At 42.1% G+C, this 144179-nt stretch overlaps 2 protein-coding genes across 6 annotated transcripts; both read left to right on the top strand.

The window, feature by feature from the left end:
* Window positions 1–36813: 36813 nt before the first annotated feature.
* On the top strand, window positions 36814–64986 carry CCDC112 (coiled-coil domain containing 112). 4 transcript variants are annotated; one of them, XM_044263156.1, is made up of 10 exons: window positions 36815–36999; window positions 46465–46586; window positions 50076–50197; window positions 53711–53800; window positions 56218–56293; window positions 56714–57104; window positions 60802–61215; window positions 63116–63211; window positions 63961–64079; window positions 64424–64986. In XM_044263156.1, the coding sequence occupies exons 1-10, from the start codon at window positions 36883–36885 to the stop codon at window positions 64464–64466; spliced, it is 1590 nt and encodes a 529-aa protein (XP_044119091.1). In that variant the 5' UTR covers window positions 36815–36882; the 3' UTR covers window positions 64467–64986. The 4 variants fall into 4 exon arrangements, with proteins under 4 accessions (XP_044119061.1, XP_044119091.1, XP_044119081.1 ...); XM_044263126.1 differs by lacking the exon at window positions 63116–63211 and having other exon boundaries at window positions 36814–36999; window positions 60802–61223; XM_044263146.1 differs by lacking the exon at window positions 63116–63211.
* Window positions 64987–67924: 2938 nt separating this feature from the next.
* PGGT1B (protein geranylgeranyltransferase type I subunit beta) lies at window positions 67925–125854 on the top strand. 2 transcript variants are annotated; one of them, XM_044263114.1, is made up of 9 exons: window positions 68119–68258; window positions 78709–78827; window positions 91778–91845; window positions 96893–97044; window positions 98387–98519; window positions 104516–104561; window positions 113848–114032; window positions 119718–119826; window positions 124059–125854. In XM_044263114.1, the coding sequence occupies exons 1-9, from the start codon at window positions 68119–68121 to the stop codon at window positions 124238–124240; spliced, it is 1134 nt and encodes a 377-aa protein (XP_044119049.1). In that variant the 3' UTR covers window positions 124241–125854. The 2 variants fall into 2 exon arrangements, with proteins under 2 accessions (XP_044119038.1, XP_044119049.1); XM_044263103.1 differs by lacking the exon at window positions 78709–78827 and having other exon boundaries at window positions 67925–68258.
* Window positions 125855–144179: the final 18325 nt, after the last annotated feature.

Below are 144179 nucleotides of genomic sequence, written 5' to 3'. Positions count from 1 at the left end.
TTAAAAACCTTTACTGATGAGGGCGGCAGGCTGACGCCGACCCTGGGGTGTCCGACTCTTGGTTTCGGCTCAGGTCATGATCCCAGGGTCCCCAGATCGAGCCCCGCATTGGGCTCCCGGCTCAGAAGTGAGTCTGTTTCTCTCTCTCCCTCTGCCCCACTGCCTGCTTGTTCTCTCTTTCTCTCTCTCATAAATAAATAAAACATATTAAAAAAAAAAAAAAAAAAGAAGACGAACCCAGTCCAGGAACGTGATCAGTGAGGATTCAGGTTATTAAACAGATAAATTCAGATCGGTGTTTATAATTTTTCAGGAATTAATATAGAGCCTCCGCTTTGTACTGTGTTCTTCCACAACACTGATATGTCCTGTACTTGGGAAAAATCATATGCAGGTAAAATTGGTAATAAATGCTACGCCCCCTTTGCTTATAATATTGCGCAAGCAAGTACCTGATGGGGAATGTCTGTTGTCCCTTCCCCACAGCACAGGCCTGGGGGTAGAGGGGGTATCGTGGCCTAGTCCCAGCTGACTGTTTCTAAGAAATGAAGTCTTTCGGCGACAGAGACTCCGTTCCTAAAGGAAGTTTCCTATTCATTATTCAAATCCTTCCGCATCCCTGGAGTTCAGCAACAGAAGATCCTTTGCTTTAGGATGGCAAAGTATAAATAGTTCCGTAGGAGTGAATGCCCGTATTCTCTCATAATATTGAAGGCATTGGGCTGTAGCTGTGAAACAGGTTTCACGCTGTTGTACCGTTTCTTGGGGGGAAACAAAAATGACTTGAACGAATTCCTCCCTCCAAGATCTAATGAATTTCACTGCTCCTGTGTAGAGCCTGGCTTCCAACCGTAGGCCCGATTAACCTGGCTTTATTTAAAGGGGGGTGGGGGAGGCGTGGAAATGATCAAGTCAATGAAGAAGGCACAAAACCAGAAACACAAAACAACGTTGAGAGGATTGGTGGACCTGGGGAGAAGCGCTGCCTCTCCGGGCCAGCCTATATTTGAGAGCAAATGTGGACGTGGTGATACGGAGGGACTGATTTCCTACAGCGCAGAGGGGAGAAGAGCGTTCTTGCTCGGTCTCCGAAGTAGACAGTCTCACACCCCCTCCGCCTTCCGAGGGGAGAAACGCCTTCCTCCAGCACCTTCCCAAATCCCAGCACAGAGGACAGACTGTGTGTGTGTGCAGGGCTGGAAACAGAAGGCTGTCAGCCAGGCATTTTCAATCTAAAACAACCTTGACTTTGCCTACATACTATTTTGCCCTCGTCCTTCCTTAGATCCAGCTGTCCAGCTGTCTGTCCATCTCCTCCCCACCCCGCACCCCCCACCCCCTCTCAGCCTTGCTCTTCCGAGATCTCGCTCCCGGCCCTTTCCCCATGGTCACTAACAGATCTAGCTTCCTGTCCCCTCTGTCCAAAACTTATCAAAGGAGAGTGATGAAGGTCAGGGAGCTTGTGGGCTTGTGGGCACCTACGCCTCTATGTGTGTTTGTGAAATGCAGTGGTGTTGGGAAATCGAGCAGTTATCACCAGCTGATAAGTTAGGAATGCTCGCCGTGTGCCCAGCCTTGTCCTGATGTATATTTAATCCGTGCATCTGGCCTGTGTTTCTTTTTCTTTTTAAGTAAAGATTATTTATTTATTTATTTGTCAGAGAGAGAGAGCGTGTGTGTGCAGAAGCACGGGGATAGGGACAGAGGCAGAGGGAAAAGCAGGCTCCCCGCTGAGCAGGGTATAATATAATATTTTTATATATATTTATATATAATTTATATTTATATATTTATTATTTATATATATAACATGTATATAAAATACATATATATATATATATATATATATATATATATATATATATATTTGGTCCCAGGACCCTGGGCATTCAACGTGGGACTCGATGCCAAGACCCTGGGATCATGACCTGAGCCTAAGGTAGATGCTCAGCAGAGGGAGCCACTCAGGTGCCCCCAAATAGAGAACATTTTAAAAGGACTAAGTGGACTTCTGTTTCTAGGAAGCTGGAACAGACATGCTTTTCCCTATCCTTCCCGGTAAATACAACTAAAAACTCTAGACATTGTATATAAAAAAAATAAAAGACTCTGAAGGACAGCGAGAGGAGGCTGGTGGTCTCTGAGCAGTAGGGATCTCCAGAGCAACTTGGCATTTGATTTCCTGGGTTTTCTTTCTGCCCTCCTGTATCCCCGCCTTGGCGCTGAAGATGCCATCTGGCCAGGAAAAGCCAGCAGGGACAGACACACAGAGGTCCAAGCAAAGCCTACACTCTGTAGCCAAAGGATGGGGAAAAGGGCAGCCTAGTAAGGCAGAGAATTTTGACATAACTTTGCCATTCTACCCCAGCCGCACACCATGGAGAAAACTGGGGTCCCAGCCCAGCGAAGGTCAAGTGGGGTGTCTGCCCTCCCCGTGCTATAAGAAGGTGGTGGAGACTCCCCTCCATGGTGTTTGTAATCATAGTGCTTCCAGAAATTTCCAAACTGAAATGGTGAGTTTTCTTTCTTTTTTATGGCTGAGAAATATTCCATCTGAAATATTCCAGATCTGTACTGTCTCTTCTTTACCCATTCATCAGCAGTGGACCCTGGGGCTGCTTCCATAATTTGGCTATTGTAGATAATCCTGCAATAAGCATGGGGGAGGTGACATATGCCCCTTTGAATCAGTGTTCTTGTATTTTGGGGACAAATACCCAGTAGTGCAGTTACTGGATTGTTGGGTAGTTCCATTTTTAACTTTCTGAGGAAACTCCATATTATTAAAAACTTTAATTTAAAAAAATGTGGGAAAAAAAAGTGTGCACAGTACACGAGTAGATTCTAATCTGTTTTAAAAGTTCAAACTCTAGGGGCGCCTGGGTGGCTCAGTGGATTAAGCCTCTGCCTTCAGCTCAGGTCATGATCCCAGGGTCCTGGGATCGAGCCCTGCATCAGGCTCTCTGCTCAGCAGGGAGCCTGCTTCATCCTCTCTCTCTGCCTGCCTCTCTGCCTACTTGTGATCTGTCTGTCAAATAAATAAATAAAATCTTTAAAAAAAGTTCAAACTCTATAAATATCTGGAGAAGAAGGCAGTCGTGGCCAACACCTCTTAGTTTGATGTACACCCTCCTTGACAACTTCATGTCCATTTATATACATACATACATATTTACAGATCTAGATTTAGAAATCTAGTCATTGAAATTTTTAAAAATGTAAGTGGCATTGTTCTAGTACTTTTTTTAAAAAAAAAAGTTTTGTTTATTTATTTATTTGAGAGAGAGGGCACACAACCAGGCAGAGGGGCAGAGGAAGAGGGAGAAACAGGCTGCCCACTGAGCAGAGAGCCTGTTGTGGGGCTCTATCCCAGGACCCTGAGATCATGACCTGAGCTGAAGGCAGAGGCTTAATCCACTGAGCCACCCAGGCACCCCTTAAAGTCTTTTAAAAAAGACATTATCATGATACCACATGCTCATACATGATACTTACAGTCAGTACAGGTTTTTTCCCCCCACTGTTACAGACATACCACACAATTATTCATAAATCAATCACTCTCATAGGGGACATACTGTTCATACTCTTTATACATGTGTACATGTACTTTTCTGGGGTCAATAAATTATAATCGGAATTTCCTAACTGAAAATCATGCACATGTAAAGTGTCGATCCTGGGGGGACCTGGGTGGCTCAGTCGGTTAAGTGTCTGCCCCACATCTGGAACCTACCATCTCCGAGCTGAGAGCCTCGGGCAGAACAGCTCCCCATCTATGCAGCAACCTTCTCCAGCAGTGTCTTCTGGCGATCCAATCCTGTCTTCTTCCTGCTTCCCGGGGAGTCTGCAACACATCCTCCATGCAATGGCAGCTCTTGTCTTCTAGCATTGCTGTGGTACTTTTTTTTCCCCTTTTTTTAAAGATTTTATTTCTTAGAGAGAGAGAGCATGAGGGGCTGGTGCAGAGGGAGAAGCAGACTCCCGGCTGAGCGGGGAGCCCGAAGCGGGACTCGATGCCGGGACTCCAGGATTATGACCTGAGCCCGAAGGCAGCTGCTCAACCAACTGAGCCGCCCAGGTGCCCCACGCATTACTTATTTTTAAAAATATATATCCTGTTAATTGAAAGGAGTTGGGGAGGTGGACCTCTGGGCTCAGGCTGACATCACGTTCTCAGAACCGTCAAAAGAGAAACACTGGCTCCGAATCTTTACATAGAAACTCTCTAGGAAATTTTCCTCTTTTGGAAATCTCTGACCCCGAAACCCGCCCATGGGCTCTGTGAAACATCTTGTTTACTGTTAGTTTTTCTGGTGAATGCCTCTAGCTGTGGGTCATGGAGCAGAGAATGGACATTTTTATATCACCCTAATGATGAATGGCTCAAAATCAAATCCTGGCAGAGTATCAAAGACTCACATCCCAAATGCAAGGGTAAAAGTTCTCTCTTTTGAAGAGGTAGAACATTGAGCTTGTGTTGTTGTTGTTGTGTTTTTTTAAATGGTGAGTATATTTATCATAGACTTTTAATCTAAGAGCCTGAAAGAAAACCCATGGTGCCAAAGAAAGAAAGCCTCCAAAGAATAAAGAATAATTTTTTGGAAGCAATAGAATCTCCTTTAAAAGCTTTGCTTGTTTTCAAGAGCAGCAAAATGACCTCGTGTCCCATACGAAACTCTTAAATCTGGACCCAGGCATTTTGTTTTCTGTTTCAAGTCCTGTACAAGAGTCCAAGCAAACGTTTTGTCCCACTGGGGCCCTACCTTGAGCTACCGCAGGATTTCACCTGCTCAGATCAGCAGAAAGGGTTCTGGCCACAAAGCCCGGCCTCAAGGCTGGATCTCAGCAATGCCTCAAAGCAGAGTTGTTGTGGTTTTTTTGTTTGTTTTTTGTTTTGGGGTTTTGTTTTGTTTTGTGGGGTTTTTTGGGTCTTTTTAAAAAAATATTTTATTTATTTGACAGAGAGAAATCACAAGTAGGCAGAGAGGCAGGCAGAGAGAGAAGAGGAAGCAGGCTCCCCGTGGAGCAGAGAGCCCGATTTAGGGCTCGATCCCAGGACCCGGGATCCCAGGACCTCAGGTCATGACCTGAGCCAAAGGCAGAGGCTGTAACCCACTGAGCCACCCAGGCGCCCCCTTTTTGGTCTTCTTAAAGCACCCTGGTCCCCCATCTTGGGCAGTCTTTTTCTTCTTGTGTTTTCTTCTGTCTCCTAGTCCTTAAGAATGTTCAGATTCTTTACTAAATTTAGGAGCAAATGAATGGCTTTAGCTTCAGCTTTCTACTGCTTGGAAAATGCCTGCTTGTTAACATACGTGCTGGAATTACGGAAGCCTGGGGTGAGGGGGCAGGTGTGGAGCAGGTGCGGGGACCATGTGGGCGCCCGGACATTCCAGCCTGTGAGGTGGTTAAAAAGTGCCCCCGTCAGCTGCACACCTGGGTGCCACTTCCAGTGTCTCCCTGGGGCTTTCATCCAGTTGTGGCCAAAACAGGGTGTTGCTTTTGTGCCTCTTAGGTTCAGAGATGAGGTGGATAGGAGTCAGCCAGGCCGTGGGCAGTTAACCGCTCAGAGATGAGCCTCTCAGAAGCCTCCAGGGGAGGAAAGTTGTGAGAATGGGTGGGACCTTGGGCCCCACTCCACCTTCCTTTTTTAAAAATTTTATTTATTTATTTGAGAGAGAGAGAGAGAGAGAACACGAGCCGGGGAAGGAGAGGAGGGAGAGGGAGAAGCAGGGAGCCTGATGCAGAACTCAATCCCAAGACCCTGAGATCATGACCTGAGCCGAAGGCAGAGGATTAACCAACTGAGTCACCCCAAGCGTCGCCTTCCTCTACCTTCTTCTTCAACCAAAACAATCCCTTGTTTGTCCCCCCCCTTTTCTTTTTCCAGTGTAACGTGTTGAAAAAGGGAGTTCTGTGCCCCAATAAAGATGGAAAGTGAAGGTGATCATGTTTTCTGGAATGGAAAAGGGCTCTGCTTCCTTCTTCTCCGAGCTCAGGTGAGTTCAGTATGCAGACGCTATGATGAAATAAGTCTGAGTCAAAGAAGGTTTTGGCCAAAAGTCACATCTGGTCAGGGGCGATTGTGGTGGCCTACACGAGGGGGCATGTACCTTCCACCCTTGGCGCAGGACAGGTAATGTAGATGAGAGACATTTTCGGTGACCATGGAAAATCAGGCTGTGGCAAAGGACATGTTGTATTTTAACCAACTCTCCAAGCCTCAGTGTCCTCATCTGTCAAATGGGAATGATGGCAGGTGCCTCACAGGGCAGTGGGGACAATCGAACAAGTAATATATGCTAAGTTCTCTGTCCAGCGTTTGGCCCACGGTCAACACACATGTGGGCCATTGTCACTAAGCATATGCTGGCCTGAGTCCCTCTCCTATCCCTCATGGGGGAACCACATGGCACCCAGCTGGACAGGAGGTGCTGGATACCATTGTTCTTCTCAGCCCATGTCCTGTGCCCTCCCATCTCTCCACCCACCACCGTGTCGGGTGTACAGTGAGTTCTGAACGGGTTCTTATCCGTTGCCTCCTAAGTTCTGCAGCTAAGCTCAGACACCCCCTTTTCTCCTGCGGCCCCCGAGATCCTGTGGCTCTACCTGCCCTTGTTTCTGTTTGCTCTTTTATAGAGAATGCCACCTGTGTCTAAGCACATTCTGATTTCTTTTTTTTATTATTTTTTTAGAAAAAGAAATTTCTACAATTTGATCTTTTGGTCTACCTACATGAGGTCAAGGAAAAGAAAGGAGAAAAAAATCGCCTGGGTGGCTCAGTGGGTTGGGCCGCTGCCTTCGGCTCGGGTCATGGTCTCGGAGTCCTGGGATCGAGTCCCGCGTCGGGCTCTCTGCTCAGCGGGGAGCCTGCTTCCCTCTCTCTCTCTCTCTGCCTGCCTCTCTGTCTACTTGTGATTTCTCTCTGTCAAATAAATAAATAAAATCTTTTAAAAAAAAATCAAGTTTTTTTAAAAGTGTTCCTTTTGAGTCAACCCAGTAAGAACTTGTTTTTTTCTGCTCTTAAACTATAGGATATTGGGAGAAAAAAAAATGTGGTTTCACTTTGCTTTATATTCTCCACTTGGAAAAAGAGGAGAAAAATGGGTTTTTGAATGCAGTGGTAACTGTTGTGTTTTTATAAGATGATATCAATAAAGAGACATCCCATAAAGTGTATTCAATAGTAGGGACGTGAAGAGGATTGCATTTTTCTCCACCACTGAGTGAATTTTAAGTTAAAAGTAGATTTGATATATGATGAATTTTATACTTTATCAGATAGCAAAAGAAATCAGTGAGTTAAATCTTCAAATATGCATGATAGGTATTATGATTAATGTTGAACTCACAAAGGAGTTTTTATGTTTAGCATATACTTTTTTTTTTTAGATTTATTAATTTATTTGAGTTGGGACCAGCAGAGGGAAAAGGAGAGAAAGAAGCTTAAGCAAACTCCCCGTTGTGCGTGGAGCCTGACATGGGGCTCGGTCTCACGACCCTGAGATCACGACCTGAGCTGAAACCAACAGTTGGATGCGTAACTGACTGAGCCACCCAGGAGCCCCAGTTTAACTTATACTTTAAAGGCACATAAAAATGAAATAGTACAGTCACTTGGGAATACACTGTGTCAGTTTCCTAAAAATGAAACATGTACTTGGTATCATCCAGCAGCTGTACTTATGGGTGTTTATTCTAGAAAAAATGAAAATTTACATTCACACAAAAACTTGCCCATGCGTACTCATCGTAGCTTTATTCACAATATATTGTCCCATACAGGAAATGACCCCAGTGTCCTTCCCTAGGCATGGTTGAACAAATCATGCTATGTCCATACTGTGGACCACTGGGGGTATAGCTCAGTGGTAGAGCATTTGACTGCATACTGTGGACCACTAGTCAGCCATAAAAAGGATGAATTCCAGATATATGCAGCAGGAATTCTGTGAAGGAAAGAAGCCAGTCTCAAAAGGTTATATACCCTCTGATTGTATTTATGTAACTCTCTTGAAGTGTAACAAAATTACAGAGATGGAGAACAAATCACTGGCTGAAAAAACTGTGAAGGAGAGAGGTCTTAGCTATAAAAGGGCAGCACAAGGGAAGCTTGGGTTGATGAAGCTGTTCTGTATTCTGATTCTGTGATAAAATTGCATAGAAGTGTACACACACACACACCAGCATATAACACTGGTGATGCCTGGTGAAGCTCTGTGTCCTCTGCCGATATCAGTGTCCTGGTTTTGATGTAGATCTCCAGCTCTGCAAGGTGGTACCATTGGAGCAAGCTGGGAGAAAGGCATGTGGGACCTCCCTGCATAGATATCTTGCAACTGCTGGTAATGCTCTAATTCTTCTCAAGATAAAAACTTAAAACAAAAATACGAAAAGGAAATACAGGAGTCCTGTGCAAGATCAATTTCCACTGCAGACGTTAGCTTTTCCTCGATAGACCTATCTAGAAAGAAAGCCTTATGGTATTAGAAATGATATACAGAACATGACCCTTGGGGGCGCCTGGGTGGCTCAGTCAGGTAAGCTTCTGACTTTTGATTTTGGCTCAGGTCATGATCTCAGGGTCATGAGATGGAGCCTCAGGGCCGGCTCTACACTCAGCACAGAGTCTGCTCGAAAGTTTCTCTCTCGTCCTCTGCCCCTCCCCCAACTCATGTGCTCACTCTCTCTCACAAATAAATAAATACAAAATTAAAAAAAAAAAAAAGAAGGTAAGCTTTGGGGCTCAAAAATGTAACCCAACAAACTTTCTCTTTGACTTGTCTTTCTCTCCATCTGCATTTAGTACTTAACACAGATGGAGTTGATTTGACCATAAAAACTTTGCTCTCCGGAGGAGAACCCTCCTACACTGTTGGTGGGAATGCAAGCTGGTGCAGCCACTCTGGAAAACAGTGTGGAGATTCCTCAAAAAACTGAAAATAGAGCTACCGTATGACCCAGCGATTGCACTACTAGGTATATATGCTAAAGATACAAACGTGGTGCTCCGAAGGGGCACGTGCACCCAAATGTTTAAAGCAGCAATGTCCACAATAGCCAAACTATGGAAAGAACCTAGATGTCCATCAACAGATGAATGGATAAAGAAGAGGTGGTATATATATACAATGGAATACTATGCAGCCATCAAAAGAAATGAAATCTTGCCATTTGTGACGACGCAGATGGAACTTAGTGAAGTAAGTCAATCGGAGAAAGACAACTATCATATGATCTCCCTGATATGAGGAAGTGGAGATGCAATGTGCGGGGTTTGGGGGGTAGGAAAAGAAAAAATGAAAGAAGATGGGATCGGGAGGGAGACAAACCATTAAAGACTTAATCTCTAAAAACAGACTGAGGGTTGCTGGGGGGAGGGGGGATGGGAGAGGTTGGTGGGGATATGAACACTGGGGAGGGTATGTGCTATGATGACTGCTATGAAATGTGTAAACCTGGCAATTCACAGACCTTTAGCCCTGGGGATAAAAATTATATGTTTATTTAAAAATTTAAAAATTAAATAAAAAAATTAAAAACAAAACAAAACAAAAAAAAAAACTTTGTTCTCCGAAATAACGATTACATTTGAACTCCCAAGGATTTTGATTAATCTCTTAAAATCCAAGAGAGGGGCACCTGGGTGGCTCAGCGTGTTAAGCCCTGCCTTCAGCTTAGGTCATGATCTTAGGGTCCCGGGATCAAGCCCCGAATTGGGCTTTCTGCTCAGCAGGGAGCCTGCTTCCTCCTCTCTCTCTGCCTACTTGTGATCTCTCTCTGTCAAATAAATAAATTAAATCTTAAAAAAAAAAAAAAAATCCAAAAGAGCTCTCAGCATAGCTGTTAGAGAACACACACACTTGTCCCTATTTTCAGAGAAAGAAAATGAAGTGTCAAGTTTCTCCCTGCATGCCTGCTGCATACTACAGATTTAAAATTCCTTATTCTCCACAGTTGTCTGTATTTCTTTCTCTTCTGTTTGATCTTTTTAATAATTGCATGAGGTGGGTAGAGGAAAGAACAGAAGCAGAAAAATCCCAGGCTGCTAATTTGACCATTCTTTGATGAACTGCCAAGACGATCACATGTAGCTAGACACAGGTGTCCCCAGTAATTCAGAGACCGCCCCCCTTACCCCCCCCGTTATCGTTCACATATTACACTAAAAGAACACAAAAATGTGAAATGACTTGACTGCTCCTCCAAAGCACTATGCCGATATAAACATTGTACTGTTTGGTCCATTCCATTCCGCAACATTTCATTCTGCTCGTTATCCTGTGAGGTAGGCATCTTATAGATAAAGAAAGCACATCACTCATAAATTTGCAAAGGAAGCCTAGAGGTGACTGAGTCTGGGGCTCGTCCTGGCCCAGCCACACTCATGGTGACTTGGCTGTCAGCTTCTGGAGCCATGCTACGTGGTGTGAATCTCAGCTCCGCCACCTGTGAGCTGTGCCTTCCGGGCTGGTTACATGACCTCTCTGTGGCAGTAGTAACAACCAGCAGATTCTGAGGATCAAAGAACTTCATGGATATAAACCCCTTAGTCAGGAGCCACGGTTAAGCAACAGCTTGCTCCCTGTTTTGGGAAATTAAGTTTTATTGGAACAGACCAACACTCACTCTGTACGTGTTATCTGTGGCTCCTTTCTCACTCTTAACAGCGACATTGAGCAGGTGTGACCGAGATCATGGCCCACAGAGCCCAGAACATTTGCCAGCTGGTCCTTTCAGAAAAGTTTGCCATCACCTGATTTGGTTCAGTACGTGGCAGAAGCTAAGTGCCATTGACCCATTGACGTTAACGTTGCTGTTAACGTTCACACCGAAGACTTGGAGAACAGACTCCCCCATCACTGAGGGTCAACCCCATTTGTACCTCAAGTGATATGTGTTCCGATCATAATTCACTTAAAAATCCTGTGCACTCGGCCATGCCTTAGGCCTGTGTTGGGGGGAATCCTCCTGGTCGAACAGGTCTCTCCTTACTGAGAAAACTGCAGAGTCACTTTAGGTTAATCTTTGGGGGGTATTTTTTGTCAAAAAAATCTTGGTTTGGGGCAAAGTTGCAGCATGACTTTCCCGGGACACATCAACCAACGCATTTGCAAGAGAGCATGAGACAGTGGACTGCTTCCCCCCCACCAACCTTCCGGCCACCTGCTGGGTCCCCATGGTCATGTTCTCTGGGGAAGAGAAGCATCATTACCTAAAAGGCTCTGCTCTTTCCAGGGGACAGGTCTAAAGCTGAGGAAGAACAAAGGGGAGAGATCACAAACTCATCTGGATTTGCAACAGTGGAAAATGAAATTTGGAATCCTGTCACTGGCCCAGGAAGATCTGGCTGAGTTTGTGTTAGCCTCATTCACAAGGCCGAAACAGATCTACTGCCTACTACCCACGCCCTGCAGGGTGAGCTATGAAACCACAGGTCAGATTATTTCCTTCCCTCGAGTAAACTTCTAGAGTCACCCACCAACTTCTCATTTTAGCATACCATCCAAATTCCTTGACCCTGCTCCATCTTTTCTGACCTTAGTCTGCCCTGCTTCTCTCCCCCTCGCTCCCCTGAGCTGACCGTGGAGGCCTTCTTTGGTTGCCAACCTTTGTGCCTGCTTGGCTCCTCTTGTCCCTGGTTCCTGCTCAGGTTTTGGGTCTCAGCCCCAGCCTACTTTCTCTGGAGACCACCCCCCTCACATTTTCCAGCCCTCCTTCCATTTGAGGTCATTCATCACCCTCATCACCAGCTGAAAGGATCTTGTTGATTTACTCATTGACTTGGTGACAGTCTGTCTTCCTGCACTAACTAGCATGTAAGCTCTGGGAGAGCCTGGAATTTCTCTTACAAAATCGGTACTTGATAAATAGTTGTTCAGTGAATGAATGAGCTGGCGAGGTTTTTAAGCCCACAACTTAAAAAAACAAAACAAAACAAAAAAGCTGGCCGAGGTAGAAGATGAGAAAGCTTCAGGGAACATTCATTTAGGTCAAGGAGCAGTATGTGGTTGGAGTGCAGTCAATGGACAGAAGAATGTGTCTGCAGAACTATTTGGAATGTGCTTTCAAAATGCCTTCTTCTGATACATGCATCCTCTCTCCTTCCAGTTAGGCAAAGGACTGGGAAGGTCTGTGGAAATGTGTTTTAACTAGCAATGATACTCCTCCTTGTTAGTGTTCCTCAGACTGCTGGGAAACCGAGCAAACGGTTGTAATTGCCCTGAGCGCTGAGTCCCCTGAATGGCAGCAGGCTGCCACTCTCTTCTGTGTCTCCGGGATTGCGCATGCTCCACAAGTCAAGTCCCTCCTTCAGAAGAAAGCACAATTGACGAAAGAACAGACTTTCAGCTTTTTGTTTATGGCTCCATTTCCTGTATTTTTTAAAAAAATATGTAAAGTTGGGGCACTTGGGTGGCTCAGTTGGTCAAGCGTCTGCCTTTAGCGCCCGTCATGATCCCAGGGTTCTGGGATCGAGTCCTGCATCGGGCTCCGTGCTCAGTGGGGAGTCTGCTTCTCCCTCTCCCTCTACCCCTGCTTGTGTGCTATCTACCTCTCTCCCTCTCTCTCTTGCTGTCAAGTAAATAAATAAGTAAAATCTTTTTAAAATATATGTAAAGTTATTAACATAGAGAAAAGACCATTAAGGAAAATACCCTTGCACCTGACAGTAGTTCTTCAATATTTTCACAAAAACTAAAAGTAGAATTATTGTAGGGAGGAAATGATGTCCTTAGCCCTTGGAAAGCCCCTCTAAGAGAGTTCTGTTTCTTTTTTAAGTTTTAAGTTCTCTCTACACCCAGCGTGGGATTTGAACTCACAGTCAAGACCCTGAAATCAAGAGTAGCAGACAGAGCCAGCCAGGCACCCCCAAAGTTCTTTTTCAGTAGTAATAAAATTAAATAAACAGGGGTGCCTGTGTGGCTCAGTGGGTTAAAGCCTCTGTCTTCAGCTCAGGTCATGATCCCAGGGTCCTGGGATCAAGTCCCACATCAGGCTCTCTGCTCAGCGGTGAGCCTGCTTCCCCCTCTCTCCCTCTGCCTGCCTCTCTGCCTACTTGTGACCTCTGTCTATCAAATAAATAAATAAAATCTTTTTAAAATAATTAAATAAACATTCCACACAGAGAGATGGAAACAGCCCCTTCAATTACCTACACCAGGGCAAATGAAGGCTGCGGTGAAAACAAGCATGGGGCCCTTCCGGATCCACTCTGAGGACCAAGCATCTCCAGTGCACTGGACAACTGTACACAGATATCACGTTGAAAATATTTAAATTAACGTACAACATAAAATGCACAGGTCCATACATGTGGAAAGCTCTAGATGAACTTCACAAGTGAAAGGCAGAATTTAAGGGAATTCATTGAATTTAGAGGAAAAAATGCATTTTGATGTAACAAGCTCCTAAGTAGAACCCTTCCTTTCTACTTCATACCTTGTTTTTTTCAGTTGTGCAGTAAAAGCCTTGCTGCTTTATTCACTTGTTCATTCACTCATTTGTTCAACAATGACATTTTTTTTTAAGATTTTATTTATTTGAGAGAGAAAGAGTAGCAGAGGGAGAGGGAGAGGCAAGCACAATCCCTTGATGTGGGGGTTGATCCCAGGTCCCTGAGATCATGGCCCGAGAGAAAGAAGATACCTAACCGACTGAGCCACCCAGGCACCCTTAACAGTGACTTCTTAACTACCGATTACATCCCAGGTGAAATTCTAGGCTCTCACAGAACTTACATACTGAAGTGAGACAGGCAGTTATCAAATAGGAAAAAAAAAATTAATTCCAGATTTTAAAATGGAAGTTCTGAATGTCAAGCAAAATATCCAAAAGAATTATAGTCTTGACTAATCTTCAATATTCTTCAGGTGAATTATTTAACATCTATCTGAAACAGACCTAGAGAATATTAAATCTGGTGATAATTCTGAATTTCACACAGATGCAGACTTGAGGGAGAATTTCAAAGTGGAGGATCACATTTTTACTGCTCCGAAAGGATTGGGCTTGGATTTTTACAGAAGCAAAATAAGGGCATTTGTCCTCATCACGGAGCAAAACGTATTTTCCAAATGGCTTTTATACCATAAAATGGCTTTTTATGTATTCAGTGCATTAGAAAGATTCCTGTTCTGTGGAGTGGCACATTTTGCATTCTCCACAGGGCATGCACTGAAGGAGAGCCCACCTGTACCCTAGAAAACGCGGGGCCTTGTTTGCAGGTTGCTTGGTCTCTGCTAGGTGTGGGGACCTTACGTACACCCTGACCTCACTCAAACCATGGATAGGGGAATCAAGGGGCTGGTTACCCGATGGAGAGGGCTTGGGGAGCAGGCAGAATAAGGGAAAGGGATGAAGAGGTTCAAACCTTCCAGTTATAAAATAAACAAGGCTCAGGAATGAAAAGTACAGCCTAGGGAGAATAGTCAATAATATTGTAGTAACTCTGTAAGGTGACAGGTGGTGACCACACTTCTCAGAAGGATCATGTTGTAATGAGTGAAAATATTGAATCACTGTGGTGGACACCTGAAGCTAATAGGATATTGTACGTTGATTATACTTCAATTTAAAAAATTTGTTTACATGTTTTTTAAAAATTAACATCTAATGTATTTTTTGCTTCAGGGGTACAGGTCTTACACACTTCACAGCACTCACCGTAGCACATACCCTCCCCAATGTCCATAACACAACCACCCTACCCCTCCTATCCACCCCCCAGCAACCCTCAGTTTGTTTCATGAGATTAAGAGTCTCTTATGGTTTGTCTCCCTTCCCAGTCTCAGCTGGTTTCATTTTTTCCCTCCCGGCCCCCCACAACCTCCCACCCTGCCTCTCATATTCCTCATATCAGGGAGATCATATGATAGTTGTCTTTCTCTGATTGATTTACTTTGCTCAGCGTAATATCCTCTAGTTCCATCCACATTGTCGCAAATGGCAAGATTTCATTTCTTTTGATGGCTGCATAGTATTCCTTTGTATGTATATACCGTATCTTCTTTATCCATTCATCTGTTGATGGACATCTAGGTTTTTTCCATAGTTTGGCTATTGTGGACATTGCTGCTATAAACATTCGGGTGCATGTGCCCCTTCAGATCACTACATTTGTATCTTTAGGGTAAATACCCAGTAGTGCAATTGCTGGGTCATAGGGTAGCTCCATTTTCAACATTTTGAGGAACCTCCACACTGTTTTCCAGAGTGGCTGCACCAGCTTGCATTCCCACCAACAGTGTAGGAGGGTTCCCCTTTCTCCGCGTCCTCTCCAACACGTGTCATTTCCTGACTTGTTAATTTTAGCCATTCTGACTGGTGTGAGGTGGTATATCACTTTGGTTTTGATTTGTGTTTCCCTGATGCCGAGTGATGTGGAGCACTTTTTCATGTGTCTGTTGGTCATCTGGATATCTTCTTTGCAGAAATGTCTGTTCAAGTCCTCTGCCCATTTCTTGATTGGATTATTTGTTCTTTGGGCACTGAGTTTGATAAGTTCTTTATAGATTTTTGGATACTAGCCCTTTATCTGGTAGGTCATTTACAAATATCTTCTCCCATTCTTTCAGTTGTCTTTTGGTTTTGTTGACTATTTCCTTTTCTGTGCAGAAGCATTTCATTTGATGAACTCCCAACATTTCATTTTTGCCCTTGCTTCCCTTGCCTTTGGCGATGTTTCTAGGAAGAAGTTGTTGTGGGTGAAGTTGAAGAGGTTACTGAATTTTTTAAAAGATTTATTTATTTGAAAGAGAGTGCAGGCCTGCACAAAAGGGGAAGGGACAGAGGGAGAGGAAGAGAGAATGTCGAGCAGACTCCCTGCTGAGCACAGAATCACGTGCAGGGCTCCATCCTACGACCCTGGAATCGTGACCTGAGTTGAAATCAGAAGTCAGATGCTTAAGTGATTGAGACGTCCAGGTATCCCAATAAAAAAAATGTTAATACATAAATAAACCTGACACACAATCTGATGAGGCAGATACGGAAACAAAAGGCAACAGAGGTAAGCAATTTTCCCACTGTTGCCACAGCTAGTAGGTCAGCAAGTTTATGGAGCCCACTCTGGGGACCATAAGCAGTCAACCACTTTCCTGGGGTCTCTCTCTTAGTTGAAAAATGTCCGTTAAACTTGAATCTGAATCAAGACAATGTTATGGGTCATTTGGCTGTTTCTCAAAAGTGAAGTGGTCAGACCTACTAGACGAAACTCTAGAGCCTTTGAAGGGCTCTTTTTTGCAATGCCAGCAAAGGTGTTTGGTCTTCTTTATGCCTTAGTCCCTCACTGTGTGTCATCATGCAAATGAAGCATTGTCGTTGAAGAATGCTCTGCATCAGAGGAAGGCTTCGGGCAGAGGTATGAGGCATTGACACTAAGGATTCTTCTTTTTTAAAAGATTTTATTCCCTTACTAGAGAGAGTGAGAGAGGACAAGTGGGGGTGTGGTGCAGAAAGAGAGGGAGAAGCAGGCTCCCCGCTGAGTAGGAAGCCCAATGTGGGACTCGATCCCAGGACCCTGGTATGACCTGAGCCGAAGGCAGATGCTTAACCAACTGAGCCACCCAGGTGCCCCCACACGAAGGGTTCTTCTAAGTTAAAATTTAATTATGAAACATTTCAAATACACAGACGACTCTAGAAAATAATCTAACAGATGCCTGTGTAACCACCTCCGGGATTTTAAGGAGATGCTAAGTTCTGGGGAGAAAGTGGGTGCATTCTTCTGCCATCCTAAGATCTCCTTCTCTGTGAAGGATGCCGAATGACTGACACAGTCCTGGTCTCTTTGTCATGGGAGGCAGAGTGTCTGCCTTCCCTGGCAGGTTTCCGAACCAGAATTACTCATGGTGACGGTTGTCCAATGCTCCCTCCTTCCTCTTGAGAGCATGTTTGCCACCCGAGACCGTAATCTCTCCATGGCTTTGTGCCACGTAACAAGCCAAATTTCAAAGGTGCCCATGTAGGGGTCCCTTTGGGGGCACAGCCCTGTTGGTGACTGGATCAGCACTTCTGTTTGGGGTGGGGCTCAGTATTTAGAATTCCAGAATTCCACATTTCCGTCATCTGTTTAACTTAGTCATAAATGTGATCTTTTGTTGTTGATCATTCCGACTCTTCACCTTTCTTTTATTTGATTCAGAACTTCTGCAGCAAGAGGGGTGCTGTTTTGAGGGACCCCTCAAACCTCAGCATTATAATCTAACCATGCTAAGGACCCATCTTCTTAAAATGAGTAACAGTTACAGGGGCACCTGGGTGGCTCAGTTGGTTGAGCGTCCGACCCTTGATGTCGGCTCAGGTCTTGGTCTCAGGTTCCTGGGATGGAGCCCAGCGTCGGGCTCTGCACTCAATGGGGAGCCTGCTGGAGATTTTCTCTCTCCCTCTGCCCCTACCGCGCCCCCCCATAAATAAGTAAATCTTTTAAAAAAAGAATAACAATTAAGTTACAGCTAAAGCTCCCTGCCCACCCCATTTGCCTTTCCCTATGCTGACCCCAACCCAAAATGCTCCCTTTCCATACATGTTTTTGGTATTTTTACTATATCGGCATATGAGTGTGAACAATATTATGTTACTTCGTTGGCTTAACAGTTTTGTCGGATGGTATCATCCTCTGCACCCTCCTTTGTAGCTTGCCTCTTCCGATCATTATTGGTTTTGAGATCTTTTCCCCCTCTCAATGGACCTGGATACTCTTCCTTTCTGACCCCTCTGCTGTGTTTCATCGTATGAGCTAACTGGAGTTGTGTTTCCCCACTTATTTCCCTCTGAGCGAGCAGTGCTACAGTTTATTTTAATTTGAAGATCTAATTGGCTGTATTGATTGATTCAGGAGTCAGGCAGTGGCAGCGAGCCCCCCCGAACGGTGCTGTCATTGATACTCACATTATCTGTTCCCAAGCGCAAGAGTTTTTCTAAGGCCGGTAGCTCTGTGAGTTACTACATGCTGGATAATATAACAGACACACCCTGAAATCTCAGTGATGCAACATCAGGGGAGTTTATTTCTTCCTTATGTGAAGTCCCGAGTACAAGGGGGGGCGAGTGAGGGAGGAGACTGTTCCAACAGAACCATCCCAAGACCAGGCTGAAGGACATTCCAGCTCAGTTGGAGATCAGCCCGTTTGTCGGCATCCAGCCAGAAGATGGAGAAAGGGAAAGAGTGGGGGAAGGTACATAGCTCTTCGGCTGCTTCGGTCCAGAGAGTACACACCTGGCTTCTACGTACCACCGTCTGCTGGTGAGAGCCAGTGCCCCTGCCTGTGAGCTAGCCAGAAAATTCTGACCCCTGCCTACCGAGCATAGTGTTTCAGATGATGAATTAGAATCCCACGCACACAAACTTAGTAATTGCCACTTGAAATCAAGGGAAAAGGGAGGACACCTATGACGAGACCTAGACTCTATTTTTCCTAAGTTAATTCTGCTCAGTCTGGTTTGGGCCCAACACACGGAGGGTAGGATCCACGCCATTGAAGTCCTCCTGAAAGGGGTTCTCAGTGGGGATACACATCCCTCAGGGCCAGGACAAGTAGCCTCCAACTTGTTCAAGGGCCCCGGGGAAAGAGGAACGGAGTGGCAGAATACTCCCAGAAATGCGATCACAGAACGGTTTCCTTTAGAGAAGTACATCTTTATGAATATATTAGACATACTTCTGCAAGAATGATTCACTTGTATCCCCTCCTGTACCAGTTTAGTTTATTTTTTTTTTAAATATGTCTATGTGAGGGGCACCTGGGTGGCTCAGTGGGTTAAAGCCTCTGCCTTTGACTCAGGTCATGATCTCGAGGTCCTGGAATCGAGCCCCGCATCGGGCTCTCTGCTCAGCAGGGAGCCTGCTTCTCCCTCTCCCTCTCTGCCTACTTGTCATCTCTGTCTCTGTCGAATAAATAAATAATCTTTAAAAAATATGTCTGTGTGTTCTGTATGTGTTCTCTGGCATAGGACCGTCTGACCAGCTAATGCATTTAAATGTTTCTGGGCAGGGGCACCTGAGTGGCTCAGTCAGTTGAGCACTGGACTCTTTTTTTACACCCCCCCCCACCCCAGGTTGTTATTTTTGTGGGTCGTTTATGTTTTTTTGTGTTTTGGTTTGGTTTGGTTTGGTTTGCTTCAAACACTGAAAAAGTCTTCTGGGCTCTCAGGATTCTTCATTTCAGCTCAGGTCACGATCTCAGGGTCATGAGATGGAGGCCTGAGGGAGGTTTTGTGCTCAGCGGGGAGTCTACATGAGATCCTTTCCCTCTCCCTCCCCCTCTTATCCTTACCCTCTCCCCATACCTGCTCAGGTGCACACGCTTGCTCTCAAAATAAAATAAAATAATAAGATAATAATAAAATAAAATAAAATAAATGTTTCTGGGTAGCCCGTCCTCAGCCTAGGAGAGTACTCTGTTCCTTTGCCATCCTAACCTGAAGGGTAGTGTAGGAGAAGCGCAGGGAGGGACAGGGATGATAGTACCCTCTGGTGATTCTGGTGATCCCCAACCTAACATCCACACTCACTCCCTCAGCCACCCTGGGGGAATCCAATAGCTCTAAAGCAGAGATGGCTGGCGGCCACGGGCCATGAAAACCTTCCCCTCAAGAGCGAAGTTAAACCAGATCAAAAGTAAATTCCACCATCTTCTTAACGGGCAAGAAGGGAAAACATTCCCGCCACTCTTTTTTAATCATTTGTGATCCTGGTATCACACAGTTGGGACGTAAGTGGTTACTTTAAGGAGTCCCACTCTCCAAAGATTCTGGTGAGTTTTACCTTACATTTTTTTTTTTTCCCCTACAACTTACCAATCAACCTTATCAAAAGGAAATTCGTGACAGAGCTCAACACTAAGAGACCAGGGAACAAACTCGGGGCTGGAAATAGTGACCTGGTTTCGCTAAATACTGCAGGAAAATTACAGATTTATAGGTCACTGTTTTTTTTTCTTTTTTCCTACCAGAAGTGTCTCACTAAATTAGATTATGGCCTGCAGGTCCTTCACCTGTCTCTCACGCAAATAAAATTTCCCAAGAGTGCCCTTTCGGCCCTCCACGTTGGATGATTGGCACAAAGACATTTTGCCAGAATAAATTACCTTGTTTGTCTGTTTCAGCAGAAACTCAGTTCTCTCGAATGAGGGATGTAGCGATATGAAAAATTTGCTCAGAGCCAAAGGTGAGGGATCAAATCCAGTAGTTTCTAAAAGGATCCTTCTGCGTCTAAGGCCCCAGAATCTTATGATTACAACATGTGGAATGGAAATCAATGAGACCCACTCGCTGCAAACTTGAGCAGATCGTGGGTGAGAGGTCTGCCAGAACTTCAAGACAACCTCAGATTTATTTTTAGGTTCTGCGAATCTTTCAGGGTTCTCGATTTCGGAAGCAAGACCCACCATAGCTAGTTGAAGCAGAAAAAGAAGTTTGTTACAGGTTTCAGGTAAGCTGTCAGGGCTTCAGTGAGGGCCATAGCATCAGCCTCAGATGCTTCGAGACCCGAGCCACAGGCACGTTACACAGCAGGATGGTTCCGAGTGACACCTCACAGTCCCAGGGCGGGGACAGCCCAGCTCTCACCCCCCAGTGGAGGGCACTGGAGACTACAGCCAGCACGTCTGGCCGTGGTTCCCGGAGGGGGCTGCCTCTCCCTCCCCCTGCCCAATGGCTTCTGCTAGAGGTCCCCCAGGAGGTGGGTCTGATTTGGCAGAACCTGGATCCTCCATCCTCAGATCGAAGATGTCACGGGGAGGTTCTGACTGCTTTGGAGAGCAAACCCTCTGAAATCAGGACATTCTCCAAATATAAAATGGGCTGAAAAGCAATGGGTGGCCAAAAAAATACCCATGTCAAATGCTCACCTGGGTAATGTAGCATCACTCGGGCTTCTGCTAGGTGCCCGGAAAGGCTAAGACACTCCTTACCAGGGGACTTAATAACCCACTGGGTCAGGGTCTCGCCCCATGCGACATAGGCAGTGGAAAAGAGCCGGCAGAGAAATTCCTTTCCCTTCCTCTCTCCTGCCTTGAGATGCTGCTGTTTTTTGGTCTTGTTGAACGCATCCCAGAAGATGGAGTATTAACCTCACACAACCAGTAAGAGGCTGACTGCATCCTCCTTCGCATTTGCCCAGGACTCACTCCCTTCTCCCTCACTCTCACGTCCCTGGGCTTGCAGCTTCCTACAAAGAGACAGCTCGTCAGCTTTTGCCTTGGGCTCCGGTTTCTCAGGGAACCCACGCTTGGAAGAGGAGCTTGTGGCAGATGCAACACATTCTCCCTGCTCCTAGCTGGGTCTCCTTGACCAGCCTCAATTATTTCCCCTGGAAGACTAATAAGAGATGCTCGCCATAGCTATTGCTCATGCTGGAGGCTTCTCTCCTACTGTCTGTCATTTAGTGTTGCCCTATGTGCAAAAGGAGAGTTTCTCATTGGGAGATTGGGGTTGAGGGAGTGGGGATGGAGGGATTCGCTTGCCAACTCACTCAGGATCCTGGAGAGTTCCTAGCTTGTGGTTCAAACAGGCTCATGGTTAGAGACACGCTGACTTTCTTTAGGTTCCCTAAACCAACCACTGTGCCCTTCCTCAAGCTGTTTTCTCAAAAGCTCTGCTTCCTCTTTTCTTATTGCTACAACTCAATGCTTCTCATCCTTACAAACTAAGCTAAGGGTGTGTTTCCTCCTTAAGGAAATTCTCCCGAAGACCCGCAACCGTGACTCTAATTTCTGTGGAGCTGTGTATTCCTGTAACACACTGTGCAGCATACACAGTGGACTTCAGGGATGGCTCTACCGGCTCATCTTCCCTCGAAGACGGCCAGCTTCTTGGGGGCCAGGACCGTGTCTCATTTCGCTTTGTAGCCCTAGCTTTAACCAGCGTAACAGGCACGTAATGGTTTGTTCAGGAAAAAGCTGTTGAATGAATGCACACAGTTTGCAGGATGACTGAGTAGTCCCAGTCAGAGTCCCTGTGCGATGTCATGGCAGTGCCTGGAGAAATCCCCTTTCTGAGCCCTCCTCCCGGTGGGAGAGCTGCTCCGCCCTTCCAGCCAGCTGTGGAATAGTCCCACTGAGCTGTTAGATAGGCATGCATTAATTCATGGATCCATTTAGCAACATAGATGCTAATAGTGCGTCTCTATCAGGACTAGAGTTGCAATAGGACACAGATTGGAAAGATGAGGCTTCCTGGAGCTTGCATTCTAGTGGGGAGGCACACAAATATGGTAATCTGTATTCAGTGATTCTTTCTTTCAGCAAATATGTATTAAGGGCTGTTGGTTAATGGCAGAGACACAAGGGTGCCCGGTGGGGGAGGATCCCCTCCAGCTCACATCGTCACACGAATAGATCATAACCAATGGTGGCATCTGTTGTGAAGGAAAAGCAGAATGGAGGGACTCCAAATTTAAATGGCGCTGGAGGTGGTCAAGGAAGGCTTCCTTGGGAGCTGACATTCAGACTGTGTCCTGAAGGTTCGTGACTAATAAGATGAAGGGAGGGTGGGAGGCTCATTGCTGACCAAGCCCCTAACATGTGCAAAGGGATGCTGGCATCTGGGATCTGGGATCTGAACGAGACCCAAGGCGGCTGGAGAGCCAGGAGGGAAATAGAGGGAAGCAGGAAAGGTGGCCCGCGCCAGATCATGCAGGGTTTTACAGGATGTGGAAGGAATCTGGTCACACATAGAAGAAAATAATAGATTACAGAAGAGGGGCTGAGGTTGTTGGTAAAAAATTAGTTCACGAACTTCAGAGTTACTTGTCTCTATTCTTTTGTTTTACCTTCCGCTGTAAGTAGGTGAGTTTGGTCTTTTTAGATCACATGGAAATTGATAGCATTAAAAACTATTCCAGGGGCGCCTGGGTGGCTCAGTGGGTTAAGCCTCTGCCTTCGGCTCAGGTCGTGATTCCGGGGTCCTGGAATCGAGCCCTGCATTGGGCTCTCTGCTCAGTGGGGAGCCTGCTTCCTCCTCTCTCTCTCTCTGCCTGCCTCTCTGCCTACTTGTGATCTCTCTCTCTGTCAAATAAATAAATAAAATCTTTTAAAAAAAACCCAAACTATTCCAGTGACTTCCACTAAAAAGAACTCCTAGATTTTTGTATAACGTTTGGAAAACTGACATCAATTTAAGAAATGAAACGTCAGTTTGTATTTGAAAATCTGAATACGTGTAAATGTTTTTATTTATCTGTTTCATACACCTTCCTACCCCTATGTCCTAATAAGGATATTCTAATTTTGATGCCTAAAAAATTAAAATTATTTTTCTTTTGCAAATAATCAAGTGTAGGCTCTTGCTTACTGTTTCTCAGGTGACACCTGGTGGTTAAAAAGTGAAATGCGGGTTTATGTAGTAAAGAATTCCGTGAGGTTCTCAAATTCTTTGCGTAGGAAATCATTAAAGAATTTGAGTTGAATTGGTTGGCGATGAGTTTTGCTTGAATTTCTGGCGTGTATGATCCACAGTGAGTAGGCGTTATGGAATGAGATGTGATGGAGAGAACGGTAGTTCTCCCCTGGATTTGGCAGGCTTTCAGCCCTGCTCAAACCTGACAATTAATAGCTAGATTTGCTTTTGTGTTTGCTTTTCAAAAGGACTCAAAAGAGAAGCTAAATGAGCCAATCAGCTGCACCCAACCACTTCCAACATGGTAAATTATGTGGAATCATTCTTGCAACCCTAAGGGGGGAAAATCTATTTTTCTCTTATTTCTTCTAAGGTACCTTTGAATTCTGTTTGCTCGAACTTCGCTCAACATTTTTTGCATCAATGCTCATAATTGACTTTTACCAGCAGTTTTCTTTGTGCTGTTGCTGTCCATTGTTGGTAATATGCATATGGTACTTTTACTACTAGAATTTGGAAGCTTTTCTCTTTTGTCTCTGCTCTGGAACATTTTTTTTTTTTAAAGATTTTATTTATTTATTTGACAGACAGAGATCACAAGTAGGCAGAGAGGCAGGCAGAGAGAGAGAGGGAAGCAGGCTCCCCGCTGAGCAGAGAGCCCGATGCGGGACTCAATTACAGGACTCTGAGATCATGACCCGAGCCGAAGGCAGCGGCCCAACCCACTGAGCCACCCAGGCGCCCCTGGAACAATTTTATCAGAACCTATTTGTTTCCTAAGATTTTGGTTAAGATTAGCCTGTGAAGTTTTCTGGGCCCAGTGTTCTTTGGGAGTCTACCAATTAAACTCTTTTTTTTCCTTTTTCTTAAGTTTTTCATACTGTTTAGACGTTTCTCTTACCAATTTTAGAAGATTGTATTTTCTTAGAAAAAGTTTTCATTTCATCTGGATTTTAAAACTTATTTGCAGGAGCACCTGGGTGACTCAGTGGGTTAAGCCTCTGCCTTTGGCTCAGGTCTTGATCTCAGGATCCAGGAATCGAGCCCCACATCAGGCTCTCTGCTCAGCGGGGAGCCTGCTTCCTCCTCTCTCTGCTTGCCTCTCCGCCCACTTGTGATCTCTCTCTCTCTCTCTCGCTCTGTCAAATAAATAAATAAAATCTTTTTAAAAATTTATTTGCAGACAATTGAATAAAATTGTGTATTGAGATTCTTTCACTTTCCTTTGCATTTTATATTATATATATTTGTGCTTTCTTAATTCATAATCAGGTTAGCTAGTAGTTTACCTATCTTAATTGGTTAAATTTTTTTTTAATATTTTATTTATTTATTTGACAGAGAGAGATCACAAGTAGGCAGAGAGGCAGGCAGAGAGAGAGAGGAGGAAGCAGGCTCCCTGCTGAGCAGAGAGACTGATGTGGGACTCGATCCCAGGACCCTGGGATCATGATCTGAGCCAAAGGCAGCCTCTTAACCATCTGAGTCACCCAGGCATCCCTTAATTGGTTAAATTTATTCATTGAGGTAATTTCTGCAGTTTAAATTTTACTATTTTCTGTTTTCATGTTTCTCAATTCCTTTTTTCCTTCTGTCCTTTTTTGGCTGTTGATTTAACGCACCCCCCCACCCCAGTTTTCTTGAGTTGGGTGGTTAATTAATTTATTTTGATCCTTTCTTATTTATTAATATAACATTTGGCCTCGCAAAGTTGCTTCTGAGGATTGCTTTAGCTGTGTTCCACAGAGACAAATATGTAGCGTTACCAGAATTTTAGTTTTGGTAACTTCTTTGACTCTAGAGCTTTATGAGAGTTTTAAAGTATCAAGTAACAGGGCTTTTTTGCCTTCTCAATCCATTTGCTTAGCGATCAGAGAGTTATATCTTCATTATTTCAGCTTTTTTTTGGGGGGGGGCATTTATTGAAGTTTCTGTGAATGGGTGGCTCAGTTGTTAAGCATCTGCCTTTGGCTCTGGTCATGATCCTGGGGTCCTGGGATAAAGTCCCACATCAGGCTCCTTGCCCAGTGGGGACTTCTCCCCCCGCCTTTCCCCCTGCCTCTCCCTCTGCCCCTCTCCCTGCTTGTGTGCTGACTCTCTCTCTAATAAATAAATACAAATCTTTTTTTAAAAAGTTACTACCTCTCTATTCAGTGAACAGAGTTCAATATATGTCAGGTCTGGGTTATAAAATATATCATTTAGTCCACTCTGTATAGAAAGCCCCTTCTCTATGTCCTCCAGGTCGTCTCCCCATGGCTTGGCAGCCTTAAATGAGGACAGTGGTTTTGCTCCATGTGTTTGACAGCTTAAATCCTAAGATCCTAAGATCCTTGCCTCCCAAGCCAAAAACCAGTCCTTAGCAGAGGTATTGATAGGCAAAGGAAACCATCCTGTAAGACCCAGTCATTCATTTCTACTGACCAGCAGCCAGCTCAAATGCACACTTGGATTTATGTATTTACACAAACCCAAAACATTGAGGGGCCTGGGTGGCTCTGTCGGTTAAGCGTCTGACTATTGGTTTCTTCTCAGGTCAGGATCTCAGGATGGTGGGATCGAGCCCCTTGCTGGGCTCTGTGCTTGGGGTGGAGTCTGCTTGAGATTTTCCCACTCCCTCCCTCATCCCCACTTGCAGGTGCATGCACTGTCTCTCTCTCTCCAAAATAAGTAAACAAACAAAACATCTTTTTAAAAAAGAGATTGCCTTTCTTCTTGCCTTTCTTCTTTCTTTTTCTTTCGCTTCTACCAGAGTTTCCACCAGCTGCTTCTCACAGACTGATCTGTATAACACCCTCTGAGCAGTCTTTCAATACAACCTATTTTCTTGGCCAAGTCGGGGTGGGATACCCATTTCCATGGATTTCCCTGTCCTTGGCACCGTGGCATGGTGTCTGCAGTCTCGCCTTGGTAATGGCCAAGGCGTTCAGGCATTGAGCAAGCTGTAAAATGCTTCTGTGAATCAAATTAGGCACATCGCTAGACGTTTACTTTTTATTATATTTTATAGGCACTAGTTAATGTTAAATTTTCAGCATCAGGATTATCTCAGCCTATGCATAATAAAAACTCAAAAAAAGTGGTAGTATTTAAAGAAAAAAAAAAACAGTGGTTTTTAAAATAGAGGATTGTTTTTCTCACTTAAAAAGAAGTCCAGAGGGGCCCAGTTAATTAATATATGATATTTTTACATTATTAAATTAATAATGTATTGATTAATACATGATAATTATTACATTAATACATGATGCTCAAATTAATACATGATAATTATAAAACATTTCCAGTGTTACAGAAACCCCAACAATTACCTGATGCTTTATTATTTTCTCAAAGTCCAATTTCTAAACTTCCACACTTACGTGTAAGGGAGATGCTTTTTCTTGAAAATTTTCTTGAAAATTTTCAAGCAAGGGTAAATACTTGGTTAAAAAATGATTTCGTTCGTATGAGTTAGAAGTTTCTGAAAATTTTCCTATACGTCCAAGGAAATAGAGAGAAAACATGAGTTTCATTTTCCAGTGACCTGTAAAAGAATGACCCTGTGATAACATTTTCCGAAATTCATTTCTTTTCGGAAATGATAAGTTTATGATCATCCCATGGGTTGAAATTCTCAGGGAAAAGCGTTCTTTGGGGAGTAAGTGTTGCTGCTATCCAATGATCTATTAACCGCACTGAAGATTTTTCCTTTCCCTGGGGCTGGTGTGAGGGATCCCCACTTAAGACCCCCTCCAAACCTGACTGATGATCTTCTTTATTTCTCCTTGGCTGCCCGAGAAAACTAATCTTCAAAAGAAGAAAAAGAGACTTGGAGGTTATTTTGGTTTAGGAAATTAAGAATTAATTGTCAAGTCAGATGCAGGCTTCGGATCCAGTCTACGTATTCAAGCCATATTATCTTTAAGTTTGTTAATGGGTGGGGGGGGGCACCTGGGTGGCTCTGTCAGTTAAGTGTCTGCCTTCAGCTCAGGTCATGATCTCAGGGTCCTGGGATCGAGTTGCACATTGGGCTCCCTGCTCAGCAGAGAATCTGCTTCTCCCTCTCCCTCTCCCTCCCCTCCCCCCTGCTCATGCTCTCTCTCTCTCAAAAATAAATAAACCTTTTTTATTTTTTTAATTTAATTTTTTTCAGTGTTCCATAATTCATTGTTTATGCACCACACCCAGTGCTCCATGCAATACATGCCCTCCACAATACCCACCACCAGCCTCACCCATCCCCCCACACCACCTCCCCTCCAAAACCCTTAGTTGGTTTCTCAGAGTCCATAGTCTCTCATGGTTTGTCTCCCCCTCTGATTTCCCCCAACTCACTTCTCCTCTCCATCTCCCAATGTCCTCCGTGTTATTCCTTATGCTCCACAAATAAGTGAAACCATATGATAATTGACTCTCTCTGCTTGACTTATTTCACTCAGCATAATCTCTTCCAGTCCCGTCCATGTTGCTACAAAAGTTGGGTATTCATCCTTTCTGATGGAGGCATAATACTCCATAGTGTACATGGACCACATCTTCCTTATCCATTCATCCGTTGAAGGGCATCTTGGTTCTTTCCATAGTTTGGCGACTGTGGCCATTGCTGCTTAAACATGGGGGTGCATATGGCCCTTCTTTTCACTGCATCTGTATCTTTGGGGTAAATACCCAGGAGTGCAATGGCAGGGTCATAGGGAAGCTCTATTTTTCATTTCTTAAGGAATCTTCACCCTGTTTTCGGAAAAAAAGTTTGTTCACTAAGGTTCCCCACCTTAATTTATTTCTGTACACCAAGGTGAGTAGTGATGGGGTTAATGAGAGTGTTTGGCACACAGCAGGCAATCAAAAAAGTAAGGATTATTTTTTGGATACATAGTTACATTTCCATCGGAACCTGCCCTCAGCTGCCTTCACAGCCACAGGTGAAGCAAAGTTTCGCTGACTTTTCCGCTCTTGCTGCTGTGATTGTTCCACAGTAAATCGCTTGGGGCCATCCTGAACTGAGATCCTGCTGTCAGAGTGTCAGGGAGCCCTAACCTTACCCAGGAGTGAAGGAAGAGCTGGAAGACAGAGGACTCTCGATATCGCCATTTCTTTTTAGTTTCCAGAAACCCAGGCATGATTAAATGATTGAATGTCTTATATGGGGATGGCCATTTAAAGGTCAGCTGTTTCCATTACAAATGAAAACAGTGGAGGGTGTTCTCTCCCCATGTAAATAGTATCGGCTAGCTCTTATTCCTATTTCAGAAGTCAATATGAAACAACTTTCTTACAGCCCCACAATTCTCGCTAGTGGAGTCTGTAGGGCACCCTAAAACTGTCCCTTTTTAGTGTGTCTATGACAGTAATACAAATATTTTGTAAATAATGATGCCTTTTTGGGGGACCGCTGGGTGGCTCAGTGGGTTAAATGTTTGCTTCAGCTCAGGTTGTGGACCCGGGGGGTCTTGGGATCAAGTCCTACATAGGGCTCCCTGCTCAGTTTGAAGCCTGCTTCTCCGTCTCTCTCTGCCTCTCCCCCCTACTCATGCTCTCTCTCTCTTTCTCAGATAAATAAATAAAATCTTTCAAAAAATAAAATGTTGGAAATAGTGTGTGGACAAAGGCATACAGGGAAAAAATACCAGTAAAAATGAACCATCAGATAATGCTTTTAAGAGAAGACAAGATTGAATGCAGGGCTAAAATCTTTAAACAAGAAGGTGCTTTACGACAATAACTGGGGAAATCCACAATGAAGATCTAAGGGTTATAAATGTCTGTACACTAACACAGCCTTGACATTTACGGGAAGGACCACAGGAGAGAAAAGAAGAAAACACAGAGAAACATTAGCATCAGGAGACTTTATTTACCTCTCTCAGTCTAAGATCAAGAATCCAAAAACTTAAGTAGAGATTAGTATATTGGTAAGGAATATAACGATGTGGGGCAAAATTAACTATAAAATAAATGATTCTCTTCACTGTTTATTAACATTATTACTAAAATAATTTTTTTAGTAATAAATAGATTAAGAGGAAAAATATGTTTGCATTTAAAGACTGAACCAGGAAAAATAACAACAGTTTAAAAAGCCTGTCAAGGGTTGCCTGGGTGGCTCAGTGAGTTGGGCCTCTGCCTTCTGCTCAGGTCATGATCTCAGGGTCCTGGGATTGAGCCCCGCATCAGGCTCTCTGCTCAGCAGGGAGCCTGCATCCCCCTCTCTCTCTGCCTGCCTCTCTGCCTACTTGTGCTTTCTGTCTGTCAAATAATAAATAAGTAAAATCTTTTAAAAAGCCTGTCAAGCTGGTGGGACAGGCAGTGCTAGCAACTTCCAGCTCATAACAACCCAGATAAATACTTGTTCAGAATGCTCTACAGGTAGGGGTGGCTCTATGTGACTCAGTTATAGTTAATGATACATAAATGGAAGGCACTCTGGAGGGCTCTTAGGAGAGCTTCTTAAAGAGGAATGGATTGGGCCCCTGGGTGACTCAGTAGGTTAAATGTCTGCTTTCAGCTCAGGTCACGATTCCAGGGTCCTGGGATTGCGTCCCACATCGGGCTCTCTGCTCAGCAGGGAGCATGCTTCTCCCTCTGTCCCACCCCCACCCCAGCTTGGGCATGACCCTCTCTCTCCCAAATAAATAAAAAAAAATCTTTTTCCTTAAGAAAGACTTAAAAAAAAAATAAAGGGGAACGATTCACTGTCACGCTGCTTTTGCTCTTTGCCTCTGTAGCAGATCTTGTAGGTGTACCTCCGAGTTAACCCATCTACACTGAGAGCTTCCCACTTCTGCCCACGCCACTCTGCTTCTTGGCTTACTGGCTCTCTCTGGGAGCTTATTTAGTCCTTGTGTGTGGCAGCCTGTGTACGCTGGAGTTTAGCACCCCCAGAGAAGTCTTCAACCAGGGAATCTGAGGATTTGTTAGATAAATATCTCAGCTTCCCCATCCCTTGGTGGAGCAATTGTGAGAAACCTTCTGTGAGCTTCCTTAGGAGGTCTCTAGGTAGAATGAGTCCATGTGTCCACACCAATAACCACCAAAACCTCTTTGTAGGTTTTTCTTCCTTCCCTCACTGTCTCTACTCCCTCAGTTGGCTTCTTAGGATCACCTCCCAGATAAGCTCCTTCTGCTACCCAAGTCTTTGACTCATGATCTGATTTCAGGGAAACCTAAACCTGCAGTCTTCTTCTTTCTTCCTAGTTGGAATATAGGCATGAGAATTACAAGGGAAGATACACCATAATCTCTATTTGCAGGTTATATAATAGCATAAGTGGAAACTCTAAGAGAATCACTCTAAAAATAGTAGCAAAATTCAGAGAATTGATTAAAGTCGCAATATAAGAAACTAACGAAAATCTATTATCTTCCTAGATTGGAAGAATAACTAGTGAGATGATATGAAGGGAGGGGACTCACACTTATAGTTGCAATAGAAAACTTAGGAATACTCTTGAAGAAAAATATTTACTCTTCAAAGGCATGAAAGTACACATGAACAAATGTAGGGGCATACCTTGTTCGTGGATAGGATAACTTTATATCATATATATGTTAATTCTTCCCAAGTTAATAAATAAATTTAATGTAATTGCAACAAATACCTGGACTTATTTTTCCCCCCAAAGTAGACTATTAATTCTAAATGAGAGAAACTAGACCTATAAGATACCAAAATATTTTATAAAGATGCTACAATTTTTTAAAAAATATTTTATTTATTTATTTGACACAGAGAGAGGGATCACAAGTAGGCAGAGCAGCACACAGAGAGAGCGAGAGCGAGGGGGAAGCAGGCTCCTTACTGAGCAGAGATCCCGATGTGGGGCTCCATCCCAGGACTCTGGGATCATGACCTGAGCTGAAGGCAGAGGCTTAACCCATGGAGCTACCCAGGCCCCCCGACGCTACAATTTTTAAAGTATATATTCATCAGTACATAAATAGACACGGAATGATAGAATAGAAAATTCAGTGTAGGAGCGCCTGGGCAGCTGAGTCAGTTAAAGGTCCAGCTCTTTGATTTGGGCTCAGGTACTGATCCTCGGGTTGTGAGCTGGGCCCTGCATCAGGGACTACACTCGGGAGGTGGGGGTTTGGGGGAGAAGAGTCTGCTTGAGATTATCTCCCTCTCCCTCTGCCCCTCTCTCCACTTGTGCGCTCTCTCTCTCTCTCAAATAAATAAATAAATAAATCTTTAAAAAAAAATAAAATTCAGAATCAGACAATTATGTGTGCAAAGTTAGGTGACACCTAAAATCAATGGTGAGAATATACTGTTTTTAATAAATGTTGTTGGCATAACTAGAGAGCCATTTGGGAAAAGGCAAAATTGGATCCATATCTCATAAGGGATATCAAAATGAAGTCCAAGTAACCCAGATATCTACAGGTAAAAAGTGAAACCATACAAGAAAACAAGAAATCATTTCTTTACAAACTTGGAGTGAGGAAAGTCTTTCCAACTATGATTATAAATCCAGAAACATCAAATACAATTCTAAAATGTTGACAAATTTGACTACGTAAAGATAAAAAGAACTTTTTTGAAGCAAAAAAAAAAAGTCACAAAACAAATTAAAAACCTAGAAGGAAATCTTTGCAATTTATATCACAAAATTATATCAGAATCACCTAATTGATAAAGAGCTCTTTTAAGGTCTTTATCAATAGAAAGAGGGATCACAATGGAAAGAAGCCCAAATACCAATGGAAAGAAAATGGAAAGAAAAGCCCAAATACCAATGGGGAGAGAATGTGAATAGAGAATTCAAAGAAAAGGAAAGTCGATGCCCTTCCACTTGTAAAAAAGGCTGATCTTCACTCCTCAGGGAAAGGCATATTAAAATTACAGAGAGATATCATTTTCTGCCTATTCAGATAGTCAAAAACCCAAAAAGTTGAAGAAACACAGCGATAGCAAGTGATAAAGAAATGGGCATCCTTAGGCTTCGCTAGTGGGAGTGCAAAATAATACAACTCCTATGGAAAGGAATTTATCAATACCTGTGCTATGTCTACATTCAAAGAAACCCTTCCCTGATATGAAATACTAATGAATTATTACTTTTAGTTGCAAAAGATTCAAAATAACCCATCCATGTATCAGTAGATGGCTTGTTGAATGAAACAATGGAGTATGACGCCTCCACTTAAAAAAAAAAGGGGCAAGATTTCTGTGAACTGATACCAAGTGAGTTCCAGGAGATGTCATTAGGTGAAAAATGTAAGGTCCTAATGCTGAGTATCTGTGAATGTGAACTTCTTCAGAAATAAGATCTTTGCAATTGTAGTCGAGGTAAAGTGCAGTACTGGATTAGGATGAACCCTAATCCAAGGGCTGCTTATAAGAAGCTGACAATTTGGGAGGCGCCTGGGTGGCTCAGTGGGTTAAGCCTCTGCCTTCGGCTCAGGTCATGGTCTCAGGGTCCTGGGATCAAGCCCCGCGTTGGGCTCTCTGCTCAGCTGGGAGCCTGCTTCCCTTCCCCTCTCTTTGCCTGCCTCTCTGCCTACTTGTGATCTCTGTCTGTCAAATAAATAAATAAATAAAATAAAATCTTAAAAAAAAATAGAAGAGGACAATTTGGATACAGAAAGACATCACATAGGGGTTGGGGGCTGGTGGGAGAAGCCCATGCAGAGATAGAGACAAGAGATGGAAGTCGTGCTTCCACAAGCCAAGGAACACTGCAGGTTGCTGCTAGGAGCAAGCTGTGGGACTGACCCCCTCCTCCAAGCCCCAAGAAAGTACTTCTAGCCTCCTGAACAGTGAGGAAATAAATTGCTATAGTTAGAAACCACCCAGTTTGTAATACTTTGTCATGGCAGCCCTAAGATGCTGATACAATATGCTACATGTTTTTGTGAAGAAAGAAGGAAAATAAGAATACCTATGGGGGCACCTGGGTGGCTCACTCAGTTGGGCACCTGACTCTTGGTTTTGGCTCACGTTGTGATCTCCTGGGTCGTGGGATGGAGCCCTAGGTTGGGCTCTGTGCTCAGCAGGGAGTCTGCTTGAAGATTCTCTCCCTCTGTCCCTCCCCACTCTCTCTTTCAAATAAAAATTTTTAAAAGAATACATAGATTATACATATACTTACATTTATCTTATATATATATATATATATGAGTGTTTATATATCTATGTATAAACTCATTTTTACAGAAAGAAACCTATAAGATGAGCCAGATATTAATAAAACTGGTTACGCATAGAGGATCATTTGAAATGGCATGGAGAAAATGTGTTCGCAAGACTTCTTTATATAGACCTGGTTGTATTGTTTTGACCTTACATATGGTACATAAAATTTTGCATCTTAAAAACAAAGTAAACCAGAGAGAAAATAAAAAAGAGGAAGCTCTGAAACAGAACGCAAATACAATCGAAAGAACCCCACTGCATACAAACTTATTCTATAACCACAGAGAGAAAACACAGATTTCACAAAACTCTCAAATATAGTAAATTCTCTGATGGGCTGTCTAGTGCAGGATGTCATCTAAGGGCAAAAAGAACACCAAATGGCTTTAAAACTTCACTAAGTAGGTTTACTGTTAATGGACATATTAGGAAGTAATTTGGAAGTACCCAATTGTTGCAAGAAAACGCAAAGAAGTACTCTGTTGGTAGTGTAAGGAGCCAAGATTTTCAGTGCAAGAGAGAAGAAATTTAACTACAAAAGAGGTTAAGGAAAGACAAACCTCTGATATTAAACTAGAGTTGATACAAAATGTAAGAAATGAAACCATATTTTGTAGCTCTGATCTCTGAAAGGGGTCTGGACGTGAGGACCCAGGCAGCTGCCTGATCTCATTGCAGAGTTCTGCTCTGGTTTTCTGTTTGTGAGATTCTTAATCACTTCTCGGAATTTTCCATCGTAATAAACCATTGAAAGCCTTAAACAGCAGGCATCTCACTCGTGCCTGCCTTTCCTGAGAGTATCCATTCTGATTCTGACCCATGCAGAGAACACTGAACTGAAGTTGTTGATTGATTTCCCCTGAGGCTGCCAGATTTTTCTAGACTCACAGTTACAGGAGCTCAGGCAGTGCTATAGCAACAGACCTCATTTTGGACAAAATGTGCGTATATAAATTAGAAAGGTTTTACCTTCGCGATACACCCAAACTGCCTACTTCCTCCTACTTAATGGGGAGAGGAGAGCAAGCCTTCTTCTCTCTACATCTACCGATGATCTTGTGCTGCAACTCTCCAGTCAGGAATAGCCCACGTTCCTATCAAAGACTGACCTTTTCCCTTGTGTCCCGGACCCCAGGGCATGGACGCCCTCCGCTGTTCCTCCCCTTGGAACATGACCCAGCAAAGATCCCACATCTTCTAGCCACCAGCTCCTTTGTCTGATCACCTGTATCGCAAAATCATGGAAATCCCTATCATTTCTGTTCTTCACCTTCAGTATCTCCTTCCTCAGCTCTCTCCTGAGGCTTTGATCCTCCTCACCATCCCACGGGAGTGCTCCTGCTGGGTTGGATGCCGCTTCCCTGTTACCAAACCCAAGCAGCATTTCTGTTTTCACCTGACTGAGCCTCCCAATGGCAAACCCTACCGGGTCTGTGATCATTCTCTCCTCAAAATACTTTTTGTAAGTGGAAACACTTTCCCATGGACTTCTGGTTTTCCTCCCTTCTCTGGTACCCCTCCTTCTGAGTCTCCCTCCTCCTCCTCCTCCTGTTCTTAGACTTCAGTTTATCCCACCTGTGTGAGCACATTCGGAGTTATGTAAAATATTTTCTACATGCAGGGGCACCTGTGTGATTCAGTTGGTAAATCATCCCACTCCATTTGGGCTGGGGTCATGATCTCAGCATTATGAGATGCAGCCCCAGGTAGGGTGGGGAGTCTGCTTCACCCTCTGCCCCTCCCTGCACTTGCACATAAAATATTTTTTACAAGCAGATGAAGACCAGAATCACATCTTTATCTCCAGTCTCTCTCTCTGAGCTCCAGAAGCACGTATCCAGCGGCCTGTTGAACGTCTCTACCCAGATGGTCTCTGCAGTCAGACGCTTAGGTTTGTATCCTTCTCTATGAAAAGAGATAATAGGACCTGCTTCACTGGGTTTCTTAGAACAGTGAGAGCACAAAGGAAGTGCTCACCCCGTGTGTTTACTTGTTTAAATTCCCTAAACGTAGAAGGAACCTCGAGTGTGTGTGTGTGTGTGTGTGTCCCCGAACGTGTGCACTCGTGTCTAACTCTACAGTGAATTCTAAAGACCTAGAACAGTGCCTGGTATCTAGTAGGAGCCGGATATTGATTGATGAATGAATGAATCTATTTCTTTATATGGGAGGAAAAGACGGTGCGTCCGGGAACCAGGCGAATTGCCGCTGGTTGCCTGTGCTTTAATTGCAGGAGTAATCTATGGCTTTTTTCCAACCACCCCCGCCCCCACCCCTGTCACTGTATCTTTGACATAGCTCTTCTTATTGACCAAGTGTGGCATTTCTGCCCCTGGTATCTGACAATATGGGCCATGCCCTCTTTCGAGTCTTTGAAAGGGTTAGTTAATAGTTACTCGTTCAAGCCCATAAATAAATCCTTTTTTCATTTACACCCAGTTTCGCCAGCGCTTAGTAGAAACCTAGAAAGAAGTTCTGTTACGTAAAGTATCCTTAGGCATCTATAGATAGAGCTGTACGCATATATGAGACAAGGAAGTTTGACAGTAGGAGGTGGGTGGGGGACCGGAGCTCAATGAGGGGATTTGAAAGATTTTGCTGAATAAGAGTAGACAAGTGCACGGGAAAAGTTTACACAAACCTGCAACAGCGCAGGGAGGCTCGGCGGATCGCCGCCCCCCTGCACGCAGTCCCAGCCTAGCCTCTACTGCGCCCAGCCCCGCCCCCGGGGCCCGCGTCCCGCCCCCGCTCCGGCAGGCTAGGGCTTCAGTCCGGCCCCGCCCCGCATCCCGCCGTGACGCCGTCCCACACTGCTCGCAGGCGTGGCTCTGGCAGGCGCTCCGGCCCCGCCCCACCTCTTGACCCCGCCCCTCGACCCACCCTGCTCTCAGGCCCTGCTGCACGTCTGGACCCCGCCTGCGCCCCCGCCCCGCTCTGAATCGCGGACTGGCTCCTTGCTCCAGCCCCGCCCGGCACCCTGGCCCCGCCTAGCATCCCCGCTGAGCCCCGCCTTGCCGCCCGACCCCGCCCCACAGACCCTGCCCCCACATCTCTTCCCCGCCTGCGCTCCCGCTCCTCCCTGAGCCCCGGCCCCGCCCCCGCTCCTGCCCCGCCCAGCATCCGACCCCGCCCTGCATCCCGGCAGAGCCCCGCCCTGTATTCCGGCAGAGCCCCGCCCTGCCCGCCCTGAACTCCGGCTGGGCGGTGCCCGGCAACCTGTCAGAGCCCCGCCCCGCGCCCCGGCCCCGCCCCGCGCCCCGGCCCCGCCCCGCGCCCCGGCCCCGCCCTACGCTTTGGCCCCGCTGTGCTCTGCGTCCCGCGGAGCCCCACGGTGCCGGGAACGGTCTGCAGGACCAGGAGCTCCCGCGGCCGGAACCCCCTGGCCCCGGGTGGCCGCTGCGGCCCGAGCGGCTGGGCGAGGAAAGATGGCCGCCCTGACGACGGTCGTGGTGGCGGCGGCGGCCACCGCGGTAGCCGGAGCCGTGGCGGGGGCGGGCGCGGCCACCGGGAGCGGAGTGGGAGCAGCGCAGGTGCCGCAACAGGTAAATCCGGGAGGGCCCGAAGCCGCTGGCGGCGGGCGGGGGCCCGAGGGGGAGGTGGGTGTCGGGTGCAGGACGGGGTCCCCGGCCCTCGCCGAACAGGTGTCCTCTGCAGCGCGGTTCCGGAGGCGGGAGGCGCGGCGTTAGCCTCCCTTTGCTCGCGGCCTGGCCCACGCCGGGCGCTGTGCTTTGTTGGCTTGTGCTTTCCGCTGCCTTTGCAAAGCCAACTGCATGTGGTTTTGGAATCGAGGGAAGATCTGGGTGGAAGCCCTGGCTCTGCCGCTTCCTAGCCTCGCGATGCGAGCATACCCTCTCCGCGACTCAGTGTCTTCTCCAAAAACTGGGTCTGGTAACGGCACCTTACCGAGCTGTGGTCCTCACGTCTGGGAAGGCCCTGGCACAGAGCGTGGTTGGAGACACTTTCGGTGCCCGGCAGTGGGTGGCTGCTTTGTTATTGCCCCTGCGCTGGGGAACACAAGGAGGAATAAATACGGGGTGGTCCATGTGTTTCCAAAGATCTGCCTCGATCCCTTTCTCTGGCAGAGTGGACCACAGGATCCTCAGGAATGGCCGGATCCAGTTGTTTAAGCCGAAGACCTTCCCTGTTCCCATTGTCTCACAGCCCACACCCAAAGCATGGGGAATTCCTCCGTGTTCTATGTAGAACCCAGAATAAGCCGGGAATCCCACTCTTAACACCCCCAGTGCCCCTGTTTTGTCCACATCATCATACCTTCCTGCCTGAAATACTTTCCTAGTTGGTTTCTGTTCCAACACTCTTGCCTTCCCAAGGATTCCCAACAGCCAGGGCGATTCAGTCCAGCAATGACACTCTTTCTGCTCAGAACCCTCATAGTCAAAGCCAGTGTCCTTACCATGGTCTGCAGGGCCTGTGTGCTACCCCCACCATCTCCCTGTTGGCTCTTCTCCAGTCCCTGGCTCTAAGTCTGCTGCAGTTATACCCTCCTCCTGGTTGACTCTCAGACATGCCTGGTTCTCTCCTACCTTATAAGCTTTGTAATTGCTGTTCCCTCTGCTTGAAATGCTCTTCCCTCTTGGTTCTACGGCTTACTCCATTTCTTTCACTTATCTTTGTTCCAATGCCATCAGTTCAGTGATTCTTCTCATGACCTCCCTAAACTGAATCCTCTTACTCAGCCCACTGTGTCCCCTTTTCTGGTTTTATTTTGCTACATAGCACTTACTACTGTATGCTGTATTACATATTTTCATCTTTCCCCACACCTCCACCCCCCTCATAGGAACGTAAGTTGTGAAGGCAGAAACTTTGGAAGTCTTATTCACTATTGTATTCCCAGTTCCACTTTTGAGTTTAGTCCTGGAACATAGTAGGCACTCACTAAATATTTAAGCATCAATCCAAACCTGAAGGAAGGCCATTGGGAGCTGAGGATAGCCTCCATCTTTTTCTTCCTCTAAAGGAATATAGCAATTTTCTGTCTTTTCTTATATGAGCTCAGGAAATTCCATCTCAGGCAAACGTTTTCACACATCCTCTGTAATTCTTTTTATTATTCTAACTCTGGCCCAAATGTCTCAGGGGGAGAAAAAAAAGTAAAATATATAAAAATAGATAATGCATAAAATATTTTAAAAATAATTTTTAACATTTTCTTTGATGTATGATCCTAGTGGTTTAGCCATCTTTCTGGCTTTCTCCCTGAAACCTTTCTGGTTTACTCTAGTTCAAATCGATTTGCTCTCTAAATTCTTATAACCATGTTTTGCCTCCTGGTTTGCATTTCTCACAGGTTGCATAATATTGTTATTAATGAACCTTTTTATCACTCCCTTCGGGTGGTCCTCAGAGGTTTACTCTTCCAGGGCTTGGACCAAAATCACCTGTGGAGCCATTTCAGATGTTTTATCTGTTCCCAACATTTAGCAATGTCTGGAGATGTTTTTGGTTGTTGGGCCTGGGGTGGAGATGGGTTGCATATGCTACTAGCATCTAGTGGGTAGAAGCTGAAAGACAGCCACCCAACAACAACAACAACAAAGATTATCCAGTCCAAAATGTTGGGAGTGTTGAGCTTGAAACACCCTCCTTTCTGTGTTTCATCATTTTAGGGAAGGCAAAGCCTCGTAGTTGATGATGATGACAATAACAGAGTAGACTCTCTCGAGGGTGTTTGGACTTTAAAAAAGAAATTAGAATCACAGCTGTGCCATATTGTGAGGTTTTTGAGGATTTTAACTAGGTGTTATCCATCTTTGGACTTCCCTCAGTATACAACACACACACACCTACACACTCAAATCCTCAGCCTACCACTGAACTTGAGTGTTTGTTGTATGATTAAGTGAATGAGTATTCCCACTGACTCTAATAGTGAAACCAATGAATGTTTTCTTGAGAGATTTTCCTGATGACAACCTCATAATGTAAGAGGTGTTCCCCAAAATATCTAAAAGCCCTGTATTAGTCTGTTAAGGCATCCATAACAAAATACCACAGACTGGGTGGCTTACAAAATAGAAGTTAATTTTCGCACAGTTCTGGAGGCTAGATGTCCAAGATCAAGGTGCCCACCAGGATTGTTCTGTGGTATGAGGTCTCTTCTTGTCAGGTAGATAGCTGCCTTCTCAGGTGTCCTCACATGGCCTTTTGTCTGTGCACACACAGAGAAAGAGAGAGAGATCACCGTTGTCCCTTCCTTTTCTTATAAGGAAGCAGTAGTCCTATTGGGATAGGACCTCACCCTTCTGACCTCATTTAACTTTAATTATCTCCTTAAAGGCCCTATCTCCAAATATAGTCACAAAGCGGGGGGTAAGGCCTCAATATATGAATAGAGGTGGACATAAATCAGTCTAGAACAGCTTCTTTAAATTATTTTGGAGAAACTGTCTTTGAAGTTTTAGAAACATTGTATATTTTATTTTATTCTCCAACCTCCTTAGGGTGTGGAACCCTATAAAGTTCTTACCCATAAAGAAAAGTAATAACGTGCTCTGTCTGTCCTTTGTAAAATTTGTGTGTTACTTGTTGATAATCCTCCTCACCAGTACCTTTCAGGACTGGAGACTACAAATCTCTTTATCTTCCTCTCCAATGCCGTTTCCCTCTTCATCATTTTAATAGTTGAATTATGAGTTTTTAAAGGTATCTCTAACAGTAACACACTAGTGCATGGCCCTGCTTTAAACCGGGATAGGGCTGGGTCTTCTGTTTTGTTTTGCTCCTTAAGTGAACTTCCCTCTGATGGCCTAAATGTTACAGCCCTTGGCTGCTTGAGTAGTCCTTCAGTAATAACTACATTTCTTCTCTAACTTGGCATGGTTCCTCACAAGGGATTTCTTCTAGAAGATCTCTTACATGCATAAGGCTATGCCCATGTTCAGGTGTGGTAGGCTGAATAAAGGCCCCCCAAGCATATTCATATTCTAATCCCCACTACCTGTGACCCTATGACCTTGCATGGTCAAAGGGACTTTGCAGATGTGATTGAATTACGGATCTTAAAATGGAAATTATCCTGGCGTATCTGTGTGAGCCTAGTGTATTCACAAAGGTGCTTATCAGAGGAAAGCAGAAGGATCAGAGCCAGTCATAGGAGATGTGACGATGGAAGCAAGAGGATGCAGTGATGTGAGGAAGGGGCATGAGGCAAGGATGAAGGGGGCTTCTGAGAGCTGAAAAAAAAAGCACAGAACTAGATTCTCCTCTGAAGTCTCCAGAAAGAACACGAACGTGTCAACACTGTAATTATAACTGGGCCCCCAGAACTGTAAGAGAATAAATTTGTGTGGTTTAAGCCAAAAACGTTGTGTTAAACTAATTTGTAGTAAGTTGTTGCAGTTGCAGTAGGAAACCAGTACACCAGAGAAGACCTGAGAAAGCTCTGAGCCTTCATCTTTGTCTGGCCTTGAGGCTCTGTGCAAGAGACAACAAGGGCTAAGGTTGATGTGTAAACTGCCTGCCTACGTGCTGAGGCTATGTCCGGGTATGCACACAGACCTCTTCAGCAAGGGCTGGGAGATGTACTGGTCACGGCATCTAGGAAGACTTCTGACCAGTCAACCATTAGGTGATAACTGAGCTAACCAAGCAGTGCCATACAAACAAAGAATATAGACTTTGCAGAATTAGTTCAGGAAATTGACTAAACAGATGGCAACGACAACAAAGCTTGGGGTTGGAAGAGAATCTCACTTTCAGAGTTAAATTATATTTTCTTAATAAAATTGTTATGTTTGTAATATATTTGTAATATAATAATAATTGTATATTGATATGATTTTTGACTATATTAACCAAATTATAGTTTTTAAATGTCAAGCTTTTAACAAAAAACTATGAGACATGCAAAAAACCAAGGACTTATGATTCACACACAAGATAATTTTTTTTCTTAAGCAGTAAAAAGAAGCTATCTCAGGGGAAGACTAGATGTTGGAAATAATAGACAAAAACTTTAAATAAGCTGTTTTAAATTCATTCAAAAAACTAAAGGAAACCATGGCTACAGAACTAAAAGAAAGCAGAAAGATGATTTCTCACCAAATTAAAAATACCTACAAGGAGATTAAAATTGTTTTTAAAAAATCAAATAGAAGGTCACCTGGGTGGCTCAGTGGGTTAAGCCTCTGCCTTCAGCTCAGGTTGTGATCTCAGGGTCCTGGGATTGAGGCCTGCATTGGGCTCTCTGCTCAGCGGGGAGCTTGCTTCCCCCTCTCACTCTGCTTCCCTCTCTGCCTACTTGTGATCTCTTTCTATCAAATAAATAAATTAAAAGTCTTTTAAAAATCAAATAGAAATTCTAGAGTCAAAAGGTACAATAACTCAAATGATAAGTTCATTAGAGGGGCTCAGCATCCGATTTGAGCTGGCAAAAGAAACAGTCAGGAAACTTGAAGATAGGCCAATTCAGAATATCCAGACTGAGAACAGAAAGAAAAAGAGAAAAATGAACAGAGCCTGTGAGACACCATGAAGGTCATACATACTGAGAGTCTTCGGAGAGGAAAGAGAAAAGGGGAGGGGCAGAATATTGGAAGAAATAATGGCTAAAAACTTCCCCAATTTTTTTTAAGCAGGCTCCACAACCAGTGTGGAACCGGATGCAGGGCTTGAACTCACAACCCTGAGATTGAGACTGAAGATGATACTGACAGTCAGAGGCTTAACCAACTGAGCCACCCAGGTGCCCTGAAAACTTACCAAATTTGATGAAAAATATTAATCTACATATCATTAGAGTTTGATGAACTCCAAGTAGAGTAAACTCAGAGATCATAGCTGGACACATCATAATCAAACTGTTGAAAGACAGAGACAAAAATTTTAAAGATCTTTAAATTTTAAAAATCTTGAATGCACTAGAAGAGAAACAACTCAACACATACAAGGATCTTCAATAAGATTGACAGTAGACCTCTCATGAGAAACCTTGGATTCCAGAAGGCAGTGGGATGACAGTCAAATTGCTGAAAGAAAAGGACTGTCAATCAAGAATTCTATGTCCACCAAAACTATTCTCTAAAAATGGGGAAATTAAGACATTCCCAGACAAACAAATAGTAACATATATGCCCTACAAGAAATATTAAAGGAAGTCCTTTGAACTGAAATAAGACTATATAGAAATTCAAATCCAAATGAAGAAGAATATGAATGAAAAGTACTGGTAAAAAGTAAATGGGAAGATAAAGATAGAAGTCAGTCCTAAATGTACTTTTTTTGGTAACAAACTTTTTTTCAGAAGATAGAGGAGGGAACATTTTTCAACTCATTCAACATTTTTCAACTCATTATTCTTACCCTGATACTACAATCAGACAAAGAAATCACAAGAAAGAAAATAACAGACTAGTATTTCTTATGAATACAGATGTAAATTCTCCAACAAAACACTAGCAACCCAAATCTAACAACATATGAAAAGGATTACATACCATGATCAGTTGGGATTTGTTCCAGACATGCAAGGTTGGTTCAGCATATGAAAATCAATCAATAAAATAGAACTTATTTATTATTAGAATGAAGGACAAACCTCATAATCATCTGAATAGATTTAGAAAGAGCAATTTACAAGAGCCAACACCTTTTCATGATAAAAAGAATATTCAACAAACTAGCAATATATAGAAACTCCTCAATCTGATACAGACATCTATAAAATGCCTGCAGGTGACATAATAGTTAATGACAAAGGATAAAAAGCTTTTCACAGGGGCGCCTGGGTGGCTCAGTTGGTTAAACATCCTCGTTGGGCTCAGGTCATGATTTGGGTCCTAGGATCAAGCCCTGCATCAGGCTCCCTGCTCAGTGGAGACTCTGCTTCTCCCTCTTCCTCTGACCTTCATCCTTACTCTTTCTCTATAAAAATAAAAAAATAATTAAAAATTTAAAAAAAATTTAAAAGTCTTCCCATATAAGATAAGGACTAAGACAAGAATGTCCATTCTCACTACTTATCCACTGGGGAGTCTAGCAAGGACAATTAGGCAAGAGGAACAAATTAGAAAAGAAGTAAAATTATCCTTATTTGCAGGTGGCATGATTTGTATATAAAGAACTTAGAGGATCCAAGTAAAAACTGGCTAGAGAAATAAATTCAGCAAGATTGAAGGATTAAAAAGCAATCAATAAAAATTGGTTTTAATGCCATATACTAGCAATGGACAAATCAAAAATGGAATTAAGAAAATAATTCTGTTTATAGTAGTATCACAAGACTAAAATGCATTAGACTGAATTTAACAACAATAAAAAGCAAAGCTTATACTCTAAAACTTACAGAACATCACTGAAAGAAAAGAAGGAAGACCTACATCATTGAATATTTTAGGCTTATGAATATGAAGAGTTAAGATGGCCATAATCCCCAAATTGATTTACAGAGGTGGAGTCCCTCTGAAAATCTCAGTTGCCATCTTGTGCGTAAATTGATAAACTGATCCTAAAATTCACATGTGAAAGGCCAGGGGCCCAAAATAGCTAAAACAACCTTGAAGAGCAAAGTTGGAGGACTTCTATTCCAGATTTCAAAACTTACTACAAAGCTACAGTAATCAGCTGTGTGGTACTGGCATAAGGATAGACATATAGGTCAATGTTAGTTAATAGGCAAACCCTATGTATGGACAGTTGATTTTCAACAAGGGTGCCAAGATAAGTCAATAAGGAAAGAAGATTCTTTTCAACAAGTGGCATTGGGATAGCTGGATATGTACACACAAAATAGCCCAGTTAGACTCCTGCCACACCATATATAAACACAAACCCTAAATCGATGGAGACCTAAATGTAAGACATAAAACTATAAAACTCTTAGGAAAAAAAATATAGATGTGAGTCCTCATGACCTTTGAATGTTTTCTGTAGGCTGTCTAATGCACAAGCAGCCAAAGATAAAATGGATAAATGGGGCTTTATCAAAATTGAGAATATTTGTGCTTTGAAGGGTGTTATCAAGAAAATGGGAAGATGGCTCAGGGAAATTGGGAAAATATTTGCAGGTCTTTTACCTGAGAAGGGAGTTATATCCTGAATACATAAAGAATGCCCCCAACTCAACAATAAAAAGAAAACCCAATTTTTATTTTTTAAAGATTTTATTTATTTGAGAGAGAGAGAGAGAGTGCGTGCATGAGCTGGGGGGAGGGACAGAGGGAGAGGGAAAAACAGACTCCCTGCTGAGCAGAGAGCCTAACATGGGGCTCAATCCCATGACTCTGGGATCATGACCTGAGCCAAAGGCAGATGCTTAATCAACTGAGCCACCCACATACCCCAACAACCCAATTTTTAAAATGAGAAAGTAAAATGTTGGAGTTAACCCTAGGATCCAAAATTTTTGCTGTGGGTTGTATGCTCAAGAGAAAGCATATTCATACTGAAACTTGTACACAAATATTCACAGTAGCGTTATTCATATTGGCCAAATATTGGAAAATAGCCCACTGTCCATCAGCTGATGAATGGATACACAAAAGATGGTAGATCCACACAATAGAATATTACTCAGCCATAAAAAGAAATGAAGGCCAGATTTATCGCGCAATGGAGATGAATATTGAAAACGTTATGCTAAGTGAAAGAAGCCAGACACAGTTAATGTGTTGTGCGGTCCCATTTATATTAATTGTCCAGAACAGGCAAATCCATGGAGTCAAAAATAGATTAGACGGTTGTCAGATGCTTGTAGGGAAGAGGAGTGGGGAGTGAACTGCTGACGGGTATGGGATTTCTTTTTGGTATGACAAAAATTTTCTGGAATTAGTAGTGATATTTGCACACATTTGTGAATATCTTAAAATTGTGAATATTTTTTTTTAAAGATTTTATTTACTTGAGAGAGAGAGAACAGGGGGAGAGCAGAAGGGGAAGGAGAGGGACAAGTAGACTCTGCAATGAGCATGGAGCCCAACGTGGGACTCAGTCCAGGACCCAGAGATCATGACCTGAGCCAAAACCAAGAGTCGATTATTCAACCAACTGAGCCACCCAGGCGCCCCTCCTTTTTCTATCCACCGCCACCCCAGTGGTCCTAGACACCATCATTCTAGTGTTGCTGTACCAGCTGCTTCCTCCATCCTTCTGCTTCCAGGCTTGCTTTACCTCCTCTCCTTCCTCCCACTAATTTATTCTCCGAAAATGGCCAGAAAGAGTTTCTTAAAAGATTACATGTATCGTGGTATTCTCCTAGCTCAAAACCCTTGAGTAAAATCCAGACCCCCAAGTGACTTAAAGTGCCAAAATGACGGGCCACATACCTGCCCGTCTACCTTCATCTCCTACCAAACTCCCCACCTTTACTAACATCATGTCTCCTCTGCTCTTGCTCTGTTGAACCAGCCCAGGTCTTTCCTGCCCTGCCACTTTTGCACACACTGGGCCCTCTGCCTAGGACTCCCGTCCCTGCTGCTCTGACATGGCTGGCTCCAGTCTTCCTTGTTACGTGTCATCCTGTCAATAGAACTTCTGTGGCCATTGTAACTGAAAAACAGTGTGTTAATCCATTATCTCTAACTCAGTCCTGTTTATTCCTTAAGTAGCACTTATTGCAATTGGTATTTTTAAAATTTATTGTTCGTTTACCCTTTTCTGTGTAAATCTGTTTCCCCTACCAGACTTTAAGCCCGGGGCCCTGTTGACGGGGTCATCATTGTTTCCCTGGCGTCCAGCATACCACACATCACATCATAAGTGTTCAGTACATATTGTTCAGTGATTGAAAGAATTAGATCTTTTTGTAAAAATCCCCAGAGACTTAATATTTAATTTAGATTTTAAGGTAGATATTCCTTCCACAAAATGTATTTTTAATTTTTAATTAAAATAAACAAAAATAATTTTTAATATATTAAATAAGATGGGCCCCCACATTTTCCCCCAAGAGACTTCATTACTGATGCTTTCTCTCTGAAAAAAAATCCTGTCTTCATCTCATACCATGTCTATTATCGATGGTAAATTTGTTTTTATTCTCTGTGTAGAATGACAGCTGTTTCGGTACTTCGGGTGGGATTCGTCCTTTTCAGCTTCAAAACTGGAAGCAGAAAGTTAGTCGGACAAAGAAAGCAGAGTTCATACGCACAGCGGAAAAATTAAAAAATCAGTAAGTATAAGAGCATTATCTTCAATTAACACTGCTCGCCATGTTATTGTGGACACCATGAAGTTCATTCTAACTCGTTCTAATCCTACTCTACGCCTTCTCCAACCTCACATTAAGTTACAAAATTCTAGTCACTGGCTTTCCAGAGATGAACGAGAAAGGCAGAGGGGTATGAAAAAGACAAATAACAGACTATGTCACACGCAGTTTTAAGTAGAGTTACCTCAGTTTCTTGTGTTATTTTGAGTCCGCGTATTTCAAGGGAAACAAAACGGTTATTTCTTTAGATCGTATACATCCGTGCATTTTCACTGACCAACGTAAGCACTTGGTAAATATTTTTGAGGGTCAGTAGTGTTAACAAAGAGTCTGTACCCTCGAGTTATTTTTCTTGAAATGGCCTCTTCATTAATCTCCCTCCCTCGGTCTCTCTCCTTTCAGATCCATCCAGCCCATCAAGACTAGAATAATTGAGAAGTTGCCATTTATTTTAACTGTTAGCGTGTGTGTACTTTTTTCTTTTAACAGCCAGTGATGTCTGTTGCATGTTCAGCCTTGTCAGCAGCGCCATGATATGAGAAATATTGTGAAGGAGGAGCAAAAGCCTTAGAGCTCACAGCATCCAACCCTGCCCTGCAGCTGCCTTGAATTTGTACAAGATCAATTTGCTAAAGAAGTCAGGAGAACTGGAGCCTGTTGTAGGGAGTGGTCTCTGGCCCAGGATTAGTGGCAGTTCTGTTTAGAAATTCTGCCAGCAAAAAAGTATACTCCTGCGTTGTGAAACGTTAGACCGTATGGAGCTTTGGGGGACTGAATGCTCTCCGCAGGGATGTACTACTTATATTTTTTAAAACTCAGAATTTCGGAAAATACAATTTTATTGCATGATTTGAGGTAGGACTGGACTGTAGGTTGGGGGCCTGGCTTCTGTTTGTCCTTAGAGGGGTAACCGGCCAAGTGGTTAATGGCCATGTCTGCAGCAAACCAAACCAGTAGAGACTTTCTTTGCCAGTATGTGCTGGTTTTACAGTTCTGATTAGGCTTTCTTCATCTTGTTCTAAGATATTGCAAAAACTCATGGAAAGAGTATTAGAAAAATCCATCAGTAGAGTGTCTCTGGCCAAAAAATTTCATTGAATACAGAAAAAACAAACAGTTCAGAATATAATTCTGTTTAGTTTTCCGCATAGGTAACAATACAGTCACACAATTCAAAACTCAACACACATTGAGGGGTACATAGTGGAAAGTCTCTGTTTCACCCCTGGCCCCAGCCACCCACTTCCTTCCCTTCAGACAGCCACTGTTTTTAGTTTCTTATGTATCCTTCCACAGGATTTTTATACGCTTAGGAGGAAATAAAAATACATATTCAGATTTTTCCTTTTTTATATAAATGGAAGCATACTGTACACACTACTGTGCATTTTGCTTTGTTTTGTTTTATTTTTAACCTATGAGTATATCTTAGATTCCAAGGACTCGTTGATTTTGTCAGACAGGATCATGGCCTTCTAGTTCAGCATCCGTAGTCCCCAGAGACACACACTCAGGTGTCCTGGGGTGGAATTATGTCATGTAGTGCATTGATTTAGAATGCCTTCTTAAACACAGAGAGATACAAAAATGGAAAAGAGCTAGGTGAGAAAGAGAGGTCACATTGTCAAATCAGAGTGGCATGAGGGTACGCGAGGGGAGTCATTCGGTCAGTCTCTGCTTTTGGGTGTGTCTAACATTTTCATATAAAACCTTTGTTAGAAGAAGAGTGCATCTTGGGAGCTCTTTCCCCGTCAGCACACGGAACACGATACTGCTGGGCTGGGTCCCAGGGCGTGAATGTACCATGATTTATGTAACCTGCCCCCATAGTGGTGGGCACTTGGGTTCTAGTCGATCTTTGGCCACAACGAATCATAGTATCTGTGTAGGTCCGTGTCATTTTGTGTATGTCTAAGTGCATCTTTAGGAAAAATTCCTAGGGGGAGAAATGCTCAGTCCAAGGCATGTGGGTTTGCAGATGTAATAAATATTGCCAGAGCACTATAGGCAATTTGCAATGCCACCAATAAGGTGTGAGAGGATCCGTTCCCCCACAGTTTCATCCACAGAAGATGTACTTACACTTGGTATGTTCACCAGTCTGAGAGGTGTATGAGGTTACTGTGGTCTAGTTTCACTTTGCATTTCTCCTCTTATAAGTGAGGTTAAGCATCTTTCCCTGTGTTTAGCTGTTTGTCTCCATTAGTCCATTTTGAGTGTCTTTACAGGGGTATATTTCTAAATTAGGAATCACAGAACTTAACTTATTTATTGTCTTAGCATATCCCCTGTCCATGTAGACATTTCTGTCTGACCCTGTAATTTCCCCCAGCAGCAACCAGAGCCTAGCCGGGCTTCCCAGTCTCAGCACAGGACTCTGGGAGCCATGCTTAGTCCTTAGAGTTGACATGCAAACTGCTTGACAGCTCTGTTCTACCCTTCACTTCCTCTCCCAAGCCCACATACTACTGTATGATCTTCTCGGCCTTTGAGATAGCCAGGTAGGGCCCAGAATGGTCCCATCTGTTTTCCCCACTGAACTTTATAAATATTAACTTTTTTTTAATGGATGGCGAAGTGGAAAATACTGGGGAACACTCCCTTAGATAGTTACCCCTCAGGTTGTATGAAATTAAGTCAATGGCCTGAGACATTCTATCGTTCATTAAATACAAGATTCCTGGAGAATTTGTGTTGATTTCTGGAAGAAGAAAATAAATTTCGTTGTCCAACCAGAAACTCTTCTTGCTAGTATCTGTTTTGTCTTACCCCAGGGTTCAAACTAACATTAGATCTCCTTACTGGAATATGGACTAAGTCCAAGGAGCAAAGATGGTACAGAAGAAGCTTTGTAGTCCTTGTAGACGATATCCCTAAATACACCAAAATTCCTGTCTATGCAGATTGTTTGCCTCTTGAAATTTTAGTTTTAGTCATTATATTAATAATGCACTTGCGTAGTACATTTTTATCGTATGGAGATGTGCCCTTATATAATTTAATCACAGCCCTGTTTAGGGCTCGCATTTTAGTGAGGAGGAAGTTCACCCCAGCAGAGGCTATAGGGCTTGGGTCCATTTACAAAGCTAACTGCATCTCCTGAAAGCAACCATCAGCAACTGTGGCCATTTTCAGGCCACAGGAAGACTGACCTGGAATCAAGATCCAGACTGCTATTGTATTTTCAAAGCAAGTGCATGAATGCCTTTTCTGAAACTCATGTTTTGTCATTTAAACAGTGATTCAAATTACTCACGATTATAATTGAACTTGACTCTTTTCTAACTACTGCTCTGACTCCTTAGCCTTAATTAATTCTCTTAATTATATTTGGGCTCCTCAGATGCATTAACCTGTCAATAAGTGCTGATTATAATGAGTGTCTCTGTATTTTAAACAATGAAAAATATATTCAACTCACATTTATGCCATTTGTTTCTTTTCCTAAAGAGTTATTAACATAGAAAAAGATAAACATAGTCATTTCTACAACCAAAAAAGTGACTTCAGAAGTGAGCACAGTATGCTGGAAGAACTGGAAAATAAATTGATCAACAGCAGGAAAACAGAAAGTAAGTTGAGTTCACGATGAGCTGTAAACTGTTGAGTGACATCAAGTTGTGGTTGTGTTGCTCTGTCTTTGTGGATTGACTCTGTTATATTCTCTGTCAAAATACTTTCTACTTGGGGCGCCTGGGTGGCTCAGTGAGTTAAGCCGCTGCCTTCGGCTCAGGTCATGATCTCAGGGTCCTGGGATCGAGTCCCACATCAGGCTCTCTGCTCGGCGGGGAGCCTGCTTCCTCCTCTCTCTCTCTCTGCCTGCCTCTCTGCCTACTTGTGATCTCTCTCTGTCAAATAAATAAATAAAAAATCTTTAAAAAAAAAAAAATACTTTCTACTTGGTAATATGTCTGTCTGGTAGGGATTTAGGTCTGTTCCTTGCGGTCCCAGTTTGGTCATCCAAACTGGATTGTTTTCTATGTACATTTCTCTCTAAGAAGAAAAAGAAGGTGTTTTTTTGTTGTTGTTGTTGTTTGTTTTTCCATTGCCAAACCCGTTCATGTCATTAAAATTTCTTAAAATGAAGGGAAATTGGTTCCTGGGCTCTCAGTTCTTAGCTCCTCACCCTGGTATTAGTGACTGAATAAGTCAACATCAGCGGATGCAGGAATTAGACTTAGTAGTGGTACAGAGTGGGGTAGGCGCACAGCTGCTTAAACCTGAGTTTGCTTGTTTGTGGTAGAAAACCCACCATTTCTGCCTCAGGGGAGCCTGTCTGGGCATCCTGTGAGGTAATACATGAGAAAGTACCATATAGTGCACGATGAATTATGTTCTGTTGTTTGTTACGAATATTAATCATTGTTAACGGTGTACTAATATTGCCCTTCAGAAAAGAATTCTATACAAATATCTGGTTTTGTTGTAGATTTTATGTGTTGCAAAATGAAAAAAAAAAAACTGCTTCGTGTTGCATAAAGGAAAAATAATGGTTATCAACTAAGCCTTGTGAACCATTAAGACTTGTATAAAAATCACACTGCCTCTACTCCTTTATAATCAGTTAAAAGAAATTCTTTTTTTTTTCTTTTTTTTTTAAAGATCTTATCTATACATTTGACAGAGAGAGATCACAAGTAGGCAGAGAGGCAGGCAGAGAGAGAGGAGGAAGCAGGCTCCCCGATGAGCAGAGAGCCCGATGCGGGACTCGATCCCAGGACCCTGAGACCACGACCCGAGCCGAAGGCAGTGGCCCAACCCACTGAGCCACCCAGGCACCCCTAAAAGAAATTCTTAATAAATGTCCTCTTGCAGAGTCTCAGATTGTAGTATCGTAAAAAGTCATCTTCTCTCAGGCAGTGGCAAGAACCATTCTTCGTCTTCTGGTGGGAAGACAGCAGGACCTAATATAATTACCAAATGTCCAGTTCTCCTCTTTGATTTATGGAGAAACTGAAACATCCCTAGTTTAATATTTCTTCCTTTCTCTCAGTTCTTTTATAGATGACTAAGAAACTTATCTTTTTAAAGAAGATTTTATTTGTTTGTTTGTTTATTTTAGAGAGAGAGAGAGCAAGAGTATGAGCAGGGGGAGGGGAGGAGGGAGAGAGAGAATCTCAAGCCAAAATCAAGAGTCAGATGAGTAACTGACTGAGCCACCCAGGCACCCCAAGGCTAATCTTTCTACCTCTTGATCATGTCATTCCTGGAGGGACTCCCTTCTGTGCATTCCCTTTTGTAGGACAACTTCATTTCTGTCTTTTCATTTCCCATTGTTGCACAGTTTCACCTCTCTTTATTCACACTTAGTGTTCGTTTTCTCTGGGAGAACATTGTCTCAGTATAAGTTTATAGAAGTTTCTCTTTGCCGTGTTACAGCTTAGAAGAAGTAAATACCTTTTCCTTGCCTCAAACATCATGCCACAATTTTGGCCTGTGTTTATGTAATGCTGTCCTTAATGGTTGGCCTGAACATACTGTCAGTTCCAAATGAATAACTAAGGGATCATTTGCCCTGTGGCATTATCACTGTAGTTGATCAAACTGTGGCAAAAATGAAATAACAAAACTGTTACTTCCCTAGTTACTACACTTCGCTAGAGAATTTGCCTGACCTAGAGTTCCAACAGTGAATGAATGAAAACCCCATAAAATACATTGGATATGTTTCTGCTTTTATGGAACTCTGGATTTTTAACAGAAATTAGAACAAACTCTGGGGCGCCTGGCTGGCTCAGTCAGAAGAACACGCGACTCCTGATCTCAGGGCTGTGAGTTCAAGCCCCACGTTGGGTGTACAGGTTACTGAAATAAAGAAACAGATTACTTTAAAAAAATATATAGAACAAACTGAAGTCACATATACATGTGTGATGTTTGTTTTGAATATTAACACTGGCTCTGAGCCTGTAGGTAAACTTAAAAAAAAAATTGTTTTTAAGGGGTACCTGGGTGGCTCAGTCGGTTGAGCATCTGCCTTTGGCTCAGGCCCTGATCTCAGGATCCTGGGATGGAGTCCTGCATTGCCCTCCCTGCTCAGCAGGGAGTCTGCTTCTCCCTCTCCCTCTGTCTGCCCCTCCCCCTGCTTGTGCACTCTCTTTCTCTGAGAAATAAATAAATAAATCTTTTAAAAAATTGGTTTTGAGGACTTTTAGGCAGCTATCGGGAGCCTCATGCTTATTTGTGTTTCCACAAAATATGTTTTGCAAAAAAGGAAGGGGGGCACATGAGGTACCCCAATGATGATAAAATAATATTATTGTGTGAGTATGTATATGAATATGTGATACTAGCTTAATAATTTAAATAAACATTTGAAGTAAGATGATTACTTCAGAAAGAAAAATATCAAAGAAGAATCCAGTCTTTTCTGCTGCTGATATAGAACATCTGAAAATGTCTTTGTGAGACCTTCATCTGGCTTTTACAGTGGGCCTAGGCTGTTCCTTCAGACTTGCCCCTTGGTCAAACTTGGTGACCTGTAGCACAAGTAACACTATACAGCAACTGGGCACCTCCCCAAGGCCATGACCGTGACACTAGTGGGTCTCCCCGAACCCGGTCACAGAGGCTGTGGTTAGATGACATTAATTCTCATCAGGGAGTTTGACGGTATGCATAGAATTAATATTGGGTAGACAATTTTAATATTCCAACAGTAGATATCAAATTGTGTTTCCATAAATTATAACAAAAAGCAAAAAAAAAAAAATCCTTTCTAAGAGCAAAACACGATTATATCTGAGCTACTGTTCCCTGTGTTTAGAACAGTGTCCAATCACTCAATCTCCTAAGAGCTATAAAAAAAAAAAAAGAGAGAGAGAGAGAGAATGAACATTTCCTTTCATAGTAAGACAACCCATTGTGCTTTTAAGTATTGGAGGAAACTAAGAGATGCTTTAATTAGAGCAAGGGTACTTAAAAATGTTCGGGCTGTTTGACACAAATAACCATCTTTTTTCCTTTATTTAATTGCTCTTGGCTGTCTTTTACTGAGTGATGGTGATCAGTCTTATGTGAAGAACCCTGAGTTGTAACTACCTTTGTCTTAGAGTTATTTGAAAGTACATACTTCTTCCTTGTAGGAGCAAAACTCCAGCAGCAATTGGCCAAAATACACAACAATGTAAAGAAGCTTCAACACCAGTTAAAAGATGTGAAGCCTACCCCTGATGGTGAGCGAATTTAGATTTCATCTTCTTTTTTTTTTTTTTTTAAGATTCTATTTATTTATTTGACAGAGAGAGATTACAAGTAGGCAGAGAGGCAGGCAGAGAGAGAGAAAGGGAAGCAGGCTCCCTGCCGAGCAGAGAGCCCGACGTGGGGCTCGATCCCAAGACCCCCAGATCATGACCCGAGCCAAAGGCAGAGGCCATAACCCACTGAGCCAACCAGGCGCCCCTAGATTTCATCTTCTGACTTACATATTCATATTTGCTGTTATCACTAGAAATATTTATATACTTGGGTCACCTTGGTGTCTCAGTGGGTTAAGCCTCTGCCTTTGGCTCAGGTCAAGATCTCAGGGTCCTGGGATCAAGCCCCACATTGGGTTCTGCTCAGTGAGGAGCCTGCTTCTCCCCCTCTCTCTCTCTGCCTGCTGCTTTGCCTTCTTGTGATCTCTGTCAAATAAATAAATAAAATCTTTTTTTAAAAAAAAAGAAATATTTATATAATCTCCTAATAAGCGCCATTTTTCCCCTTTGGCCTTAATAGAGCTAGGTCATATTGGTTAGGGATTGGGAAAGATAGACTGGATAATTAACTGTGACAGGTGGTATTTATATAGTTCTTACCTTTAAAATGCTGTTGCATCCCCCAAGTTAGGAAGTGGATAGAACAGATCATAGTGTCACGTGCAAGATGGAAACTCTGGTGTGGAGGCATTCAGGTTCAGCTACTGAAGAGAAAAAGGACCAATTTCCTGATTCCTAGCCTAATGTTTTTCCCACCATTTGCTTTTTGAAATAATCGCCTTTCAAATAATTGCATTTCAAATACAGAAGGAAAAGCTTAATAGTGTTGGGACAAATGCTAGCCATTTGGAAACAAATAGCATCCTTACCTGCCTGAGTATGCCAACATTCATTCCTTTTTTTTTTTTTCTTTTTTTTTAAGATTTTATTTATTTATTTGACAGGGAAAGGCACAGTGAAAGAGGGAACACAAGCAGGGGTAGAGTGAGAGGGAGAAGTAGGCTTCCCTCACTGAGCAAGGAACCCGATGTGGGACCCGATCCCAGGACCCCAGGATCATGGCCTGAGCCGAAGGCAGATTCTTGACCGACTGAGCCACCCAGGCACCCCCCAGCATTCATTCCTGAAGGATCAAATCACTTATTACTTACATGCTTTTAGGCAAATGACTTGAACTCTTTGAGCTTTTATTTCCTTAGCTGTAAAATGGAGATTAATTACAGGATCTACCTCAGGATTCTTGGGGAGATGAAGTGAGACAAGCATATTAAGCACTAATCCAGTGTTTATAACGTAGAAAGAACTAAAAAATGATAACTATGACTGTGCTAATTATTACTTACTAAAGTAATACATGAAACCATAAAAATTGTAGAAAACAACAAGAATTCATAATTTTACAGTTGTATTCTAGTTTATAAGAGTGATGATCAGAAGCCATAGAGCCAAAAGTAGACATAACTGATTACTTCATACACACACAAAAAAATCCCAGAACCATAAAGTTGACAAACAAATTAGGAAAATATCAACAATACGTATGTAACTTAAAAAACCAATATCCATAGCATACAAAGAGTGTTGACAGATTGGAGCAACAAAGGTAAATAACCTAATGGGAAAATGGGTAAAGATTATCAGGGGCTTGTTTATAGCAAAAGAAATACAAAACACACATGAAGAAACTGCTCAGGCTCATTAATGATCACAAAAATGTCAGTGAAATCAGTCCTGACCCATTTCTCATCTCCTTAGAGAGGAAATAGAAATGGTCCACAGTGCACAGGAAGGGGGCGCTCAGGAGCCAGAAGTGGTGTAGAGCCCCCCAGCAGGACAGTGCGCCGTCCTTGACCCTACCGTAAAGCATGCATACTTCTTGATATGGCATTCACATTTTTCAGTAGTTGTCTAGGAACACTTGAGCCTACAAGATAACTACACAAAAGTATTCACCCCAGCATTGTATCTACCGAAAGGTTCATCACTTGGAGAATTAATGAAAAGACTTAGGGTAAATGTAGACAGCGAGATACCGAAAAAAGAATGAGGGGGGACATATGTACATTGACATGAGAACTTAACCACATGTATTTAACCCCATTTTGTTAAATGAAGACTGCTTGTCACAAGGCAGTATGTGTAGTAGCAGACATTTCTGTGGGAAAAATAATGATAGTACATTTTAATAATATGTGTGCGCAGGAATAAATCTATAATTGGGAAAAACACTGCAGGCATAAACATTAGCTTTATAAAAGCACAATTATCTTATCTTTTGGTTAAGAAATGTTTTGAAATTAAGGCAACATTCCCTTTTTTATTCTTTTTTATTCTTAGTCCTACTAAAATATGACATGTCTTTCCATGTTTGTTTGTTTGTTTGTTTGTTTTTACAGTTGTTGAAAAGCTCAGAGAAATGATGGAAGAAATTGAAAATGCGATTAACACTTTTAAGGAAGAACAGAGGTTAATGTATGTTTTAAATTCATTTTGATATAAAATTATGGACATTTATCTTTTATTACCTCTCCAGTAGGTTATTGTACACAAGATATTTTTTTTGTTCTGTATTTAATATTATTAGTCTTACACAAGAGCAATATAACATTTCTCTTCCTTTGTTTTGGGTTTTAGATTGCTTTTCATGTTTCAAGTGAATTTTCACTTATATTTGGACAAGACAGAAAACCCAAATAAGGATTTGAAAGATGTTTTTTTTTCCCCTCTGAGGAAACTCTTTTAAGGCTTAGATTTATAATGTAAATAATTTTAATTCGAGAAGATGACACGAGAAGAGTTGGGAATAATGAAATTTGGCGGGGGTGGGGGCAGGCAAGGTCCATTTGGATTGGTTTGTAGCTTATTAGTCAAAATTTACCTTTAAAATTTTAGATATGAAGAGCTTCTGAAAGAAGAGAAAACCACCAGTAATGAGTTGAGCGCCATATCCAGAAAAATCGACATGTGGGCTTTGGGAAACTCAGGAGCTGAGGCAGCCTTCAGAGCCACGCCAGGCAAGCTTCCTGTAGACAGAGAAATGCCAAGCACTCTTCCAGAAGAAGTGGTAGATTTTGAAAAATTCCTTCAGCAAACAGGCGGGCGACAGGGGGGCTGGGATGACTATGACCACCAGAACTTTGTGAAGGTGAGAAACAAACATAAAGGGAAGCCAGCGTTCATGGGAGAAGTTCTAGAAAACCTTCCTGGAAGAACGCAGGAGGAAGTTCAGCAGCACGAGAAATGGTATCAGAAATTTCTGGCCCTGGAAGAAAGGAAAAAAGAGGTAAAAATCATAACAATAGCTATTACTTGTTTTATGTTTCTGTCTTCCAGGCACTGTGTTAGATTCTTTAACATGGATCATTATCTTTACACCCACTTGGGAAGTGTGTTTATAGTCCCGCAACCCACTGTCCAATAAAAGAGAAACTGAGGCAATGAGAAGTTAAGTAATTTTACCCAACTGGTAGAGCTCCAGCTGAATGTCTCAAGACCCTGAGAAATACAACAGCGGGCCACAGGCCTTCTGAGGGTGGGCAGAACCCTCCATGTCCTCTTGAAATGTGGGAAATCCAGAGCTACTTAGGCTTTTGGTAAAAGTCATCTTCCCACTGAGGCCCGGCTGTTTTCAACAGAAAATAAAGAGGGAAAAGACTCTTTGACTCTTAACAGTTTCTTGGAGTTTTGGCGCTTAAGCCTCATTGTTTATTTTAAAAGACTCAAGATGTTGGCTACCCCAGGGGAAAGAGTAACTATTACTGGTAGCAGATACCTTACAGGTTTCATTTTCACAATGATATTATTCTGGCTTTGGTTTAAATCAGGACTTCTCAGCCTTGGCCCCATGAACTGTTTGGGTTGGAGACTTTGCTGTCCTGTGCACTGTAGATGGTTAGCAGTGTCCTTAGCCTTGACCTTCAAGGTGCAGTAACACCCCCTTAGTTGTAGTCATCAACAGTGTCTCCAGACATGGCCCGTGCTCCCTGCAGGGCAAGAATTGCCCCTGGTGGGGTGCCGTGGGTTTAGATAGTCTGAGTTTGAGTCCCTCTTGTAGACTTGTGCTGTAATAAACATCAGCTGGTTTGGTTTGACAGCAAAAGTATGATTGTTCAACAAATGATATACCTAAGGAGTATTGAAGAAATGTGGATTCCAGGTTTAATTTAAAATGTTAGAGAAAATAACTAAGGTGTGTGTTACTTTTTTCCCTGTGAAAAAGGTTGAAGATATAGGAAAATTGGCATTTGGGTCTTTAAGAAAATTATCTTAAATAAGTCTTTTTTTTTTGAGAGAGAGATTGCGAGTGTGCACATGCAAGATCATGCCAGGGGGATGGTGAGGGGAGGAGGAGCAGAGGGAAAGGAAGAGAGAGAATATTAAGCAGGTTCCACATCCAGCACAGAGCCTATCACTGGGTTCAATCTCATGACCTTGAGACCATGACCTGCACCGAAATCACAAGTCAGATTCTTAACCAACTGAGCCACCCAAGCCCCTGGAAACAAGTCATTTTTAAAAACTCGAAATAATGAGCTGTTAAGAATTATTTGGGCTTTTTTTCCAGGATGCTGAAAACATGGGGTCCCTGGACCAGCAAAGTCAGCATCACCTGGGGACTTACTAGAACTTTCCGGGCCCCAACCCCAGACCTAATCTGAGCTCCGGGTGTGGGGAGCAGGCTGTGTTCCCACGACACCACTGGGTTATTCCGTTAAGAGCTTAAGCTTGAGAGCCACCTCCCTGGGGAAAAAGGGCAGGAACAGTGCTTCTTGTAATAAAGATGAACCACCTGGATTCTAGCTCCCTCTTCTCCACAGTCTGTTTCCTGATGTTTGACTCTTGATTGAGAGAATGTGGTTGAGTCAAGTTGAGAGTCGTTCCCTGAAGTAGGACATGTTGGAGGAGAAGAGGGAAGTTTGGGGCAAAGCATCGGGAATGTAGTTTTAACTCTACAGAGTTAAAGGTGATGAGTAGGAGGGACACCTGGCTGGCTCGGTGGGTGGAGCGTTCAACTCAGCATCTCAGGGTTGGGAGTTCGAGCCTGACGTTGGGTTTAGAGATTACTTAAAAATAAAGTCTAATTAAAAAAAAAAAAAAAAGATGATGGGTAGGAAATTTTCCATTTTTACCTTGCACTTCATTTAATATGCCGTTTTGCCCAACTGAAGATAATGACTTTCAGACGTGCTCTGAACTTTCTGGCCTGAGCATCCTTGCTTGTCTTGTTCTGTCTTTCTAGAGCCTCCATTCTTTCTTTTCCCTCCAATACCAGCCCATCAAAATCTGCCCCTATCAGAAGCTACTTCCTGTTTGCCCACTCAGACACAGAAGTTCCCTCAGAATTCACAGACGCCTTGTGTATACTTTTTTTTTTTTTTTGAGAGAGTGAGTGTGAGCAAGGGTTGGGGGGAGAGCAGAGGGAGAGGGAGAAAGAGAATCTCAAGCAGGCACCATACCCGGCACTGAGCCCGACCCGGGGCTCAATCTACAACCCTCAGATCATGACCTGAGCTGAAATTAAGAGTCGGACGCTTAACCGACTGAGCTACCCAGGCGTCCCTTGTTTATACCTCTTTAGTGACGTGCTAGGGTGCATTCTATATGCTAGTGTTTAGGCATGTATCTTATCTCACCCCGAGCCGTGCTACTCAAACGTGGCCCATGGACTGGATGTCAGGTTGTGTACTGTTGCTGGTTTCCAGTACGATAAATTGTGCCCGAATCAGCTACTCAGTAAGCACCCTGTGTAGTTCAGTTCCCTTTTTTTCCATGGAAAACGTCCTCACTGAAGGAAGCAGTGCGTTGATTTACATTCTGGAGTACATTCGGTATTTTTGAGGACCCGCACTCTGAGAGACTCTCGTAGAAGGCGCTTGGTGGTGTTTTAATTATCCGTGGCTCCTCTCCCACTGCCTTGCATACAGTGCACGTGCCGTGGGGATTTCTTTCTTGAGTGTACACTACACCATGAGAAAAGATGAAGAAACTGTTTCCTGACTAGAGGGGAGAGTGTTTCAGGAGATGTCTCCTTTATGGCTGCTAGCAGGCTGCTAGAATTTTAAATAATATTTATATACCCACAAGTGCAGTACAGCAATTTTACTTTTCTTTTTTTCACACTCCTGAATCGTTACGTGCCAGGCACTGACTCACTGAATCTTCACAGCAACCCTGTTTGAGAGGTACTCCCCCACCGCTTTTACTGATAAGCAGAGTGAGGTCAGAGAGGTTCCGTGACTCATCCAAGTGCACACCTACTAAATGGTGGGGCCAGGGTTTGGTCCCAGACAGCTGGCTTCAGACCCTATGCTCCCAAGCTGCCCACTTTTAATTCCTTTTTTGATATTTGACCAGAGGTAAAGGTCACCATTCTAAGCCTAGACAGACGGTTTGGAAGCAGAGTGAGATAATCAGAAGAAAGAGGGGCGCCTGGGTGGCTCAGTTGGTTAAGCAGCTGCCTTCGGCTCAGGTCATGATCCCAGCATCCTGGGATCGAGTCCCACATCGGGCTCCTTGCTCGGCAGGGAGCCTGCTTCTCCCTCTGCCTCTGCCTGCCATTCTGTCTGCCTGTGCTCGCTCTCTCCCCCCGCCCTCTGATAAATAAATAAAATCTTTAAAAAAAAAAAAAAAGAAGAAAGAGATGTTCCCCATGAATGCAAACGAAGAGGGTAAAGGAGAGGAAGCTACTTGACAAGGTGCCCTCCTTGTGAACCTGAGAATTAAGAGAGGACGGGGGAGGCCAAAAGAACAAACCACTATTCAGTGTTTAAAAGATACATGATTTTTTTTTTAAATGAAGTAGAAAAAAATTGCTTTGGTTCAGGAAAAAAAAAATGCTTTAAAACCTAAACAACCAGCCTCCTGCAAGCAATGTTCTTTCTAGAAAGATGGATTTGGGGTTGCCTTTTCAAGTGCTCTTGGTTATTAAAAATGTTTTTCTCTTCCTGTCTTTCTCTCTCTCTCTCTTTTTTTTTAATCAGTCTATTCAGAACTGGAAAACCAAAAAGCAGCAAAAGAAGGAGGAAATTCTCAAGTTAAAGGAAAAGGCGGAGAACATATCTCTGCTCTTCCACAGTAAAAACGAAGATAATCAAAAGCGAAAAGAGGAGCAAAGAAAGAAGCAGAAACTGGCCGTGGAAGCATGGAAGAAGCAGAAAAGTCTAGAAAGGTCCATGAGACGCGCCTCCCAGGTGAGAGAAGAGGAAGAGAAAGAGAAGAAGCAGCAGAAAGTGCGGCAACGCCAGTTTAAACTAAAATTGCTCCTGGAGAGTTACGCCCAGCAGAAGAAAGAGCAGGAAGAATTTCTGAGGCTTGAGAAGGAGATGAAGGAAAAGGCAGAAAAGGCAGAAAAGAGAAAAACGGCTGCCGAGGAGATCTCCAGGTTTCAAGAACGAGTGAGTCGGTAATGGTTCCTGGGTCCGCCTTCAGGGCCCCACGTAGGGGTGTCCCGCTCCAGACTGAAGTCCGCAAAAACGGGCCTGTACCCGGCATTCATGTGGTGAAAGTGAGGAAGCCGTGCTCCCTGAATCCTAGTGGGTTGTATAGCCCCCAGGGAAAGACAGACGTGAGACTGCGCAGAAGGAGAGTGATGGAGGGGGTTCGCTGGGGACTTCGGGAGGCAGGCAGGCAGCGAGAGAAGTGTTCCAGAGCTGTGGGGGTCAGACAGAAGGTGATGCCGGGGTGCAGTCTTGAAGGAGAAGAAAGGCAGGGATCCTTCCTGGCAGAGGGAACAGCATGAAGGGCAGAGGGAACAGCATGAAGGATAGCAGTGTGGTTTAGGGGGAAACCTGTAAGAACCGCAGTGATCTCAGGGCACCAGACAGGAGCTGGGAAGCAGCCGGAGAGGACGCTGGAAAGGTAGTCACTGGTCAGGCCACACATGGGCTGTGTTCTCTGCCAGACCTGCTGGCCCTACGCCCACTGGTGATGCGCTCCCTAGTTCATTGTCCATCTCCCCACCGTCATGAAAGCTCCATGAGGGCAGAGGTCTTGTCCTTTTGGTTCATCCGTGTACCCTCAGGTCTGGTACGGTGTAGAAACTCAGTGTGTACTTAATGGAATCAAGGTAACTGCTGAGAGGTAGGGGGAAATAAAAAACATACACAAGAAAAATGCTAATTGAAGAAAGAGTACAGTTTTACGTGGAATTCAGTCCAAAAAGTATTTAAAAAGATAAGGAAGATTATTTATTTTTTCAAGATTTATTTATTAGAGAGAGAGAGAGAGAGGGGGCAAGTGCAGCACGTAGGACAGGCAGGGAGGGGCTGGCTGAGGGAGAAGCCCCAGCAGACTCCTTGCTGGGCCTGGAGCCCAGGGTGGGGCTCAATCTCACGACCCTGAGAAAGTGGACTGAAACCAGGAGTCAGGCACTTAACCACCGTAACCCCAACTTAACTTGGGATACTTAACCCAGGTACCCAAGAAGGATACTTAAAATGAAAAAGGGTTCAAATGAGATATAACTGGGGGAGACTGAATGGCTCAGTGGGTTTAGCGTCTGCCTTCGGCTCAGGTCATGATCCCAGGGTCCTGGGCTCCAGCCCCAGCCGTTGGCTGCCTGCTCAGCGGGGAGTCTGCTGGTCCCCTGCTGTGCTCACTCACTCTCTCTCTCTCTCTGCCAAATAAATACTCTTTTAAAAAATGAGATATAACTGTTATGAAATAATTGTTATGAAATAATTCTTATGAGTTGTTATGAAATAACTGTTATGAAATAATTCTTATGAATTGTTATGTGCATCAAAAGACATAGCTGCAGCTGTCATGAAGCAAAAAATAAGTGAAATGCAAAGAAAAATCATAGACAAAACCACACTAATGGAATTTCCCTTAGTCCATATGTGAAAATCTTCCTAAATAACAAAAGATCCCATGCGTTCTCCCCACCGCCCACCAAAAATGGCGAGCAGGCCACACAATAAAAGACCAAGAAAAAACAAACAAACAAACAAACAAGAAATCCTGTAAAATAGAACATATGTAAGAGATCTAAAACCAGATATATCTGTGTTGAAAAGTGAAAATGGGCTTAGCTCAACTATCAAAGAAAAGGAGTTTTAGATTGAACTATAAAATAAAACAACTAAAGAAAAGCGATTCAGAAAGGATGGGCATGTGTTACATTTATATTCAAGATAAAGACAGCTCTTAGCCTTTGTTGGAAAAGGTTGATATTGAAGTATTGATATTTAGGGTAATTTTTCTTGCAAGCTACTGACCTTTGAAGCAAATTCTAATGAATTTTATTTTCTTAATTGTTACCCTCCTATTGTTGGTGTATTTTTTTTTTTTTAGGATTTACATAAACTTGAATTGAAAATTCTAGATCGACAGTTAAAGGAAGATGAAAAGGCAGAAAAACAAAGAAAACTGGCAAAATTAAAAGAAAAGGTGCTGTGTGCTGAGATTTATTTTTATTTTTATTATCCTAACTCCTTGATTGGTAAGGAGGCAAGCATGAAATCCATTTTCTTTATATCCAGAACTCTATTTCTGTATCGCTTCCTCTAGATTTCGTACTTAACAGATTTACATATTACAAAGCACAGCTAAGCACAACTTAAGCAACCATTGGAATTCTGCCATTTCACATTCTAAGCACCTTATTTTCTTTTACCCTGAATTAATTTTCTCTTCTTACTCTTCATTCTGTTTTTCATTTTCTTCCGTACGTGCCTCTGTTTTAGACCTTTTAGTGGCTAGGAGCATTGCTTAATCTCTCTGGGAGTACACGGACTACAGATGTTGGTGACTCTCCTCAGAATGAAGGACTTTCCTGGTAGTTATTTACCCTAAATTCATTGTCTGCCTATCCCACGGTCACCCTTGGAGACATTACATTTCCCTCAGAATAGAAACAAAAAATAGAACAGTGGAAGCAGAATACAATAATTGAACTAGAAAAAAAGAAACTAAAGTAAACAGTTTATTAATAGATTAATGGAGTCCAGATTTTCTGTTAGCTCTAGGAGCACAATTGGAAGTTTGCTAAAAAGGTTATTAACAGTTTTATTTCTGTTTAGCGAATTTCAAGGGTGTTTCTTATAACTGCTTGCTGTTGTTACTGAACATCTCACTCACTAGCCCAAACTTAATAGCGCATATAAAGTAACTGGCACTCATTTTCTTTCTGATTACAGGTTGAAAACAACGTTGGTAGGGATCCCTCTAGGCTTTACAGACCTACCAAAGGTTGGGAGGAACGGACCAAGAAGACGGGACCCACAGGCTCTGGGCCACTTCTGCATATCCCACACAGGTAAAAAGGAGTTAAAGTGGGTGTCCACTTTACAATAACTTCGTAACTACATGTTTATATTTTATATAGTTTCTATTTGTATGCTCTGTTTTACAGTTAAAAAGTTGATAAAAGTTGCTAAATAATGTTCAGTTATATAGATGTTCTATGCGTTGAAAACTTGAGCTATTTACGCTTCTTACCTAATAACATGGAGTGGCATTTAAGTCACCCATGAAAAGCATTTTACTTATCCAGGAGGCATAGTATATTACCTCTCAGCAAGTCCAAGGTAGAATTTAATTAACTAGGATTTCTAAAAAAATTCCTTTTGTATTTATAATTGCCCTTCTTCTTCTCCATAGGGCTATTCCGACCTGGAGACAAGGACTTGAGAAAAGAATATGAGATAATGAAGTTGGTATTCAGTTGATGAAAGTGTCAGCATGTTCAGACGAGGAGAGAGTCAGTGCCCATGTTCTTTAAGTAGTACTAGCCCCAGTCAGATTGGTGACCGTGTTGTTTGTGAACACACAGGTACTGAGTTCCCTGCAGCGCTGTTGGAGCTCGTCTATACTCAGTGGGTATTTAATGTGTGTGTTGGCCTATTACTGATGTAAACGGTATTTGAATAAGTGTATGTTACACACGTGATTTCATTTAAATCCTGAGAACATTTCAAAGTTATTTTGTTTTTGTCATGGCATAGCAAAATAAATTGGGCCAGTCATAGAGTATCTTTTTTTTTTTTTTTTTTTAACAAAAATTTTGTAACATTTATAACTTGGAGGGGAATGAGCTCAAGGAACAGAAATGTAAAGATTTTCCTTTCTGGGGGTTAATAAGTCAGTACTTTTCTAAGTTTAACAAATTGGTAGTTTGTCAGTTGCTACATTTTTGTGTAATAAATATTTTGTATTTGTTGGAAGCATGCTTTGTTTTATATAGAGAATATTTATTTTAAAAATATGCCTTACCTCGAAATATCCTATTATTTATATTATCGACATCTTTTTGGTTTCCTTTGGCTATGCCAGATTTCCCATTAGCCTTTCTGGATGTCACACATTTATAAAACCTTTGAGTCTTTCACATTTTCTGGCTGGTGCAGTTTTCTTTACTGCTTCTGTTTGGCTCAGAATATTTGGTCAAAAGAGGCAACTTTAAAATTTCCAAACTTTTATACGTGAAAACACAATTTAACTTAATTTGACTCAACTTTTCATATTATAAAATCTTAGGTCCTAACTTTAATCAGTCCCCATCTTATAGGAGAGGTGTAATATACATAATAAATAAGAAAGAACTTGTGTTTTTTATATCTTATCTTAGAATATCTTTAATTTATAACTTGAAACATCTAGGTCAAATGACTCAGAAGTTTACTGTTAGTAAACTGTTAGTAGTAACCTTTACTTATTTCACAGTTAATTGTCAAAGTTGATGGCTTCCAAATTTTGGAAACTGAATTTGATTACACAATTATTGGTGCAAAATGAGAGAAATAACATAAAACATCCTTAATCAGGGATGCCTGTTTTATTTGTAGCCCTCGTTCTCTTTAACTTTGTTTTTAAATGGTTGGAGGCCATTTAGAGACACAATATTGGACAACAGATTTTAAACACAGAATGGAACTACTATACTATAAGATACACAAAAGAAAGCTTTCTTATACATGGCTTTTGAACACTGCTTTTTGTTGCACACAAAGGTAACTTTCCATTCCCTGCATCAAAGGTAAGCATACTGGGTAGTGTGAGTTTTGGCTTTTTGTCTGTTTTTTTTGTTTGTTTGTTTGTTTCTTAATAAAACTATGGAATTTTCTTTGACAAAACCAGTCCTTCTAACTGAATCTAAAACAAATGAAGGATGTATAAAAGGTATAGAATAAGCATAATTAATAGTATCTTCAGTTGTAGGCTCAGAGAAGATATAAATAAACATTTCATTTACCGGTTTAAAAAGGATCTGAGGGGCACCTGGGTGGCTAAGGGGGTTAAAGCCTCTGCCTTCAGCTCAGGTCATGATCCCAGAGTCCTGGGATCCAGCCCGCATCAGGCTCTCTGCTCAGTGGGGAGCCTGCTTCCCACCCACCCCCCCGCCTGCCTCTCTGCCACTTGTGATCTCTCTCTGTCAAATAAATAAATAAAATCTTTTAAAAATAAATAAATAAATAAATAAAAACGATCTGAGTAAGAACTTTAGAAAAAAACCCTAAAGGAAAAATGTTAATAAAGCACCCTTAATTCCATCACTCCATGGTAACTTTTTCCAAAAACGTATCTACATATTTTAAAATAGCTACAGTCATAGAGTATGTTTTATTTACTATACTAAGTTATACATACTTTCCTATGTTTCTATAGAATTCAAACATTATTGTTTAATGGCTAAATAATGTTCAATTATATAGATGTCTTATCATGCTTGTATGTTGAAAACCTGAGCTATTTACACTTCTTACCTAGTAACATAGAGTGGCACTTTGCATGGGGGTTGGCTTCTGTCATGCCTATGTCAGCAATCTTGTGTGGTCAAAGTCACCCATGAAAACCCTTTTACTTACCTAGGAAGCATGTTATATTATCTCTCAGTGAGTCCGTCATGGAATTTGGATCAGATTGCTGGTTCCTGAGCTGAGAATCAGAGGAAAATTATCTGTTTTCTCTTTAGGTGGCCCAGTTGAACAGGATTGTCTTTCTGAGCATGTATAGACTGCTTTGTCCATAGTAAATTAAATGTGTGTGATATGACCCCACTTTCAACATTCTGAAACATTTGGTGGTGCGTGTTTGTAAGGGAGGGAGAAAGATCTTAACTGTAATGACCATGAAAACTCCTCTAGACCAGGCATACCTGAAAAACAAGGAATGTGGCCTCCCTATTTGTAAAAAGCCCAAGAACAGCCCTTTGGTCATGCCGTATTTGTTTCAGACATACAGGAATCCCTGTGAATAAGTCGTAACTGGTACCTAAAATTAGGCGCTTTGGGTTATTGAATAAGGAGAAGATAACTGCAGCCCACACAGCATGTATTTTAAATAGATTTTTCTAAAAAGGTAACAATTAAAATTATACGCAAACTTAGCTTAGCGGACTATAGAGAACCTAGGTTAGAGAACCTAGGTTTGAGCCTGATCTTTTGGTGGATTTTTCCCCCCAGACTGCCTCGTGACCTTTTAAAGGGAATAATATATGGTTGAAGCAAATTAAGTTCCAACTTTAAAAAAAAATTGCTAGAAGCATGCTATTTCATTTTAATATAGGGGTAGTTGGAGAACATTTGAGCTTGTTTGCCACGGCAAATTGATGCGACAACGATGCTAGATGAACACAGACTTAACATTAAGAGTAAAATCTTGCAAAAGAAAATGATGCAGTCACACATAGAAATATAAATGTAAATTGTGTATATATGTGTTTATATATTTATATTTGTTATTATTCATATGTGTATATGTTTATATATTTATATTTGTTATTATTCATACGTGTGTGTGTGTGTGTGTGTGTGTGAGATTGCTGGTATCCTAGAGAGGACTAGGAATGTCTCTGAGCTCAGGAAGCGTCCGTAATTTTTAATAAACATTTATCTTCACAGCTTGATTTGAAGATCTAGCCTCCCTATATCCATTCAGCTGAAAGCCGGGGACTTGCAGAAAGGATTTTTTCTGATCCATCCATTTTCAAATAGACCATCCTTTACAGCCGCGATCGTCTCAAAGCGAACTAGAAGTTTTTGATCTTGCACTTCCAAATACCGAACGAGGATCACAGTTCTAGAGGGACTGGGGGATTTGTGGGCTGAATTTTACAAGGCTTGAGAGGGGTCTCCAAGCCTGCGGGGCTCAGAATAGAAAAGGTGGCTGTAGAAAGAAATGCGAATGCACCAAGCGCTGCGTTTAGACTGTGAACAGCGAGTCGTTTCAACCCCAGACGGGCGCGCGGCGGGCGCACCGCCCGTGCCCACGCACCATCCCCGTGTGGCCCCTCGGGCTTCCCTCACGCCGCACGCCAAGTGCTTCCGGGTCGCGGCGGACGTCGCTTCCGCAGCAGCATGGCGGCGACGGAGGAAGAGCGGCCGGCTGGGAGCGGTGAGGGAGAGCGGCTGGATTTCCTGCGAGACCGGCACGTGCGGTTCTTCCAGCGCTGCCTGCAGGTCTTGCCCGAGCGTTATTCTTCGCTCGAGACCAGCAGGTAACTGGTGGCCACGGTCAGCGGGGTGGGCAACGGGGCTCCTCGCCCCAGCGGAAAGGCTCCGCGGAGCCGGCTGGCTGACCCGGCGCCTGCGGGCCCTGCGCCACCGCCCACCTGGCAGTGCGAGGTGCTTCTCCTCACAGGCGGGTCTGCAGTCACCCTCATTCCACCCGGGCTGTGGCGGGAGGATTGGGGCAGCAGTAAGTCGAGGGCTTGTGGAACCTCCGGTGTCTGCCTTTATCACTTCCCAACCATTTTTCCTGTCAGCTCCGAGCTTCCTCTAAAATCCCGCTACGAGCCTGTGAATCAACTTGGCCTCATTACTTCCGAGTACAGAAGGGAAAAGACGCATCACTTTGCTTTCGTATTTTAGATAAATAGCCTCTCCTGGGCTACCTATCCTTCCCTCCAAAACGTCATTCCCTCTTGATGGAATATCCGTATGGTGTTGGATGGATAGGAGCGGCGCGGAGCCTGTCAGGTTCGAGTAGAGATTCACTTTCCAGGAATTGTAAATCTAAGGGTAGGAGAAGGTTGGCGGATGAGGTGCGGTGTTCCGTGAAGCAGCCTGTTAAAAGTGTATCTGCTGTAGCCGTGTGAGTTGGAGTTGGCTGAGGAGTGTGATTTGGCTGCGGCGAAAAAACTGTGAATTAGTCATTCGGAGTAAAAGTCTGGGGATGAGAAAGAGAAGGAGGCGGTCCTTGCTCTGCAGTGCTGTGTTTTGAAGTGAGGCTCCAACGCTGCCCAGGACTGGGTACGAAGAGAGCCGATTGGGTTTGCTCTAATCTCTCCGTATTTTTTTGAACTCGGATTCTCTGGTGTCTTTTGAACATTGCATGGCTGGGTCAGATCTGTGAGTTGTTTAGATTACTTCTGCCTGGTGCTCCAGAAACTCAGTATGAGAGGTGCTAGAGTACAGCGGAACAAGGCAAGTGGTTTCCCTACAATTCTTTGCAGCATAGGATTAATCTCTGTTAGCATAGGGTTAGTGGGAGCGCATAGGAAGGGCGATACCTAATCCAGATTTCTTTAGAGAGGCCTTCCCAAAAGAGATCCGCCCCTTCCAGTCACCACCTGAAATTATATATTATTGGTTTATTTGTTCAATATTTTTCTTTCACACGGGATTGTGAACTTCAGGAAAGATATTTTTCTAGCTTACTTGTATGCTCTAGAGTTGCTCTGTCCGGTGTAGTGGTCACTAGCCACATTTGACTGTTTAAATTTGGATTAATTAAAATGAAATCACATTAAAAATTAAGTTTTTCGGGGGGCATCTGGGTGGCTGAGAGGGTTAAAGCCTCTGCCTTTGGCTCAGGTCATGATCCCGGGGTCCTGGGATTGAGCCCCCGCATGGGCTCTCTGCTCAGCGGGGAGCCTGCTTCCTCCTCTCTCTCTGCCTGTCTCTCTGCCTACTTGTGGTCTCTGTCTGTCAAATAAATAAATAAAATCTTTAAAAAAAAAAATCCAAGATGAAGTGGAAAATTCCTTAAAAAAAAATAATAAAAAGTTTTTCGGTTTGCAGTAGCCACTGCATTTCAAGTGCTCAATCACCACATTGGCCAGTTGCTTTTGTGGCTGTTTCAACATTTCCATCATCCCAGAAAGTCTATTGGGCAGTACTATGCAAAGGAGGCAAGAAGTAAATTTGTTGAATAATGTGAGCTGAGCCCTGAATAATGGGCACATTCTTGGTGAAGAAAGAGTGAAGCATTATTTACATTCCTTTCTCCATTCTATGTCCATAGGGGTTGGCTAGCAGAGCACATCCCTAGACCTGAATTAAGGTTTCCAAAACTCCATTGATTGGAAGGATATGTGATGAAACAAAGATGTTAATAGATCACACATTTTATGGGGATTGACTTTATGTGAATTTGAAGCATTTGGATAAAAAGAACTCTTCCGTCTTATAGTGCTTGTTAAACAGTTGAACTTTGCTCGTAGCTATCATTTTAGGTCTGTGGTTGTATTTCGAAAATGCCACTGTTTGATTGCTCTAGTTAAAATTCCAGCATAGGGGCGCCTGGTGGCTCAGTGGGTTAAAGCCTCTGCTTTCAGCTCAGGTCATGATCTCGGGGTCCTGGGATCTAGCCCCACATTGGACTCTGCTCAGCCAGGAGTCTGCTTCCCCCTTTCCTCTGTGCCTCTCTGCCTACGTGTGATCTCTGTCAAAGAAAAAATAAATAATCTTTAAAAATAAAATAAAATTCCAGCATGGACAAAACCATGTATACTGATGCATGTTGGTAAACTGTGTAATGGTGCCCAAAGCATAAGTAAAACTTCAAAAATTTTCCGATTGGACAACTGATTTAATAATTTCAGTGTAATCTTAGGATCGACACAAGGCGTTATATGGTAGATGATAGTGTATACGGTCATGGTGCATTAGTTAAGAAATTTAATTATATCCTTTGTACGCCTAATGTTTATCACTTGAGTATTTTTTGTTTCTTGTTTTCTTATGGCATACGTAACCACATTTAAGCTAATGTGCACATAGCAGTTTTTGTAGTGATTTTTTAAAAGTTTTTCGGTTTTTGTCTTCCTGAGTCAGGTTTACTTTCCTTAGTTAAGGGTTAAGTCCTTTTGTAGGTCTGTGTCTGTGGTTTATAATTGTATGCTTACAAAGGAGCTCTGACCTTTTAAGCAAAGGTGACTGATCATGAAATTTCTGCTGTTGCCACTTTGCAGATAAAACAATGTGTTTGCTAAGTCACAGTTCTTAACCTGGTATTGCTGTTTAATTCCATAGACATTTGTTGAGTGCCTGCTGTTTGGGTACAGGGATGCAGTGCAAAACCAGTGATTTTTGGTGTGCCTTTCTTCTTACTGATAGATGTGACAAAGGAGATTCTTAGGAAGGCTGATAACAGACTAGACATTTAACACTTATTTTCTGACCCACCAATTTTGGCAAAAATACTTTCATTTCCCCTTTGTTTTTAGTTTGACAAATAGGACTAAATAATTTTTATTTTTCTAATAACGGCTTTATGAAAACAAAATACTTATTTCGCCTGTGACTTTTTTTTTCATATTAATTTCTGAAAGGTGGTAATTATTAGTTACCTCATGTGAATATTAAACCTTGGATTGTGAGCTTTGTGCATTAGCAAGTTTCTTTTTCGTGAGTGGTTTATTTTTATATATTTATTTATTTAAAGATTTTATTTGTCAGAGAGAGAGAGCACGGCAGGGGGAACAGCAGGCAGAGGGAGAAGCAGGCTCCCTGCTGAGCAAGGGGCCTGATGTGGTATTTGATCCCAAGACCCCAGGATCAGGACCTGAGCTGAAGGCAGACGCTTAACTGACTGAGCCATTCAGGCCCCCCATTTGAGTGGTTCAGAGAGTTTTTGGTCATAAGTTGTTACTGCCATTTGTATTTGGGTAATGGGAGTTAGAGTAGGTTTTTTTTAACTGAAGAACAAAATACTGACCATTTTCTGTGTATGTTATTTTTACAGATCCAGCTGCTCTCAAAGAAGGGTTTAGATGTTTGGTTTTTATTTTACAGGACATCCCAGTCTACCTAGTCTTTCCGTTCACATGTCCTTCCCCTGTGTAGCCTGTGTTGTAAGTGCTCAGCTCACTACCTTCTAGCCACTGCTCTGCTCTTTCATTCCCTTCCTTATCAGAAATCTGTTGCAGTCCCATAGTATGTTTCTCAAAGTGTGATGGTCACGGCGGGAGGCTCTAAATCAATGGCGTCATCACATGCTTATAAGAATGCAAGTAACTGGGCCCCTCCCCGGTTCTCCTCAGACTCTGCACGGGCTGCCCGTGTGCATTGTGACCAGTATCCCAGAGGGTGCTTATGCACCCTAATGTTGGAGACTGCCTGATAGGAGAAACAAATGTACAAACAGATTCTTAACACAGTGCCTCCCAACTCTAATGTGCGTATAAAGCACCTGGGTATCCTGTTTAAATGCAGAATCTGATTGCGTAGGTCTGGGAGGGGTCTAAGGTCTTGCAGGTCTAATAGGTTCCCAGGGGCTGCCAGTGTTGCTGATCCCCTGACCACACTTGAACTTGTTTGCACAATGATTGTGGTATTTACAGGATATTATGGAAGCACCTTAGCTCAACCTGAAGAGAGATATGTCTCAGAGATGGCTTGTTGGAAGATATAGCCCTGAAGTTAAATATTAAAGAATGTGTTTAGTTTGGGGGGATGGATTATAGGCAAATAGACAAGCCGATAAAGGTAGATAAATGAGTGTTGAGCAGAGGAACTGCAATCATTTGTCCAGCAGTGGTTCAAAATGTAAGCAGGTGTGGTAGGAATTTAGTCAGGAGGACAGACATGGCCCATATTACAGAAGGCCTTGTGTGCCAGGTCAAGAAACTTGAATTTCATAGCACAGAAGTGAAGGAAATTTGCCAAGCAGTGGATCTTCTGGTGGAAGTGGATCCTAGTCGATCTTCTGAAATACGCATTTCAGATTGATCGTCGGATTTGAGATTGGTTGTTGTAGTAGTAAGTGAGACCAGATCGGAATCAGGAAGACCAGTTAGAGAGCAGTTGTAGTACGCACTAATCTGGGAGCCAGATGCTGGGGCAGAGTGGGATAGAATGAAGGAGTTTAGGGAAAAGGAGGAGGAGTTCCAGGATTCTGGGATTGGAACTGCCATGTTCTAGAGAATAAGAGGCAAAAGGAGTAGATTTAGAAAGGAAGATTTTGTTTTGTTTTATTTTGTTTTGTTTTGTTTTTGGGCAGAGCACTAGTGTCTTGGGGAGAGAGGATGGAAAGGTGGAGGGGAGAAGGGAGGGAGAGGATCTTAAGCAAGCTCCACACCCAACACCAAGTGAGGCAGGGCTCAGTCTCACCACCCTAAGATCAAAAGTCAGATGCTTAACCAACTGAACCACCCAGGTGCCCTGAAGATGATTTCCTTAAGAGTGCTTATTATTTAGCTGCTTAGTTATTTTTTTCCCCATAATTTAGCCTGCTAAGGCTAAGAGGCTTGTTTTAATCATTTTTGTCACGATCTAGTTTGTAGTAGATGTTTGGTAAACATTTCTTATTGAAAAATTATTTTGCATGTAAAATAATTCCAAAGAAGTGTGACTGTACTTAAAAATACTTACATCAAGCCAGCTACTGAAAAATATTAAGGATGAAGAGTAAGGCTTAGGAGTGCCTGGGTGGTGCAGTGAGTTAAAGCCTTTGCCTTCAGCTCAGGTCATAATCCCAGGGTTCTGGAATTGAGCCCCGCATTGGGTTCTCTGCTCAGTGGGGAGCCTGCTTCCTCCTCTCTCTCTCTGCCTGCCTCTCTGCCTACTTGTGATCTCTGTCTGTCAAATAAATAAATAAAATCTTTTTAAAAAAAGGGGAGGGTGAGGCTTAAAATTCTAGCGTTCCTGCAGCATTTCAAGTCATTCATTCCAGAGTGTTTACTGGGGCCTGTTTGTGCTGTGTATTTTAACTTCGTGATTAATTTCTGTCTGTCCTCTGAGTCTCTCTTATCATTACCAGTGTTAGCAAATTTATTGAGCAACTGTGTTCCTATTTCTAAATATTTTCTCTTTCTAAATGCTTGTTCATAATTTTAGAATTCTTTGCATTGTGATTTTATTATAGCCTCTCCTAAGATCTAGGCAGGAATGCAGTCACGTGTTAAAGACACTTGGAGATGCTGGTAGAGACTGCTGGCAGAAGGGAGCAGAGCAGGTGATCCAAAGTTTGGTAATCAAGTCAGTGCCTATACATCAGTGTTCGCGGTGTACTCGCAGATGGTCACTTACCTGCCCTAGCCTAATGGTACAGTACTCCTTTATTGGCACAGGAAATTTATTACTGTTGCTCAATTCTTTTTCCACTGCCCAGACTGGTTGTCCCCCACCCCTCCCCACCGCCCCATGTAATCCTTGGGTTTTTTGTTTTTGTTTTTTTGTGCTTTTTTTTTTTTTTTTTTTTAAAGATTTTATTTATTTATTTGACAGAGAGAGATCACCAGCAGGCAGAGAGGCAGGCAGAGAGAGGAAGGAAGCAGGCCCCCTGCTGAGCAGAGAGCCCGATGCGGGACTCGATCCCAGGACCCTGAGATCCTGACCTGAGCCGAAGGCAGCGGCCCAACCCACTGAGCCACCCAGGCGCCCTTTTTGTGCTTTTTTTTAAGCCTGAAAATTTTATTCTTCAACCTGAAAAATTGGAGATCTTCTGGGGACATCATTTAATTGATGCCTCTTATCTGTGAATCAGTTTGGTGGGGCAGCAACTTTATTTAGAGGAGACAAACTTTACTACCTCATCCATGTAAGATGTAGTTTTCATATGTGTTGTTCTGGAGTGAAAGAAGGGTCAGGAAGATGTAGCTGGTTTACTTTGCTTTTGCAGGCTATAGTTTTAGAGTTCAATTCTGGGTAAGAGAAGAAAGGAAGAGAACAAACAAATGCTCTCCAAAGTAACTAACGTAGAAATACCTTCACTGGCCTGATTTTAGGCATATGTCTTCACACGATTTCACCTCTAGACACCTACCCCCAGGTGGGTTGCCAGCAATCCATACTCCAAGTAGCACTTATGGGGGCACCATAAAACCATTATTTCTCTCAGAGGCCCACAGCCCCAAATTGCTTTTCTTATGCCTTACTTGACCATTCCCTCTCAAGAGTTTTAGGACTGCTTGAGAACTCTGGTGTAGTGAGAAAGGAGTATTTTCCTGGCCTTAGAGGAAGGCAAGACATTAGCTCCAAATTGACTTCTTGGTTCTGCCCGCCGCTGCTGGGTACCTCACTTCATAAGCATAAGCTTTTCTTTCTTTTTTAATTTTTTTTTAAAGATTTTATTTCTTATTTGACAGATGGAGATCACAAGTAGGCAGAGAGGCATGGAGAGAGAGAGAGGAGGAAGCAGGTTCCCTGCTGAGCAGAGAGCCCAATTCGGGGCTTGATCCCAGGACCCTAAGACTATGACCTGAGCCGAAGGCAGAGACTTTAACCCACTGAGCCACCAGGTGCCCGCATAAGCATAAGATTTTCAGTAGAGCTGTGTTAATCCTGTCAACTTCAGTCTCACCAGCTAGGAGTTGAAAATAGCGTAGGGGAGCCTTTAATAATTAAGTAGGCAAGATTTTTAAGTGGTTTATCAGCATCATTCCTATGACAGATCAGTCCTATGACACTTACATGGAACTAACACTGGACTTTGGAACAGGGTTACTTAACCTTCGCATTGTTGACATTTTATTGAATGGCGCTGCCCTGTGCATTGTAGGTGGGACAGCGGCATCCCTGGTGCTTACCAGCTAGCTGGCATTGGCACCCTTCTCTTGGGACAATGAAAAATGTTTTTAGAATGTATCCTGGGGTATCACTGCTCTAAAGCCTTTTTTTTTTTTTTTTAATGGTTTTAAACAGCTCTATGCCTAGCATGGAGCCCAAACACAGGGCTTAAACTCACCACCCCGAGATTGAGACCTGAGCTGAGATTAAAAGTCATACACTTGGGGCACATGGGTGTCTCAGTCACTTAAGGGTCTGTCTTCAGCTCAGGTATGATCCCAGAGCCCTGGGATCCAGCCCCGCATCTGGCTCCTTGTTTAACGGGGAGCCAGCTTCTCCCTCTGCCTCTGTTGTTCCCCCTGCTTGTGCTCTCTCCCTCTCTCTCTCTCAAATAAATTTTTAAAAAGAAAAAAAAAAAAAAAAACCATACGCTTAACTGACTGAGCCTCTAGGAGCCCCTAGAGCAGTGCTTCTAAAGCCTGACTGCACATTACCTCACCTGGGAAGCACCCCCGCCCCATACCAGGTACTCAGACTCCACTTCCACCTAGAATTTCCATTTCATTATCATAGAGTAAGACCTAGGCCTCTCTCTGTTTTATTGGTGGTGTTTTAGGTGTGTGTTTTTAAGCCAATTCTAATGTGCAGCCAGGTTTGACAAACACCCCAGTGGAGCCCACCACCCTACGATTCAGAGCTCCTGAGTAGCTTCCATTGGTTATCTGGCCTTGCAAATTCAAGCAAATCACTTGGCGTTCTCTGGACTTCATGATCTTGAGCTAGAAAATTTTAAGAGAGTACTTAATTTATAAAAGAATACCAGCTTCTTTTTGTAGCCCTTCAGATGTTTTCTGATCATATATTTTTTACCGACAGGAAGATCTTGGATTTATCCAGCCTCCGTAGATTGTCTTGTTGACAGCCTCTTGTTGTCCTCCACTTTTCTGTCTTCCTTTTGGGTTTTTCTGTAACAGTGCTTTAATAAACTAAATTACTGGATAATTTTAATTGATTATATCCAACTGTAACCATTTACAGCAAAACCGAGAACCCCAGTGAGAGCTCCCTAGCAGGGTTACGTGAAGTAATGCAGGCACGTATCACGGTGAGATGGACTTAACCTCCTGAGACATACTGATCATGAAAAGCAGCGATTCTCAGACACGGCTGCTGTCAGAAGTTCTTCCCATTTCTAAAGTATCATTTTGAGGGGTAGGGGAAGCGAGCAGTGTCGTCTGGGGGAAGAAGGTTGCCAACCAGTGACCTGGAGAAAAGGCCTATAGTGTGACAGCGTGTTGAGACGCTGGGGTCGTCATTAACACCTGTCAAATTGATGAAGTTTTAGAGTATAGGTGAGGTTCAGTGGGGTGGAGTTCGGAGCCAATGACCAAGAAGGAATTCTTAAGATGTCATTGGTGCAGAATGGTGGTTTATTAAACCCTGGGACAGGACCCATGGGCAAAAAGAGGTGCTGCCCTGGGCTTGTGAGGGCTGGTCATATGCTGTGGGGTTGGGGGAGGTGAAGAGAAAGATTTCAGAAGAACTTTCACATGCTAAAGAGGACCTACAAGATACAGGAGGCCTTGAGGCCTTGCCATTTTCGAGTTAAGGTTGTTTTCCCCCTCTACAAGGTATTAACATAAGATGGGAGATTCCTGGAACACTGTCACACGTGTCCCATCCAGTAGTAGGGGATGGGGGGAGGTTGCAGGGTGTCAGCTTCTGCTTTGTCCTCAGCTTGCCTTCTGCTCCCTCATCAAAATCAGGGAAAACACCAGTCATGACAGTTTTCTGTTTGAGGAGTGATTGCTTGTGGCCAGGTAGTGCACTAACTGTGAGGGGTAATCATCTATAGATAAGGAAGGGACTTAGAAAAGATTTAGCAAAGGGCCTGTCTGGGTTATAAATGGCTGTGAATCAGCCAGCCTAGGATTTCCCTCTAGCTCATTTGATGATGGGATCTGAACTCTGAATTGTAGCCTTGCACATAAAGGGGTTTCACTGACCTTACTTTAATCCTGCTCAGATAAATCACTTTCCTAACTCTGGTGGCTCTCAGTAGTTTGTAGAATTAGATCGAGAGAGTATATAAGAAATTTTCTAGATCAGTGTCTAGTATACAGTAATAGTCTCTCAGCAATATAAGTTTCCCCAAATCTGTTGTTCTTAAGTGTACCAACATTGCATTAGTTTTGGTTTTTGCCCTTAAGCTTTGGTTAGAGTTATTCTCCTGATTTTTCCTCCTGTTACTTAATGTATGCCAGCCTTTTTCAACCAGGAATCAAAGAGAATTGTATCCTTAAAAAAGAAAAAAGTAACTTTATTCATTTTTCCTTAAGTTGGTAGTGTTTTTGATAAATGCGTGGGAAAGAATTTAATTACACACAGTGGGTGCCTTAGGGCATTAAGGCTTATTTCTCTTTTGGAATCTTAGTTGAAAAGGTTACGGAATTTGTCCAGTGGCTTTGTTTCCAGATTTTAGACCAAATGATTCAAAGTATTAATTTTGTATATTAGTCATCAGAATTGTTAGAATACGGAAATGAGATAACTATGCTCAGACAGCAGTACACAATTCATCTCAGCCTGAAAAGAATTATATATAACAAACTCTTTATTTAAAAAGTAGTCACTTTTTAAATAAAAGTGGAGGGGATTGTGTTGCCTTACAGTTTCTCATTCCATCAAAGAATGCTCTCTGGGAAAATGGAGTTGAAATGCATATGTATTTTTAAAGTATTATTTCCCAAAATTATTTTAAGTTTTTTCCAGTCACACTATTTGTAAACAAATTTGAGTACAGATGGATTTATTCTAACATTCCTTAAGAATTAAGCACCAACTATTAGCATAGTTGCTCTTGGCAAATAAGTGGAAATAGGGATTTTATGTGTTTTCCAGCCTTTTGAACTTATTTGTACTAACTGGGTGTAGGGAATTCTTTTTTAAATCTGCTTTAGCCTTCAGGTTGTTTTAGTGAATCCATGTATGCATCAGATGAATGAGACTGGTGTTTTAACCCCTAAATGAAACAAAGGTTTGATTGATATTAAACTATAAGTATAAATAGGGCTTTTTGGCTTTTGCAAAATGAGAGTACTGTTTGAAATTAAGTTTAAAATTAGAAAGACTTTATTATTTTTCTGAACCAGAAAGACTTCAGTGTTTTGACAATTGAGATGGAATTTTACATTTTTGTTTTTTTTTTTCTTTTAGGCTGACAATTGCATTTTTTGCGCTCTCCGGGCTGGATATGTTGGATTCCTTAGATCTGGTGAACAAAGATGATATAATAGAGTGGATTTACTCCCTGCAGGTCCTTCCCACAGAAGACAGTGAGTGAGTTTTTAGCATTTTATTTTTAGTGTGACTAGTTAGTTGTTCTTGGCATAACATGTGTCAGATGAGCAAATCTCAGTATGAATTCATAAACTCTTACCATATTTTATTCCGCCATGTTTTCCTTGCAATGCTGCACTTCCATCCTGTTCAGATCTGACACTTGAGAAGTCTAATCATTGGGGTGCCCAGCTAAATCAGGCTGTGGAGTGTGCTACTCTTGATCTTAGGGTCATGAGTTCGAGCCCCACGTTGAGGGTAGAGATAACTTAAAAAAATAAAAATTAATTAAAAATTAAAAAGTTTACTTGTTAATATCTTGAGAAAACCACTGTGTGGTTGTCTGGAATTGGAGATTTGCTGTTGTAGCTGCATGTTATGTTCTTCTCTTCCACGGGGAGTACTCCTTATCAGTTATTTGATATTTGTCATTTTTGCTTGTTTAGTTTCATAACATTTGCTGTATTTTTTACTCCCAGCCATTCTTCTTGTCTTCTCAGTGAACTCTTTGGTGTTCTCTCCCGGTGGTTTCTCTCAGGTTTCGTTAGCCTTGCTCTGATGGTTTCTTGGAACCGTTACTAGCACTGTAGTCCTTTTTATGCTTCTTAAACTTTATGAATTTTGGTCAGTTAAATTCTTTTTCTTTTTTTAATTAATGTTTGAAATTTATATGTTACTTAATCAACTAAATGCACACAAGCTTTATACACCTTATTGTTCACACTGTTAAGTGTAACATACTTAACATTGATTTAACTTGTAGGTGTTAGAAATTCTCACCTTGAAAAGAGAAACAGATGAACTCCCATAAAATGACAGTTTTTAATCATGGTCACCATTTACCTGGCTTTTAAGAGCCAATATTTATAAATCAACCGTGCGTTTCGTTGGTTGGAGTAAACATTTATAAATGTCTCACCTAGATGAACTTTAGGGAAAGAGTAAGCTAAAGCTTTGTTTAGAAAGAAAGAGGTTTGATTTATTCTAACTTAACTGCTCCTCTTCGCTGTATTTTGTCTACAATTTTTTGTCTACAGCATCATGATATTGTGATTTGTAAGAAATGTAGATTTGGTCTTCAATCACAGTTCCTGGCTCACAGTTCCCTAACCTTTGGCATTTCCTAAGCCTTGAGAGTGTTACAAGTTGTCTTTTGTTATGTTCATAAGGTAACTTTTGGAAAGTGCCTGAGGATAGAGGGCTGTTGGCCCTTAGAGCCAGTCCCAGTCAGTGATTGGAGAGTTGGAACAATCAGTGCCACCACCTGACCTCCAGGGAGGGAAGGGGGGGACCCCAGAGGTTGAAGTAGTTGCCAATGGCCAGTGATGGATTATGATGGATTTCATAGTGTTCGTCTTTATATGATTTTTAAAATCTGTGCCTGTTGATGAATTCTTGTTTAAAAGTGATTAAGCATTTTGAACTAGGTTTGTCATACATAAATATCTACTAACTTTTCACCAGCCCTGTGAAGCAACATATGTGATATTCTGGTCAGGAGTGAGTGATTCTAGCATGTTGGGGAGTAGGAGTTACTGAATGTCTTGCTAATAAATCTTTAGAGAAGGGCTGTGGCAATTACAAGATATGTTGCTCATTCTCTTGGAGCATGGCTGAAGTGAGGTCATGGTTCTAGACACCTGCAAACTGGAAGTAATTTTCGTTTTCCCTTTTTATTAGGGTTTTTTGTTTTGTTTTGTTTTTTTGTGGGGTTTTTTTTGTTTGTTTGTTTTTTGTTTTTTTTTTTTTTTTTTTTTGCTAGTGTAAGTGAGTCTGGGATTTTCTTTTTAAACTTTAAAAGTTAACTATTAGGGGGTCCCTGGGTGGCTCAGTGGTTAAAGCCTCTGTCTTCAGCTCAAGTTGTGATCCCAGGGTCCTGGGAGCCAGCCGGTTCTCTGCTCAGCAGGGAGCCTGCTTCCCCCTCTGTTTCTTTGCTTGCCTCTCTGCCTACTTGTGATCTCTGTCAAATAAATAAATAAAATCTTTATTTTAAAAAAATTAATTATTAGATATGGTATTATTACAGATTTTAATTTTTGACTGATTATTAAAAATACATGTTCTGATTATACACTATAGTTTCTTAAAGGATGTGTCTCCCCACATAGGAAATTATACAGTGTGAGCCATAGAAAAGCTGTTCTGTATGTTTTTTGCTCAAATACATTTTATTTTTAGAAAAAAATGACTGATACCCATTTCCCTAGAATAAAATAGCCGTTGCTGCTCTAGAAAAATGTGGATCATAACATTAGAATGAGAGAACTCATACTAGAGGTTTTAGTTACCAGTAATTTGTCATGTATTCACTGTGCTTTCTACTTTCTGTCTTCCTATTTCTCCCCACTCTTAAGGATTCTTTTTTTTTTTTTTTTTTTTTTTTTAAGATTTTATTTATTTATTTGACAGAGAGAGAGATCACAAGCAGGCAGAGAGTCAGGCAGAGAGAGAGAGAGAGAGAAGCAGGCTCCCGCCAAGCAGAGCCCGATGCGGGGCTCGATCCCAGGACACTGAGATCATGACCTGAGCCGAAGGCAGTGGCTTAATCCACTGAGCCACCCAGGCGCCCCCCACTCTTAAGGATTCTTTGCTGGCGTCCGTGATTGAGCAGTGTTATTGTACCCTTAAAATATGTTTTTTCCTTCTACCATTTTATTGTTTTTTACAGCAGCTTTACTTTAATTTTACTTTAATTTAATACATTAATACATATATTCTTTTTTTTAAATGCAACTTACAGAATGGTTAAAATAACTGGTTAATTCTTCTCCCAGTGGAAAAGCAGTGGCCACAAAATAATGGGCTCCTGTTTTTATGCTCTTAAACAGGGACTTCATACATGTCATTTTGTTATTGCTTGGGTGCGTGACTGAAGAAGTCCATGAACATTTTTTTTTGTGTAGTTATTTAATTAAAATATTCTTGAAGGGGGGAGGGGGGTAGGGAAAAGGGGGGTAGAGTTATGGACATTGGGGAGGGTATGTGCTTTTGGGTAAATTCGAAGGGGAGGTGAACCATGAGAGTCTACGGACTCTGAAAAACAATCTGAGGGGTTTGAAGTGGCGGGGGGGTGGGAGGTTGGGGTACCAGGTGGTGGGTATTATAGAGGGCACGGCTTGCATGGAGCACTGGGTGTGGTGAAAAAATAATGAATACTGTTTTTCTGAAAATAAATAAATTGGGAAAAAAAAAATAATGAATACTGTTTTTCTGAAAATAAATAAATTGGGAAAAAATATTCTTGAGGCATATGGGGTCTCAGTTGGTTGGGTGTCCAGCTCTTGGTTTCAGCTCAGGTCATGATCCCATGGATGGTGGGATTGAGCCCCATGGGGGTCTGGCTCTGTGCTCAGCGGGGAGTCTGCTAGTGATTCTCTCCCTCTGCCCGCCCTCCCTCCTGTTTGCACTCCTCACTCACTCTCTCAAATACATAAATCTTTTTTTAAATCCCATATTCTTTCTAAAGAGTGCTTTGTTGTGAGAGATTTGCTATTATCTGAATTTTCATATTATAATAATTGTGTTTTCTACGTACTCACTAGAATGGCTAAAATGGGAAAGGTAGAAAATAACGGCTGTTGTGAGAATGTAGCACAACTGGAACTCTCACGAGGAGCTGAAGGAAAACTGCCCAACAGTTGGAAAACTGGAAGTATTTACTAAAGCTGAACATCTGTGCAGATCATGACCTAGCCCTTCTGCTCCCCAGTCTCCCCCCCCGAAGTGAAAACCTGTTCACCAGAAGATATGTACTAGAATGTTCATAGCAGTGTTTTTCACAAGAGCCCAGAAGTAGGAACCATAGAAACTACCCATCATTGGTATAAGGGGTGAATGATGTATTAAAATATTCACGCAATGGAATACTTGACAGTGGAAAATGAGAAAGAACAGTCTATAACTATAAACAAAAATTTTGATGAATGTCACAAACATGTTTTGAGAGAAAGAAGTACCTAGTTTATTATATTCTCTTTATACAGAGTATAACAATAGACCAAGCCAGTGGAAGCTTTTGGGGAGTGAAGGAAGGAAATAGGAAGAAAACGAAGGTAGGAACGAAGTAGGAGGGGGCGTTCTAGGGTGCTGTCATTTACTTTTCTTGAGCTGAGCACTGGTTATGTGGATAACTTTACTTTGCAAAAAGTTCATTGAGTTTTATTATGATAATGTGCTTTTCTTATGTTTCTTACAGTTTGATGAAAGTTTTTAAATTTTCATTGAATTCGTATTGATACTCACCATCTCTTTTGAGACCCGTCAAAATTCTCTTTCACATTGTACTGACAGCTCCATGGAATTCATTTATTTGAAGCCCATTGCTTGCTTGCTTGCTTTCTTTCTTTCTTTCTTTCTTTTTTTTCTTTCATTTGTCACTGCTTAACTTAAAATATTTTGCTCGAGTCTGAATTGTAAACTAGCAGGGGAGAGATGTGTCTGTCTTGGATTTTTCTTTCAGTGCCTAAGACATTATTGTGTCTCAGGAGTTGTTGGACTATTAACTCATCCATACCTCTTCCAACTTAACTGCTCCTCTTCGCTGTATTTTCACATTTGGTCTATAGCATCATGATATTGTGATTTGTAAGAAATGTATATTTGGTCTTCAGTCCAGTTCTGGCTTACAGTTCCCAAACCCTTGGCATTTCCTAAGCCTTGAGAGTGTTACAAGTTGTCTTTTGTTATGTTCATGAGGTAACTTTTGGAAAGTGCCTGAGGATAGAGGGCTCTTGGCTCTTAGAGACAGTGATTGGAGAGTTGGAACAAGTCAGTGCCACCACCTGATCTCCGGGGAGGGGATGGTGGAGGGCCCAGAGGTTGAAGCAGTTGCCAGTGGCCAGTGATGTAATCATTCTTGCTTCTGTCATGGAGCTTATGTTAAAACCCAGAGGGACAGGCTTCAGAGTGCTTCCTGGTTGGCAAAAATGTGGAGTTCCCCGGAGAGAGGGGCTCCCGGACAGAGTGGAAGCTCCCTGCCCATTCCCTATGCCTTGTCCTAAGCATCTGGCAGTTTCTTAGTTACATTCTTTTATTATCAGGTAACAGGTTTCACTTGAGTTCTGTGAGTTGCTCTGGGAAGTTAATTGTACCCACGGAGAGAGACTCATGAGAACCTACGGTCCATAGCCAATGGGTCAGAAGAGCACAGCTAACCGGGCTGGCATCTGGTGCCTGAAGTTGGTGGGGTGGGGGGTTGGTGTCCTGACAGACCGAGCCCCTCAGCCTGTGTGGTCCGATGCTGTCTCTGCGTAGTGTCAGAAAGGAGTTGGTGGTATTGAGTTGTCTTCTGTTGAGTTGAATGAGTGGCTAGTGTTCCGAGAATTGCTTGCTGGAAATTGACATTCATCAAAATTTTTGTTTATTTTGTTTATTAATAGGTCTCAGAACACCTAATTTAAGGATCCTCTGGCTCTTCAGATATTTTCTCATTTAGAAGGCATTTGCAGACCAAGTAGAAGGTGCTTTCTGTAACTCATAGGTCTGTATTTGTCCTGCTTTGTGATATCACATAAAATCTTACGGAATTTAAAACTATAGAAATGTTAAAAGCCCAGGACCATAAAAGAAAAACATCGTTAAGTTTGATTAAATAGACAGTATTAAATGTTGTGTAGTAAGAGGTAAGGTTGAATAAGTAGACAGACTTGAAAGTTGTGGCAATATATATAATAGAATGTTAACGTCCAGAGTGTGATGAATTCTTAACGACTGAGAGGAAAATGACTCATCACTGTTTAGAAAATGACAGAGTTTAATAATACGAGGATCTCAAGTCAGTAACTACGTGAAAGTGGATTAACCTTGCTAGAAAAGTCAGAGAAATGCAATAGAAACAATGGTGCATTATTTTTTTTAACATCCTAATTTTTTTTTCAGTGTTCCAAGAATTGGTGCATTGTTTTTTTATCTAACTTGTAAATTTAGCTGGAAGTTTTGAAAGTTGGCAAGAATGAGGGGAAAGAACACATTTTTTTTAAACATTTTATTTATTTATTTGTCAGAGAGCGAGCAAAGCACGGGAGAGGCAAGCAGAAGCAGGTTGAGCAAGGAGCTCTATGTGGGACTCTATCCCAGGATCTGCTGGGATCATGACCTGAGCTGAAGGCAGCTGCTTAACTGACTTCGCCACCCAGGCGTCCCAAAAGAGCACCCTAATATCATTCTGGTGAAACTGAAAATCATTGTAACCTTTGAGAGGCATTTTCAAGTATAATCTTTTATCTCATGTGACATACTCTCTTGCATGTTGTAGTGGGTTTAATAATGGCCTCAAAGGATCCGTCTGCGCAGAATCACAGAATATGATCTTTGGTTGGAAAAAGGGCCTTTGCAGGTGTAATTAAGGTCAGCATCTCCATAGCAGGGAGTGGTAGATGCCAGAGGGGAAGGGGAAGGCCCTGTAAGGGCGGGGGTGTGTGGGGGGGTGGAGGTTAGTGCTTACTGTATGGAGGAATGCCAGGATTCCCTGGAGCCCCTCCCGCAGCTGAGAGAAAGAAGCATGGAACGTGGAATGGTTTCTCCCTCAGAACCTCCAGAAGGAACCAGCCCTGCCAGCACCTTGATTTTGGACTAATGGTTTCCAGAACTCCAAGAGAATAAAATTTCCATTGTTGAAATCCTCCAGATTTGTGGGAATTTGATACCTCTAGAAACTAATAACATGTGTACAAAAATCTCTGTAGGATATGTTTTGGCATTGTTCATTACACTGACCAATTAGAAGGGGAATAAATGTTCACAAAAGAGAAACAATAAGCTGTGGTCCACAGAGAATACTATGCAGTAGTAAAGTGATCGAGGTAGGTCTGTGTATATACTGACATGGAAATGTTCATATATGGTTAAATTATAAATACCAATGTCTGCAGAGATAATAATATTTAGCTGTCAATATTTGGGGAAAACTCTGAAAGGACATATAGAAAATCTTTGTGGAGGGGGAAGTAGATGGGAACAGACGTGGGGAGATGGCTGGATAAGGTAGTACTTTAATTTTATTCTCTATACCTGCATTGTTTGTGTATTCATAGTATGTTTCCATACATAAAAGTTCAAGTTAGAAAGAGCTTTAACCTCTCTTCCAAACACAACAAAAATTTAAAAAACTAAAGTTAACATTACAGGGCTGTACACAAATACTGATCTTTTGCCGATGCAGGAATAATGCTATACGTTAATTAAAATATTATGATTTTTTAGGAACTGTCAAATACATTGTCAAATTTGTGCTTCCCCTAATCTGCCTTCCCCAGAAGAGGAATGTGAGAGACCTGCCTGAGGGCACACATAGCTATAAAGGGATAGAGTCTGCTGAAATTCCAGGCTTCTGATTCCAGGCCCTAGTGCTGCAGTGCTGCTTTGCTGGTGAAGTATATAGGTCTCTGGGGGAGACTTCCCTTGTGTGGCATTTAAGTACATTGTGAATATTTAATCAGAGTTAACCCTGGTTTTTCACTTAGCCCCAGGGTTGTAAAGACCCCAGTGGTATCTTACTTTAAGTGTGTGGTTAGACCATTGGAGGGTTGGGGCCCTTCCCAGCAACCTCCAGAAGTGTTTAGGAAACACACCGGATCAGGCTGGGAGTTGTGTTTTCCCTTCTCTCATCAAGGGCACAGCCAGAGAATATTGGAGCTAGAACAGAGGAAGGGATATTATAGTCTGTCATTTTACAAATGAGGATATTAAGATCCAAAGGAATGAATAATTTGTCCATGATAATAAACCTCGTTAATGTCAGAGGCAAAATTAGAGAACAGTTTTCTGTTTTCTAGTCCTTTGAGATTCCCATTCCTGGAGATCTCCAGTACTGATTCCATATAATAGATGCTCTGTTTATTGTGTTTATTGTGTGTGTTTTCCTGTGAGAGGTTTTTTTTTTTTTTTTTTAAGTAGATGAAAAATTTTAAGTCCTGTTGCTGCCTTTTGTAAATACGGTACTTACAGGTGTAGATATAGTCGCATGTGCCTAACCGAGCATGTTCACATTTCAAAAATCATAGCATATCTGTTTTGGAAGAATTCTAGATCAAGGATTTTTTTTGCAGTGATAGACCCACAGTGATTATGTACTCAGCTGTCCCTCACCTGTATCTGGTAGGCCACACCACAGATCTTGTCACAGCCCCAACTACAATTCTCAATTCTCCATTAACTGTTTTGTTGCATGAAACTATTAAGTCTCTAATTATCTGTCAAAGGAAGTCTCCCGCCTGCCTTTTCCTTAGTTGGCCTAGGTCTGCCTCTGAAACGAATCTGTGAAATTTAGAAAATAAGTATACAGACCCATTTTGTAGGCTCTAGACTGTTTCCTCCCACCCACAGCATGTCTGGGTCTTTTGATAGTGTGAAACTAGGAGTTGTGATGTGTATCTAAGTGCTTATGATACATTGCTGTCCGAATGACTTCCCTATAACAAGGTAAACTAGTTTGAGGCTGGCTCTCATAGTAGGGGGTACATTCATTACATCAGTGGCTCTCGATTCTGACTTGTCTGTCAAACAGGGGTTGTTTTTCTTCTTATGTATGATCGTCCAGGCCCTAACTGAGGGTTTTGATGTGGGCCTGAGTTAGGACCCAAGAGGCCTGTATGCTTTTTCAGACTATGCAATTGATCCTCTTGGGACCCAGACCCACCCTTCCAGTTTACCACTAGATGGCGCCGTCTAACAGCCTCCAAGGGAACTCAGGCTATTGTGGACCTGCATCCAGTTGTAAATTTGGAACGAATTGTGCGTTTATTCTTACTAATTATCATGAATAGGGAAGCTTACTAGAATTATAAAGGAAAGCACAATAGCAGGCAAATCTTGAAAAGAACCAGAAAGGATTGCCTAATGAATATTTTTTTTCAGTGACAGAATATACTTTTGAAAAGGGGCATAGAGGACGTCCGTTTTCATTTTAAATAAACTTTTCTGGGGGCCCCTGGGGGGCTTGGTCGGTAAAGCGTCTGCCTTCAGCTCAGGTCATGATCCCAGAGTCTGGGATCGAGTCCCGTGTCAGGCTCCCTGCTCAGCAGGGAGTCTGCTTCTCCCTCTGCCTCTCCCTCCTTTCCCCTCATACTTGTGCACGCTTGTTCTCTCAGTAAATAAATAAAATCTGCTTATTTTGGGGCACGATAAACCATGCCCATATAAGATGGCGCACTTCATTGTTAAACGTTTGTGTGTTGTGACTGCTCTGCTGACCAGCCATTCCCCTTCATCCCTCTCCTCAGGACTCCTTAATCCCTGAGATACAACAATATTGAAATTAGGCCAATTAATAATCCCACAATGGCATGTAAGTGTCAAAGTGAAAGGGAGAGTCGCACATCTGTCACACGAAATCATAAGCTAGAAATGATCAAGCTTGGCGAGGAAGGCATGTCAAAAGCCTAGACAGGCTTTGAAAGCGAGGCCTCTGGAGCCAGTTGGCCATGTAGTCCATGCAAAGGAAGAGTTCTTGCAAAAAATTAGAACTGCTACTCCAGGAGAGCCTGGCTGGCTCCGTTGGAAAAGCGTGCAATGCTTGATCTCAGGTACGTTAGTTTGAGCCCCACATGGCTTGAGCTAAGAGATTGCTTAAGCAAAAATAAAACTTAAAAAACAGTGATACTCCAATGAACACAAGAATGGTAAAGCAAAACAACCTGATTGCTGATGTGGTGAAAGTCTTACTGGTGTTCAAGTTTTATTGGTCCTTCAGGCACCAGGCACTATAGACTTTGAAGATGAAGTTAAGGTTACTAATCAGCTGACATCAAAATAGGGAAATTGTTTGCAGGCATTGCATTTACAGGGAAGGGGGGGTTTGCCTGGTACAACCATATGAGCCCTTTCAAAGAGAAGAAGGTCCAAAAGTCAGAGAGGTGCTGTGCAGGGGCCCAGATGCCAGCAGTGGCAAGAGTGGCCTCTGGGAGATCTGGGGCCCCAGCCGACAGTGGAGAGCAAACACGTGGAGCCCTCAGTCCCACGACTGCTGAACAAGCTTAAGGAGCTTGAGGGGGATTGTTCCCCAGAGCCTCCGGTAGGGGGCGGAGTCCCTACCAGCGCTCCGCTCTGGTTTCCTGGACTGGTCTCAAGACTTCAGAGCTTACGGACCAGTACGATAGTAGGTGGGTGTGGTATCAAGGTAGTAAGTTTGTGATAATTTGTGAAGCCAAAAATGACTCCTACAAAGAACACAATTCACGCTCCTGTCATACCATCCGGTATTATTTTGTTTATTCCCTTCTGGGTTTGCTGATAAGTGTCCTTTGCTTAACTACAAACATAATCACATAAATGTTTGTGTCCTACTTTTTCTCTTGATCATTTCTCCATGTTGGTCCATTGTTTTCCCTAAGTGTTTCAGGAGATACAGTGTTGCATTTAACCTATTGCACTTCTGTTTGCTTTGGGGTTTTGCCAGTGTGATACTGCCTTGGGTGTTTCTGTGCATGTGGCCTTTCTTACATTGGAAGTTACTGGAGTGAATTCTCAGATATATCATTACCCAGTCAGAGTCTGAGCCTTTTTAATACTCTTGTTATATATTGACAAGTCTTAAGTGGCTTACCCATTTAAAAGTCTTTAGCAAACATGGGAGAACTATTCATTATATTAGATAATACCGTTTTTCAAATAAATTTTTTGTCAACAAGGAAAGGTAGTGGAAAGTTTTAAATTTAGTGGGTAAAGTTCCCTAAATTGTTCAAGAAATTAATGTTTAAGCTACTACTGTAAGTACTTTCAAGATATAAAGCTGGGTCGAGTACCTGATTTGAAGAAATAGAAGAGTGAAAACCAATTAACTATGAATTAGTCATGTTCCAGTTGTAAGAGATAGGAAACTAGTTTCTTAGATCAAAACCTATTTATAAATCTACTTGATTTTTTTTTTAAAGATTTATTTATTTTTAGAGAGAGTGAAAAAGTGCAGGGGCTCGGGCAGAGGCAGAGGGAGAGATCTACACAAGGAGACTCCATGCTGAGTCCGGACCCAGACGTAGGGCTTGAGCTCATAACCCTGAGATCACCCTTGAGCTGAAACCAAGAGTCAGGCGCTCTACCGACTGCACCACCCAGGCACCCCAAATCTACTTGACTTTTTATTAACAATGAATGCATGTACATTCTGTGGATAATACATTTCTGTCCTCCACATCTGTCATGCTGATTTCCTAATAGCTATCAAAACCTGAGTTACTTTCTTATTGTGGGTATGACTAATTGCTCATTTTTTAGTTTTCTTATTTTTCCCCCAACTTTGTAGAGGTATTATTGACATATATAAGTGTAAAGGTATATAACATGATGATTTGATGCATGAACATACTGCAAAATGATTACCACAGCCCCCTCACAGAATTTCTTCGTGTGTGTGTGTGTGTGTGTGTGTGGTGACATTTGAGATTTCTCTGTATAACTTTCAAGGATATAGTCCAGTCCTGTGAATTAGAGTCATCATGGTATATATTAGATCCTCATCTCTCAGGTAGACGTTTGTACTTTTGACCAGCATCTCCCCATTTCTCTTAGCTGCTGGCAATCACTATTGTACTCTGTTTCTGTGAGTTCATCCTTTTTAAACTCCACATATGAGGGAGAACATAAAGTATTATAGTATTCATCTCTTCCTCTGACCTATGTCATGTGGCATAATGCCTTCAAGTTCCATCTGTTATGTCATGTAAGTCAGAATCTCCTCTTTTATGGCTGAATAACATTCTGGTTGTGTGTGTGAGAGGGAGAGAAATTTTCTTTATCCATTCATCTGTCATTGGATGCTTAGGTTGTTCCATGTCTTGGCTATCATAAATGATGTTGCAGTGATCACAGGGCAGCAAGACATCTCTTCGAGATGGTCATCTTGTTTCCTTTGGCTATATACCCAGTAGGAGGATTGCTGGATCATATGGTAGTTCTATTTATAGTATTTTGAAGAACCTCTATACTATTTCCCATAATGGGTGTGCCAGTTTATATTCCCACCACCAGTGCTCAGGGCTCCCCTTTCATGGATGTGTCTCACGTTTCCAGCCTGAGTCCATTTCCAGCCAGGACGTCAAAGCAAAGTGGGTTATTAGACTCAGAATAAAAGTTTGTCCCATACTAAAATACAAAGTACATGTGTTTTTTGCAACTAGAAGAGCTTATACCTTTACTTTGCTCACATATAAAGAAGCGGTGAAGTAAAGTAAAAAGACACTGGATGGGAAATTAGAATTCCAGATTCTGATGCATTACCTTGAACATGTCCCTTAACCTCTAAGCTTCTACTTTCTGTTCTTTAGCATGGAGTTGAATATGTTGATCACATGAAAAATGATCATATAGAAAGGTATGGAAGCATTTTGTATGCAGTGAAGGAGGCTATAAACTAAAGGTGCATGGTAGGAAATCATTATTTTGTCTCTGGTTTGAAAAATAAACGTGAAGGATATCTCGCTGGCTCAGTTGGAAGAGTGTGATTCTTGATCTCAGGGTTGTGAGTTTGAGCCCCATATTGGGGGTATAGATTGCTTTAAAATGAATAAGTAGGGGCACCTGAGTGGCTCTTTCAGTTAAGTGTCTGCCTTTGGCTCAGGTTATGATCTCAGGGTCTCGGTATCAAGTCCCGCATTGGGCTCCCTGCTCAGTGGGAAGCACACTTCTCCTTCTCCCTTTGCTGCTCCCCCTGCTGGTGTGCACGTGCACATTCTCTCTCTCTCTGTGTCTCTCAGATAAATAAATAAAATCTTTAAAAATAAATAAATAAACAAACTTAAAAATCTTTTTGAAAATTAAATGAGGAAATTCCCATAAAGAGAGAACAACCCTAGGACATGCTGAGTGTTAACCATTATCTAGAATGAAAATGGACACAGTGACAAAGCTTTGGTACTAAAATGCTCAGTTTCTGAAAGAAAGTTTAATTGACCTGCTTTAGAGTCTGTACAAAAATAAAGTACATTCTAAATAAGTACATGTTTTTATTTTCTAGGATCAAATCTAAATCGCTGTGGTTTCCGAGGCTCTTCATACCTGGGTATTCCGTTCAATCCATCAAAGGTGAGTTATTCTCTGGGTCAGGAGGAAGGAGAAGGGAGGTGGGTGGATTTTAGTGCAAAAGAAAACTGAGAAATTATCCAGATAGACCCAAGCTTCCTTGTTTCGATAGAGCTAAATACTATCTACTAATGTACATTGTAGCTATAGTTCCCCGTTTTTTTCATGCAGTGTTTCAAAATTCTGGAGTAAATAGCAGTGATTTGGGAGAAGGCAACATGATATCACAGAGGCCCTACTTCAGCTTTCTTCCTGTCATAGGCTGTAGGTCCAATGCCTGCATCAAGGTCATATGAATTTGCCATGATTTCTCTAATCATGTGTGTCCATTGCTTTTAGCAGGGAATGAATCTAAAAACAAAGGATTTGTAAACTATGTTCCCTTTTTCCTATACATGTAATCTTTTCCAACAGATGCTGGTCCTGAGGAAGGTCGCGTTCCCTTTACTCCTCATGGACAGGCTCTGTAGTGCCATACCTTATGTATACCTGCCCTGGCTGAAATAAAACAGGGTTTTGAGAACATCACTTTTATTTTTTTTTTAAGATTTTATTTATTTATTTGACAGAGATCACAAGTAGGCAGAGAGGCAGGCAGAGAGAGAAGAGGAAGCAGGCTCTCCGCCGAGCAGAGAGCCTGATGCGGGACTCGATCCCAGGACCCTGGGATTCATGACTTGAGCCAAAGGCAGAGGCTTAACCCACTGAGCCACCCAGGCACCCCGAGAACATTACTTTTAAACCCCAGTCCCTTTCCTCTTGCCTCCTCCACCCCCAAGACATTTTTAAACTAACAGGAGTAAAATTGAAGAAGAAACCATTTTTGCCTTGGTTTACAGAGTCTCCTAACATCCATTTTTTGGTCCTCACTCACCTAGACCACTGGCATCTTCTGGGGAGGCCAGGTCACACTCTATACCACATTGTGCTCATCTGAATTGGAATAGTGGAAGGAGCAGGAGACTCCAGGGGACTGATACTGGCCCCCCAGGAGTTGTCACTGAGAGTGGTTGGCTGAGAGTCTGCAGGAATCTGAGGAGGCACATAAGATTGTCCGATAAAGTATATAAATACAGTAGTGTCAGGAGCTTTTCTTCCAAAACCACCAAACTCACCTGCAGGCCGTTGCCTAACTGGTAGATGCCCAGGACCTTAGAGTACTTTTTGAGAAACACTTTTGGATCCTCTCAGCCCACTTTTCTCATTGTTTTCCTTCACAAATTCTGTATTCTCTGCTAAATTATGTGTTGTACCTAATATATACTGGATAACCAGAATTTTCTTCTTTCACTTTGCTTTTACTTTTAGCTCTTTTGCTTTTACTTTTTCTCTACCTACAAAGCCTCCTCTCCTTTCCACCCACCAAGCTCCTCTTCTGCTGTAGAAAAAAATCCCTTATTTAAATCTTTGTGTTACTGGGGTCTCTGGCTGGCTGAGTCAGTAGAGCATGCAAATCTTGATCTCAGAGTGTGAGTTCAAGCCCCAACTGGGCATGGAGCCTAAAAAAAAAAATTGAAACAGTCTTCAGATTTAACTAACAGAGGATTAGATGACAATTAAAAAGAATAAATCTTGGGACACCTGAGTTAAGAATCTGCCTTCAGCTCAGGTCATGATCTCAGGGTCCTGGGATGGAGCCCTGTATAGGGCTCTGCTCAGTGGGAAGCCTGCTTCTCCCTCTCCCTCTGCCTCCTGCTCCCCTGCTTGTGCACACTCTGTGTTAAATAAATAAAATCTTTAAAAAGAAAAAAAAAAGGTGAATCTTGGTGTTACTCTATCTCCCCATGACACTTACTGCATTCTACTTTGTATTGTAGTTACTCGATCAGACCCTTTCTTCTGCCATTTGATTTCTGTTTGGATTCCCCACAGTGCTTTTAACATGGTAGATGTTTAGTTTAAGTACCAAAAACTGAAATATGCTGTAGGAGTTCTAGGCAGGCTATTATAAATGTGGAATGGAATAGCCGGGAGTGCCGGAGTATGAGCTCTAGGGAGCAACACAGAATGAAAGGGTTAGCAAGATGAAAATTTTTTGATATGTTTGTGAGACCACATAAAGAATTGTATATGTAAGGCCAGGTGGGTGGGGTAGGTTCCGATTAGAGAAGGTATCGAACACCTTGCAAATCTGTTGCATGAGGAGCCACAGAGGGTGGGCGAGCAGGAGAACAATGTGATTCACTCCCTGGTGGTTCCAGGAACCTAGTTCATGACTCCTAAGAAGTAGTGGCCCTTTGGATATTTGCCTTGTAATTGCATCATCATCAGGATAACTAGTATCTCTGTGATGGTAATTTTATTAAATTTTCACAGTAACCTTGTGAGGGAGGTGCTGATATCCATTTTCCAGAAGGAGGAAGTGAAGTGAGCCAGTGAGTGGTAGAGACAGGATTTGATGCATATCAGTGGTTGTAGAAGTTAACGTTTATTATAGTGGGTAGAGGAGTCTGCTTCAACCAAAACGGTACAAGTTTCATTTTGGCTTTCTAGTATGATAAACAATTTTTCTAGAAGTTGAAGCAGTTATTGATGAACCCAGACTCAAATAGAAGGGAAACCTATGACAGAGATGAATTTTAAAATATGCTTGTATTCTGTCAAAATTAAATGTTCTTCAATGTGTGTCAGCTGTACTTCAATTTAAAAAAAAAAATTAAGGGCGCCTGGGTGGCTGAGTGGTTGGGCCTCTGCCTTCGGCTCAGGTCATGATCTCGGGGTCCTGAGATCGAGCCCTGCATTGGGCCCTCTGCTCAGCAGGGAGCCTGCTTCCCCCTCTCCCTCTGCCTACTTGCGATCTCTCTCTCTGTCAAATAAATAGATAAAATCTTAAAAAAAAAAAAATCTTATTCTTTTTTTTTTTCTTTATTTGAGAGTGCCTGGGTGGCTTAGTCCATTAAGCGTCTGCCTTTGGCTCAGGTTGTGATCACCAGGGGCCTGGTATCAAGTCCTGCTCAGGCTCCCTGCTCTGAGGGCAGCCTGCTTCTCTGCCTCTGCCTCTCTCTCTCTCTCAACATCTCTCAAATAAATAAATAAATTTTTTTTAAGATTTTATTTATTTATTTATTTGACAGAGAGAGAGAGAGAGAGGGAACACAAGCGGTGGGGGGAGCAGGAGAGGGTGAAGCAGGCTTCCTGTTGAACAGGGAGCCCGATGTGGGCCTCGATCCCAGGACCCTAGGATCATGACCTGAGCTGAAGGCAGCCACTTAATGACTGAGCCACCCAGCACCCTAAATAAAATCTTAAAAAAAAAAAAAAAGATTTATTTATTTGAGAGAGAGGGAGAGAGAAAGTGGGGGAGGGGCAGAGAAAGAGAGAATCCTGAAGTATACTCCCTGCTGAGTGTGGAGCCTGACACGGAGCTCAGCCCTCCCACCCTAAGATAGCGTTGCAAGCCAAATCAAGTCCGCCATTTAACCAACTGACCCACCCTAGTGCTCCAAAACTTAAAATATTCTTAAGCTGACAAATACATTTATACAATGTGAAATTTTACAAGTGAAATCTTTTTTTAAAAATAATTGATTCGTAGGCTTGGCTGATTATTTGAAATTAATTATAAAACTCTAAATGCTTGGGGCGCCTGGGTGGCTCAGTGGGTTGGGCCTCTGTCTTTGGCTTAGGTCGTGATCCCCGGGTCCTGGAACAAGTCCCAAGTTGGGCGCTCTGCTCAGCAGAGAGCCTGCTTCCCCCTCTCTCTCTCTGCGTGCCTCTCTGCCTGCTTGTGATCTCTGTGTGTCAAATAAATAAATAAATAAATAAAATCTTTAAAAGGGAAAAAAAACTCTAAATGCTTTATATACGGTGGAATGTCAAGTTACTTGGTGTAATAAACACTTTTTATGTCCAGTTTTATCATTGCCAATGCCAGTACCTAGATTCTTTGCAGGATTTCCTACTTTGTCACGTATTTCGTAGCTAAGAGATCTTTGTTAACTGTTGTTATCTTTTGTTAAAACAATCAGGTCGGTGAAACTAATCCAACATACTATGGGGTGACAGTTATTCTAAGTGCTGATGTTTGTTGGTTTTGTTTTTTTTTTTTTCAATTTATTTATTTTCAGAAAAACAGTATTCATTATTTTTTCACCACACCCAGTGCTCCATGCAAGCCGTGCCCTCTATAATACCCACCACCTGGTACCCCAACCTCCCACCCCCCCGCCACTTCAAACCCCTCAGATTGTTTTTCAGAGTCCATAGTCTCTCATGGTTCACCTCCCCTTCCAATTTACCCAAATTCCCTACTCCTCTCTAACACTCCTTGTCCTCCATGCTATTTGTTATGCTCCACAAATAAGTGAAACCATATGATAATTGACTTTCTCTGCTTGACTTATTTCACTCAGCATCATCTCTTCCAGTCCCGTCCATGTTGCTACAAAAGTTGGGTATTCATCCTTTCTGATGGAGGCATAATACTCCATAGTGTATATGGACCACATCTTCCTTATCCATTCATCCGTTGAAGGGCATCTTGGTGCTTTCCATAGTTTGGCGACTGTGGCCATTGCTGCTATAAACATTGGGGTACAGATGGCCCTTCTTTTCACGTTTATTAGAAGCTCAAATAACTTAATTGTAAATGAGAGCTGAATAAGGTTTTTCAGTTATATTGTTTTATAATATTTTTATATGGTGATTACTGTGGTATTGGAATTGTGCAGTAAAAGAATTTTTAGTTTTTTTATAAACCTTTTTTGATTGAAAGACTATATGCTTTTCTCACTTCATGAGACTTAAGTTAAAAGTAATATGGTTGACTGCATATAGAGTTCAAATACTTTGGCTCATTTGTGTATCAGAACTGCTTCCAAGATGCTTGAGGTTTGCAGGATAAATTTAGAAATTGTGTAGCCTGGAAAGCCTGCATTCGTACTTACTCTGAGACCTACAAAATGGAGGTTTGTTTTTTTTTCAGTCAGGTGTTGGTATAAGTCAGTACAAACATTTAATTTTACTAGTTCCTGAAACGTAGTGTCAGATTACTTAATGAAAGAAGTTTTCAGTTTACTGTTAATTAACATTATGTTAATTTTGAATTTAGAATCCTGGAACAGCTCATCCTTACGATAGTGGCCACATAGCAATGACCTACACGGGCCTTTCATGCTTAGTTATTCTTGGAGACGACTTAAGCCGAGTAAATAAGGAAGCTTGTTTAGCAGGCTTGAGAGCCCTTCAGCTAGAAGATGGCAGGTATGGGTCAGTCACTCTTCGTTTTTCCCTTTTTTTTTTTTGGAAAAATTTTATAGAACTGAAAAATGGTTATAATACTTTATGAGAACTTTAGAGATTATCATAAACCCTTTTAGAATCCTTTCAAGTTCACTGTATGTTCCATCCCTAATCAAAAAAAATACAAGTTTTCCTATTTCAGTAGAAAGAAATCACAGTAGCAGAGCTCCTTGTTTGTTCTCTTGTTTTACCTGAGACAGTGAATTCATAAGGAAGTGGTTGAATGGTTTTAATATTAGGAAGGACTTCAATTTACCTTCTGGGTGAAAAACTTGGATATTACGAAGTGAGCATACATTTAGTCTGAACTTCTGTTCCTTAAGACACAGTGACTGGGGGGGAGAAAGGAAGGAACATTGACTGCTATATTCTAGTGTAGGTAGTGCCAGTGACATTTGTAAAGAATAGAAAAAGAACTTAGTTCAGTAACAGTTGGTGGTTTATATGGTATGTCTAAGGAATCTTCCTGGAGTTCCTAGGAGTTAGGTGAAACTTCCTTTTCCCGGCAAATCTAGGAAGTGGCAAAGCAGTAATGATAATGTCTAGGAAAAAGATTTTGCAGATCAATTCTGCTGTATTATGTCAGTGCTCCATATCTCTGTTTTCCTTTGAGGGTTTTAGAAAACACTCCTCTTGATGACGGGAAAACTAATGTAGACTTGCAAGATAAATTGTCATTAGTTGGAAATACTGTAGAACTGAATCTTTACCTTAGCTAGTGCATGTGACTAGTATCTCCAAGTTTCCATATAGTCATTCATGACTGTAACCTTTTCCTTGTTTGTAAATAAAGGAATAGTTAGCAGACTCAGACTGCTACCTTGCTAAACCTAATGAAATAGGTAAAAAAAAATTACCATACAATATTGTCAAGTAGTGGTTATCTACATATACATTTAGAAGAAATTTCACATGTCAAAACTTGGGTTTGGAGATTTCTTACTACCCAATGGGTCCTAGGTGCTTTTCCCCTCATTAGTTCTCAAGCTAGTGTGCCACAACTGTCTGTGACAGGGAGCAAAGAAACTTTGAGTAGCTGGCAAGCGTGTAAAGCTACCCAGAAATCAGAACTTTGAAATGAAACAGTGATTTGGAAATCATTTACTACTATTCAAGTTAATAGTCCTGTTCTTTACTGACATACACAAGTAGTATATGGTTTTTAAATCCGTCTTTAATCATGGGTTTTTCTGTGAGTAAAAATGTGAGGTAATAGGTGTTTCTCAACCCCCCCCTCCACAAAAGAAATAAAAACTAAATTATAGTGTGATGTAATCGTAAATCATACTGTTACCCCTTTCAGCTTCTGTGCAGTCCCTGAAGGCAGTGAAAATGATATGCGATTTGTATACTGTGCCTCCTGTGTTTGCTATATGCTCAACAATTGGTCTGGCATGGATATGAAAAAAGCCATCAATTACATCAGAAGAAGTATGGTGAGTTATGTTGATAAATTGACTATTTTGGCTATTATTGTTGCTGTATGGGGACGGCAGTATAATGCACGTCTCATCTCTCCTCCACCAAGAATCTGGAAAAAAGGTCAGTAAGGTTGCTTTTTGGATACCTTGTTTAATTAGAACGGCCATTTAATTGTAAAGAACAGATTGCTTCACTGGCCATTAAAATTCAAATGTCATTTGATTATATCTAAGGAAACAGATGGCTTTACTAGAAAGCGATTGGTCAGCCTTAGAAGCAAAAAAAAAAAAAAAAAAAGGTAAAATCTCACAGGCCCATGTTGATAGTCTTGGCTAGCAGGGGTCAGTGCAGAGCCCGGGCCAGGCAGTGGAAAATGACGATACGTTGACGAGACTCTTTCTATATCTGGTATGAGGTGGGAGTTTAGTAAGCCATTTGATGAGCAAGAACCAAATATAACAAGATTGACTGGGCTAACAATAGATTTTGGGATTTTTTTTAATACTTGTATGTGTGCTTTTGTGTTTTTAACCTAAGGTTTATTTTAAGGCAAGTATCAAATAGAAGTGCTGTTCTTTCACGTACAACTTAATCTTTTCATTGGCAGTAGTTAGTCTCAGCCAGAATTATCCTTGCTCTACTTTTTCATCTCTTCCATGAAACCAAGACATAGAAATGTTACTTCCCAGGTTTATTACTTCCCAAATCTGAAGTTGTAGTTTTATAGATGAGACTATTTTAGGCTGTTAACTCAACTTTTCCTAGTTAGTATTTCAAAATGAAAATTAAGTTCTTTGAAGAGTGACTTTTTTTTAACTGAACGTGTGATTATGGGCTCAGTTCTTGTAGAATCTGCAAGAGCCCAAATTTTGGAGGGCCAGTGGAGCAGACAGAACAGGCCCTTTGAGGAGCTTCAGAGGGAGAGGAGGTTTCTGTTCAGTAGAAGGATGGGTGATGTGTGTATTGGTGTGACTGCTGCAGTGGTGACAACTGGGTTCTTCTCAGTGTGTCGTATTTGGAAATAAAGCCTGTCGATTTGCCCCGCTACCAGAGATGGTGACTTTCGATCACCGGTTAAGGCAGTGTATGCCGTGTCTTTCTCTCGAAAGTGAGCATTTCTCAGCTGTCATTTCTCAGTATCCTCTGGCGACGGATTTGGAGACTATTAAATAACCTGCCCCGAATCATACTTTTATCTGCTGGTGGTGGTCTGCAGTTGATGGTCTTTCAGCTCTGTCATTCCTTCTGTAATTTTCAGTTGAAGTTCCGCTTTTAGAGAAAGCTTTCTCTTTACATCTGTCTCTATCACTTAGAACTCTAGATTCTTATTTTATCCAGTGGGCTGTTACCTGTTACTGTCATTACTTATTCTGATAGCCATGTTGTCCCACATTCAGCCAACGCGAGCCCCTTCAAGGAGACGCTTGTGCCTTTTTTTGTCTCACCCCGTTCATTCTTTGAGAAGCAATTTGCTTTCTGGCTCAAGATTTTCCAGGTTGATCTTGTACTTCCCTAGCTGTAGTCCTGGATTCAGTCATTTCGGCAAGGAGGCCTGGTTCCTACTGGAGGATGGTGTGTAGAAACGAGGATTTGGGCACGATAGCTGTGCTTATGTGTGTTGGGATACCATGGCTCCTAGTCTCTCTCTCTCAGCAGGCCGAGTGAGGAAATGTACGTATGCCTGTGTCTATGCACAAAATCCCCCGATATGCAACTTCTCCCCTCTATCTATTTCCTTATCTATATGTACGTTAAAAAACATATGAGTCCTATTGATAACTCAAATTTCAGTCCAGCACCACAGTTCTTTTTTATCTTCCTCCTTTCTTTCTATAACTCCCTTCTCGGACAGTGAGCAGTCAGTCTGGTTCCCATTATCCAGGAGACATTGACTCTTTCTGTTTTGAACCTGATATCTGATATATAGATCTATCAGATATCAGGTTCAAAACAAAAAGAGCCTATATATATATATATATATATATATTGGTTTATATACATATAAACCTGATATATTGTCAATATGATATATTGTCAAAATACCATATTTAAGGGCGCCTGGGTGGCTCAGTGGGTTAAGCCGCTGCCTTCGGCTCAGGTCATGATCTCGGGGTCCCGGGATCGAGTCCCGCATCGGGCTCCCTGCTCGGCAGGGAGCCTGCTTCCTCCTCTCTCTGTCTCTGCCTCTCTGCCTACTTGTGATCTCTTTCTGTCAAATAAATAAAATCTTTAAAAAAAAAAAAAATACCATATTTAAGAAATACTTTAATGGGCTCCTGGCTGGCTCATTGGGTAGAGCCTGCCCTTCTTGACTCTTGGCTGTGTGTTCAAGCCGCGCATTGGGTGTAGAGATTACTTAAAAGGATTACTTAACTCTTAAAAAAAAAAAAAAAGAAAAAAACTTGAGTTACTTCTTTTATTCCCCCCCCACTTTAGTATGGTTATGTTTTTTTATTTAAAATACAGCTAACTTTGTCTATGTTTGTGCTCCATTTTGGGGTTTTCTCCCAATTTTTGTTTTTTGGTTTTTTTTTTTTTTTTTACTTGACAGAGATCACAAGCAGGCAGAGAGGCAGGCAGAGAGAGGGAGGGGAAGCAGGCTCCCTGCTGAGCAGAGAGCTGGATGCAGGGCTCCATCCCAGGACCCTGGGATTATGACCTGAGCCGAAGGCAGAGGCTTTACCCCAGTGAGCCACCCAGGTGCCCCAATGTTGTTGATTTTTAAAAATTTACTTAATATGTGAAATACTGAGTTGGTTCTGAAAGAACTACACAGAAAAGTATATTCCAAGATGGGTTACTCTGCACCTCCTGTCCCTTCTCTCTTGCCCCCTTCCTCACTCCCGTATTTGCCACCTTGTTCTGTTCACTCTGTAGGGAACCAGTCTCTTTAGTATTTTCTTTGTCCTTCCTGTATTTGTTCTTGATGAGCAAGTATGTCCATTTTTTGTTTCTCTTCCCTTCTTCCTCACCAGGTAGCACACCGTAGATGCTTCGTTTCATAGTACTCTATTGTGTGCATGTACCTAGTTTTTTGAACTACCCTGTACACGGAACATGTATTTTCCATAGATGAACAATGTTGAAGTTAATAACCATCTGCATATGCATTTATGTGTTTGTGGAGATCTTCAGAGTGAATTCCTAGTAGTTTACTTGCTGGACCAAAAGGTGAATGCGTATGTAATTTACTAGATGTTAACCATTTTCTCTCCAAAAAGGGTGGACCAGTTTCTGTTCCCACCAGTGCAGGAGAGTGCCTATTTCCACACCACCTCACCAAAACAGTGTGTCATCATCCTTTTTAATTTTTACGAGTCTCGTGGGTGAAGAATGATCTTTCAGTGTATTTAATTTTAATTTGTATTTCTATTCTTAAGAGTGAGCTTGGCCATTGTCTTTATTCCAGGATGATACAGGACCAGGCAGAGGCACCTGTAGCCTGCAGCCCAGTTTGCTAACTCCAAGCTCCAGTCCATTAGTTTGCTTTTTCCTGTAGGGACTCCAGTTCTGTGTGTACTCTTTCTTCTCTGCTTGTCTTTGATTTCATTCACTTTCTCTCTGACCCTTTTTACTGCTATATCTTAGTTTTAGTCTCTTGGCTGTTTTCTCCCTTGTGGTAAGTGTCCCTTACTGTTTTTTCTTTTGAGACTGTTATTCCTTTGTCTTCTTCTTCCTTATTTTCTTCCATTTCTTTCCTGAAGTCATTGAACTCCATTTATTTCTTCATACTGTTTGTCCTTTCTGTTTTTAACTTTTAGTTTCCTTTTCATATTCCCAGGTGCTTGCTTGATAACATGCAGCCGAGTTTGGGCTAATGTATTACAGTGTTCTGCTTTATGGCCATTTTGGGGAGGCGAGGGCAGATTTTCATACACCAAGATCTTTTCATTCCATTTGCTGTGTTTTTGTTTCAGAGTTACTTTATATAGATTTGTCTCTTTGTTTAGTCATTTTGTGGATTTTTTTTTTCTTAGAAAAATTTCTGTTTAAGAGTATACTCTTTCCAGTCAACAAAGCATGATGTTTTAAATTTAGAGTTTGTGTGGGGTTTGATTTTTTTTTTTTTCATGTTGGGGAAAGTGTGTGTTTCATGATTTTCTGGTAGGAGAGAGGTTCTCTTGTTTCTCATGTCTCTAAGTGTTGCTCCTTTGGTGTCCTTTATTACCTGATCTTTGGAGGGCCCGTCTGTCTTCTCTGTTGACTTGATTCATCAAAGTCACGCAGTCTGACCAGCGCACCGTCTGAAGTCCCTTCCCTGTGGTCTGCGCTCTGTTGTTCCAGAGCTCATGCAGTCACGGCCGCGCTTGCTTGGCATGGTGGGGCTGGCTGGTGACAGGGACCGTGACCCTGCCGGCTGACATGCAGCCCAGGATCTGAGTCACTGGGGAGATCACCAGTGCACTGGGGCCTGTGCTGCTTTTTGCCATCACATCACAAACTCTGGGAGTCGTAAGTGTGTGTACAGAGAAGTGTGAAGCAGTATCACCAGTCTTGAGCATGTTGTACTACTAAAACATTAAAAATATTGAGAGTTAAAAGTGTTTTCTTTGTGAAAAAAAAAAAGTACATATATATGTATATATACGTGTGTGTATATGTATATGTATCTATGAAGTAGTTTGGGCAGTGTTTGCCTTGTTTCCTTACATAACATAGGACAGGGAGGGAGCATCTTTTCTGTCTGGGTAAATGTTCAGACTCCTTGCTAAGTTTATAGCAGCTGCCAACACTTTCTCCTTTGTGTTTTCGTCGTCGTGAAACATCTCTAAGGATTCCTTTCCCGTGAAGCGCTTTGGCAGCGTCTTCACCCTTTGCATCACAGCTGCGGTCCTCACTCGTGCAGGTGCCTGCCTTCACGGAGCTCTTCCAACGGCGGCTCTAGGGGCCTTCCCAGGAACAGCCGTTTTTGTCTGTACCTGTGTTTGAGCTCAGTTTCACTTCTAGTGCTGCTGCTTCTCGTTTCTTGATTTGGTGGCCAGTCTTCTTTCAGTTCTGCCTTTTCAGAGAATGTCCTGTGGGTTTATTACTAAGACAAAGGAGGAGACAGCACAGCCATAAGGTTGTTGGCTGTGCATGAACTGAGTGAACGATGTGTGCAGTGACCAGTTACTAAGACTGAAGAAGGCGGGACTGGTTACTGATGGTGACGTGCACCTGCCGTTTGCGTGGTGATCTGTGAACTGAGGCGCTCGCCTCAGGTTGGTACTCTCTGCAGTTGCTCATAGTTGATACGGCGTACTTGCGGAACTAGAACCATATTGTGTTGTTCGGCTAAGGAATGCTACCTGAATTTGTGCGCATCCGAACTGCACAAAGACTGCCGGCGTTTCGCTCTTAGGGTGGACCTTCTCCCTCCGATGGGAACTTGACATCCATCTCATGTCTACCATTGGCTTCCTCCTCATTTTCCACAGACTTCCCTTGCTCTCTGCAAAGGGATGTCAGGAGTGGGAGAGGCAGCTTGTTGGGGTTGGAGGTTTCTTACTCTGTAGACAGGTAATTTAAAACTCGTACATGTCTTCCAGCTTTGCTGAGGTTTCAGTTTTATATAGTTGTATTGTTCTTCTGTTTTTATTTTGTAGGATATGTGGGGAGATCCACATTTAGGCAGGTGCTATTATCTTCTGCTACCCACAAGCCTCAAAATAGACCTGTTCCATGTTTATAATTTATTAGTATAGCATCTTTACATTTTCCTTAAACTTGTATAGTCTGGCAAGGAGGAAAAGAATAAGGGTTGGGGTTTTTATTGGGTAGAGATCGAATATCTAGACGCCATCTTCAAACAGTCTGTCTCAGAATGTGCTTACTGTATGCATTTAGTGCTTTGACTTGATGCATAAGCCAAGGTACTTGAAATGCCTACAACTACTCCTTTGCGGGAAACTGAATATTTTAGGAGATATGAGGGATAAACCAAAATCAATCCAGAGACCAAAAATTAGCATAGTGAGGACTTACTTATTATCATTTCCGTATTAAAATGAACAATGTTTTTCTTTTTCAGTCCTATGACAATGGGCTGGCACAGGGAGCTGGACTTGAATCTCATGGTAAGACATCTTAAAGTAAATGAACGTGTAGTTTCTTTTGTTCCTTTAAATATCATAATGGTGTCTACGACATCGAGGACCCTAGAAGTTTGCCTCAGCCCATGGTTGTTGTCTTTCCTGCTTCTCTCTTTTGACACTTTATGCCACTTGGAACGTCTTCTAGGTCAGTAATCGGTCTGAGAATGTTCAGACTAGGATATTTATACTTTTCTAGTATTTTCAGTTTATGTATTTGACTGTCAGCTGCATGATACTGTCCTAGGGTGATTTCTTAAAATAGCACTAGAAGACAGCAAGTTTTCTTTTTTGGCATAACACCAAAAAGCTAGATGTAGAATATTAAGCATGAATCAATGAATTTGTGAAGAAACGAAAATGTTTTGCTTACTTTTCTTAATATAATAATCCTTAGTCATTGCTGTAAAACATTTTGCTATATAGCAAAATGTTCCGTACATAAATTAAAGCAATTTCTCCTTTCACCCTTTTCCCCACTTGGGGTGGAACTAGAATAGGGAGATGATATACTTAGTCTATCAGTACATCAATGGCCTGAGGTTTTTCAAATTGAGTATGTCCATGTAGGAGTAAGCTGCATGCTCCTTTTTATTTTATTTTATTTTATTTTATTTTATTTTTTGCATGCTCCTATTTTTTTTTCATTTCTTTCTTTCCTTTTTTTTTCTTTTTTTTTAAGATTTTATTTTTAAGTAATCTCTACAACTAGCATAGGGTTTGAACTCACAGTCAGCACTTGCATGCTCTACTGACTGAGCCAGCCATGCTCCCCAGCTGTGTTCCTTTCTTTAAAAGGAAAGAGCCCAGATCAAGGAGGCACCCTGAGTGAACACCTTAAGTTTCCTCTTTATTATGGCCGTCTCTTTGTGCTCGCCTTTTGTGTCCCTCCCTCTGGCAGCATGTAAGTGGCAAGAACAGATCTCAGAAAGAACAGGTCTCAGCCCTGATAACCTGCTTGGGACCTGGCCCCTTGCTTATTCTCTCTGAGGGTTTCCTCGTTGACAGATGAGAAATAATTGGACCTTCCTTTAATTTTAAAATTGTTGCTAGGATTCTGAGATAAGGGGGGAATGTGGTTTGGAAACTATAAAACGTGTATAAAATGATATTTTTAACATACACTACCTGCCATATCCTTGTACTTCCCTGAGACCTTGTCCTATCTGGTCTTCTCCCTCTCACACATCTTCACTCCCTCCTTCAGTGTCGGTATTTGCAGAGTGCTTATTGCGAAGGGCCATGTAGAAGACAGTCTCGATGTTCCTCTGAAGCGGTGCTATAGCACAGCTGTATCTATCAGGACACCACAGTTCCCGTGTGTGCCTACACGTGGGTGAGACTGGGCTTGGGGCAAGCTGTAGTAGCAGTTCTGTCACTGGTCCTCACCACTTGGTGAGGAGGATATGTACTTGTAGGTGCGCAGAGAGGAAATCTGGCATCTATGAATTTCCGAGAAGCCAGGGTCTTGTGCTCAGTATTGGAGAGGGTGTTAACGGGCACTCTGGCCGAGGACAAACGTCACCAGTATTGGAGACCTGTGGAACAGATGCCGTGGGTCCCAGGAAATGGGGATTGCATTTGCTGGGACGTGAAGGAGAGGGCTGCTCAAACATGATTCTCGCTGACAGAACCTGTCAGGAAAACGTGTCTCGCTGAGTCACACTAGTAGTGATTTTAAGTCTGTACGACTTGAGTAGGATTACACCCATTGAGATCAGCAGCTGTGGACTGTGGTTGGTGCCAAAACCTTCTGTCTGTCTTCCTTTTCTCTTTGATTTGTTTGGTGGGCTTGAGACCCACAGCTCCAGAGGAGGGCGTCCTACTCAGGGTGCCACAGTGGGCTGGCGTCCTGCAAATGGGCTCCAGGAACACCCAGGTACCGCTCCCTCCACCTTGCGTGTCTGGAGCCCCCTCTCAGGACACCAGTGTGCACACGCAGGTCAGGTGTCATGTTCTCTGGGTGCTGTGAGGTTTGATAGGCCTGGGAGCCTGCTCTGGAGGCCCTTGGTGTGCCTTCCTTCCCCGCCTTCTCTCCTGTCAGCGCTGGCCAGCAAAACCTCCTCCTCAGAAGTCAGCCTGCAGGTTGGCTTGCCCCTGCAAGCCTCTGTCGTCTTCCTTCTTCTTCTTTGCCTTGTTAGTCTTTTCAGAGAAACAAGCCAAATACACTCTTTGCCCTTCTCCACGAGTGGCTTTTCTTAAGCTTTCTGTATAAGCCCCAGCAGCTTATGGAGTTTCTTTTGTAAAGTCCCTGGTGATTGAGAGATTTCAAGCCCATTGTCACTGTCCCACTCCTCGCCTTGTGTTTCCTGAAGCCCGGGAAGCTCTTAGCCTCTCCCCTGCTTTCTGGAAGTGTCAGGTTCTTCTTGCCGGCTTCCTCACTCGCTGTTTCTGGCTCCTTCACCACGCTGGTGTCTTCTTCCCACTCACTTACCTGGACCCACCTTTCTTCTTGCCCTGAAGGTGGTTCCTCTTTCTGAATCTCAAGGCTCTTCCTGGACTTGTGGTTCTTTGTACGCAGAACCCTCCTCCCTCACCTCTAGTTTACACTCAGCTCTGTTTCATATCCCTCAGGTACTGGCTCCAATGATTGCTTTTAATTGTCATTTTTGAGATTGCAAACCGCCCACACACACTCTGTTGCCCATCCCCTTCTGCCCTTGTTTTTCTCTATATTCTGTTTTATCGTGTGTGTATTATCTGTGTGCGCAAGAGGACAGAGATCTTTGCCTGTTTCAGTCACTGTTGTGTCCCCCTCACCTAGAACATGCGGTATGCACTGGGATGAACTATGGTGGTTTTATTGGTCCCCTCTGTGCGGGTAGCACCAGAATGCTTTTCCGAATCTGTCCTTTTGCTTCGGAGCTGCAGAGCACCCTCCCCACCTGCCGGCGAGGTACATGCCCTTCTGTAGTTCTTCAGCGTCAAAAGCTGCAATTTTAAAGCCATCGTTTTTTCGTTCCTTTCTCTGGTGCCCGCATTTGCCCCTCAGGAATGTGGAACAACTACTTCCAGATCTACTAGTTTTTCAGTTCATAGAAGCCAGAAGTCCCGAACTCGGGGTGTTTGATCTCGCGTTCTGTTTTGTTGTGTTGTTTTGTTTGCCTGCTTGCAGTTATGCCAGTGTTCTCCCATAGGTCACCTGTTTATAATCCTTGATCTACAGACTGAAAGGACTGGAATTTACAATGAAGCAGTTGCTCTGTGCCAGCTACCAGTTAGTCTCATTTAGTCCTCGCACCAGCCCTCTGGGAGTGTGAATAGGAGTCACATCTTTGTGTGACTCAGATTCCACCAGGGACGCGAAACCCTCATGAATAGTAAAGAACCTGGATTTATCCTGGGAATAAGATTGTACATGACTGTGGAGGAGTCTGGAGAAAGAAGGGCCTAAAGGGGAAGTTGGTGGAGGGGAAGTCACTGACAAGCCATCCTGTGGCCCTGGCCCGGGTGGACAGCAAGACCTGGCAGGAGAATCTGGAAGGTCAGGGGCATCCAGCGGCCAGAGCAGGGTTGTGGTAGAGGAGTTTGGCGGGGGCTGTTGCTCCGGCATCTGACTGTGGGTGTTGGGTTACCAGGGCAAGAAGTAAAGCAGACTTGCATTCCAAGTATGCGGGAGAATCAGGGCAAGGTGCAGTCTCCTGGCACCTCTGTCTTTGTCTCTTGGCTCCTTGAACCACAGCCAGGACATTGTCTGCTGCTTCTCTCTCTTTCCACGGATCCCACCCACACTTGGACTGCAGACCCCATAGGGAAGCACTTCTGGCCGAGCCGGGTGGACACGGTAGCAAACCACCACAGTAACCGTTGCCATTTTTCTCAGAGTTGGGACTTCCCCAGTAGGCTCATCTATCATCGGGTATATGGTGTAGCCCACTTGAAGCCCTGTGCATGCTCAGCAGGGCCTTTCTGCCTACGTTTGCATCCCTCATTTAGTTCTCCGTGTCTGCTTCCAGCCTCGCTTTGTAGTCGCACACGTGAGCCACCCTTCTGTGCATCCCAGGCTGCAGGGAACATGTGTTCCCCAGATGTTCTCATGTGCCTTTTCACCTTGGGACGTGGCTGACATTCTTCCCTTGCCTGAAATCATCCCCTTCCACTTGCTTCTCCTCTTTTCCCTCTTTCTCACCTTCTGAGTTTTGCCAATCTGCCTCTGGCTAATTCCATTCTCGCTGAAGCACTTCATCATCTCTCATCCCCTGGCCTGGAACAATGCCTCCTTTTTCTGTATTCCAGCATACTTGGTTCATACCATCTTCATGGCACTCCGTTTGCCTTAGCGGCTCTGCCATATTGTGAGCCAGTAGGTCTCATTAGCGTCCAGCCCTGTACCATGCGGCTGGCTGTCCAGCGAGTGTTTGAATTGGCTGTCCTCTCTCGCACTCAGCATCCCGAAGCTTGGGAGGCTGGGTGGGTTGCGTCCTTCTGCTGCAGGCTGTTCTCCCACGACTGCTTAGCTGAGACAGTCCATTTGTCCTGCAGACCAGACAGGCACACAGTACCCTTCTAGGCCGTGATCATCAGATGTGAGGATTCCTTCTTAGCCTAGTGAGACTCTTAAGCGTTAGCACAGTTGTACGGTAAAGTGGTCGTGTGTTTGGATTTGCTTTGCTAGGATTAAAGCTATTGTCTCCTCTCAGGATTCATGATATAAAAGTAATAGTTCAGATAAATAAACTTGATTCCATGGTTCTTCAAAACTGTCTCTACTACTTAATCCAGAAGAGAAATACTCAGCTCTTTGCCCTAATTTCATGTAAGCATTTGGCTCCTTGAATTTTCCTCACTTTACCTTTCCATGGGGTGTTTAAGTATGAAGTGGTATAATTTTATTTGTATACCTATTTTTAGTTTCTACTTCATCTCTAGCTATATGATTGTTATCCCTCTTACGTTATATATTTCAGAGCATATGGACCCCTTCATATAATTTGGTACATGCAAATAAAGACAATGCTTAAAATTGGGCCTTAAATCCTTATGGGAGCAGTAAGTTAGCTTACACCTGTTAAATACTGTTAAAATGTAAGTAAGTCCTAGCATCCATGATTAGAGGCAGGAACACCTCCTTTGCCCTGCCCCCAGCCCCCCCACTGCCCCGGGAGCAGTGAGGTCGGTTGTTTGAGAGATCCAGCCTTGAGGGTTTCTTCCGTCTATGTGTGGTGTCCTTGGCTGTGGTATTCTGCACACAGGAAAGATCCGTATGACTGGAGCATCTGACCTCAGGTGACAGACTCTGCAGGGCAGTCTTTCTCTTGCTGGCATGTGTCTTAGTGTGCCTTGCTGGAAGAGCCTTCAGGACAGAAGGTTCTTTTCATACCTTCTCCAACCAAGGCATAATGAACACAACTTAACCTTCTCTTGATGAATTCAGAAACTTAGGAGAAGTGGTTTTGTATTGTACTTTAATGTAATGATGTGATACTCTTTTTTTTTTAAGATTTTATTTATTTGACCCAAGGATAAAGAAAAGCATGTATTTCAGAAATGAGGAAGAACTGAGTGATTAAAATTATATTATGTAAATATCGTTAAAAAAAAAAATTTTGTTAAATCTTGGGGTACCAAGTTCAGTTGAAATTAAAGATTACTTTTAGAATTTGAGCATAAAAAACACTTAGTACCAAATAATTTTTTAACTATAAAATAGGTTCATAGTGAATGGAAAGTAATTTTAAAGTATCATGTTTCTATCTTGCCTTAGTAGAGTAATAAAAATCAAGATTTGCTATTAACAATTAATCTTGAAAACAATTCATTTGAATTCAAAACAAATCTTTTTTTTTTTTTTTTTAAGATTTTATTTATTTATTTGACAGACAGATCACAAATAGGCAGAGAGGCTGGCTGAGAGGGGAGGAAGCAGGCTCCTCATGGAGCAGAGATCCCAATGCGGGGCTCTATCCCAGGACCCTGGGATCATGACCTGAGCCGAAGGCAGAGGCTTTAACCCACTGAGCCACCCAGGCGCCCTTGAATTAAAATAAAAACAAATCTTAATACTATCATAGTACTGCCAAGAAAAAAAACCAATATTAAAAAGATGTGTTTGGGACGCCTGGGTGGCGCAGTTGGTTGGACGACTGCCTCCGGCTCAGGGCGTGATCCTGGAGTCCCGGGATCGAGTCCCGCATCAGGCTCCCAGCTCCATGGGGAGTCTGCTTCGCTCTCTGACCTTCTCCTCGCTCATGCTCTCTCTCACTGTCTCTCTCTCTCAAAAAATAAATAAAATAAAATCTTTTAAAAAAAAAAAAAAAAGATGTGTTTGGGATGCCTGGGTGGCTCAGTTGGTTAAGCAGCTGCCTTCGGCTCAGGTCATGATCCCGGCGTCCTGGGATCGAGTCCCACATCGGGCTCCTTGCTCGGCAGGGAGCCTGCTTCTCCTTCTGCCTCTGCCTGCCATTCTGGCTGCCTGTGCTTGCTCTCTCACCCTCTCTCATAAATAAATAAAATCTTTAAAAAAAAAAAAAAAAGAGAAGTTCATTATAAAAGTTTATTCATGTATGATTGGTTTACATGAAGACATTTGAAGTAAATTTCATCTTTAAGACAAAAACTTCATGAGGTCTGTGGAAAATGCTGACTGGTTTATCATTATTAAATGTTAATAAATTTTTAAGAGAATTTTTTTTTTAAAGATTTTATTTTATTTATTTGAGAGAGAGAGACAGTGAGAGAGAGAATGAGCGAGGAGAAGGTCAGAGAGCGAAGCAGACTCCCCATGGAGCTGGGAGCCTGATGTGGGACTCGATCCCGGGACTCCAGGATCACGCCCTGAGCCGGAGGCAGTCGTCCAACCAACTGCGCCACCCAAGCGTCCCAAGAGAATTTTGTTTTAAAAATAAAAGGATTTTGTTTACTTGAGAGAGAGCTTGTGCAAGTGGGGGGATGAACAGAGGGAGAGGGACAAGCAGACCCCCCCCGAGCAAGAAAGCCGAAGGTGGGGCTTGACTTCCTGACCCTGAGATCCTAACCTAAGCCTAGTCAGACATTCAACAGACTGAGCCACCTGGGTGCCCCTGTAATTATGTAATATTCTTGAAATTTTTTGAAGCTTGTAGGAATCACTGACGTAGCCTTATTTAGCCCCTTTTGGTGCTAAATAGAATATGAGTTCCTGTGCCCACTTCTTTATATTTCTTAATTGACTTATTAAGTTGTTACTTATCTTTTCTTGCTCTTTGTATCTGTGTCTAACACTCTCCTAAGTTCATACTCTTAGCCCAGGTTTTTCGAGTTGGTTTTTAAGAATTCTGTGTGAAATGAGAACCTCTTAGGGATAAATGTTGGTAAATGAATTTTAGCTTAAAGCATAGACTTTTCAGTAAGTATTCTTAGCTATTCAGACCTCAGTCTTACTTCAAAAGTTATCATTGTGCAAAGCTGGTGATTTGGGCAAAGTAGAGAGCATTTTTACTTTGAATTGTGCCAGTGTGCTTTAAAGAATCCTAACAAGTAATTTGGAGAGTAACAATTAAATGCCTCTTTTTAAACCTTTTGGTAGGTTTTTGTTGTCGTTGTTTTTTACGTTTGATTTATTTAAGTAATGTCCACACCCAACGTGGGGCTTGAACTCACAGCCCTGAGATCAAGAGTTATATACTCTTCCAACTGAGCCAGCCAGGAACCCTTACTCTTTGGTAGTTAGTGAGTACAATTATCTGTTGGAGATTTTATATTTAATGATGTAATAATACCTAAAGTCCTGGCCAGGTTGTCATGGAATAGAAATTGAAATTGGTGGGTCACTCAAGAGGAAGTAAATTTGGTAGTTGTTTAATAGAAATTATTCTAGAAGGTTATTATACCTTTGTTTTATTTTTCTGTTTTTATTAACTTATGGCTGATGTAGAACTCCCTAGTCACTGGGAAAATTCTGAAGTTTAAGTAGTTCTTACTGACATTGACCTTTTCAGTGTGATGGCTGCCTTGAGTTTCCTAGAGGGAATGCTTGCTTGTCTTCTGCCAGAGAATGCATGAGGACTCTCACAGTAAAAGGGAAGTTGTAGGATGAAGTGTATTATAAACCATCCATTTCTGTAGCAGAAATTTATCAGTAGGCAAAGTCATGATAAATTGGAATAAGTATTTTCATATTATTTGGACTTGACCAAATAGTGCCAGTGAAAATTGTTATTTCTTGTTCCTTTGTGGACAGATACAGACTTTTCAGTTCCTGAGGAAAGGAATCACTTTTGTGAGTGTATTGGTTTCCTGCTGCTCCTGTAGCATTTTGCTGTGGACTTAGGGTATAAAACAGCGCAAGCCTATTCTCTTCCAGTTCTGGAAGACAGAAGTCTGAACTGCACTTCACAGGGCTGGTTCCTTCTAGAGGCTCCAAGGAAGAGTCTGTTCCTTTGCTCTGCCAACTTCTGGTGGCTGCCGACTTTCCTGATGTATTGCCAAGTCACTCCAGTCTCTACTTCATACTCACATTGCTGCCTCTTTCTGTAATCCCCTTCTACCCCCTTTTCAAGGACACTTGTGGTTGCATTTAGGGCCCAGCCAGATAATCTAAGAAAATCTCTCCCATCTCAAAATCTGTAATCACATTCATGCAAAGTCCCTTCTGCTCTAGGAGGGAACATTGACGTATTCCAGGTATTAGGACATGGACATCTGAACCTTTGCAGGCCATTATTCAGTCTGCCACAGGAAATGGTTTCTCCTCACGTGTCTCCTTCCTGACAGGCTCTTCTCCCCCTGCCCCAACACCATCTCTCCCTCATCCCTTGCTTTCCTTAAGTTTTTTAAGCTGAGTAGTATCTTATCTTAGAAGCTTCTAGCTTGTCTCTGTCATTTGTGAAAACTGGTCTTGTCTCAGGCAGATGGAACCTTAGTTCATGAGCACTGTACAGTCTTTAAGGGAATGAAATCAGACTGGAGGGTGACAGAGTCCTGGATAGGGAGAGTACTAGGTTTCACTGTCAACTCTTCCATTAAACCATGTAATTTTGAACATGATCCTTAAGCTCCAAAGTCTCTTTTTTCCCATAAGTGAAATATATCTTAAAGCTTTAAATTATTTTAAATTCTTGTCTTTTTTCTTTTAAATTCTTGTCTTTAAATTCTTTCAAGTTAATATTGAATGCTAAACACTGAAGACTTTAGTGCCTTCTGGTTATTTTAAAGGTATAATTAATTGTCTTCTAAATTTATTTGACTGATTTCTGGAATTATAAACCATGGCTTTTTTTTTCTCCAGCCATTTATGCTATTTCCCTAGGCATCTGATTTGACGTGTGAAGTATTGTGTGGTTTCGATTAACAGGAGGATCGACTTTTTGTGGCATCGCATCACTGTGTCTGATGGGTAAACTAGAAGAAGTTTTCTCAGAAAAAGAATTGAACCGGATAAAGAGATGGTGTATAATGAGGCAACAGAATGGTTATCATGGAAGACCTAATAAGCCCGTAGACACCTGTTACTCTTTTTGGGTGGGAGCAACTCTAAAGGTAAGAGAAAGAATAAAATTGAGAAACCTATACTCCCATCCAAGTACTAACCAGGCCCGACCCTGCTTAGCTTCCGAGATCAGATGAGATCAGGCGCGTTCAGGGTGGTGTGGCGGTAGACGAGAAACCTATACTCTATTGATACAAACTGTGCTTCAAAAGGTTTAGTCTTTGTAATGTTCATTGAGTGAATTTAGGCTGCTGAGTGTTTTCTGTTGCGCTGGCAAAGCTAATCTCTGTATGGTTTTTCCATAGATTTCACGTATCCGTTGTGCTACTTGAAAATTGCCATTCTTCTAAAACTTAAGTGGCCCAGAGCATACATAAGAAAAGATAACGTTGGGGCGCCTGGGTGGCTCAGTGGGTTAAGCCGCTGCCTTTGGCTCAGGTCATGATCTCAGGGTCCTGGGATGGAGTCCCGCATCGGGCTCTCTGCTCAGCAGGGAGCCTGCTTCCTCCTCTCTCTCTCTGCCTGCCTCTCTGCCTACTTGTGATCTCTGTCAAATAAATAAATAAAATCTTTAAAAATAAAAAAAAGAAAGAAAAGATAACATTGTAAAAAATCTTGTTACCAAAACTGACCGGTAGTCAATCCAGAGCAGGGATCTGTCTGAACGTAATAGTAAAGACTTTATAGGAAATTAATATTCTTAAAAGATAAACCATGGGTATTTCTTTGAAAATAGTTTGTGGTTTTTAATTTTTTATTGATTTGTTTGCCTAACCTTCTGAATGACTCAACTGATTGACACGTTTGCACATTTCTCTTTATCTCTTACCTTGCGATATGCCCAATTTCATAAGCTTATTAACCACTAAATACCTTCAAGTTTGCTCTGTTTTTTTTTTTAAGATTTTATTTATTTATTTGACAGAGAGAGATCACAAGTAGGCAGAGAGAGAGAGGCGGAAGCAGGCTCCCCACTGAGCAGAGAGCCCGATGCGGGCCTTGATTCCAGGACCCTGAGATCATGACCTGAGCCAAAGGCAGAGGCTTAACCCACTGAGCCACCCAGGCACCCCTAGTTTGCTCTGTCTTAAAATTGCTTTTCCCTTGGGCGCCTGGGTCACTTCTTTTTCACGTCTGAAAAATCAGCCATAATTCCTTGATAACTAAGTATCTAATCAGTGGTTATGTGTATTTCCTTTTGCATCACATCAAGAGGCACATAATCTCCAGTTATCTCCTTTTGTTCAAAGGGCTCCAGAGCTGTCAAACCTGATTTATCCACTATAAAGCCCCCCATCAGCTTTTTATTTGATGATGGCAAAATATACATAATGTATTATTTATCAGTTTAACTCTTTGTAAGTATATAATTCAGTGGTATTAATTACATTCACGATGTTATGTAACCCTCACCACTATGCATACCCCAAATTTCATTGTCCTCAATATAAATTCTCTACTCTTTACTGTTCTCATCTCCCTCTGGCCCCTGGTCATCTCTATTCTGCTTTCTGCCTTTATGGATTTGCTTGTTCTTGCTACATCATATAGGTGGAATCACAATATGTGTCCTTCTATGTCTGGCTTATTTTGCTTTGCATAATGCTTTCAAGGTCCATCCGTGTTGTAGCATATATCAAAATTCCATTCCATTTTATGGCTGAGTAATATGCTGTTGTATGTTTATACCACATTTTGTTTATCCATTTATCTGCTGATGGACACTTGGGTTATTTTCATGTTTTTGCTGTTGTAAATAAGTCACCTCTGAACATAGGTGTACAAATAACTGAGCTGATGTTTTCATTTCTTCTGTATATTTACCTAGAAGTGGAATTCCTGGATGATATGGTAGTTCTTTGTGGAACTTTGTGAAGTACCACTGTGCTTTCTACAATGATAGTGTGTGCCATTCTACAGTCCTACGGGTGTACCGGGGTTCCAGTTTCTCTATACCCTCAACAACACTCAACTTTTCTGTCTAGTTTTAGTTTTTATAATAGCCATCCTAGTGCTATCTCCTTGTGGTTTTGATTTGCATTTCCCTAATGATTAGTGATACTGAACATCTTCTGATGTGCTTATTGGCCATTTCTGTATCTTTGGAGAAGTGTCAGTTCAGGTCCTTCACCCATTTTTTTGTCGTGTTTTTTGTTCTTCAAGTGTTCTGGATATTAATCCCTTATCAAGATACATGGTATGCAAATAAATTTTCCTATTCTGTGGTTGTCTCTCTGTTGGTAATGTCCTTTGATATACAAAAGTTTAAAATTGTGATCAAGGGACGCCTGGGTGGCTCGGTTGGTTGAGCAGCTGCCTTCGGCTCAGGTCGTGATCCCAGCGTCCTGGGATCGAGTCCCGCATCGGGCTCCTTGCTCGGCGGGGAGCCTGCTTCTCCCTCTGCCTCTGCCTGCCTCTCTGTCTGCCTGTGCTCACTCTCTCTCCCTCCCTCTCTGACAAATAAATAAATAAAATCTTTAAAAAAAAAAATAAAAAATAAATAAATAAAAAATAAAATTGTGATCAAGTCTAGTTTATCTGTTTTTTCTTGTTTGTCTGTGCTTTTGATTGTCACAGCTATGAAATCATTGCCAAAGCCAAAAGATTTTCTCCGCTATTTTCTTCCAACAGTTTTATAGTTTTAGCTCTTGAGTTTAGGTTTTGATTCATTTTGAGTTAATTTTTTGTATATGGTATAAATTAAGGGTTCAGCTTCATCGTTTTACATGTGGATATCCTGGTTTCCCAGGATCATTTGTTGAGAAGACTGTTCTTTGACCTATTAAATGGTGTTGGCACCCTTGTGGAAAATCAACTGAACACATACGCATGGGGTATTTTTTTTTTTAAGATTTTATTTATTTATTTGACAGAGAGAGATCACAAGTAGACAGAGAGGCAGGCAGAGAGGGAGGAAGGGAAGCAAGCTCCCCGCTGAGCAGGGAGCCCAATGCGGGACTGGATCCCAGGACCCTGAGATCATGACCCGAGCCGAAGGCCGCGGCTTAACCCACTGAGCCACCCAGGCGCCCAGGCATGGGGTATTTTTTTATGTGCTCTCTCTTCTATTCCATTGGCCCATGTGTCTGCCCCCATGCCAGTACCACCCTGTTTTAATTCTTGGCAGCTTTTATAGTAAGTTTCAAAGCCAGGAAGTGTGAATCCTTCAACTTTGTTCTTTTTCATCATTGTTTGGGCTCTTCAGGCCCCTTGCATTTCATAGGAATTTGAGAATTGGTTTTTCCATTTTTTACAAAAAAGGCTATTACGTTGAATCTGAAGATCACTTTGGGTAGTATTGACTTTTAACAGTGTAAGTTCTCCTACAGTGAGCATGGGATGTCTTTCCATTTATTTCAGCATACAAGTCTCTCATGTCCTTGATCAGGTTTATTACTAAATACTTAATTCTTTTATACTCTATTTTAAATGGAATTGCTTTCTTAATTTCTTTTTTGATTGTTTGTTGCTGTCGTATAAAAAACTTACGAGTTTTTTTTACAGAATCATTTTAGTGGCCATTGAGGTTAACATATGTTTTAATCCATTATATTGTTCTTTTTGATGCTCGGAATATCCCATTTTAAGCCAGTCAAAGCCCCTTCAAGTAGGCTCTTGAGTCTTCTCTTTTCTTTTCTTTTAAAAGAGTTTATTTATTTATTTATTTATTTGACAAAGAAAGAGATCACTATTAGGCAGAGAGAACGGCAGAGAGAGAGGGAGAAGAAGCTCCCCGCCAAGCAGAGAGCCTGTTATCGGTCTCAGTCCCAGGACTCTGACATCATGACCTGAGCCGAAGGCAGAGGCTTAGCCCACTGAGCCACCCAGGTGCCCCTCTTGAGTCTTTTCAATATGACCTTGGTAGTCTTTGAGAACTTTCTGAAAACAACGATTTTTACACATTTTAAAAATTCTTAATTCACTATCACCGTAAGTTAACTGATTTTTTTGTTGTTGTTTTTAGAAATATTTTCTATTTTATTTTTTTAACTAAGTCCTGCACCCATCGTGGGGCATGAACTCATGACCTTGAGATCAAGAGTCACATGCTCTACTGACTGAGCCAGCCAGGGACCCCAACTTTCAGTGATTTCTTAACTTCTCTTTAGACATATCTTTGATTCCCAACTACGGAGAATGAAGATTTAACCTCCCTTTTTTCAAGCAGATTGTTACTGGTTATATAGTTTTTAGTTCTGAACTTTTTCTCTTCCTCTTCCACCTTCTAATTCTGTCATATTACCTTTACTTTTATAATGTCAAGTAGCATTTATATTTTATTTAGTAATAATGTTCACATATTTTATGCTTTGCCTGTAAGTTGATTCTAAAATTTAAAAACCAAGAATCAGCACTTACTATGATCATGTAAATAATGTTTATTGCTGAACCAAGTACAGTCTTAAGATTATAGTTTCTTCTTACGTAATGACCCATATGCCACTTGATGGAACATGTTTCTAGCTGATGGATTCTAAAGGGTCTCTTTCCTTTTTATTGTATTGACCAAATTAAAATGAATTAATAAGTTGGTTTCTTATTTGTATTGTAATTCTTTTAGGCTTTGTTTTTCTTTTTGAGAAATAATGCTGCTTTTTTTTTTTTTAAGATTTTATTTAATTTGACAGAGATCACAAGTAGGCAGAGAGGCAGGCAGAGAGAGAGGGGGAAGCAGGATCCCTGCTGAGCAGAGAGCCTGATGTGGGGCCTGATCCCAGGACCCTGGAATCATGACCTGAGCTGAAAGCAGAGGCTTAAACCACTGAGTCCCCCAGACGCCTGAAAAATAGTGCTTCTTTAATCCTTTGTATCTTCTGTGGCTCTTTGATTTATTAACATACTTTTAACTGCTCTTTGTCTTTTTTTTTTTTTTTAAGATTTTATTTTATTTATTTGACAGCAGAGATCACAAGTGGGCAGAGAAAGAGAGAGGGGGAAGCAGGCTCCCTGCTAATCAGAGAGCCCGATGCGGGGCTCAATCCCAGGACCCTAGGATCATGACCTGAGCCGAAGGCAGAGGCCTCAACCCACCCCTTGACTACTCTGTGTCTTAACAGAAATTTTTTGAACTCTCTTGTCTACTAGTCTTGTTTCACACTCTTCCATACCCCTTTTCATAGTTTGGTTTATCCTTTTTTTTTTCCTATTTAATGGGCTCTTGAGAGAGAGAATAAATATATATCCTAAATTTTAAAGCTACATGGTTTTTTTACGCTAAAATTGTATTTGTCTCACCTTTTACCTTTCCTGATTAAAAAGCTACAATTTTTTTAACTGTTCTCAAATAGAACTGTCTCTAATCATCTTGTTAATAATTTTTGTTGCTCTTTTTTGAAATATTTTTGGTCCAGGTTACTACCGGTGTGTAAGTAATAGTTCAAAGGCCTATCATAAGAATTAAAATGTGGGTAGATAAAATTGTCCTTTTTAAAATGACTGATTAAGTTGAACAGTTGACAGAGTTGTGTTTTGAACCAAGCTAAATGTGGTGCAATGAGATTAGTTGGGCGTGTTTCAGAAGAAGGAAATAGTGAGTAGGTTAGGTAGAATAGCTGTGATATGACAAAAATAATAATAATGGGGTTGATTGATTCTTATTGCTGAGGTCTCCAGAGCTTGCTTTGAGCGCCTTAGCTAAAGAAAAGCATATTTAATTGATGTATTACTGAAAATTGAGCCAAAGGTCAATATGAAAGTTTGATGTCAGTAAATTTATATTTGTTCTGTCATTTTAGCTTCTGAAAATTTTTCAGTACACCAACTTTGAGAAAAATAGAAATTACATCTTATCAACTCAAGATCGCCTGGTAGGTGGATTTGCCAAGTGGCCAGATAGTCATCCAGGTAATTTATTTTTTGTATGAATCTAGAACAACTTTATTTTGTTTCTTTCTTGAGTAGACAGACTCTCAGGCATCTTTGCAGTAAGGGCATAAGATAGAAAATTTAACTACAGTTGTAAACTTAAAGGATATGTTTTTCAAAAAGGTAAAATTTTTTAAGTTTAGGGGAAGTTTAGCATGTTGAGGGGTATAAAGGAAGGGTTGGATTATCAAGATGTATTTCTATAGTATGCCTTTTTTTCCGTATATTTCGCTTATCCATGTTTTATTTCATTTGAGGCAATGAGGCAGGTGGTTTCAATCGGCCCTGTCCAAAATAGAGAATCATTTGGTCCAGCCAGAATCTTTAGGATTATTACCTGTCACTAGAGCTAAGTAGAATGAACTACTAAATCCAGAAGGGAACCTGTTCGTAATTTGTTCAGAAGCCATTAAATAAATTTCTCTAATTCTGAAGGTAGCTGTCTGTCACTGCCCATACCCTTGTTCTCTGAATTTCAGCAGATTTGGGTTGTTGTTTTTTTAGAAGGATACTTTGCCAATCTGAACTCTTATTCACTGTCTACAACTCAGGAGCCAGATAGGTTCAGACAATGTGATATTCATTGTTTTCCAAACTCAGGAATGCCAGAGAAGTAAAGAACAAAAGATTCTTAGATTTAATAAGTATGGTTGATCCTTGAACCACACAGGTTTGAATTGTGCCTATCCACTTATAAATGGATTTTTTCCAATAAATAGTATATTATACTATAAGTGGATTTTCTCCTCAGTGCTTTTCATTTCTAAAGCCAAAGGATGTTTTTTCCAGTTTTATTAAGAAATCCTTGACATACATCACCGTGTAAGGTAAAAGTACACAGCATGATGGTTTGATGTACATCTGTTGTGAAATGACTACCAGAGTAGGCTCAGCTAGCAACTGTCTCCTCAGAGCTATACTGAAGGAAAGAAGGCAGTAGTAAAAGGCAAACAGTTTATTTTTGTGATAAGTCTTAGGATTAACTGTCCTAACATGTTTCCTGTATATCGTACAGCAGGGTGAGCGATGTCTCACGTTGGGTATTACACCTCCAGTACTTACTTATTAGTGGAAGTTTGTTCCTTTTAACCCCTTCCTCCAGTTCCCCCTGCCCCGACCCTCACCCCCTGCTAAGCACAAGTCCAGGCTCTTTTTTTCTATGAGTTTGGTTTTTTGTTTTTGGTTTTTAGATTCCACATGTAGGTGAGATCACACAGTATTTGTCTTTGCCTGACTTACTTCACTTAGCATCACAACTTCAAGGTCCATCCATGTTGTTGCAAATAGTTGGATTTCCTCATTTTTATGGCCAAATCATGTTCCATTTTGGATGTATCTACCACAAATTCTTTATCCATGCATTAGTTGGACAACTCAGGTTGTTTCTGTATCTTGGCTATTGTACATAATTCCGCTATGAACATGGGGGTATCGATACCAAGTTAGTATTTTCATTTCCTTTGGGGACATTACTGGATCATATGGTAGTTCTGTTTTTAATTTTTGAGGCTTCTCCAGGCATTTTTCCGTAGGGGCTCTGCCAGTTTACATTCCCGCCAACAGTGCATGAGGGTTCCCTTTCTCCACATACATGCTGGCATTTGTTATCGCTTATCCTTTTGAAGATGGCCATTCTAGCCAGAGTGACATAGTATCTCCCTGTGGAGGTTTTTTTTTTTTTTTTTAAGATTTTATTTATTTATTTGACAGAGAGATCACAAGTAGGCAGAGAGGCAGGCAGAGGGGGAAGCAGGCTCCCCAATGAGCAGAGAGCCCTGCTCATGAGCCCTGCTCAATGATCATGACCTGAGTCAAAGGCAGTGGCTTAATCCACTGAGCCAACCAGAGATGCCCTCTCCCTGTGGTTTTAATTTGCATTTCCCTCATAATTATTGATGTCCGGCATCTCATAATGCACTGGTTGTCCTTTTGTATATCTTCTTTGGGTTACTTGGGTTTCTTTTTTCCTGTTGAGTTATGGTAGTTCTTTCTAGATTTTTTTGTTTGTTTGTTTTATGTTCTAATTTCTAAAGCAAAATAAAATTTTTAAATTTTACTATGTGTTACCATAGCTAGAAAAATGTTAGAGCAGTACCTCAAGAAAACTGAGAATTGTCTTGATGACATTGTTTTTCATCAGAGCTTGTACTATTTTAACAAATACTGTACTATTTTAACAGATGGGAAGAGGGAAATGACAATATCTTGGAAAACTTGTCTGGTATAAACATACTGAAATACATTTTCAGTATTTACAATAGATATTTTTTAAAATTTCTTTATCTTAGCAAGTATGAGTGGGGGGAGAGGGAAAGAATCTTCAAGCAGACTCCGTGCTGAGTGCAGGGACCACGAGGAGCTCGATCTCACTACCCCTTAGACTTATGACCTGAGCCAAAATCAAGATTCAGATGCTTAACCGACTGAGCCACCCAGGCGCCCCAGAATAAATTTTTTTTTTTTTTTTAATTCTTGAAAGTTTTTTCTGGCACTTAGTTGCTAACTTTAACGTATATGTAAGTACTTGGATGTAATACTTTTTACAGATATAGTAAAATGTCTTCAGAACCTGTAAACTGCAGAGCATAGAAAGTTATAAGTTGAGTTTATGTGGAAAGGCCTTTTTAATAGGACCTTTGGGGAAATCATTTTTTAAGAGTTTCTAAAATTAGCGTATTCTTGGTTCTAGTTAGCTTAGTAGCAGTTTTGACACAAAGTAATTCTTATGTATTTACAGAAGAAACTTAGGAAAATAATGCACTTCTATTATGAAGAAACTATATATTTCAGCATTTGATATGCTTGAATACACCTACAGATAAGGAAGCTTAAAAGAAAAGCTTTGAGCTTTGAAACAATTAAGTTCTGGTTCATTGGCTTTTACAGAATGCTTTTTGAGGAAAAAATGCTTTATTTTTACATTATGTGGAAAGTAGAAGATCCTATTTATGTTATCCTAGATGGATTTGATTTCTCTTTTAGTTGCATTTTTTCCTAGAAAAGTATCCTCATTTCTAGTCAATAAAATACGCTGCTTTGTACCTTCTGTAATTTTAGAATAACTACAAGGAAAATTTCATAGTACAGAGGAAATCAGATTTATTTTTTGTGGCCTGAAAATCAGAGAAAAGTAAGCCAGGGGAAACCTAAGCATTCTCTTGAGAGGCCATGAAGGAGGATTGACATGGGCCTCCACTAGTGAGCTAAATTTTTCAGAAATAATCTTGACTAAGCACGACTGTCTGTCCCTCTGTTTTGAAAAGTAGATGATGGTCATGTAAGTAAAACTTTCTAATTTTCCTGACGAAGTTTAAGTCAGTAATGTGTTCTGAACTTCAGTAGCTCTTGAGGCCATAAATGATGGCTAGCACAAAAAAAAAATGCTTGATGGCTACAAAATATATTTTTTTGTAGTATACCCATAATGGCAGAGCTCTGAGCTCTTCAGAGTCCATATAGGGCTGTCCAGCAGGCAGCAGCCATGTGATTCTTGTGGCCACTTGAGTGGAAGAGGGTCACTGCCCCCTGAAAGATGGGGAACAGTAGTGAGGCCAGTATAGAAGAAAGGTTATGGTATTTATAACCACAGAGAATGTGAGTTTGTTTTTACTCAGACATTTTTTGGATGACTGACATTCCCCTAAATAGGAAAACTAAATTTGGTACAGCATTCCATAACAGATTATTCTGTCTAGGCATCTTTCACCGAATACAGTAGTGAGGTAGTATTGGTCATGGAAATGTCAGAGGTAAAATTTAGTGGGAAGGAGTATTGTTACTTAGAGTCAGAGGTTTATTTTCATTTTTCAGGAAAATTTTTCCTTTTAAGATACAGAGCTAAAGCCTCTTGTTTCTGTATTGTGTAGTAACCAAAGGGGAAACCCCTAAGTGAGAAGTCTTTTATTACTGCTACTCTACTTTGTTTTTTAATCACAGAGGATGTTGAGAATGTCACCTTTTCATTTGAGAACTGTTTTCCTTTGTTAATGATATTTGCTTGGATAAAATATCTGATTTTGATCACCTGTTGTTGTTGTTGTTGTTTTTAATTGGTGTTTTGAGACTTTGAGAAAGCACGTGTTTCAAAACCTATATTTAACATTTTTCTAAATTTAATTTTAATGTGGTGAATAGATATGTAGCTTGGTACTTTGCAGCATGTACAAATAAGAATGTGTATTATGATAAAAAAAAAAATACCTCATTTTCAGATGCTTTGCATGCATACTTTGGGATCTGTGGCCTGTCACTAATGGAGGAAAGTGGAATCTGTAAAGTTCATCCTGCCCTGAATGTAAGCACACGGACTTCTGAACGCCTTCGAGATCTCCATCAGAGCTGGAAAACCAAGGACTCTAAACAGTCCCCAGAGAATGTGCACATCTCCACATGACTGACTTCACTTAGCTTGGGAGGGTGGGGGGATTTGTAGCATAACTGTAGCTCAAGGTTAAAAGCCATGTATAACCAAGTGTGCTCTTTTTTAAAGAGGTAGTCTCACAATCAAATCTTGTGCCGATGTCACTTTGGAATATGGTCTTGAGCCAGTAGCCTTTGTACTGGGTTACAAGAAAATCTTTGTTGAAGTTGGAACCACAGTGGACTCTGTTGTGGTTCTTAAATGTTTATACTGTGTTTCTAAGAAGTTCTTTGAGGCAAATTAACTATATGTATGTAGGTTATCTTTTTAAAAAACTCTTCAGTACAAATTGTATCATACTATAAAATGGACACAAATCTTCAAAACAAGTTTACAGTTCACTTAGCATTGATAATCTTTGGGTGAACACTTAGGGATCATTTAAAAAGCTTAATAGCTGATGGTAGAAAATTGCTTTAATGAATTAAGTATCTAGGATTCTTCTTTGAAAACAGATGGTTCCATAATTTTTAAAAAGAAATGACTTATTTTGGCTTATTAAGTGTGCCAGTTAAACTTATGTGGCCTATATAAATGAAATTAACTTCATAGCAAGGATGAGTAGGCTTAACTAATACAGTAATTTTCTAAAAGGACATTGATTTAAGAAGACTATTATGTGATTGAGGAAAAAATAATTTAACTGTATGTGATTGTGAATGAGAAAGTTTTGTGCTGTGTGGGTCACTTAATTAGATGTTGTGAGGGTGAATAACAGCTGTGTCTGATTTTTTAATTTCATTAGTTGCTTTTTCTTCTTTCTGGGGAGAAAATAGTCACCTAGAAGGAAAGAGACATTGAGTGGTTTGGTTTATTTTTCTGAAATACGTGATATTGTAAATTATACTTGTACTTTTATAAGGGAGTTATTTTTAGCCATTTGGGTTTTTTTTTAGTTTGTTGTGTCCAATGTGTTAGTGGTTCTGATTTCAAAATGACAATTTTCTAATTTTTTCAAAATAAGTAAAACTCTCAGTAAAAAAAAACAAAACCACTAAAGTAAATTTAATGGTGCAGCTCCATACATGGTCATTTATATTTTTATATTTTCAGGTAAATAGAAGGGAAGTGTTCTGTTAGGTGTTAAAGGGTGTCACTTTTGTTCTTTTTGTTTTGTTTGGTCTGTGAACTAGCTAATTATAAAGGAAATAGTGTAAAAACTCATCTTCATTAGTAACCAGTTTATCAGTAAATCACACCCATCACTGCTGTTGAATGTCGTTCAGAGATGTGAGACAAGCACTGAAATGGAGAAGAAAACCTCTTCACTGCGGGAGCTGGGTTAAAGTTAAGAGTCTTGGTGATAATAAATGTGGAACTATTCTACAACTATGAGTGTAAAAACTAAATTACTAGTATAACTGTTTAGGAATTATAATATATAGATTTTAATTTCTTTCCTAAATTTTAGGGGGAAATGCCCTTAAATAATGATCCTTCCAAAGGAAAATCTGGTATGTGCTTGGGAAAAGATTCATTTGTTGTTGGATCCTTAGTTTTAAAACTCCTCTTGTCAGAGTCAACTTTATTATTTTTTTGATTAGAAATAAAATCCATTTTCTGATTGTGGGGAAAATATAAGCTTAACAGCAGATGTTATCTTTCAGCAAGTTATTTCAGTTGCGTCTATTTAAATCCTGGCAAATTAAGACATCCCTGTCTCAAACTAAGTCACTTCCTAGACTTTGGGAGTTAAAATAGCCTGTTTGGAATGGCTTTAGAGCTATTATAAAAAAACCCAGATTGTTTTTCTTGAATTGCCACTAGCAGTTAGAAGAAAGTTAGTAATAATAGTAACCATATCGCAAACGGAAGAGAATTCCAAGTTTAAAAGTACTTCATAGAACTATTTCTTTTTAAGATTTTATTTACTTTATTGACACAGAGAGATCACAAGTAGGCAGAGAGGCAGGCAGAGAGAGGGGGAAGCAGGCTCCCTGCTGAGCAGAGAGCCGGAGGCCAGGCTCCATCCCAGGACCCTGAGATCATGACCTAAGCCGAAGGCAGAGGCTTAACCTACTGAGCCACCCAACCACCCCATTTCATAGAACTATTAAGAAATATTTCCTAACTCCTATAATTTAATAGTATAAGACTATAAATTACAATATGATTCAAATTGGTACACATGTGAGGGGCCTTTTTATGAAATCTTGTGGCCCAGTTGAGTGTTTACCTTCCATCATGGTGTGCCAACCAAAACACACAGGCCAGAGAACTGCAGAGAAATGACTCTTATTTCTAAACAGTTATTTACAAGAGCAGTATTTATTAATAGACTAAATTATAAGTAACATTTTGCATACTTATTCTTTGGCAGTGGTATCATAACAAGCAGGGAAATAGGAAGTCCAGAATCTCAAATAACTCTGTGTTCTGCCCCCACCCTCATTATGGTAGTTTTCAGAAGTTAGTAGGAGAAGCTTTGTTTTGATCATTTGCATGAAAATAAGATTAATCAAGTCATACAACACAGTTCAAGTATTCATCATCTACAGTGATTTTAGATTTGACCTGTAATATGTATACATTTTTGTTAGATCTTTAAATAGTTAATACTTAATTTCAGTTCACATAGAGGTTTTGCTTGCAGTGGTCCCTAGTTTGGAAATGATCAGATCTGATGAAACTTGAGAGTCTCTTATGTAAGGAGGTGCTCTGGGGTCTGATGACTTAGGTTTCAATCCCAGATCTGCAAGTCGTGCAGTGTGATCTTGGGCCCTAACTTTCCCATCCATAACGTCAGGGAGGGGGGCCCAACTCCTGAGGTTATTCAAGGATGAAATACAAAGCACTTGGCATAGGACCAGTAAATTCCTAATTAAAATTTCTATCCTAACCATCATAAAATGATTGTTATTAAAATCTCTCTTCAGTAATAGAGATCCCACAGGGGTTAAGCTTGGGGACGATGATGGCAACAGTGTACTTCTGAACCTTCCAGCCAGAATACAGAGTAACCAGTGTAGCCCCAGAACCAGTTCTACAAAATTAGATGACCATTGTCCCCATGAACTTCAAAGCACAGGTAAGGAAGGATAGACCACTGGCCGACACAGTTTCATCATCTGTGTGTGGGGATGGGGAGCGTAGGCAGCTGTGTTCTGACAGCCCCCCCCCCCCATTTTTCTGCCAGCTGGCAGGGGCCAGTCAACAGAAGCTGGAACTGGGCAGGCTTCGACAAGTTCCATTTGCAGGGGAGTGTCATGGCAATGTAGCCGAATCTGATGAGTGTGCCCAGTGCTGTACATGTTTCACAGCTGATGAGACAAAGCCTAGCACTGAGGAGAAACTTCTAGAATTAGGATTTCAGCCTGACAGGACAGGTACGATAGGGCAAAGAAAAGAGAAGTCCTGGTAAACATTGAGAAGGAAGGTCAGTAGCAATGTCCTGTCACTTTGTGGAAATGAAAAGGGAGCTTCAGGGCAGTGGAGCTAAGAAAAGTCCTTGTAGAGCACACCCCTCCCAAAAAGTACAGGAAAAATCTCTTACAAAGAAAAAACCAAAACAAAACTGTGAGGATTACAATCAAATCTCATCCAGAACTTAGAAGAAATAAGAGAATAAGCAAGGCAGCATCCCCGAAGATGGGGAGAGCACACCAGAAAGATATGTATGACCACGAGACTGATGCAGGCCTCAATCTTTTTTTAAAAAGCATTTATGACAGAAAATATATATTGTTTAGAACTGTATCATTAAAAATGGGAGAAGCTGAAAATTATACAACCAAGCCTTAAAAACTGGAGGAATAAAGCAAACCAGAAGGAAACAGAAGGAGGAAATCGTAAAATGGCAGAGAGGGAGTGAATTTAAATAGACAAACCACCAGCTAACCCATTCAAGAAAAGAGGGAGGACGCAGAAAAACACATTAAAATGACAACGGGAGAAATAAAACAGGAAATTTTTCAAAGTTACAAGACTAATTTTATATAATAAATTAGAAAAATAACTGGCCTAGAAAAATGCAGATTGCTGGGGTTTACCTTCATAGACAATTTAAACCAATTACCATAGAAGAAACTAATAAAGGACTCCTTACCAAAAAATTGTAAGGCCTTGATTATTTCAAGGGATTTCTGCTAAACCTTTAATACAATGGTGTTGATACAATTCCAGAAGCTCGAAAAAGAATCTTAAAACCTAAAAGTGCCCAAAAAAAATTTTTTAAGACTTCTGAATTGATTTTATAAAGTGAGTACAATAGCGTTTCTAAAACTTGACAAAAGATTGTACCAAAGAGAAAGTTATAGACCACTCAAAATATGTATTGTGTGTTTGCATTAGCAAACACTCTAACAGCACTTTAAAGAAGCAGTAAATCATGACAATGTTGGTTTTGTTATAGGAATGCAAGGATAATTTGGTAGTAGACAATCCACTAATAACCATCATATTAAAAGAGTTAAGGAGAAACTCATTCTCCATTTTTCAGAAGAGGTATTTGGCAGAATTGAGACCTCAGTCCATGCTGAATGTACTAAAAAAACAGAAACCGATGAGTAAGTCATTCACATTTGTACCTCTGCCCAAATGCCGGCATCTCAACATGGAAACAAAAGAGGCTTTCTACAAAGTGAAACAAGACATACCCTTATCTCTGTCTACCACTTAACATTGTATTGGTTTTAGCCAGTGCTGTTTGACAAAACAAAGCCATGTGAATTTCATGGAAAGGAGGAGGTATTTGCAGATACACGTATCTGGAAGACCTGAAGAAATTTGTTGCATAACTGTAAGAGAACGTGACTAAAGTAGCAATTACAAATAAACATTCAAATATCATAATTGCATTTAAGCATCAGCACTCGCCAGACACAAAAGAGTGTATGTAACTCTGACTCCATTTCAATGAAGTTCAAAACAGGCAAAACATATCTATAGATGGCAAAAATCACCATCATTTTTCAGTCACTACCCCGCTCGCCCAAGGTAAGCACTATCATGACCAAGTCACCATCGGTTTTGTCTGTTTCTAAACTTTACATAAGTGGAATCATATACAGTATTTTTCATCTGGCTTCTTTATTTAGCAAGGCTGGGGAGAGTAGAGGCAGCTTCTATGGTGCTGGTTACATAGGTGCATTCATTTTATGACTACTTCTCAAGCTGTATACTTAGGATTTGTGCACTTTTCTGTATGTATAGTTCCAGTTCAATAAAGATGTTTACTAAAAAGGATAAAAGACTTTATATATATACAAACCTAGTTAGAAGATGCCGTTGAAGAAAGAAGACCCCTTTTGCGATTACAAAAAGAAACGTACCTGTAAACCTTTTTTAAAGTTCATTTTTTCAATCTCTACGCCCAACGTGGGGCTCAAACTCATGAACCTGGGGTCAAGAGCCACATGTTCTCCCGACTGAGCCAGCCAGGTGCCCTTATGAGGAAAACTTTAAAAAAATAAACTCTTGCTCGAAAATTAGACTTTAAAAATATGTATCCTATTCTTAAGAAGACTCAACATGAAATCCCAGTAAAAATGATCATGTTTGCTTCTATTTGAAAGAACATGCAAGAAAAGCTATGGAAACTGAAAAGAATGAGAGGGACTAGCCCTACCAGACATTAAAACATAAAAACACTCTTATTAAATCCTCCATAATTAAAAGTTTGGTATCGGCACATGAATAGGCAGAACAGAGGAGAAATTCCAGGAATAGACCCAATAATGGTAGCCATACTGTAAAGGCAGAGTCTCAACTCAGAAGATGAACTTTTTCTCTTAAATTTTTTTTTTAAAAAATTCTATTTTTAAGTAATCTCTACACCCAGTGTGGGGCTCGAACTCAAAACCCCAAGATCAAGAGTTGCATGCTGGGGCACCTGGGTGGCTCAGTGGGTTAAGCCACTGCCTTCGGCTCAGGTCATGATCTCAGGGTCCTGGGATCGAGCCCCGCATCAGGCTCTCTGCTCAGCAGGGAGCCTGCTTCCTCCTCACTCTCTGCCTGCCTCTCTGTCTACTTGTGATCTCCGTCTGTCAAAAAAAAAAAAAAAGAGTTGCATGCTCTACCCACTAAGCCTGAGAAAATGAACTTACTTTAAAATAAATCATATGGGAATGACCAGTGATTGATTACTCAGATATCTGCATACATTGTTAAAGAATTTATAGCTTCCTTCATTTTGAACATTTTTTTTTTACAATGAACATTTTTTATTCTTTTAAAATACAAAAAAGTAGGGGCGCCTGGGTGGCTCAGTGGGTTAAGCCACTGCCTTCGGCTCAGGTCATGATCTCAGAGTCCTGGGATCGAGGCCCGCATCGGGCTCTCTGCTCAGCAGGGAGCCTGCTTCCCTCTCTCTCTCTGCCTGCCTCTCTGCCTACTTGTGATTTCTCTCTGTCAAATAAATAAATAAAATCTTTTAAAAAAAATAAATAAAATACAAAAAAGTAGTCCTCACTCCATCCTACCCCCATCCTATCATTCTAGAAGTTAATAATCACTACTGTTGTATGAATCCTCAGTCTTTTCATCTTGTTCTGTACACATGTGTTTATACAACTGTGTTTAAGCAGTAGTCATTCCAGCACTACATGCGTACATAAAGAATTACATGAGTTGCCATACAAACATGAGATACTGTATTAAGTATTGCAGATTGTTTCTATTCAGTGATATATTAAGAATGTCTCAATATCCATACTTTGTTTTCAAACGTTGTGTAATAGTAGTAGTATTACTAGCATTATGTTGCATAAATGTATCATGATTAGTATCATTTCTCACAATTACAAAAATGTCGTAGGATCCTTAAAAATGTATCATCACCTACTTGGGTGACTCTTTGAGCTAAGTTTATGGATGTGGAATGGCCGGGCAAAGAGTACGCACATTTTAAATTCTGATAGCTTTTCCGAAAAGACATTGTTTTCAAAGATTGTACTGGGACATGCTTCTACCTTGACACTGAGATTTTAAATAACAGAAAATAATCTTCAAATAATAAAACACCATCATGTGATTCAGACTTGTGCCATTGGAAAAGACCTTAGTGGCTTCATTCCTCACTCTGTCTGATTTTACAAACTATAAATCTGAGGCCCAAAGACGAAAGCTCTCATGCAAGATCATATAGGTGCCATATTCTTAGATAAGAACATCTCTATCTCTAGAACATACATATCTATGTATAAATAGAGACATGCAAGACAGAGAGATGTTTTCTAATATATGTATAGTTAGTGGCAGTGCTTTCCATTTCCAGGACAGATATTCTCTCCCGCAGTGACATTCCTTTGACTGAGGTATGTGTCCCCTTGCCCACTGTCAGGTTTTTCCAGATGTTCAGTTCTAGAAACTTTTCACTGAGGCTCCCAAGGCTTTGACTAAGAGTTGCCGTTAAAACCGCACATGGGATTCCCTGAACTGACATGAGGCCCTGTCGTTCTACACCAGTGATGTGCTGGGGTCGTCCTCATGGTTCACTCACAACCTACTGTGAGTTCTAAACATTTCAAAAAGTTTTTAAAAGTATCTTCAGGAACACAAAAGGCATGTAAAATTCACTAGAGGAACTCCAAGCCCCTTTTGTTTTCCTGTAATTCTAGATGTGCAAGCCAGGGAGTTTGGTAGGGCCTTATGAACTCTCTGAGGAGCGAAAGAAAATCACTAAAAGAATCAGTTTGATAAAGGACAGAAGTCGCTTGCTCGAATGTTAATGGATGTTCATCTTGCATTTGAATTTCAGCAGTTGACTTCCACGCGAGAATATCCACAAGTGATATTCTGCACAGAGTATCTTCTTTTCTGCTACAGAACATACTATAGAAAATTACTCAGTGGTTAAGTTATAGAGGCATGCATAGAAGAAGCATCATTCAGGTAATACCTTTTACTTTTATGACTCTTGGTATTGATGTTAATACTTCTCATTCAGGGACATTTGATTATTTCCAACTTACAGGTGTTGCTGTGAACATCACATATATATATATATATATATATATATATATATATTTTTTTTTTTTTTTTTCCTGTGGGATTTCTACCAGGCAATTTCTGGATTAGAGGATGTGTACTTAAAAAGTATTGGTAGTTGCTAACCAAAAAAAAAAAAAAAAAAGTATTGGTAGTTATTTTTTTTTTAAGATTTTTTTTTTTTTTTTTTTTTTGACAGACAGAGATGACAAGTAGGCAGAGAGGCAGGCAGAAAGAGAGAGGAGAAAGCAGGCTCCCTGCCGAGCAGAGAGGCCGATGATGCAGGGCTCGATCCCAGAACCCTGGGATCATGACCTGAGCCAAAGGCAGAGGCTTTAACCCACTGAGCCACCCAGGCGCCCCGGTAGTTATTGTTAAATTGGATCCAAAAAGAGGCTAGCCATTCAGAAGTTCATCAACAGGAGATTGGAATACCTCTTCCTCATATCCTCTGTAACACTAGATGTTATCAGTCCTTAAAGTTTTCCCATTCTTCATGCTGAGAAAATTGACATTCCCTTGTTGATAAAACACGTGTAGCAAACAAGCCCTGCTAAGTCTGGGTGAGGTTGATTTGTGCTGTAGGAGTCAAGGCTAATTGTTTCATGTCTGTAAGAGTGAAATCAGAATAATGTTTCTCCATTAGCGTAGGCTTTTAGCAATAGTTTTTGAAGTATCTGGCCGGCAGTCAGGAGCATTGGCATCCATCATCTAGGAGCTTTTAGAAATGCAAATCCTCTGGTCCCACTTTCAGCCTATTGCCTCAGGAGTGGGGGGAGTGGGATGGGGAGAGCAGCCATCTGTGTTTTAGCAAGCCCTCCAAGTGGTTCTGCTATACTGTCAAGTTTGAGAACCAGCCACTGATGTGGAAAAAGCAGCTTGGGCAGGAGAAGCAAAGGAGAACCCCATAAGTTATTGCAAATATCATTTTTAAAAGACAGTTTTGTTTTTTTAAGTTTGATTTATTTAAGTAATCTGTACCCCCAACGTGGGGCTCTAACTCACGAACCCGAGATCAAGAGTTGCATGTTCTCTGACTGAGCCAGCCAAGCTCCCCAAAAAAGATACAGGTTTGAGTCAACAGTCAGCTCAGTGTGTGCTCAACAATGTGGTCTTTACTCCCAGCCCAGAAAGTTGATGCTGTCTTTGTGTGTGGTAGCAGGGCTGCAAAGGCAGTTAATGCTCGGATGTGCAAAGAAAACATTTTCTCAAATGGACCCAGTCTTCATTTGTGGATAACTTTGGCTCTCAGGGTGGGGCAGGCCCAGGAGTGGAGCCATTTAAATTCATCAGCTGACAGTTTTCAGTCTTGGCTGACATCAGGGGCTGCTTCCCCTCCTTGCTGTCCGGATGTATGGGCCTCCTGGAGGTTGATGGCATCTCTCCTGTGGGTTGCCATTCTGATCTCGTCCCTCACCTGGTGCCCACTGAATGTCTGTTGGTCTAGTGTGTCCATTCCAGGTAGGTCACTGCCATTTGCCTCTGATAACACTGTCCCAGCACTGTGGCCTCTTTGCTCTCAGGCCAATCTGTATGCCCAAATCTCTGTCCCCATTTCCTATCATTTAGCTACCTCCCCTCTCACTTTGGTGCTGGACGTAGAAGGAAGGAAAGTATGGTTCTTCTAGGACTCAGCATCTTGGAGGCTGTGACTGGAGAGAAGCAGGTCCCAAGGTCACCCCATTACCCCACGTGTAAGTATCTAAGAGTTATACATCAACCTAGAAAACTACGATGTTCTTCCTGGTTGACAAATACGCCTTATGACAGATTTGGAAAAACAGCAGGTCATACAAATAACTGTAACTAACACAAATCCATGATTAACTTCATTTTCCACCTTAGGCCACGATCTGGCAGTGGTGGTCACCGTCCTAGAACAGAGTTCGCCCCATGCAAAGCTGTCTCCCTGGGGTGCTGGTTGGCCAGTCCTGGCTTCCTGCAGTCCCTGGGGAGATCCACAGACTAAGCATTGGCTTTCTCCTCTTTTTTTTCTGTTTATTTTTTTAAGCCAATTCTGCCCAACATGGAGCTTGAACTCAACCATCTCGAGATCAAGAATTGCATGCCCTACCCACTAAACCGGCCAGGTGCCCAGCTTTCTCCTGTTAGAGGGGGTGTAGGAGCACACACTCCTCGTCGTAGGGTGTAGGAGCACACACTTGCCCGTCTGCACATACTCTATCTGAGACACCACACAGTCTGAGTCAGGCCATCTTTGCTTACCTGTCCCCAGCCTCCCATTTCACATCATCATCCTTTCAGGGCAAGCAGCCGGGAAGTGGATTCAGTCAGGAGCACCAGGATCTAGAAAGGGGCCCCACCAGTTCCTCATCTTACGGAGGGCTGGGATGGGGTCCCCTAAAGTGTGGGGGGTTTGATCTCAGGGCGGGACTGGCAGACCACCAGCCCCCCGTTCATGCATGTCGGGTCCTTGGGCATCCTGACACCTCCCCTCCCCTCCTCTGCCCCTGCCTTCAACACCATCCCAGGGCCCGGGGTCCCAGAACTACCCCCCTCCCGGGTCCTCTCTGCGGCTGACCTGATGTGTTTGTGCACTGGACTTGTAGGAAATCTGGGAAATCCTCTCCTACGTGACAAAAGCCTGGCTTTAGGAATCTCATTTTTGCTATAACCTCAAAAGCTGCGCCTTTCTTCCCTTTTCTCCATGCGGAAATACTCTAAACCTTTCAAGGCAAATGAGTGCCTCTGGGGGAACGGGAAATGCCGAGGCAAATGCATTAAAATTTTTTGGCATTGGCTAGAATGCAGGGAAGAGGCGACATCAGCATGCTCTATACTTTCCGGACACCGCCGTCAGTCCCAGCCACCCCACATTCAAAAGATCAGAGGTGGGAAGATCAGACTTTGGGGGAGGGGAGAAGGGCAGGGGGAAAAATAGCTATTTATCATTTCAGGGGGCTTGAACTCTCAATCTTGAGGCAAGGCCGTGAGTAAGCAGGTGAGGCCTGGAGGACTTGCCTGGAAGGAGATTTGCATGTCATTTGCTTTCTGTATTTATGAAGCGTTTATGTCAGGTGGCTTTAGAGGGAGCAGGGGAGCATTTAGGTCAGTCTTAACCACACACCCCTGCTTAGCCGCACTCCCGCTCCACCAGCAAGCACACACACCCCAGAACACCTGTGCAATGGTGGAGTTCACCCGTGAATAGCTGTGTGAGAAACCTACAGAACCTGGACACAGGGAGCTGCAGGAAGGGGGGCTGGGGAAGCCCCAGTAAGTCCCCTGGTGCTGGAGAAGGGGAGGCTTGGCGGGAAAGCAGAGATGGAGCGCAGGTCCACAGGCTGAGGGGGGCACAGTGAGACCCACTGGCAGAGGGCATTTTGACGGAACAGGGCAGTGTTTCATGCGGAAACAAGCACACGCTTGTCTTTATTAACCCATGTCCCTAAGAAGCAAGCATTGAGACTGCATTTTCAGAGCAAACATATTATCCTAAGGGGTGAGGGGAAGTTCCCTTTGTCAGAAAAATGCTCAGCTCATAGTGGAAGAAGAACGGTGGGGATAAAAAAGAACCGTTCTGCCAAGGCTAACGCGGTCTAGGCAGCAAGCATCAAAGCCATTGGGAAAGAAGTTGGTGGAGAACCTGACCGTGGAAGGGCCGGTGCCAGAGCCCCGAGTCCTCGGCCTCGGAGAGGACAAGCTGACATCGCCTGCCTCCCGATGAAATGCTCTGAGAAGTAAGAGTCTTATCTGTGAAGTATCACTAATCCCAGAAGGTGAGACTAAATCTTCACCAGTCTACTAGTTCTAACCTCTCCCAAGGGAAAAGTGAAATGGCCCCCACACAGAAGCCATCAGCCACACCCAGAAGACAGGCCATCCTCAAGACAAGCCTGGTTTCTTCAGGTCAATAGCATAAAAAATATGGGGGGTCAGGGATGAGGTCGGCAGCTGTAGATTAAAAGAAATACAAGAGACAGAGCAAGTAAAGGCAACATGTGGGGTTTGTTTGGGTCTTAATTTGTACAAACTTTTTTTTTTTTTTAAAGATTTATTTATTTGAGAGAGAGAGAGGAGGGAAAAAAAAAAAAAAACAAAAAACAAAACAAGAGCAAGGAGAGAGGGAGAGAGAGAGAACCTCCAGCAGATTCCATGCTTAGCCTAGAGCCTGACTCAGGGCTCTATTCTCACGACCCTGAGATCATGACCTGAGCTGAAATCAAGAGTCAGACGCCTACCTGGTTGAGCCCCCCCAGGCGCCCCTGTACAAGATAAATTTTAAACGACATTTCTTAGATGGTTAGGGGTATTTGGTTGTGAACTAAATCTTAGAGAATATTAAAGAATTTTTAAATTTCATTTATTGTGACAACGGCTTCTTATATAAAAATTTTCTCTTATTTTAAGATGTATACTGAATTTGGGTTGACAAATTACAAACTTTGCTTTATTTTTTTTTAAACATTTTATTTACTCATTAGAGAGTACACACAAGTGGAGGGAAGGGCAGAGGGAGAAGCAGACTCCCCACTGAGCCGGGAGCCCGATGCAGGACTCCATCCCAGGACCCTGAGATCATAACCTGAGCTGAAGGCAGACACTTAACCTACTGAGCCACCCAGGCATTTCCAGAACTTTTCTTTAAAAAGACTGTGGGGTGTGGGGGAAGGTACCTGGGTGGTGCAGTTGGCTGGGTATCTGCCTCTTCCTGCTCTGGTTCGATCTCAGGTCTGGGATCAGGTTCTGCCTTGGGCCCCATGCTCAGAGGTAAGCCCATTTGGGACTCTCACTCCCTCTCCTTTTGCCCTTCCCTCCCTCATGTGCTCCTACATGCTGTCTCTCTCTTAAATAAGTAAATCTTTTAAAAAAGAAAGATTGGGGGTGGTGCCTAGGTGGCTCATTCAGTTAAACATCTGCCTTCACCTTGGGATGATCTCAGGGTCCTAGGATCAAGCCCCACATTGGGCTCCCTGCTCAGTGGGGTGCCTGCTTCTCCTTCTGCCTTTACGCCTCCCTGGCTTGTTCTCTCTCTTTCTCAAATAAATAAAATCTTTTAAAAAAAGAAGAAAAATAGGGGCGCCTGGGTGGCTCAGTGGGTTAAGTCTCTGCCTTCGGCTCAGGTCATGATCTCGGGGTCCTGGGATCAAGCCCCATACCGGGCTCTCTGCTCAGCGGGGAGCCTGCTTCCCTTCCTCTCTCTCTGCCTGCCTCTCTGCCTACTTGTGATCTCTCTCTCTCTCCCTGTTGAATAAATAAATAAAATCTTAAAAAAAAAAAAAAAAGAAAAGAAAAGAAAAGAAAAATAGACTATAGTGGGGTGTGCCTGGCTGGTTCCGTTGGTGGAGCATGAAACTCTTGATCTTGGGGTTGTGAGTTTGAGCCCCATGTTGGGTGTGGAGACTACTTAAAAATAAAATCTAAAAAAAAAATTAAAAATAAAAAAACTAGTGGGACTTACCTCCAAAGCTTTTTATTCAGAAAACTACAGGAGAGACAAGAATCTTTTTGTTTTTTTTAAGCTCTGTGGGGGACACCTGGGTGGCTCAGTGGGTTGGGCCTCTGCCTTTGGCTCGGGTCATGATCTCAGGTCATGATCTCAGGGTCCTGGGAGTCCTGGGATTGAGCCCTGCATCAGACTCTCTGCTCAGCAGGGGGCCTGCTCCCCCTTCTCTCTCTGCCTGCCTCTCTGCCTACTTGTGATCTCCGTCAAATACATTTAAAAAAAAATCTTTAAGCTCTGTGGGCAATTTTGATGAGAAGCCGGGTTTAGGTTCACTGTATTAAATAATTCAAAAAGTTCCCTCTAACAAGGAGAGTGTATGGCCTTAAGGTGACCTCAAGCTCATAAATGCACTGTCTCTTAAAATATTGGCCAGGAACTGTGGCTTTAGGAGGCTGTTAAATTTCTAGCAAAAAGGATCCCTTTTCTGGAAGGCGCATCAATAGTAGGAAGCCTGGAGATTTGAAAAAAGAAAGAGAAAGAAAGAAAAAAGAGTAAGGGAGGGAGGGAGGAATAAAAAAAAAAAAAAAAATGAAAGCTCAGCTTTTCACTTTCCACTTCAGGCCTCATTGGTCTAGGCTGTATCCACCACTGGAAAAGGAAGAAACTGTTATTGAAAACATTTTACGCTGGAGGTTGACTCTAGGTTATTTGTCAACAGAAAACACTTCTCTCTCTCTCTCTTTTTTAAAGATTCTATTTATTAATTTGACAGAGAGAGTGAGAGAGCACAAGCAGGGGGAGCAGCAGAGGGAGAGGGAGAAGCAGGCTCCCTGCCCAGAAGGCAGCCCAACGCCGAGCTTGATCTGAATACCCTGGGATCATGAGCTGAACTGAAGGCAGACACTTAACTGACTCAGCCACCCAGGCACTTCTCTTTTATCTCTGAATATCTCAAGGATGAAACTGCCAAGGGTAGGAAGCATGTCTAAATGGAAGGTGTACTTAATATGTGAACAGACAAATAGAGTTTCAGGAAACAGGGCTCTTAAGTGTCTTACCCACCAGAAGGCGGGGAGATAGGGGACAGCATGACAGAGCTCTAAACCAAATGATTTCGGCTCCTATTCCTTCAAGGGGAACAGACTCGCATCACTTTAGAGTCTAGAGGAACCCATGAAACTCATTCCAGTTTATTAAAACGAGGTTGCATTTAAGTCCTAGAAGATTACAAAGTGGGTTCTAGCTGTTGGTTTAATTGTCGTATTTATGAGACACGAATATGCCTCTTCCCTGCTCATAAATATATAATAACATGAAGCAGGTTATCTATTCAATGTTGAGAGCAAAGATGACTTATCCCTGGGCGGTGCTTTCTCCCCACAGTTTTGCAACAGTATATTTGGGGACAGAGGGTGGTGGGAGGGGCATCAGGAAGAGGCTTGCTTGAGTTTAAAACAAATGTTTTCCCTCCCGTTCCTTCTTATTCTGTAATATCATATCTCCTTTCTCTTATGGTTCACTGTGGGAAGAGAGCGCAGAAATCATCAGCTGGAGACACAGCTAAGAACACTATGACTTAAGGGGAATTTGTAATTTCACAGGCTTGTTTCCTCACTAGCAGACTCCCGATAATGTAGCAGTGTGGGTGCAAACACAGGAGACGGAAGGACTTTCATCTCTTCCCCTGAAACACACAGAACAGTCTGGAGGAGGAGTCTGGAGACGAGATACACTCCAAGGAAAGTGAGTGTTTCTACCCAAACCAGCACAGCCAGTGGCGGCTTCAAATATCTCCATGCTTTCCATATAGCAACACGCCTCTGTCTTCTCTGGATTTTTTTTTGTTTATTTGTTTGGTTGGTTGGTTGGTTTTCTTAGAAAAGGTAAACACTCATGTCAGAAAAGTTGTAAGCAGGACAGAAGTCAGTTTGGACAAGAAGGCCCCTAGGACCCCTGGCTGGCTCAGTCAGAAGAGCTTGGAACTCTTGATCTTGGGCTGTGAGTTCAGAGCCCCACACTGGGTATTGAGAATACTTAAAAAGAAAATCTTTTTTAAGAAAGTTGGGGAGGATGGTGCGCCTGGGTGGCTCCGTGGGTTAAAGCCTCTGCCTTCGGCTCAGATCATGATCTCAGGGTCCTGGGGTCGAGCCCCACATTGGGCTCTCTGCTCAGCAGGGAGCCTGCTTTCCCCCCTCTCTCTGCCTGCCTCTCTTCCTACTTATGATCTCTGTCTGTCAAGTAGATAAATAGAATCTTTAAAAAAAAAAAAAGTCAGGGAGGTGCCGACTGAGGTGGCTCAGTAGGTTAAGCATTCAACTCTTGATTGCAACTCAGGTCATGATCTCAGGGTGGTGTGATCAAGCCCCAGGCTGGGCCCTGCACTTAGTGCAGAGTCTGGTTGGGATTTTCCCTCTCCCTCTCCCCCTGCTCTCTGTCTCTCTCTAATAAATAACATCTTTAAAGAAAAAAAAAAAAGACCTCCCTCCCTTTCTTTTCTAGAAATAGACCTGCAGACATAACCAACTATGTGTGATTATGTTCATACTCACACACTTTCTCACAACAGTGACCCAAAGACCAACGGCCTCAGCAGAAATTCAAATTGGCATTCATTTGACATAGACTGGCATTTTCCTATGCCAGAGGGATATCTACTACTTCATTAGGAGAAATGGCCAACCTAATCATCTTGGTTCTGTTTTGAGAATGGACAAAGAACGGACTTAAGGGATGCTGGGGTGGCTCAGTGGGTTAAACATCTGCCTGCAGTTCAGGTCAAGATCTCAGAGTCCTGGGATTGAGTCCCGCATCAGGCTCTCTGGTCGGCAGGGAGCCTGCTTCTCCCTCTCCCTCTTCCCTGCCTGTGTGCTCACTCTCTCTCAAATAAACTCTTTAAAAAGAGAAAAGAAAAGAAAAAAGAAATGACTTAAAATGACATATAAAGCTGTAATGAAGCACTAAGAACTGGGAGGTTCCAAAATGAGATTCTGTGTTTTCCATCCATCATTCCTTGGCCGCCACCACATGACAGAGTCTTGCCACTTTGAGGGGCAACAGGGGCCACTACAAAAACCACCACAGGCCGGGATGAACTCCGCGCCACCGGCAGAGACGATTAGGAGTTGGGATTTCAGTCTCCAAACACTGAATGCTTAAGGAGAGGAGGCTGTGGGCCACACATGCCAACAGCCCCTGTCAGCGGCTTTGGGCAACAGGCGGTGTTGCAACACTGGGGGTTCTTAGCCAAAAGCCAGGTTACGGCTCCGATAGTGTGCACCTGCTTATTCGAACCGGCACTCTTTCCCGCCCTTTCCTGCCCATCGCAGAATGCATGGAAAATATTACTTGCAGCGCATCTGCCGTAAACCCAGGACGCAGCTTGTGGGCACAGCTCAGAGGATGTGGTGGCCCAGGTCCCACTGCACACCCCTCCTCTCAAGGGCAGAAGGTATCGGAGCTTCGCGCACACAAGGAGTCCATTCCTGGTGCTGGAGTTCGTAATGATTTGCTCCCTCAGTGAGGCCTGCAGGCCGCGTGATTGCAGAGCACCTGGGGCTCGTTAGAGACGGGACACTCAGACCCATCAAATGTCATTTTATTTATCTTTATTTTTTTTCTTTAAATCATGTATTCATTTGAGAGAGAGCAAGAGAGAGCAAGCAGGGGGAGAGGGAGAGAGATTTTAAAGGAGCTCCTTAAAGGAAAATTGTGGACACTGAAGTTGGAGAAGTGTTGGTCTACAGGGTAATGTCTAATGTCTGCCTTCTTTGCGTGTTCTGTCAAGCCCTACATAAGGAGAACTAGGCCCTACGGACCTTCCCAACCTTGCCTTTGGTCATTCCTCCTCCCCAGCCAGATCACAGTGAAGTCTTGGTATCGCTGGAAGGCACTCTGCGCTTTGTTCTTTGCATGGTGGGTTCTCTGCCTAGAACACGCTTCCCTGCCCTTCTGAACACTTGCTCACACTTCAGCTGTCAGTTTATGTATTTATTTTATTTTTATTTTTAAAGATTTTATTTATTTATTTGACAGAGAGAGAGAGAGGTCACAAGTAGGCAGAGAGACAGGCAGAGAGAGAGGAAGGGAAGCAGGCTCCCCGCTGAGCAGACAGTCCGAGGCAGGACTCAATCCCAGGACCCTGAGATCATGACCTGAACTGAAGGCAGAGGCTTAACCCACTGAGCCACCCAAGTGCCCCTCAGCTGTCAATTTAAAAGTCAGGTGTCACCAGCCCCAGCTGAATTAGGCAGAGCAGGACACTGGTCCCTTATAAAGTCTTCCTTCCACCTGCTGTTCCCACAGTCTCTGTGACTGTTACAGAACGCATCATATTAGACAACAATCATCTGTTTACTGTATATTTTCTCAAGCAGACCGCGAGCTCTTGGTGTCAGCAGCTCGGATTTACTCATCTCTCAATCTCTGGGAGGTACCACAGCACATGGTAGGTGAAAAAGTCATGCTTATTGGATCCATCAATCAGGGAATCTTGCTGCCTGTGTCTTCCAGAAAACCATTTCCTCTAAAGGCCATAGCGTCATGTATGATACATATAAATCAGTTAAAGATCATTGTTTGTACCCCTCTGATTTGTAGCCAGTTTCACAAAATGCAAAATAACATGTATACCCATTTCTTATCCCTCAAGCCAGGTGTAAAATTGTAGCCTCACTTTTCCAAGACTGAATATATTTTAACTGTAATAAAGGCATTGCAAGGAGAAGTTACATCTCACCTAAATAAGTTGCAGAACAAAAACATCTTCTGGTAGGACCCCTACCAACCACCATTCAGTGCTTATTTAAAACAAAAACAAAAACAAAAACAAAAACAAAACAAAACAAAACAAAACCTAAGCCTAAATATTGATCCTGGTTTTCTTTCTGTAAAGATACTAAGAAGTCCTTATAATAGTCGATCTGTATCCACCTTAAAAAATCACAGTCTCAAAAAAATCATGTTCTCCTGTTACGTCCTTTTTCGTCCTCAGTAATTGTAAACTTAACCTCCACACCCATCCTCAGCTGGGCTTTTCCACACACCACTTTCTAAATCCTCATCTGGATACCTCAGCTGGAAACACCATTCCCTGTGTTAGGTAGATCCATAAAAGGAAGGTGTCACAGAAGACAAGTTTCTCCCTATAGCTGGACAATTATTAGCATAATTTACCAAGGAGTTCCAGAATGGGAGACCACACCGTGTGCTGAATAAAGCCAGGCAGAGAGAGATTTCTTTCCTCTCCTGAGTTTAGGAAAGTGGGCGGGAAGAGGAAGGATGTGGACTCTGTCAGGAGATGATGTGGGCCCCCATCTTTGAGAGGGAGAACGCCGAGACATGAGAAGGGCACGGGGTGGTGACGGCAAGGACTCCAAGCAGAGAGAGAAGAGGACCCAACAGGGGGCCGCCCACCAACCCTCAGAAAACATGGAAAGGGAGGAAGTAATTTCAAAATGAGCAGAATAAAACTTGGCACAGATGACTGATGAAGAATCCCCAGTTTAGAAAATTGCTTATTTTTAATGCAGAGACTTACTATTAAAAAGAAAATGAAAAATCTCTCACATGTGCAGAATGGGCTTGTACGGAGCTCTGAGCTGAGGTGGAGAGGCCCAATGAGTAAAGGTGACTCCTTTTACCTCCCATAGGGACCTAGGGGTGCCAGAAAGTGTCTTCCAGACCTGGTTCACAGTGTAAAGGAGAAAGGGCTATGCTTTGCTATCACAGGCTATAAGAAAATAGCACTCACATCCCTTGTTCCGTCTAGCTAATCTGTCCCCAAAAGCATACACAGAAAATTCCGGGCTGTCCTATCCCAGGAGCACCAACATATTTCACAGACAGACCAGGAACCCCTGCGAAAAATCTCCCTTCTCCCTTCGCACCTCAGAGGCACAGGAGTAAACTGTTATGCAGACCAACCGTGGTTTGGCTCTATGTGAATACCAAAGCCTTCTCACCTTCTCACAGGAACTGGGCCACTGAATGTCAGACTTAATGTTATGCTAAGCAAAATAACTCAAGCAGAGAAAGACAATTATCCTGTGGTTTCACTCGTATGGGGAACGTAAGGAGTAGCATGGAGGGAGGACCGCAGGGGAAGGGAGGGAAAACTGAAGGGGAAGAAATCAGAGAGGAAGACAAACCATGAGAGACTCTGGACCCCAGGAAGCAAACTGAGGGTTGCAGAATGGGGGGGGGGGTGTTGGGGGGGGTGAGGATGGGGTAACCGGGTGTTGAGTATTAAGGAGGGCACCCGATGTGATGAGCACTGGGTGTTGTAAGCAACTAATGAATCACTGAACACTACATCAAAAGCCAATGATGTACTGTGTGTTGGCTAATTGAACATTATTAAAAAAAAAAAAAAAAAAAAGGATCTGGAAGGGCAAAAAAAAAAAGAAAAAAAAAGAGAAAGAACATGGGCGTTAGTGCCCAGCCCATGCCACCACCAAGTGAAAGTTTAAGAAATCAGATGCAGCAGAGACCCTACAGAACCAAGAAACAACTTTTCCTCTAAAGGGGATTCACCTACTCCTCAGGCTGAGCTGTCTGCCCCCACCCCCTGCAGCCCCCACC

The sequence above is a fragment of the Neovison vison genome, chromosome 1, assembly GCF_020171115.1.
Source record: "Neovison vison isolate M4711 chromosome 1, ASM_NN_V1, whole genome shotgun sequence".
Lineage (NCBI taxonomy): Eukaryota > Metazoa > Chordata > Mammalia > Carnivora > Mustelidae > Neogale > Neogale vison.
The sequence above is the reverse complement of the archived record's forward strand: the minus strand, read 5'-3'. Positions and strand labels throughout refer to the sequence as shown.

What these genes read in the sequence shown, in the direction of transcription:
- PGGT1B (XM_044263103.1), top strand. Translation starts at nt 67,940, where the DNA reads ATGCGAATGCACCAAGCGCTGCGTTTAGACTGTGAACAGCGAGTCGTT. An exon ending in AGCTGGACTTGAATCTCATG is followed by an intron (nt 104,562 to 113,847) that starts GTAAGACATCTT and finishes TTCGATTAACAG; the next exon opens with GAGGATCGACTTTTTGTGGC. An exon ending in GGGTGGGAGCAACTCTAAAG is followed by an intron (nt 114,033 to 119,717) that starts GTAAGAGAAAGA and finishes CTGTCATTTTAG; the next exon opens with CTTCTGAAAATTTTTCAGTA.
- CCDC112 (XM_044263156.1), top strand. Translation starts at nt 36,883, where the DNA reads ATGGCCGCCCTGACGACGGTCGTGGTGGCGGCGGCGGCCACCGCGGTA. An exon ending in TCTCCAGGTTTCAAGAACGA is followed by an intron (nt 61,216 to 63,115) that starts GTGAGTCGGTAA and finishes TTTTTTTTTTAG; the next exon opens with GATTTACATAAACTTGAATT. An exon ending in CTTCTGCATATCCCACACAG is followed by an intron (nt 64,080 to 64,423) that starts GTAAAAAGGAGT and finishes TCTTCTCCATAG; the next exon opens with GGCTATTCCGACCTGGAGAC.